The sequence below is a fragment of the Nesoenas mayeri genome (genome assembly GCF_963082525.1).
Source record: "Nesoenas mayeri genome assembly, chromosome: 24".
Classification (NCBI taxonomy): Eukaryota; Metazoa; Chordata; class Aves; order Columbiformes; family Columbidae; genus Nesoenas; species Nesoenas mayeri.
Genome location: NC_137546.1, coordinates 5,296,018 through 5,418,702, shown reverse-complemented (window position 1 = coordinate 5,418,702; position 122,685 = coordinate 5,296,018). Strand labels below are relative to the sequence as shown.

General features: G+C 47.4%; 1 protein-coding gene across 3 annotated transcripts; it reads left to right on the top strand.

Moving 5' to 3' along the window:
- Positions 1-26,294: 26,294 nt before the first annotated feature.
- PAX7 (paired box 7) lies at positions 26,295-122,060 on the top strand (the record flags this gene model as incomplete). 3 transcript variants are annotated; one of them, XM_080358715.1, is made up of 10 exons in its annotated part: positions 26,295-26,379; positions 28,238-28,473; positions 29,124-29,253; positions 30,235-30,363; positions 73,011-73,210; positions 86,523-86,688; positions 87,256-87,455; positions 111,293-111,358; positions 118,196-118,442; positions 121,945-122,060. In XM_080358715.1, the coding sequence occupies 10 exons, from the start codon at positions 26,295-26,297 to the stop codon at positions 122,058-122,060; spliced, it is 1,575 nt and encodes a 524-aa protein (XP_080214841.1). The 3 variants fall into 3 exon arrangements, with proteins under 3 accessions (XP_080214841.1, XP_080214843.1, XP_080214842.1); XM_080358717.1 differs by lacking the exon at positions 111,293-111,358; XM_080358716.1 differs by lacking the exon at positions 111,293-111,358 and having other exon boundaries at positions 30,229-30,363.
- Positions 122,061-122,685: the final 625 nt, after the last annotated feature.

Genomic DNA, 122,685 nt, shown 5'->3' with positions numbered 1-122,685 from the left:
GACGTGAGGTCGCTGCCCTTTTTGCTTAAATATGTCACTGCAGACTCACGACGCCAACCCTGGCGCTGACTGGATTAACTGACTGTGTAACTGCATCACCTGGGGATATAGTCCTTGTTTTTTTGTGGCTCAGCAGCATCAGAACGAAGCTACTGCAGGGGATGGAAAAATAGAGACTTGGCACTTTCGAGGTGTGCCCCTGCTCCAGAGAAAGCCCATCCAAATTCAGGCCACTGCATCCCAAAGGAAAACACCAGAAACAGCCACTGAGATGCAGGAGAGCAAAAGGTATGAGGCTTAGCATCTCAGGAGCCCCAAAAGATGGAGAATGTCCCATACATTAAATAGGAGCTGGAAACCTCATCTCGTCCTCCAGGGGCTCACGGGCTGCTCCCTAACCCCTTGCCTGCTGGGCTAGGGGAGGCTGCTAGACTTCCAAAAGCTGGGAATGCCAGGAATTGCCTGTGTTCCCCAGTGGAGTTAGCGCTGGGACCAAGATAAGTCAATTTTGGCCAAGGCAGAGCCCTGTCTGAACGCATTACGCGCTTCTACCCCTTAAACGGCAGCAAGACGCGCTCAGAGCCACCTCAGCACTCCAGTCACTTCTGCTTTACAGCCTTTTTTGTTTCCATTTTGCTTTCTCGGCACCAACCCTTCCGCTTTGTTTTCCCTTGCTCTGCTGTGAGGAAGGGGCAAAGCTGCCTCTTGGGGAATTGTCAGCAGAACCGAAACCCGAGGAGCGGAAGAAAAGCTGAGCTGGCTCCAGGTTCGCCTGGAAAGTTTTGCAGGGGAAGGAAGCAGCTCTGCATCCTCACTGCTTGGGAAAAAGGTCTGGGTGGATGCTCAGGAGTTTTTGGGGTACCTGGTCACTGCTACATCCCCGTCTCATCCATTGCTGGCTCCAAAGCAGCAGTTTGCAACAAGAGCCAGCCTTGGAGGGTCATTATCTTTCTTTGCAAACAAGCCACTGGAATCAGAAGGGAAAGGTGAATAGGCGAGATATTTCCAGGATGTAAGATAGAAATTCCCATCTCTACCCTAACAGGCAAACATGCATCCCATGGAGATCTACCAAGTGCTGAAAGAGCTTTGCAAGGGGAGCTGGACACGGGCAAAACCACCTCTGACACTTCATCCCACCACTAAGGCACCGTGCAATGGCCATGTCTCTATATGAAGGACCAAGTCTGGAGATATTTATTCATTTCCTATTCTGAGATGTAGCCTTCAGGGTTTCACTTGTTCAAAAAGAAGGAAAACTCCTTCTGTGCTGCTGCCAACCACCACACATGAGCCCAGCTCAAGGACGGATAACACAGCAGGATGACGCTTGCTCCAAACCAGCCCCAGGTTTTGTGCCTGAGCCCCATGAAAGGGACTCAGACTGAGCTCCTAAACATCAGCCCCTTGCACAAACACCCAGCAAGGGCGAGAGGAGCATGCAGAGCAGCAAATCCCAGGGGTGTTTTATCAGCAGAGGCTGCAAACACCTGATCTGCATCTTCCCGGGGGCATTGTCCGTTTGTTCGCACACACACACCCATCCCCATCATCTGCTGCAGCCTCCTGCTCTCGGTGCAGTTCACTGATTAATTACAAATTAGCAACTGGTTTGTGTCACTTCCCTGCCCTCGTCAGCCAGTGCCGGTGCGAAGGTCTGGCATGGTCCAAGCCATCTGTTCAGGCCCTAAACCCAGAATCACTGCATCCCATTTCTAAAAAGAAAGATTTTGTGCTTTTGTGCCTTTGTGCTCAACCTCTGCAGAAGGACAGACAGACTGCAGACAGATGGGAGACCTCTGTCTGTCTCTCCCAGCCCTCTCCTTCTCTGGCTCCTGGATGCTCTGATGTTGGAGATTTGCATCCTAAAGCCTTTCAAAACTTGCTAGAGCTTGGCAGGGGGAGCACGCATCCAGGGCAGGCAGCACTACAAGAAGATTCATCTAGGGCAGCTAATTCCCCAGTAATTAGTAATTAACAGTGCCAGTGTCACAGCCACAACCCTAGAAAGCAGTGACATTTTGAAACCTATACAATAAGCAGTATGGCAGTAATATCTGCCAGCAGCAGAGCATCCTTATCATCAACCTACCCCACACCACCTCTGCTATTAATTAACATCTTTGCCCATCATTGAATTATTTCATCACAGTGACAAAGAGATGCGGGATCTTCCCAGGGAAAGCTGATATTCCTTGTCTTAACGGTCCTAACAGGTACCAGTGTGGTCCCCAAGGCCACTGCCCCGTGTTTTGCACTGCTGAGGTTGGTACAAGCGATGCTCTGATGCTCCGTGGTCCTTCTCCTGGTCCCTCGCCCGGGCATCCCCTACCTGCTCCCCTCCCAATCCTTGGGCTGTGCTGACCCCTCCTGGGCTGCATCCTGCACAAGCACCATCTCTTGCTCCTTCCCACTCTTAGAAACCGGAGAACGAGTCCCAGCCCGTTCCCAAAACCACTTCCCTTTGCTGCAGAGAGCATCCCGGAGCTGCCTTCAGCCAAAGCACCCATGACACTCAGCCCTGGTGCTCCCAGCTTGCTGATGGCATCCCAGGGGTGGCTGGAGAGCCCTTTGCCCACCAAAAGACCACAAAGTGAGTGAGATCAAGATTTCCAGTTCCCCCTTCCCAAAGCAATAATAAAATGAATAGGAGAATAAGCATCCACTAATAACAGCCCGGGACCACATCCTGTAGAAGCCACCCACAGGTGCTGGGCAGTCTGGGATGAAGAGAACCTTTTTGGTTGGAAGAGACCCTTAAGGTCATCAAGTCCAAACAAAACCTAAGTCTAGCACTGAGCCATGTCCCTAAAAGCCTTCTATACATCTGTCCAGCCCTCCAGGGATGGTGACTCCAGCACTGCCCTGGGCAGCCTGTTCCAATGCCCCACAGCCCTTTGGGGAAGAAATTGTTCCCAAGATGCAACCTGAGCATCAATTCGGGAGGGACTGTGACCTCAACAGCATGAAGCAGACAACTTCAGCATCCTCGTAGCATCTAACAGGCACACACAGAGTTTCCACGCCCCCAGGCCCCCCACTGCTGACTCCCTCATCTCAGTCAGTGCCCCCGAGGGAGATAATGAACTCCCGAGAGTAGCGCTGAGAGAAGCAGAGACTCCAACGAGAGCTTTAACAGCGGCTGCCGAAGAAATCATTAAAAAGCAAGTACAGGACTTCAGAGCTCAGCTGCAGAAGAAGTCAAAATCCATACCTGCAGTCTTCCTGTGCTCGGCAGTGAGCTGCAGCTTGCAGAGGTAATTTAGCATCGGTTGGATGCCCAGCAGCTAAGCACCAGGGCGGAAAACCCCTGATGGATGAATGCCAGGTGAGCGCAGATCTCACACACATTGCACAGGGATTCCCAAAGCCCCAGGTCGCTCACCATGGGTACCACAACCCCCCTCTCAGCCCCAGAGCCCCCCAGATTGTTTTGCTTCCCTCCTCCCAACCCTGGTGAACTCCCACAAGTTCTGCAATGTCCTTGTTTCTTTCTCTTGCAGAAGACACAGGATTGCAAAGCAGTTCAGCAGCACCGATTTTGTCACCTCCATGCAGAGCAACTTGTTTCCTTCTCCACATGCCCCCAGTTCAAGTCCCAGCCCTCAGAGGTGACTCCCAGTTGCCATTTATTAACATTTGACCAAAGTCACTTTAAGCCAACACCTGTATCTCCATTGCTTGGAAATGCAGAAAAAGCCACAGACCAAAAGTCGGTGAAAAACATGTTTTAAGGGTTGTAAAAGGGAACGGCCACCTGTCTGCTTATGGTGCAATAAAGTATTGCAGTAGCAGGAATTTATGGCCAATAAAAAGCATGGAGGACTGATGGGAGATGTCTTCAGTAGTTTATAAATACATAAACATGTACCATCCCCTTCCACGCACCAGCACTTGCCCTCGGTGGAAAATAAATGCGCCTTGAAGAGGAGATGCCTCTAAATTCAATTGCTCCCACCGGTCCTGGGAAGGAAGAGCAAACTGAGCATCCCTGTGTGTCCCTGGGGACATAAAGGGATGCAGGAGAGGATCACAACTTAGGGTCTGCCCTCAGGACAGGCTGCTGAGTACCCCCTGCAAGGGATATTAAGAAAAATGAAGCCACCGAGGGAAGCAGATATGGTTCACTGTATGCTTGAGATCCTGCCCTCAGAGTAACAGAGGTCCTGGATTAAAAAAATAAAGGCCTGAGGTCAAGGTATCTTTATGAAGTCCTAGATAAAAAGAATACCAAGGTCAAGGTATCTTTTAACCAAACTTCAGGTACTTTTGTACCTCTCAGCCCTGGGTTGAAGCTTTTGGAGCCAGCAGACGAGGCTGGAAGACCTGGAATGATGTTGTTTTCCTCCTCTCAGGGGAATTAGACCTTATCAACAGGGTACAGAGCTGGAAAATCCAGCTCAGTCAGGAGGTTTCCTGCAGATGGTCAGGACCCTGGAGGTTTTTAAACTGAGATTGGCCATGGCACTTAGTGCCATGATCTAGTCAATGGGCTGGAGTTGGACCAAGGGTTGGACTGGATGATCTCTGAGGGCTTTTCCAACCCAGTCCATTCTGTGATGCTGTGACCCTAAAGCAGAGCTGGGTGTTTCTTTGACCTATATCTTGTCCCAGATGCTCCTAAAGCCATTATCAGGGCTTTATCAGATCCATTAGCAGTATGGTACCTGCGATTTAAATGGAGAATCTTCCCCAAAACAGAAAAAATAGGGAAAGGAAGAAAGAAGAAATAAACAGGCAGTACAAGAATAAGCACAAGAAGAGCTCCTGATGAGATTAAGATTTCTCCCTACCCAGGTAAATATTATTTGATTGAGCAGAGAAGTTAAAAAGCTGCTTTGCCCCAGCCCTCCCACACACACAGTACAGACCCTAAAATACAACAGCTCTAAGGTGAATGTTGCAGCAAAATGCTGGAGGGGAAGAGGCGTTCAAACAGCAAATGTGGCTCAGCATGCCCCAAAAATAAATTAAAAAGAAAATAAAATCAAAATCACCATCCTAAACATCCTCACAGTGCAGCCAAGTGCCAAATCCTGGCAGGGTGCTCTTGCCATCTAGTGGCTACTTGCTTGAGTGCAAACATATATACATATATACTTCACCCCCCCCGCCCCGTTTCCATCTTTAAGCAACACAAAAATATAGGACATCCAGCTATTTTTTTGCTCTTCCATCCATATTTTCTGCTATTTTATTTACATCTTGCATCCTTCAGAAATTTTCTTCTTTCACTCTCACTATAATCAATGTGTATTTCTGAGGTTTCTTACAGCCCCAGCAAAGGATTGTGTGTTTCTGCAGGAAAACACTTGAAGGTACAAAGGGACACCCTTGAGGCCCAGTCTGGGCAATAAAACTATAATGTCAAAAACATCTTTTAAGCCACACAGTAATTTTTGTCACTCACTGCAGCTCCCAAAGCCCTTGGTCACACCAAGACCCTTATTCCCTCTTCCACTCTATGTTGGAGAAGGACACTGATTTATTAATATTATTCAGCCCATATGCAAAGGAAAAGGCAGAGTACAGCTGTAATATATATATGTGTATGTGTGTGTGTGTGTGTGTGTATATATATATCTATAACATTAGGGGATTTTGGCCAATTTCTGATCTGACCCTTTGCTCTAGCAGGGTAAGGCTGATTTAGAGGACCATGAGAACCCATACATACTGTGTTATAGGATTTCATCCCTCCCAAGAGCCCCATTCAGCCCAGAAGTTGTCAGAAAGAGCACTTTGCAGCATCCTAATAACCCTTTTCACAGGCAATAGCTCACCGTCATGTCCCATCCCGTAGCTTGTATTGGAAATCACTATCTGACAAGGCTCAGTGCTTACTCAGTGGCATATTCTTCCTATCAACCCACTCAAAAACCCACATTTAGGAACGAGATAATACTTGCTGCTAAGTGAGCATGCAGAATACTCCTCCTCAGTGTGATGTATCTCACTGCTAATTTCTTGATGTATGTTCATTTTTAAGGAAGCAGAAAAAAGTTAACCCTTCATATCTTCCAAAGCTGTTGTATGGGGGGGTGGAAATAGGGTGCATTTTTGCTGCAGATGTTCTATGGAAGGAAGAGCACTAAAATAAATAGGAAAGATGGGAGTCTTAGAGAAAAAATGCAGGTTAGTGAATTGATGAGATGCAACCAGATAGACGAGAATATCAAAGGGCAACAGGAGAGGTGGTGTCACCTGGGGCAGTCTGGGGAGGAATAAAAATGAAAGTTACACAGTATTCTAGGGAAGGCAAGAGCAGGAATAATCCCTCCAGCCAGTCTTGTCTGGAGATTTCTAAAGGCCATCTCTCTCCACATGCTTTCTCTTTTTAATTGCCAGGGCTCAGAATTGGCCCAAATATCAAGTTATTGGGCATCTTGAAAGCAGTGGTCATGTTGGCTCTTCTTTCCTGGCTTGATGGGAACTTCCAGTGGAAATGAAGCCTTGAAAGAGCCCCCGGCCCAGCAGCAGGTCAGGGCAGGTACGTGACATTCTCTGACATTTCTCTGTGCTCATAGTCCCCAGTGCAGAGGAGATCACCAAGGAGAAGCAGAAAACTCTCCAAGGCAGCCAAGAGACCTCAAATGAGCCATGACAGACAAGATCAAGCCAAGGCCAGGTAGACCTGTTGACCCCAGCTAGGATGCACTGATAGAAAAAGCATCTTGATTTGCTCCAGGAGAGCAGGAGGAACAGTGACTGTAACCTAAAGAGGACCAGGAGAGAGAAGCCTGTAAGCCCCATTTACATTCCCTTTCTGTGTCTATGCAACATACTTGACTCCTAGTTTCAGAAGAAACCCCGGAGAAGGCAATAGCTCTTCTTGAAAGTGCAATAACGTGGTTTATTTAAATCAAGCCAAGTCAATGCTTTTGAAAGCAAAGAATTCATCAAATCACAGATGGCTTGGGTTGAAGGGCCCTTCCCAGCTCCCCCAGTGCCCCCTCTGCCATGACAGGGACATCTTCACCAGCTCAGGTTGCTCAGAGCCCCGTCCAGCCTGGCCTGGGATGTCTCCAGGGATGGTTCATCCACCACCTCTCTGGCCAACCTGGGCCAGGCTCTCAGCACCCTCAGGGCCAACAATTTCTTCCTCACGTCCAGCTGAATCTTCCTCCTTTAGTTTAAAACCATCACCCCTTGTCCTATCACAATAGGCCCTGCTAAAAAGTCTGTCCCCATGGGCCTGTGCCCCAAGTGACATGGTCTATGTCACCCCTCCACATCCCATCATGTGCATCCCTACACACGTCAGTCTAATAACCCACCTCAACATCCAAAGCCCCCTGTGTTTGTATTTTGTTTCTTTTTTTTCTACTACACTATTTTATCTAATTACCGGGCGTCTTTCTAGTTTCTCTTGCCCATTTAAGGCTTCCCTGCTGCTGACCCAGATTTATTTTAAGCCAGCCCAAAGGGTGCAGACAAGGGTTCCCTGTGACAAGGCAGCTTTGATGGTGTCCCTCACATCTTTCCATCACGTGTCAGCAGCATCCTCCATGACCAAGGCACTACAAGAACAAGTCTATCCAACACAGAGCCGGGGTCACATGCGTGGCTGCAGGGAGAGGAGATGAAGATCAAAGTCATTATAAATATCTTCAGTTTGCTAATTATTCCTTTTCCTTCCACTATGGACATGCAAGCTCCATTTAGTCGAGCCAGGCACCAGACCAGAGGCTACATGCAAGGAAAAACCTGGGTCAGGGCAACTTTTAATAGCTTTAACCTTTTCCTACAGAGCTATTTCTCCCGATCACATGGTGACTCCTCATGACATTAATGATCCATAACCTGTAAGCGGCATGAAGTTTTTGTCACCAGCTGGCCCATGCAAGTCTGTCCCATGGGACATGCAGCAATACAAGATTATTTTCTTCAGAATCTGACTGCTGAAACACACATAGCAACAAGCACTTATGCAAAGAACAAATCTCGTGGCATTAATAAGACTATGTGAATATAAATATCTACACCACAGGCTTTGAGTATTGGTCTTGTGTTTGTCCCCAGCTAGTGACAAAGCGCCCAAGCACAAATCACCGTTGTCACATTATTGCAGTGGGTTTTAGACATGTTTTCTACCCCAAACCTGCAAATACTTTGTTACACACACAAGCAGGGCTGCTTACTCAGAGCTAAGCACATGTTGTCTGTTACTGAATCATGGCTTGAAGAAATTGGAGTCGGACAATGACTCAAGTTATTCTCATTTGTGTATATGACTAACACAGATAAATCAGCTTATTTCCACAGCGCAACTGCAGAGCAGATATGAACACAGCTACTGCTCCTCCTCTTCGTGCTACTGGTGTTCATGGGCGCGAAATAAATTCACACACAATCCCAGAGGCCCTTGTTGACAGTTTTCAAGTGACATCGGCGCTTCGCTGTGATGGACTGCTCCATTTCAACATCCTTGTGCCTGCCAAGCATCCCTGGCCATGACTCGGAGCCCATCACAGTGACCTCCAAGACTGAAATCAAAACCATTTCATTGGGTAGGTGTTTATCTCACACCCTGAGCCTGGGAGCAAAGCCCAACCCCCCCTGGCTCCAAGCTCCTTTCAGGCAGTTCAGAGATCAGAAGGTCTCCTCCCAGCTCCTGTTCTCCAGCTGAACCCCCAGGTCCCTCAGCCGCTCCATCACACTTGTGCTCCAGCCCCTTCCCCAGTTTCACCACCCTTCTAATCACAACCAAAAACTCGAATCACAGCCCAGCACTCAGCGTTCATAAGCTGCTGTGGAGTCGCTCCAAACCTTCTGCAAACAGACAGCGTGACAGTGTCTATTCCTTATGTCTGCACCTTATTTTTCGCCCCCCTCCTTGCGTTTCCCAGCTCAATATCCATTCACACTGATCTCTACGTCTTGACACTAACATGACATAGCAGGTGAGACATTTGTCTTCCAAATTCGCCTGCTCCCCTGCCTCCCTCTTGACATAATCTTGGCATGGGAGACCTACCAAAAAAAAATTCTGTTGGAGAAACAAATGACTCTACCCAGGAACAGGAGCTATGAGGAGGAATGAAGGGCATTTCTCACAGCAGCTGACAAACCCCCCCAGCCCTTCTTTTCCAGGGCTGGAGGTGTTGCAGGTGCTAAGCAGAGGATTGAGTGGAGAAATGCGTGTGGTGAGCAGGGGCCGACGTGTTCGGTGGGATTTCACTTGTCATTACTCACTCCTGTCTCACAGCTACCGAGCAGGGCTGTCAGCTGGCTTTGCCCATCTCCCACGCCGTGATAAATGGGATGGGAGTGCTCTTACCAGCATTGCTATTTCATGCCCCTAACCAAATCCACATGAACCTCCCAGCGACACGTCCTCAGAGACCCCCGCGCTGCGCTTTGCTGCCTCCGTGCATTTCTGACAGCGAGAACTGGAGATGATGAACACAGCTCCCCATCCTGCACCCAGTGCCACTCTCTGCAAGTCCTTTTCCCTCCATCACCCCCCTGAGGATTTTTATTTTACCTATTTAGACCACCAGCACTTACATTGAATCATTTTGGTTGGAAAAGCCCCTCAAGATTGAGTCCAACCATAACCCAGCCCTGACACTGCCCCATGTCCCTGAGAACTTCATCTCCATGTGTTCAACCCTCCAGGGATGGTGACTCCACCACTACCCTGGGCCCAAAACTGAACACTTCCAAACATGCAACCCAGAGATTTTTTTCTCCATTTTAAGCCCTTGGATGCTGCTAACAGCAACAAACATGAATCAGTTGAGTGAAGAACGCCAACACTGACTCATATGATTGAAGTTCTGTGTGCGTCTCGTTGGCAGTAAACATCCCCGGGCTGGCTATAAATACACTTGCAGTTATTCAGAAGGACCACAAAGGACTTTGCCAGCTCCCCTGTGGGATCTGAGCTGCAGACGGGAACCCTCTGCCCCACAGCAGAAACACAACTGCCCCGGCAGCTCTGTGTTTCCCCTACTCCATCCTGCAGAGATGCTTCAAGGAGGATGCAACGAACAGCAGGAGCAACACAAGGAGGACCATTCCCGTCCCAGCAGATAAAGTCCTTGCAGATGTTTTTCCCTGACAGCACAGAAGCTCACAAAGCACCCACCCCACACAAAAGCCCAGCTCTGGAGGTGGCCAGCTTCCCACCGCCTGCTGGTGCTTTGATGCTGCTGAGCATCGCAGCAGATCCAAGCCCACGGGGACTTTGTGTGTTGCAGTGATTTGGGGCCACCTAGTACGAAGACACCAGACTCTCTGGGTTTCCTCCAAAGCCAGCAGCACCTTGATACGTGCTGTTTCATGGAGCTGCCCAAGGTGACAAGTCCTGCATCTCCAGCAACATCTATCCCAGAAGTCTCTCTCTGCAGTTGGTTGATGGTAAGTGGTGGAGGTAACGCACTTGTGAGACATCTCCTGGTCCACAGCAAAGAGAGCTCATCCCAAGACAGCTGGATCACTCCTAGGCACTCAGTCTTGGCTCAAAGCCCTCGCTCCTTGTCTTGCCTGGCAGAGGAGCTGCCCTTCCTCCATCCCTTTTACTTCAGATCCACCACCACCCATCCTCTCATATCTCCTCCCTCCCTTACTCCTTCCTTTACCTGTACATCCACACGGATGGTTTATGACAAGATTTGAAGGGCTTTTCCCACCTCAAGACCTTTTCAGTTTCTTCACTGCACACAGGGCCACCCATCTGAAAAAGCAACAGAAACACACTGAAGGACACACCTCCCAAATGCACGAGGTCAAACATCTCAAATGCACCAAAGTTGCTGAAATTCAGCCTTTTAGAAAGCAAAATGCACACAATTTCCTGCTCTAGAGCACTTGTGTTGGTTCACAAGTATGTCATAGGGACTCATGTTTTGGCTTGTGCTGAAAGGTCAAGTGGAAGTGAAGGGTTTAAAATCAATTATCATCTTGTGACCATCAATGCGCAGTGTTTGAAGCCAGTCTGGGGAAGGGCTGTAGGGTGAAACTTCAGCCTTTGCCACCTCTCTCCAGGACCTGAAAAGCCAAAAATCACAATTCAAATGCACAGCACCAACTCTGAAGCGAGTTTTCTAGCAATACCGGGTTGAAGAGATGCACATACAGACATCATCAGAAAGAGGGTTTTGCCCTTTGAAGTCAGTCTCATTTCATTACTATTTCTTACCTTTTTTTCCCCAAACTGCTCCCTTGAGCAGAGCACTCTCACACACCAGCCTTCAGAGAAGTGCCCAGATTACAGCTTTTAGCCCACAGTGCAAGTGGTAAATGGACATTTATTCCATTTCCATTCTTAACATTTACCCACCATGAGACACTTTCCACTCTGCCAATAACACTGGGAGCTTAGGCAAAAGATTTTACCCCTTTAATTCTTTTTCTTATACCTTAATACAAGAAATGGTCTGCCCAGCTGAGGTAGATTCCCCTTTTTCTATGTAGTATGAAATAATATACCTCTAAAATAACTGGAAAGCCTTAAGGGGCATTTCCTCTGCCTTTTCATGTCCCAAGACCTTCTGAAGTCAGGCGACAGTCCCCAGAATTTGCATGATGGAGATGCAGTAGGTATGACCTGCTGCCATAGCACCAGAATCTTGCAGAGACTTTAAAGCCATTTCCAAAGATTTCTTTCCCTTTCCTGAGAGTACTGAAAAAAATCACTATCAATAGCAGGAAAAAAAAAAAAATCTATATCTATATATATATCACCCCCTTTTCATTCTCCAAAATTAACACAAGCTCCTCTAAATGCTCATTGTACTGTTCCGATTTTTCACACACCCTGGAGTCTCACCACAACAAGGGGAGACACAGCAGCGGTTATGACCCAACTTTCTGGCTAATTAAGAAGCTCGTCAAAGAGCAGCTTCTCTTCCCCAGAGGAGCCCAGGGCAGAAAATAAGTGACTTCCCACAGCACGTGAGCCAAAATTGTGGTTTATCTGTGGATTTATTGCTCTCCCAGCTCCTGATTTACAAGCTAAGGCAGAGGGAGAGGCAACCACAACAACCACAGAGAGCCCCCCAAGGTGCTTTTGGGGGTGTCTGGAGAAGCATCAGGACCAGGGGAAGGTCCTGGCCCCGCCACCCCCTCTTCTGAACAACAGTGCTTAGTTTGTTGCATCAAACTGCAAGAAGCAGAAAAAGCACCAATATTTTCTTGTCAAATACAAGTCAAAATGTAACTTAGCAATACATAAGCATCCGCTTTAAAAGCAAAGCTAGGAGCCAACACATGCTGAATTAGCCCCCCAAAAAACACCATAGAAATGGACTCAAACCAAACCCCTACAATCCACAGGTAGTCAGCTTGAATTCCCTTTCCTCCAAAATTGCTTGGGGGAGTCAGCTGATCCTGCTGCCACCCCAAAGACCCTGTTAAATACATGGAAAAACCCCCAGACAAACCAGGAGGAGACAAACCAGAGATAGAAGGAAAAGCTCAGACAATTAAAAAACCCAGCACAGCCCAGAGCTCTATGGCCCAGGGATGGCCCATAGTTAAACCAGGTCCAGCCTGGAGCTACCCAGGAGGGCGAGGATGGCTGGGATGAAGGCAGGAAGGCTCAGGGATGGTCCATAATTGAGCCAGGTCCAGGCTGGAGCTGCCCAGGAGGATGAGGATGGCTGGGAGGAAGGCAGGAGGGGTGAGGAATGGCCCGTCATTGAGCCAGGTCCAGCTTGAAACTGTCCAGGAGGATGAGGATGACTGGGAAGAAGGCCCAGGGTTGACCCATCACTGAGCCAGGTCCAGGCTGAAGCTGCCAAGGAGGACGAGGATAACAGGGAAGAAGGCAGAAAGGCTCAAGGATGGTCCATAATTAAGCCACGTCCAGCCTGGAGCTGCCCAGGAGGATGGGGATGACTGGGATGAAGGCAGCAGGAACCATCTCTCCCCGAAACTTCTCGAAGGAGACCACAGGGTGGCAGCAGGGATCTGCTGATGGAGAGGTGGGCACCCAGGGACCGGCCCATAGACTCATTTTGGTTGGAAGAGACTCTTAAGGTCATCGAGTCCAATCATAACCTAAATTGAGAGCTAAAAATTAAAATGTTCACAACATAAGATTTGTGGAGTGAAAGAAAACGAAACAGTTCCAAGTGTCTGAAAACTAAACTCCTTTGACTTAGGCATTTTCCTATAGGACCAAAGCGGTATCATTATTAACATAAAATGGTTAAGTATCCATATGTGCTGTGTATCAAGCATTCCAGAAACTCAATTCAGAGAGAAACGTTTGATTAATTTACTCTGCTCCAGCCCACCCCCTCAAAAAATAAAGCAGAGGTGAGATACCAAGGAGCAGTTTGCTTTGAGGAGCAGGTATGGAAAACCTTGGGCAGAGCTGAGCAAAGGTTTTCTCTCCAAAAAAGAGAAGGTGAGTGTCCTTTTGCAGCTCTGATGGTACACAGGCTTTGGTGCTGTGCACAGCTGCAGGGTAGAAGGGACACTCTAGTGACATCCATGTGACAGCCCTTGGGGCTCCCAAACCCCCTCCTTGCTGCAGGTGGGCAACCAAGGCCAAAAGCACCATGGCCAGGAGGGCCACCAAGCCTCTTCTGCACCCCACATGGCCCTTTGGGGCTTTGTTTGCTGCTGAGCTCCTGATATACCCAGGTATTTCACCACGTGCAGCTGAAGATGTCCCTGTTCATGACAGGGGTTGGACTAGATGACCTTTGAAGGTCCCTTCCAACCCAAACTATTCTGTGATACTATCCCAGGCCTGAACAAAGGACACTTTTAGTGCTACAGAGGGACTCCGACTGGAGCCCCATCTTCACTACTCAATGACCAGTGGCAAGAACATAGCACCGTACAGTCATGCCAGGCTCTGCAAGGCCTGGCCTTGGGGGCAGGAGGCTCAAGGAGGCTCTGAAACCCTCCTCCATCCCTTGATGGAGAATGTTGTCCAAGGGCACAGCTCTCAGACCGCGTGTTGGTCGTACACGAGCTGCAGCTCCAGGGTTGCATCCCTCAGGTCCTGCATGAGCTGCAGCTCCAGGTATGTGCACCCCTCAAGTAGCAATACAGCATGTCACAAGGTTATCGTGCTGGAGATGTGTGCAGTTAGATTAAATAGGAAGCAGTATGGTTCAGTGATGCATCATGTCACATATGCATGTTATTTGTTTTCCATAACAGTTTTCATGAATGGTTGGACTTGATGATCTTAAAGGTCTTTTCCAACCAAAATGATTCCACAGTGAGGAGCTACAAACCTTTGAGAAGTTCAGTGGGTATACTCAGAGGCATCAGCAGTTGGGTTGGCACAGAGATGGATGGATCAACAAATTCCACCTCAGGCCCACATGGCTCATCTCACTCCCCTTCTTCTCCAGGATACTGGTGAGGCTGGGACCCCAGAACCCAGCAGCGGGAGGGGAGCTGCCAATCCTTCCCCTCCACACGCTTCCCAGCAGGACCACGCCGGTCCCGCCTGCCCGCACCAGCGAGCCTGCTGCTCGCCACAATGCCGGGTTTGTTGCACAACAGAGACCTTTAAACATCAAGGCAACATGACATTTTGGAAAGGAGAGATCTTAATAAGACATCTGAGCTTAATCATTCCACCCCTGTCAGAAACGCGCTGTGATTTATCACCCAGAGCAAGTGTGGGGACAACACGGTGCAACGCCATTGAAGTCAATAAAAACGGATGCCAGGCTCTATTTCCATTCCCATTCACCCGGCATCTCCTAGAGTTTTTATTAGCAATTTATTTCTATTCCGCTCACAATGCTTTGATTATAACAATGTCTTTTGGCTTCACTGAAGCTGGACAACTGCTGCTGTGGGGGAAAGGAGCACCACAGCAAATCCCATGCTGAAACCAGCTTTATCCAAAGAACTCTTCACAATTACAATACGCTAAATATATTTCCAATTTACAGGGAGCAACTGCCCCAATCTGCCTATATGGCTGTCTCCTCCCAGCAACACCCTTTTATTCACACCCCACAGCCACAGAACACTCAAATACCTCCTCAAAATTGTTTTAAGCACAGCTTAAATCCCCCTGAATTTCAGGGGAGACCCTGGAGACATCCACATTTGCTGACCAAGCCGGCATGGAGAAACCAGCACCCCTGGCAGAGGTCTCTAGTGCCCGTCCAAGGTCTCACCAAAGTCCAGGAGCCAGTTTTAGAAGGCTGAGCTTAAAGCTGTGCTATGGTTTCAGCTCTACCAGCTTCTGAGACGGATGCAGCAAGGTGCTGGGTGCTTTTTGCATTGACATGGTCCAGCAAGGGCAGCCCAAAGACACGTTCCAAAGCAGCCGGGGGTTGGGATAGAGTTTGCATCATATTGCCCTTCTCACCTCCAAGTTTCCAGGGCCTGATCAATCAGATCTACTGCACAAACCCTTTATGTCTTTGGGCAGAAAAAACTGGTCAACCTCAGGCTTTCAACTCCCTAGGAATAGAGCAAGACCGAGCACGAGCCTGATTTTAATTCCGTACGGATCCCAAACCCCCCTGCTCCTCTGAGAATTTCCACCCTTTAGAAGTTAATTCCCCAGCAACTTTATTTTAGAGCAATTTCCAGTTCCCATTACGCCCGCTGCGCTGGGCGATAAGTGTGTGGCTCGGCTCCTATCTAAGCCTCTCCAGCCTGGGAAGATAGCTCTACCTCTCCCCAGAAAAGCAGAGGTGATGTTAGGAAAGTGGGTTTATGGATTATGATAAGGGAACGGGTGGTTTTATATGCAGACTTGCTAACTTCCCTCTCTTTACCTGGCCTTGCGCAGGCTATTTTCCATGCTGCTCTATCTCCTATCAATAGGAAACAGTCAAGTGCAGCCAGCGCGTTAGAGCAAAAGACCCTTCTTTGACAGATACTGCATCATCCAAGGCTAATGGAACCATGGGCTTAAAAAATTATATAGGTAATGGCTTTAAAAAAATCCAAAAACCAAAAAAAATGCATTTTGAAGACAGAAATATTTTAGTTTTAAGGGATGAGGGGAAAAAAGGCGATTTTACTGTTCCAGGAGAAGAAATTCTTTTGGAAACTCATTCATTTGTTTTTCCTAATGCTGAGAAGTAACTTGCCAATGTTAAATATCTGCTTTTAGGGGAGGGCCCCCAACCCTGCTCTCCATTAACTGGGCATCCCTCCAGCCGGAGGAACTGCACTGGAGTCAATGGGTTACATGGAATTTTGGCCAGAATAATTCAGATTAAAATCTCCTCCCATGTTTGTGTTATGGGGACCAGATCCTGCACCACCACAGTCCAAGAAATCAGGTATTACCACGTCCTGTATGATTTCTCCCAGAGCAGGGATGGACATCTCCATGGTGCCAAAAAACAGGAGGTCACTCTGGAAAGATTTCAGTATACCAAAAGAAAAACAATTGAATTGCCTGCTGTCAACAGTTTGTCACTTATGTCAAATATTAAAGCAAAACAATTGATTATGGAGAGGAATTGAGGGGAACGAAGAAAACCTCTCCTCTCCTTTCTAATGAAAGTTCAGGAAATTAGAATTGACTCTTGGAAAAAACACCCTCCTGCCTTATTTACTGGGGTTTTCAGTGGATTTTTTCCCCCCAACTTTACAACATATTAGTGACCAGATTGTCTTTCATCTCAGGCCCCTGAGCTGGTCTCAACTAGAAGAAATTACGTTTAAGAGTCAGTGCCAAACTGAAGCGAACCCCCGCAACTGCACAGCAAGGGGCTCTTCTGAGCCAACACCGACCCTTTGCTTCCTTCATGTTAGATATAACATCATGTTCCTTCTGTTGCTATTTTCAAACACTTTTTCAGACTTAAAGCCAGTCTGCGAAGGATCTCATGGACTTTGTACACAGCCAACGTCTCAGCACCAGGCTCAACTAAGCCAAGAACATCTTCAACACACTGTGGTTGATTCAGGCTCAGCTACATGCAAGAAAACCACTTGTTTCTGTATATATAGACTGGATTAGGAGGATTTATCCTACAGATTTGTTCCTATGGACTTTACAACTACAACGCCAACCCCACCACCAACTCTCCAACTCCAAATCCAGGTGGTTGCACCAAGGATGGGGAAAACCCACCCAGGGAAAACTCCTCTTGACTTCTGTCCCCCAGAGTGCGGTTCAGATGCTGATCACCCAGGGTTCCTATTAGATTTCAGTGACAGCCCATTGCAATTTTAATATCTGTTTAATTATTCTCCTGCCAACCCAAGCAGCAGCGATTATTGCGTGAGATTAAGCGCTACGCGGCTGAGCCGCGTGCAAATTTCTTTCTGTGTTTCTGAAGATTTATCTCCTTCAGACAAAAAATTATGCATTTCTTAGACCGGGATTTCTTTTCCCCCCTTTAATGTTTTGTCTCACTGTGAATCAGTGCAATCACTATTATAGGACAAGGAAGGAAAAAGGCTCAAAAAATACATTTTAAGAAGAAAACAAAACACTGAGTCACACATTAGGAAAGCAAACAAGTTCATCGCAAATTTAGCAAGGGTTTACAATAGCACTCAGAGAAAGCATCTTATGGAAGTAGGATGCACTGCATGGGAAGAAAATAATCCCTCATCCCAAGGACTCCTGGGCAGAGATAGAGACAGAGGCGTAATTTTCAGGCTCCACGTGCACCATTAATGCAACCAAATGCAGCTCCAAAGCAGAGAGCACTGCTCTTCTCCATGCAATAACAGCATTGTATTAATTTAAACTGTTATGGAATCACACCCCAGCATTAAAGTTACATAAAACCAACCAAGAAAGGGGCTTTTTTTCCACTTAAAATACCTGGTCAAAAGTATCACCTACAAGAAATAGCTCAACATTGCTGAGAGATTTAAACCTGTATAAAGTAGCAGGGTGCAGGGAGATGCCTGGGCAGGGGGTGGGAGCCCTTAACTTAGTAGCTAATAAAACATTTTCCTCCCTATTGTAGCAGCCTCCTCCCACCTCCTGACCTTTTTCCTCTTGGAGTAATTAGAAGCTACCTGGTGGGAATGAAAGAGGGGAATTGGAGGGGTTGCTTGGTGGGATTTAACCTTTTCTTCCCCTGGGTTCGTTGTTTCTCTTCCTTAGCACTGGAAAAATCGCAAATCTAAACCAGCAAGAGTTTAAATTGAAACTGACTTCCATGAACAGATCCATAGCCAGATCATAGCACGGAAACTGCAGAATTACAACTCTTTGGAAGCTCAGGAGGGGACTTGAGGAAGATCCACAAACCATTAACATCCTATAGAGCTCACGCACAAGACAACAAGGAGATAACAAAACTATTACCCTTCTTTTACTCAAAGGTCCTGCTCATGTTCAACAAAGAAAGCTACAGCAAAAGTAAGAATCAAATCACTTATTTTAAGCACGAAGCCAAGTCCCTTAACCAGAAAGACTTCATGTTCACTTCTACAAGTTTGCAAACCCTTAGAAGTAAATCACATTTAGCAACAGCAGCTTGTTTCAGACTCACCCAGTGATTTTTAGCTGAATATTAACTTAGCTAAAGATTAACAATATATAAGAAATATCCCCGTGGAGCTCAGTCTCTTCTTGCATCTTTACCCATATTTCTGAGGCTCAGAACCACCCACCCAGCACAGGGTTCAAAACAAAAAGTCCCTTCTAGTCTGTCCAAAACCACCTGTAGAGACCAAACCCTACTTACTACTACTTTACTCACTGTATTTCTTCATCCAAGCTGCCCTCCCAGCACCAACCGACCGCTTCCCACCTCAGAAACCCCCGCAAGGGGAAAAACAGGAGTCAGGTCACCCACACAAAAATAAGAATAAGAAAAAGAAAATACATTTCTTTTACAAGAAACACTAAACTTTTTTTAAACTACTTTAATAGACTTGTAATACACGGTTTAACTTGAGCTCAGAGACCGAACACACTAATAATGAAACTACAGAATTATCAGCTTTTAAAATAAAAAGGCACTTACCCAACACTTACCTGATTGTAGAAACAAACCCATTAAAAAAAAATGAAGCTTTCCAAAACTTACACCCTCTAATCACTACTACTGCTTCACATTTATCTTCTCTAAGCTCTTCAGTAGCCTTAAAAATAGGCTTTAAAATAACATGAAGCACTTTTGAAGAGGCTTCTTCACCTACCTGTGCTCCTCATGAGCCCCAAAGCAACTGAGCCAAACCCTGAGCACTCCCCAGTCAATCAGCCCCACAAATGGAGCTCACACAGCCCAGGTGTGCTGGGCCCTCTCTATATCCCAGATTTCAGAGGGTTCCAATGCTATGAAAATCAACAATTCCCCAAATTCCTTTCTTTATGTTCAGGCAGCATCCTGGTTTCCAGCCCTTGGTATGTACTTTGCTTTATAGCATCAGCTATTTAAGAAAAATAACATTTTTGTGTTGTTTTGTTATGTATAATCCTGAGGTTTGTTGGTTATAGCTTATTCATGAAGGTATATTGTAGGATTTTTAATTCTTAATGCTGTAATTAAGTGCTGGAAGAGGCTTTCCAGCTCTATTATTTTCTCTTTGTTATTGCTGTAGCAATGCACTTATGCAATGTTGTCACCAATAACAAAGCAGCTCCACTTACATGATACAAGAGCTAAATGTCTGACCTTACCTGAAATGGGGAAAAAATGCAGGTTTTATACCGAGATGCCAAATGATTTTAAATGAGGAGGTTCTAAGTCTGAATTACGTTGGTTACAGCAGCAAGCATGATACAGCTATGTAATTTTTCTAGAAGGCTGATATGGTCTGTATGAGGTTTTATTATTATTAATGCTATCACTTGGCTTGTATTGATATGTTGGTTATCTAAGTTATTTTTGCTGGATTTCCATCCAGTGTGGTGTAAAGATGTGCTGGTTTCATGGTTCTTATGGCTGCAGTCGCTTCATTTTTAACCAGTGCCTCTGAGAGCAGGTTTGATGTTACTAAAATCTGTGTGTTCCTTCGGTTAAGTTTTTCCTTAAATCTATTTCCTTGCCTTTATCCTCCTCTTTATGGAAATCCTGGGGTTTGCTGTTGTCTGTTTTCCAGCTTAATAGGGACTGGGTCTTAATTATACCTCACCTGGTAAAACAGGTAACCTGTATCTACAGCTAGTATCAATAATTAATATGATTAATCTCAGGCTGAAGTAGCCCAGCTGTGAACTGTTGGAGGAGTTAAAAACAAGCCTTTTTTTGTCCATCTTTTTCTCCTTGCACTGAGAGTGGTGAATAGTTCTATGGCTTCAAATTTGAGCCTTTTCAGGACACAGGTGAGCTGAAAACTATATAAAGGAGAAGAGGAAGAAACCTCTGCAAATGCACTTTTTGATCTGCCTTAACAACTGCTATAGAGAATTAAATGGAATTCATTTCTGTGATGAAGGAATTAATGGCAATACGGAGAATCAGGCTCAGGTAGGAGACTTGAATCCAAAGAAGGGAATAAAGCCTTGAAATTCAAATGAAAAAAATTATTATATAAGCATAAAGGGAAGCTATTTTACACCTGTAAGACTAAATGTATAAATATGAAGCAACTGCTCCCTCTGGGAAGAGAGGATTGTGCTTTTAATTCACCCAGACAAATATGCAGCTTGGCTCCATCTGATTCCTTACGCTTCGGGAAAGACTAAACCGAGCCCTTTGTGGTTTTTGTCCTCTCCATGCTCACAACTTCTTCCAGGACTCTATTTCCTTTCTTGGGCTGGAGCTGCGGTAGATTCAGCTCCCAAAAAATTCCAACAGCTGGGGAAGCACCGTGAGTTGTCCCATCCAGGCAGCTGGGGGTATTTTCTTTACCCCTCGGTGTAAGGAAGGAGAAGTGATGTCTTTATGGGGGTGAGAAATGGCTCTGGCTCCGAGTGCCGGAGTGGGACTAATCTGGGAAGAGGTGAGTTATGAGGCAGATAATGAGGGATTTGGATGTATATCCAGTGTGGAGGCAGCTTTGAATTATTTGAGGGCAGGTGCTCTTGTGTTTCTTTGCAAATCCAGCTTTTGCGTGCCTGAAGCTGGGCATCTCGAAGAAAAACACCCTCAAATCACCATCCTCCTTGCTCCTAGTCTGTCCTCGCTCTTCTTAAAATGGTCCTGAGGTGCTCAGCATCCCTGTTTTCCCCCCAGGACCAACTGTCTCCCTTGCCACCTTCTCCAGCAGCCCGTTCCCTTGAAATATATCATTTGCTGAACCTCAGGAAAGTACTAATTAGGAAAATCCTTGATTTCTTGCACCCTTATTCTGCTCCAGCAGCATCTCTCAATGCGGTCGCTCTCCAGGTTCTGTTTCAGTGGGTTATTTCTCATGCATAACACTGAACAAATCAAACACACACAGTGTTCTCCCTACCTCAAAAAGCCACATGAAATGAGAAGCGAGGCCAGTAGTGGGAGTACAGGGATCCCGTTGTATGGGGGGAAAACCCAATTAGTCTGTGCACCCTGACAAAAGTAGAACTGAGCCTTTTAGCAAGGAGTAGTTAATCTTCTTTAGAAAAACTAAGCGGGGACTACCAGTGGAATAGAAGTTGGTGTGGTACTGTTGAATATCTCTAAAGCCACTTACAGGTTCAAAGGAGGAACAAGGCCATTGCCAGCCTTATTATTTTGATTTGTTTAATGAAAATACTTTGCTCATTCCATAGATGTTATGCTTTGATAAGGTAATTGTTCAAGGGCGCAGCTTACATCCTATTAATACTGCACTCTGGGCAAATTAAGCCTGACCCAGTGGAGAGGCAGATCCAAGGAGCCTGGTGGTGTTGTGACACTCTGGCTTTTGTTTGGCATCCTAATGGGGAACAGAGTTGGAGGAGTTTTGTTCTTGGGTTTGGGGCTTGCCTTCCCTGGGAAAATAAAAAATAATAATTAAAATATTAAAATAATAGTTAAAATATTCCCGTTACACGCACAAATTCACAGCGCGGCTCACCCGGCGCCTTGCGGAGCTGTGGGGTGTGCGGTGGTGGGGCAGGAGCACGCCGTGTTTAAAAAATACATAAATAAAGTGCAAACTTCTTCTTTAGAAATAGTCCTGGAAGTGGAAACTGGTTTGTTCCTGCTTTAGGGCTTCAAAAACCCCACGGTCTCATTGCATGGAACTTCTTGCTTTCTTCAGCAATAAATTTAAGAGCATCTCTGGCAAATAAGTGGAGCTTTGTTCCCCTTAGAAAGCGAGTAAGGAGGAGAATTGGGGACCAGCATGATGCTCTCCACGCAACCTAAGGGCCACGCTCTAGAGCTGGGGAACCAAGCAAAGAGCTTAAATTTCCCTTGTCTACCTGGTTTTGCTGCTTCTAGCCCACATGCAACCAACAGCAGATTTGAGCAGTAAATGCAGGTTATTCTTTTGCCTGGAGAAGCTGCCTTGCCCAAGGATCTCCCGCAGCTTGGGGACACTTGGGGTCGTCTGGGACAGGGGCAGGCACCAAATCTCTGCACTTCAATCTCATCCCCTTCCTTTGGCAGCTTCTGGGCTTTAATGCAAATAAGAAAAATGAATATTTTTGTATGTGACATGCAAGATAGGTGGACTTGGCTTTCCTGGAGCTGCTTTTCCACCTTTTTAACCAAGCAGCTCATTTTTTCCGGAGTCTGTTTGCTGCAAATATTTATCTCCTTCCTGGGTCTTCTGAAGGAAAAACACCCAAACACTCCAGGTTGAATCTGTTCCTCTTCCCCCCATGATCTTTTCAATGGTCATTTTAAAAAATGCGGAAGTCCTTTCGAAATATTTTTTAAATCCCCAGTTTTCAAGGTGGATTTATCGCCCTTTAAAGGGAGATTTATTGGATAATCGCTTAAAAAAATAATGCTTATTACTCCGGGATCTCAAATGGAAAACCTTCCCACATTAGTAATCTTCTTGTAATTGCAGAAGGTAGCAACTTTTCATTAAATAATTCATCCCCAGGCAGTTTGAGAGGGTTTTTTTGCATCTTACTGGGGGTGGGGGAACAACTCGTGATCAAATTCTTCAGGTTTTAGTTGACCAGATGAGACTCATCTGACTTGTTGTCTAAGAAGGTTTCTCATTTTAGGTTTGCATTGCTCTAGAGAAAAGAGAGAGAAAAATAGGACTTTCTTTTGAGAAGAATCATAATTAATAATAATTGGTGATTTGGGCTGCTCACCTCTGGTGCAGTGCTCATACTACAGTGATTTTTCTGGGCAGGTTTAGCTGACCTGTGTGCATCTTTTTCAAGTTGAAAATTGGATTTATGTCCCTTTTTTCCCCCCCAACATGATGGTATTAGCCCCCTCTAAGGAGATACCAACACCTCACACTTGAAAAACCTGCGAAGAATGCAGGAGATGATGCTGGGGGAGAGAGATGCTCCCCAAAAAATAATGATAATAATTTCTATAAAGCCAACCCTATTTCCTTCTGCTTATGAGTTGGCTTTCAGCGCTGATTTACAAGCCGTTTCTCCAAAGGGAATAGCGAATATACGGCATTTATCAACCAGAAACATACCTTAGGAAACCATGGAGATGCGCAGGGAAAGGGGGAAGCGAGGAGGAATTCTGCCCCTGCTCCTTTAAGCACTTACTTGCTCCTTTCCTGATTGATGCTTGTTTTAATCTATTGCTGGCTGCTCTCAGGAGAGAAAAGAAGGGGTCTCTCTTTTGTGAACGTGGCTAATGAAGCAATGCACTAGTCCAAAAAAAAAGGGGAAAATTAAAAACGTAATAATAACAATAAAAAGGGGTTCCCCGTTTCTCAGCTGGGTGCGCAGGTAACACCCCCCGGCCCGCGGATCTGCATGTGAAATCGCCATTTCACCCCTGCACACTCCTTAATTGTTAGAAAAATGATTTGTGAAATTGCTTTCCAGCAGGAGTGTGTGTCGTGTGTGTGTGTGTCCCCTCCCCAGGTTGCGACAGTCCCTTGTCACCCCCTTAGCCACCCCTGAAACAGAATAAGGGGCTGCTGCCACATGCCACCGCATCGCTTGAATACAAACAAATACCCCCAAAATTCACATAGCTACTCGCTTAGTGCTTGCCCGGAGCTGGCAGCGAGTGCTGGAGGAGAAAGTGAAGTTTGGGGTTTTTTGTTGTTATTTTCCCCACGAAAGTGTCAAATCTTACCCCAATTCGAAGCGGGGAGGGGGGGAGTGAAAGCAAATGCTGTGTTTGATGTGAGATATTTTTCTCCCGGCGAGGTAACCCTAGAGCGGCGGGGAAGGCAGGACTCGAGGCTCGGCTTCTTTAGTTTAATCTTCCCCTGGTGCTGGGAGAGCAGAAACATTTAATTTTCAACTTTATTCCCAGGCTCGTGTCCCACCCCCCCCCCACCACCCTTCCCCATCTAAGCAAATGAAAGGCAAATAATTGAATTACTGCCGCGCTGGAGGAATGCGGTGGAAAAGGGGCTGCGAGCTGGTCCCGCTCAGTTCCGCCCGTTATTTTTCTGCCTAAAACTTGGGGAATTGGCATTTTTGGGGCGGAAGGGAGGAGAGAGTCTTTATTTTCGTTTGCTGGACCCCCAAACTCGGGGCTGCGCCAGAATGAGGAGACTTTAGGAACAACTTGACACCTTGGAAAGAATTTCGATATTGCCTTTTTTTTTTTTCTTGTCCCATGGTTTTGGGGAGTTTGGGTGAATTTTAGGCGTGGAAACGTGGGAAAAACCAAGTGCACAGGGAGGTGGGTGCGGGTTTAGGCTGAGCTTTGTGGATGCGAGTTTAGGCTGAGCTTTGCGGCTGCGGAGGAAGAGGGTGAGGGATGAAGATGTGGCCGGACTGGGAGGGGTTCGGCCAGGGCTTTAATTTCAAAGGGAGAAGGGGAGGGGGGATTAGGGGTGATGCCCCCGGGGGTGGGGGACAAGGAGGAGATTTAGGGACCACATTTTGGGTGCAGACGGGTCAGAAGCGTCTCTGGCAGCTTTATTTCCCCTCCGCTCCTCCCCGGGATGCTTTTAAGGGAGGGGGAAGAGAAGTTTCCAGCGGTTTTGCACGGCAAAAGTCCTTTTACAGCTTCAAACAAAAGGGTTCGTGAGCCCTGGCGTCATGCCCCGCTGCGAGGAGGATTCCTGCCCCGCTCCTATTTTGAGGGGAAAACATTGACTATTTGTTCAGTCCGTCCCGGGTCAGCGAGCGAGCGAGAGAACGGAGGGGGAAGCACCGGAGTCACCCCCCACACACACCCCGCCCCCCCAAAAAAAGGTACCAGCTGGGCAGCTCGGAACCCGTCTGTTAATTAAAGATGTGCAGGGAGGTACCTGGGGTGATGCTGCGAGGGGGGCAGGATGAGCCCCCTCCCATCAAGGGAAGGGGGTGAAAATGGGTCCGGCCCCCTCCTGGGGTAGCGGGTGGGCAGCTGGGAGGGTTATTATATTTATTTTATTTATTTAAAAATTTATTTAATTTATATTTTAATCCATACTGCAGTCCCTAGGCCGAGATCAGCCCCCCTGGGCCGGCCTTACCTATCCGGGACTTCCACGGATGTTCCCAAATTTCTTACGCAAAATTAAAATTAAAAGAAACCACACAACACACCTTTCCTAAACTTTCTCCTCGCACCTTTCACCTCAATATATTTTCAAACCGGGAGAGGGGGACCCCAGCTTTCCATCACAAGGAAGCCAAGCCTAGTGATGAATAATAAGATCTTTAAAAAAAAAAAGGCGAGCCCATAGCTTTGGGGGAAGCTGCTGCCTCTTATTGGTCCCTCGGCCCCGCCGTGGTACCCCCTTCCCCGGCCGGGAATAAAAGAAAGGAGCTGGAGCCTATCACAGCTCGTTCGTCCTCCCCACGGCCCCAACTTCGGCGCTTTAACAACTTCCAAACCCTCCATCTGACCCCCCCCATCTGACATCCCCCCCACGCCTTCTCCTCCTCCCACCCCCCCCATCACCAGCATCCCTTCAGCGCCAGGCACTTAAAAAAAAAAAAAGGCAACAACAAAATAAGGGGGGAACTCGGCTCCCCCCCCCCCCCACAAGCCCCCCCCAGCACTAAGCCCAGCCCAGCACCGAGACAACTTTGGCTGCGGCTGCTTCCCCCGGCAGTCCGGGCTACATTCCTCCGGAGCGCCCGCTCAGGCCGGTTCTAACATAGCCCTAAAACTTTACCAGCGATTTCTGGTGGGTGATTCCCCCCCCTTTTTTTTTCCCCCTCCCCACCCTTCCTTATTATTCTATTTATTTTTATTTATTTTGAATTTTTTCCCCCTCGGAGCAAAGATTTCTCCCTTGTCTTTTTTGCAGCCGCGGGCTGGAAGAGAAGAAGCGCTTCGGCTCCGAGGAGTCCCCGCATCACCCCCCCAACCCCCCGGCCCGGTTCTCTCGGTTCTCCCGGGGCTAAGGGGGTGCCCCCCCCGGTTTGGACCGGACCCGCTCCGCCACCCCGAGCCCCCTTTTCTTTCCCGACCATGGCAGCTCTGCCCGGGACGGTGCCTCGGATGATGCGCCCGGCTCCGGGGCAAAACTACCCTCGCACAGGCTTCCCCTTGGAAGGTAGGTCTGGGAAAACACCTCTTTAAAGCGCTCTACCCGCTCGGAATAACCTGGGGGTTGCTGCTCCGGGTGGGGATACAGCTGAACTTTGCAGCCGGGGGGGGTTCCCGACCTGAGCATCCAACTTCTCGCCTCTATTTAACTCCCTTTCCCGATGTAGCTGCTCCGTCCCCGCGAAATTACCGGGCTTTGCTTTGATTTTTATTTTCCCTTCCTATTTCAAGTAGTTTCGCGCATCCTGGACATTTTTTAGGGTAGGTTCTCATGGTTTGGGTTTTGTTTTCTTCCTTTTTAATTTTTTTTAAACCCGCAAATATCTCCACGATTTGATCTCCCTGAATAGGTGGGGAAAAGCAACCAAATTAATTGTTTTCAACTTTTCCGGGGGAAATTAAGAACAAAACCTCTAAGCTGGGAGCATCCACTGGCAGCCGAGATGTCCTTGGCCGGGGCTGGTGAGGGGAAAGAGGGGGGTTGGGGACACTTTGTAGCTGTCACCTCGCTAAGTGTCATCCCCACCTCGCAGCGCATCAACTTTCCCCATCAGCTGCTTTTTTCTTTGTGTTACAGGATTATTATTTCTATGTAGGGGAAAAAAAAATGGGGAAAAAAAGGCAAAATCAGAGCGGGACCCCTCTCCTCGCATTTATTAAACAGGAAAATTTTATCCCGATCGTGATCAAGTGGCAAAACTCAAACCTGTGGAAAACCACGCAGGCTGCAAAACATACAAGCTGGGGGGATTTGTTGAAGTGCTTTTCTGTAGCAAATGAAGTAAAACAGACGGCAAGGGAAAGGATCAAAGGATTACAACAATATTTGCACAACATGACTGGGAATAATGAAAAGAGAGAGCGGCCGGCGGTTTTAGTACCTCTTGAATGTAAAATTGGCCACTCGAGTGTTATCTGTCGATAATGATATATCCAGGGAGTGCTGGCCAAGTGACTTGGAATTAGTGGTGCATGATTCTTGTTAAATCGCGAGGCAATTTCTGGAATCGACTTTTTCTTTGTATAAAGAGAAAAAACAAATCCCCCCCCTCGCTTTCCGTGTCCCTCGCCCCCTTTCTGCAAATTACCCAGCTGAGTTCTCCCCCGCGCTTTTTGCTCTTTTTTTTTGTTTTAATTTCCAGCCTGTGAAATCGTATTAATCTGCAAGATCGACATAGCGAGATATTAAACAAATTGGGGAGGGGGATTAAGGAGCCGCGGATGCTCTGCGCAAGGTGTCGGGAAGCGACGCGGCCGCGGGAGCTCCGCGCTTATTTCGCGTCTCCCCAAACCGCTTGACATAACCCAAAACCACAGAAAATAAGAAGGGGGGGAAAAAGTGCAAGGGAGGGGAAAAGAAACACAAAAAGAGGGGGGGTGTCGAGGATATTAAAGGGGTTATTTCCAAAAGTTTGTTTGAAAGCGGATAGCCCCATAATTTGAAGCAAGAAGTGGATCGCGATTTTTTTTGGGGGGAGAGAAAGGGAAGTTTGGGGGGATTTACTTACCGTACGGTTTTAAATCTTTCTCTGTAAAAACGTTGGCTGTGATTTAAAAAAGAAAAAGGTGTAAAATGCCAGAAATATATATACATAGACACAAACAGCTGCCACATCGGAGTGCGGGCGAGGGGTGTGCGGGTCACGGGCTATATTTTTCCCTCTATCGATGGGAAAAATCTTCCCTGTGATGCAGTGACAAATACGGAGGCCAGGGCTTGGGTGAGAGGCTTCTCCTTTCTTTTTAAAAACCCAAATACATGGCGAGAAGCTGAAGGTGTGGGGAGGGATGCTGTCCGTTTTTGGTGGGTTTTTAACTTTTTTCCCTTCTTTTGTTTGGCGCTTTTTCCCCCCCCTCCTCTCCAGTTTCCACCCCGTTGGGTCAGGGCAGGGTGAACCAGCTCGGTGGGGTTTTTATCAACGGCCGACCGCTGCCCAACCACATCCGTCATAAAATCGTGGAGATGGCTCATCACGGGATCCGGCCCTGCGTGATTTCCCGACAGTTGCGGGTCTCCCACGGTTGCGTCTCCAAAATCCTCTGCAGGTACCAAGAAACCGGCTCCATCCGTCCCGGAGCCATCGGAGGCAGCAAACCCAGGGTGAGTGCAATGCCGGGGACCAGCTAAACCGTCTTCTTTACGTTCAAACAATTCAGATTGTTATTTAGGGGGTGGAAGTTTTCTCAGGTGGACACGCAGGGAAAAGGGAGAGGAGGGGAAGGGGCTTTAATAAAGCTGCAGTTTGCCGGCTCGGGGGGTAGAAACGGGTGCCGAGTTGAAGGTTATGAATAAATTAAAGTTGTGGGGTGTTTTTTTCCCCGCACACACGGTGTGCAACAAGTGGTGCCGCGTTCAAGCATTTGCTTCGGCCCCAGTTTGTGGGGAGGAGGCGAACCACCGTGTTTTGGGGAATAATAAATGACTGGGTGTATATAAACCCCCCCCAAAAAAACCATCCCCTTCACCGCATCCCTGCTTGGGACTCAGGGTAAACACATCCTGGTTGATGGGCTTGGTCCCCAGAGATTCTGCTTTTAGGATAGCAAATATTTGGAAGAGAAGAGCCTTCCCCCAGCTTTTTTTTCCCTCCCTTTCCCCCTTCAAATCCCTATTCTTGACCCCCAAACTAGCAGCCAGGGCAAGGCGGGTTGAACCGAACAGCTTCTCTTTTCAATTAAAAGCGTTTTCTCTGTTCCCCTTCCCTCCCTCCACACACGCTGGCACACACCGGTGTCCCTTGATCACAAAAGCAGGTTGCGACTCCCGACGTGGAGAAGAAAATCGAGGAATACAAACGGGAAAACCCCGGGATGTTTAGCTGGGAGATCCGAGACCGGCTGCTGAAGGATGGACACTGCGACCGGAGCACCGTGCCCTCAGGTGAGGAGACAACTTGGCAAGAAGGACACCCCAATACCCCCAGAAAGATGGAGAAAAATAATTATCAGCACTAAAAATAGTTCCAGGGGCTATAAGCATCTTCTTGGCCTTTGCTTTGATAGGGGAGTGGGGGAAAAAAATCACTTCAAGTGAACCCACAGCCACAAATAAACACCAGGCGATGGGGCTTGTGCCCCGGCTGTGCTGTGGTCTGCTGGAAAAACAAACACAAACAAACCGATTTTCCTGATTTATTCCAACTGCTTTGAAAGCCGGGGAGCTCCTGGTGTGGAGGAAGACCCCAAATCCAGGATTAAAGGAGACCCTGGTTGTTCTAGTGGGATTTGCCTGTTCTGTGGGGGCTGCAGAGCAGTGTTTCCATCAGCCAGGGATCCCCATCACCTCTGGAAAGTGCCCCCATACCCCAGTACTGGGTCTGCAGGGATGTGTGAGCTCTTTAGGTCCTGGCTGAGAGTTCCTCTCTGTTTTGTGGGGCTGAGCCTTCTCTGCAGGACACATCCCCTAAAGCAGGACAGGGCCTAGGGCTGAATCCAGGCTGTGGGGTGCCATTTGGGGCTGGGGTGAAAGCTGGATACTGGGGGGCCTTTTGCTGTTACAAAGCAGTTGGTGACCCTGAGGGTGCACACCCCAGGGTGCTGCACCAGCGGTGTTGCTCTGTGGGGTGTCATACACAATCCGGTGCCACCCGTGTCTGGTGTCTCAGGGGGACAGTGATGAGCGCGTCCAACTTTGGGTGTCTGTCCCAGCAACTCAGTGTGATGGTGGGGATGAACCCAGGGGTGTTTTGGGGTACATAGAGGATCGGGCAGGGGTCTACCCCTGGGAAAAGGGGGTGTGGGTGCCCTTTGTGTGTGCGCAAGGCCTCCTGCCCAAGTTCTGCAGAAAACCTTGGGTTTTCTCGGCTTTACCTTCCCAGGCAGCTTATACTTGCCTTTTTGTCTTTGACTGTCTGAGGTTTAGTGAGTTCGATTAGCCGTGTGCTACGCATCAAATTCGGGAAGAAAGAAGAAGAGGAGGACTGCGACAAAAAGGAGGAAGATGGAGAGAAGAAGGCCAAGCACAGCATAGACGGCATCCTGGGCGACAAAGGTAAAGGTGACCGCGCGTGTCCCTGGGGCTGGGTTGGAGGGGACATTTGGGAGAGGGGGCACGTCCCTCCCTACCAAGAATAAGACAGAGGATGGCTCCAGAGCTTCGTGCGTTCGTCCTTTCCAAAAAATGATTGATGGTAGAGTCGTGGGTGTGATGCAGGGCCCCGCGAGGGGAAGGTGGTACCAGCCTCGGGCTGAGGATGCTTTCCCAGGAGGAAGAGTTGTTGGTGTTTTGCTCTGGATCAATTATTTATAAAAGGGGAAAAGGAGATGGCTGGGGGGGAGAAAGCATCTCTGATTCCTTAAATGAATTTGTTAAACAGATTTTTCTCCTGCTCTCTAAGTGGTCCCCTGAAACTCTGGCTGACAGTTGACCAATTTGGCCAATCAATATCAATTAGAGAAGCCGGGATCGGTGCTGCGCTGGGGCTGCCGCGGAGCCACCGGTGCCGGGGAAGCGCTGAGGGGATATGGGGGTCCCCAGATTGAAGGAAATGGGGAGCTGTACCCCCAAATAAAATCAGAAAAAATAAACGTCGGCGTTTCTGATGGAGGGCTGGAGGCCAGGCCGGTGGTGGGGGCAAGCAGGGGTCCCTGTTATCGTCTCCCGTGGTTGGTGCTTTCTTCTTTTGGGAGGCAAAAAGGAACTTCTTAAAGCTCCTGTGCTGTATATATGGGGTGGAGGATAAGGCACGGCTGGAGCGGTGCTTGTAATTTGGTTTTTTTTGGCAAGCTTGGGAGGGATGATGATTTCTCTTCACCCCCTAAAAGGGGGCAAGATATTGCATTTTTAGGGAGCATAATTGAGGTTTATCTATGAGGGTGTTTGCAAAGACACGGGGAAGTTTTAAGCCACGGGAGGGAGGAGATGCTGTGATGGTTTAGGCAGAAAATGATTTCCTTGTGTCGCCGAGCTCAGCGCCTTTGCGGGGGGGGGGGGACAGCAATTAAACAAATCTTGGGGATGTGCTTCAGGAAATCGAGGTTTGCTATTTTTTTTCTAAATTGATGTTAAAATGGCGATGGCCATTGGGGTTGGGTTGGTCGGAGTTTTTGGGAATTTGCGGTATGATCGGTGTCAGGCCCAGAGGGAGAGCGGCGAGAGGTATTTTATGTATGAGGAGGGAATCGTTTCCAAAGTTTCTCACTAGCTCCGAAGTTTTCCCCATTTTGGGACAATGCGAGTGAATGGGGAGATATTAAAGTGGAGGGAATTTGGGATAGGAAAAAAAAGCTTCTCCGTGTCACCATCAAACATTAGTGGGAGTTTTAAATGAAGGTGCACAAAAGGGGTTTCTTTAAGGATCCGATCTTTTCTCTTTATTTTCCCCCCAACCTTGAAGATGAACTTCACTTACAAAGACCTTCAAGTCTATTGAAGCTTTATAAGCAAAAGATTCCTGCCCACAAAAGCAAACAGGAGCTAAAAAAAAAAGAAGAAAGGGGGGGCAAAAAAGGGGGAAAAAACCTTAGGCTGCCTTAAAAATGGAGTAAAGGGATGGGGGAGGGAGGGCTTGTCTATTCTCATTCAAAATTCTGCAAGGAGGAAAAAAAGTTGGGACAAAGGGCCAAGGAAGGGAAGAAAGGGAGATAAATTATTCAAAACTCCCTGCTGTTAGATAGTTTTGTAATATTATAGGACCGTCTGTTGGAAAAAGGATGGCCGTTGGACGGTGCAAAATGTTGCTTGTGATTTGGAAACAGGCGATGCTCATTTGCAAATCGGGGCTATTGTGTGCGCGAAACCTCCTCCCCCCCTACATCACTTTGGGGTGTTTTTAATTTTATTGGGGAGCGGGGAGATTGGAGGAGTAAGATTTATTTTATTCGAGCCTCATCACTTTGAAAAAAAAATACATTAGAATTTTTAGACCGCTGATATTTTTTCTCTTGTCCGTGTTTTCTCCATCACCCCCCCCAAAAGCAAAATAAAGAGCGAAGGAGCTGGAGGCTTTTTATTCCTTAATAACATGCAGGAGTGCGTGTCAATAAGCAAAACAAAACACCCTCTTCTTCCTTCATGGGTAATATCGCGGACAAATCAACCACGAGCCCCCGTTTCTTTATGAAACCAGCCCGGTTTGAATCGAGGGCTAATTTGGGCAAATTCCTGATCGCGGAGCCCGCGGAGCGGCGCGTTACCCCGAGCGCTCCCTCTCCCATCCCCGGAGAGAAATCGCCATTTATCAGGAATTTAGATTTAGTTTGGGTTTGTCCTCCCCCGCAATCGCGCCCCGGCTCTGTAGATTTGTGGAGGAATCGCCCCAAAAAGGTTTTGATTTGGGGTTTTATTTGGAGGGGGGGAACATGAAGCGCAGAAGCGGCGATTTGGCAGCGTCGGAGCCGGCGCTGCCGCGACCACCGCAATTAAAAAAACTAAGAATAATTTTTTAAATCTTTAAAAGAATTACCACTGTCAATGTGTATTTTCACGTCTGGAAAAGTTTTAATGGCCCCAATTAAGGTAATTGATGATTCAACTTGTAAAGCACTCGGAGGTGGTGAGTGCGCGCTGTATATTTTTGCGTTGTTTTTTTAAATCAGAAATAACAATCTTTAAAGATTTCTCCCCCACACACCCCCTGCCAATTTTTCTGGAAGGTTTGCAATGAAATAAAACTACTACGGCCCTCCTGACACTTGTTCTCCAGCTCTGCTTTTACTGCATGGGTTTGAGTTTTGCTTTTATTTAAATAATGCGGGGGTTTTATTATTGCAGATGGGGGAAAAAAAAACAACTTTGTTTTGGCCTTTTTTTCCTCTTGACAAACGCCTTTGCTCCATTTGCGGGTTCTCCTTGCGGGGAGCCGGAGGAAGACAGCCCTAAATGCTCTCTCTTTTTAAGTGTTAAAGAAAGCTTCCACCCTGCGCCTGTTTCTTTCTATCGTCTGCTTGGCATTTAATAATGTTAAGACTTATTAGAGCTGGTAATGAAAACTGTGGCTGTTGAATAGGGAGCTGTGTTGGAGAAGGGTGTAATAGCTCCAAGGCATGCTAAGAAATGTATTTATCCCCAATCAGTACTCACTCTCTGAGTTCCCAGCACAAACGTTAAGTTGAAGGGTTTTAAGGCAGATTAAATTGAGCCTTTATTTCTTTGCACTTTCATCTTTAAACGGCTCACTCCAGCTAGCCCTGGGCATATATTCATGAGGCTTCACTTTTTTTTTTAATATTTTTTATTTTTTTTTATCCTTGTTAAGACCGAGTTATTATTATTTGGGGTTGTTGTTATTTATTATGACTGGTGGGGTTTATTAGGGAGGGTCACGGGTGGGTGATGCGCGGTTCTGCCGCACCTCTGAGGTGTTTGATGGGGATGGAGAAGGACAAGGAGGGGGGTGTCATTTGGGCAACCCCCCAAAATTTAAGGGGGTGCTGTGGAACCTCATCCTGGCGGGGTATTAATTGCAACCAGACGCGGGTGGAAGTGTTGGGGTTATGGGCGATGTGCCTGCCCTGGAGGAGAGGGGACAGTTCAGAGGCTCCGTGTCACCCCACGGTCACGGGTGGGAGCAGCCGGTCCTGTCCCCCCCTCACGTACCGTCCCAGGATGCAGGATCCCTGCAGAGGATGCTCCCATCGCCTCCCATCTGGGGTGAAAACACTGATTTTTAATTAACTTTCCCACCCCTTCTTTATTTCTCTGAACTCCCCTTTACCGCACGGAGTTTCTTCCACCGCTCGATTATTTTTTCCTTCGCGCCTCGTGGAAATATTGCGTGGGATGGGGAAACCCAAGTGGGAAAGGCGGGGATAACAGAAGGGGGTGTTTTTATCAGGGGTGGGAAATGCATACAGGTGTGAACAGTGTGTGCGAGGCGGGTATTTGGACACTCGGAGGTGATAACAGATTAATTTGTTAGAGGGCACTGCCGCTTGTGTCGGGTTTTTTGGGGAGGCTGGAGAGAGAAGAAAGGTGTTTGGACTGGGTGTAGAAGGTCTTGCCAAATTTAATTAGGGAGGGAAGGGATAGGGAAAAAGAGGGGGGACGCCCCCACAGCTGGAAAGGGGCTTTGTTTCCCAAGCTGGGGGGTGAAAAGAGGGGCTATGGAGTCAATTTATCAGCAAACAATCTGCATCGATTTAAAACCAACAAGCGCTTTCTCTGTAAATGTATGTTTAGAAGGGAGTTGGGGGGGGGGACAAGCCGGGGGGGGGGGGGGAAGAGACACTTCATCAAATCAAGGGATTACGAAAGGTTGGCAATCTAATCAAACAGAGACCAGGCGGGATTTGTGAGTGTTGCGAGTGGGATCAGCTCTAATAATGGGGGGCAGGAAAGAGATAGGGTAGTGTCAAGCAATTCATTGGCTTTAGGCTGAGTTATTCTGTGCATATTTCAGGGAGAAAGAGGAGGGAAAAAGGAGGAAAAAAAAAAGGGAGAGGGAGAAGGAAGGGGGGGCTGGATGTGAGCACACACGGAGCTTACATGTCACAAAAAAAGCTGAGACAAATGAGGTACAACAATAAACACAGATAACAATTACAAAGGCAAACAGTGGCTTTTGGGAACAAGTAGCTGCAGAACCTGGTCTACATAAACAAAGTAGGCAAATGTTTGCAAGATAAACTCCTTCCTAAATCAAGTGTGACGGGAAGGAGAGAAGAGAGGAGGAGAGATAAGGTTGGAAGGGGGAATAAACGAGTATAATCTAATACAAGACGTTTTAAAAAACAAACTTAAGACAAGGATGCGGGGAGAGAGGTTCAATTATACAGCAGGAAGTGAAATAATATAAGGGAGATGTTTGTGATCCAGGGTTTGTTTGTGGTTTTTCTTTTTCTACATCACCCCCCCTCCCCTCTCTCTCTCTTTCGGGCAGAAGAATACGTTCAATTATAGACCGGGGAAAATATAAGGCAAATATTGATATCAGGAGCACTGGCTGGCAGGTGGGGTGCCCGGGGTTCAGCTCAAAAAGGGAAAGGAAATCCATTGTAGACGTTATAATCTATAATTTGAAGGTGGATGGTAGATTACATGAGACTGAGGGGGGGGTTAGGAAGTAGATATTGAGCGATGGAGGGGAGATGGATGCTGATAGAGCAGAAGAGGAAGGAAACTGCGAGGTCTAGTTCTAATCCGAGGTTTCGCCCATAATTGGGGTAGGAGAGAGGAGGCAGAGATTGAATTAAGCGGCAGGAAGGCGGTGAAATGTGCGATCCAGGTGTGTGCAGGGGTTGTTCGGAAACAAACAGATCCCCCCCGCCAAAAAACACCCCTTTTAACCCTCAAATAATTCAAAGAAGTAGTTTAAGGCTGTGTCGGGGCTTATTCTCTTTTATAGAGGCATGTATATATGGATATTTCCAAATGAGAATTGTATATAAGAGAGGAGAGACGTGTCTGCAGTGTGGTTAAAGGAATTAGATATTTACCAGTTTGAAATAAGCCTGGTTATAAAAAAGGGGAGAGAGAGAGAGAGACACTGAAAAGATGAGACGGGAGAACACTTCAAACGAATTCATCATCTGGAGTGGTGAAGGGGAGATTTAGAGACAGTATTGGGAAGTTATTTAGATATTAATAACATATTTTCCTGAGGCGTCAGGAGTGCCTCCATACGCACTTTTTTCTCGCAGCTATTTGGCTGGGTGAAATATGGGAGACCCAAATGTTGGGAAGAGATAACACAATCAGCCTAGCCCTGGTCCTGTGACTGCATCATAGCATTAAACCCGGATTAACCTCCCCTTTCTCCCCCTCTCCCACTTTCCTCCCCCCCCCCCCTCACCAAAGCCCCCCCGAGAAGCTTTCCAAATTTTTCAGGGGAATTTACATGGCAGGATTTTAAAGCACATATAACACTAGCCTTAAAGCTGTAAGGTACTTACTCGAGCATTAGGGTAAGGCGGAGGGGGGAAGTATCTTTCTGAAAATTACGTTTGCTACAAAAGAAATAAGCAAATAAGGGACCCTCTTAAGACCTGAGCTTTGGAGATATTATATATTTATAGAGACTATTCTTAAAAAAAAAAAAAAAGCCCATTTCAATCAGCTGCCACATTACTGTTCTCTCTTCCACTGAGGTTTGCTGCTTTTTTTAATCTGAACTTCAGTCCGATTTGGGCTCTTTTTTAGGGGATAAGAAGATGTTGGAGGGGTCCCAAGTGGGAAAATAGCAGAGGGCTCTGAGCTGGGGAGGGGGAACCCCCATGTTTCCCGGCTGGGAGCTGCTCTTGCCCAACCCTGGAACAACCAGAGCCCCCGGAGGCTGGGTTTTTGGGAGGGATCCTAGTCCCCTCCTCTTCAATCAGCCCCCAAACAAGCAGAAATTAAGGATTTGGGAAGCGCAGGTGCAGCTCACTGGGGGAGGAGAGGTTAGGACGGGCATGCGGCTTTGCCGGCGTGCCTGGGGGTGGGAGGTTTAACATCACCCCCCAGTCTGTCGGTATCTCCCTCTCCCCAAAAACACTTGCTCATCCCGGCCCGGGGATGGTCCCCGCTCGCTCGGGCCCTCCCGTGCACTCGCACTTCGCAGGATGTCGCCACAAAAGAAATTAGATGTCAGCTAATGCCTGTTTATAAAGACATTTGTCATCCGGCATTGGGGAGAACTGGGGAAGAGATGAGGAGGTGCGGGGGAGGGAGAGAACCAGAATCGGAGCTTTTAGTATTATTATTATTATTATTTTTTGTAAAGGCAGAATATGAAGGTGGAAGTGATGATGATATTGGGGGGACACAGTCTGGCACTGACCCTCGCACTTGAGCGGACTTCAGGTCTGTCGGGTTGTGGCTCCTTGGAGGGGGTTTGCATCTCCTTGGAGGGGCTGGGGAGAGGCGGGGGGGAGAAAAATATAAAAAAGTAGGTGAGGAAAAGTAGAGGCAGCTTGAGGAAATTGAGAAGCTTATAGTCTTTGATCCTTGGATGCTTTTCCTTATCAGAAACATTTGTGGTGACACCGGTACAAAGGAAGTTCATCATATTACAGACTGCTCGGGCTGCTTGCAGGAATCACTGTCTATTAATTAGCAGGCGCTCTGTCTTGTGGGACATACGAGATCTGAGGCAACATATTACTTGCTTGGATGGCTCTGGGTCCTGTGATGAATTGTTGTAAAGGGCCGTTTGCTGTTTATAGGCTCTGCAGGGATAGCCAAGGCAGAGGGGAGGACCCTCGGCTCATTCATGAAATATATCTATATCTATCAATCTATAGCCGGAGATGAGGAGGGAGAGGAGAAGGGGTCGCTCATTCATGAAGTCTGGAGCGGGGGAGACATCTTGGCTCATCCATTTTGTGCGGAGCTCTGGGGCTCCTGGAGAGTTTTGGGGCTCAAGGGGAAGAAGACAAGGAAAAAAAAAGTGCTTGTTTATAATTGTTTTAAAATTGAAAAATAGTTTAAAAAGGGGAGCCAAGTGTCCTTGCAAAGAGGGCAAGGGAGATGAGGGGGCCGCGCTCGAAATGAAGGGTTTCCCTGCCCTCAACGGCATCCCACCCGGGGGATGCTCCGCTTGCGCCTCCACCTGCAAATGGGGCGGGGGGAAAGATTAAAAAGGTATTTTGGGGGGGGGGGGGGGGGGCAAAAAGCTGGAGTTCAAAGGAGGAGCTGCCTTTCGTGTAGCTGGTCGGATCCCTGCTGCCCTGCCCTGCCAGGGGTGGGCTGGGGGGGAGACGGGGAGGGATGTCCCGTGTCCCCACGGGATGTTTCGGGGGGGCTCGGAGGAAGCACAAACTATTTTTACACCCCTCCAAATTTCTGTCCCCTGCCCCCGGGCTCGCTCATTCTCTCTGCAAGGACGGGGGGGGGGACACCAAACCCCAGCGTTCTTGGTTTTCACTCTTATTGGTCTTTTTTTGTTGTTGTTGTTGCTAAAATTGGAAGGCAGCACTCTGGCTGACCCTGGGGAGCGGGGCTCCCCCCGGGCAGCTGCGGGGGGGGACACCCGGCAGCCTTGAGCCTTCAGTGCTGCCTTTGTCCGGAGACCCTAAAGACCGCGGATCAAAGTGACCTGGTGGCATCTTTAAAAGGACGGAGAGGGAAGGGAGCGGGGGAAGCCAGTTATGAAACTGCGGTCCCCAAACCCAGGGGAAGGAAGGGGAAAGGTCCGAGGGAAAACAAAAGTATAGATATATATATACATATATATATATTGAGGAAAATCTGCCCAAATCATTTGCATCCAAATCTGGAGTATAGGGGAAAGTCCGGAGCGAACGCAATTCTGTTTTGGTTATTTTTTCCCCCATTATGGGGACGAATTGATTTGCATTTTTATTGGGAATTAAAGGAGAGGGAAGAAAGTTCACTCGACGGGATCGCTCAATGAGAAGCTGCTTTTGAGCAACTTCCCTCCAAGCGGAGTTAAAAATACTCGGGTGATTTTCGCCTTGCTTAAAGTTACAAGAAGCGTCTTTAAATCGTCCGTGAAACTTCCCACTGTTAAATAACTTCGTAAAGATTATTATTATTTTTTTCCTTGTGAAAAATCAATCCAACCAGCGCATCATCTTGCGTCGTAATAAAGATCCGCTGGCTGCATTATTTTGCATTTTTAAATGTATAAACGTCTTCAAAAGGAGAGGTTGAAGGTACAAAAGGACACTTCGATGTCGAGGGATATTCAGGGGACAGTCATGTTTAAATTCGCTACAATTGTCTCTGGCACATTTGATTGCTCGGAAAAAGAAAGAAACACTGACATGAATAGGAATGGGGGCTGGGGGGGGACGGGATTAATAGCCCCCAACCTTTGTATGGTGTAAATTATCCAAGAGAGGGCAGATAGCTGGAGCTGCTGGTGATTTTAAAGGAATATATAGATATATGCACCCGCACGTATAGACGCGTGTATTTAGTAAAAAACCGGTGTTTTCCAGACGGATTCGTTATTTCTGCGCAGTAACGAAATTCTTTTTAAATTCTTTCCCCACTTCTCGAGAAGATGCCTGTTTGATGCTAAATGGCAGCAAATTGAGCTATTTGAAGCTGCTGCTTTTTTGTTGTTGTTGTTGCGAATGTGAATATTTGGTTTGTACCTTGTTGCTCTGCTTCTTTTTCCTGGAGTTTTCCCCTTAATCTCCTTCCAGCCACAAACCCTCCCTTGTGCGTTGGGCTGAATATGCTCGCAGCGGGTCAACTGCAATTTCCATTCCCGAAACTCCGGCAAAAGGAGGAGAAAAGTTTGGGGGGGGGTTAACAAATGTTGTTTTTTAAATAAACAAAATAACCCAGTTCTGGCCATCCCTTGCTCACTGGATGGGGGGTGTGTAAAGGGGGAGAGACGGTGCAGCCACAGATTAAGACACATCTTAAGGACGAGGGGATCCAAGAGGGTTAAATCAAAATGATGGTTGGGGGGAATATATATATATATAAAAATATATATATATGTCCAAATCTCCGTACTTCTTAAGGGAAAATGCTCAAAGGTTAATAGTGTGGAGATGGACAATCTCCCCCTTTTCTGCTTGGCAAGAGCGTCTCAGCAAATCACCGTCAAGGAGAAAAAACGAGTGGTGGTTGTGATCAGTTGCTAAAGAATAAAGTAACTTCAGAGCAGAGAGCTGGTTGGGTTTAGAGTTCAGTTGCAAAGAGTCAAGTGTCTCCCGTGGAGAAGAAAATATCCCAGTCACCCCCCCCCCCCGCGCAGCTCATCACGCAGGAGGGAAATCTAAATATTGGCATTATTTTTTCCCTGCGAGGCAGGAAAGGGCAAAAGCGGAGCCGAAACCCCCGCTCCTCTCCCGGCCGCTGTGACTTCGTGACTTTTCTCTCCGATTTTAAACTTTACCCAGGCTGAATTTGATCTTTTTAACTCTTTTGCCACCCCCTCCCCTCCTTTCTCCCCCTTCCTTTTCTGACGGTATTTTTTCTCACTCTGTTTTCTCCCCTTAACCTCCTTTTCTTTTTCTTTTTTTGTCCGCCTTTCATTTGAAGCGAGGCTTTACAGCTTGCTACACTTTCTAAGTGCATCAATAGCCACTTTAGAAATACAAACAACTTTTAAAGATAAAATAACCAAACCAGAATGGGACTTTCAATGGGGGAATAGTTGTTGTCCTTTACCATGGAGTGTGCAGCCGCCTCTGCCTAATCCAGCTTTCATTTTCACCGACAAATGCCAAGAATCTATATCTGTCTCCCAACCCCTCGGGAGCTTGATTACACGACAAAAGGCTGCCATTATCCGCAGGAGAAAACAGGGAGGGGACACGGGGGCTCGGGCCTCTGAGGATGAGGGCATCTCCAAACTATTGACTTAGTGGATGAAGTCAAGAGCAAACACGCTGAGATCTAAAAAGGGGGAAGGCGCTGGGGAGGGGGGGTGGGATGCTCAGGGAAGGAGAGGAGGAAAAGCACCAGCAGAAAGTCCTTGAAAGTAGCGCGGATTGGGAAGGAGAGAGTTTTTGGGGGAATGGATCCAACTGTGGAAAGGTTTTTCTCCCTCCCCAGCCAAGAGCAGGTTGATCGGGGAAAGCTCCCACTCGCTTGGTGTTTTTTTTCCTCCCCGTGTGTCTTCCCTCGCGGTGAGATTTAATTTTTGCAAAGCTCTTCTCCACCTTCCCCATGGGGAATTTGGGTCTTTCACCACGTTGATAGAGGGGAAAAAGGAGGAAAAACGCAAGTCATGCTTCGTGGTGACACGGCCGGGATGGTGTGGGATCCCCATCCCGCCGACCTGCGCATCCTCCCCGAGCTGGGCGCAGGAATCTCTCCCCAGGCTGGAGCTACTCCCAAAATAGGCTTCCTCCAAAGTTTTTGGGGCACAAGACCTGGGGACATTCCCTTCCTCCTTTTCTGCAGCACGGAAACGGGGCAAAAGCCCGATGGCTGGGCTCGGTTTTTCTCCCCAAAGTGGGAATAAAGTGGGTCAAGGTCTCGGCTGCGCGTTTGTCCGAGGAGCCGCGCTTGTTCCCCGCCGAAGGGCTGTGAATTAGGGGCTGCGAGTGATGGCGAATTGGAGGGGGGGGGGGAGAGGGTGGCAAACCTGCCTGCGAAGCCCCCGGGGGTCTGGCAGGGAGGAGAAGTCACCCCACGCCGCTGCTTTTCAGGTTTAACTGGCTGCGTTTTGCATGACTGCCTCATTAGCCACTGCTGAGCTGGGATTTGCGGTCCAGGCTCATCCCGGCCCGTCGTGGACAAAAGTTATTTCAGCCCTATCTGTAATTTATCTGGGTCACCTAGGGAGAAATCCGCCGGGTACGGAGAGTCCTAGAAGCGGTACCAAAGGAGTCCTACCGCCCTTAATTATTCTTTAATCAACCTAGCGCAGTGGTCCCTTTTAAAGAGCTGCTTTTGGTGCAAGAGCTGCGTTTAAGCATCTGGTTCCCGGCCGAGGCTGGGGAGCCAAAAACCTGCTCCAGCTTAAGGGATTTAAAGGTGTGGAGCGTGTGTTTCGGGCTGGGCCCGGCGAGCATCTCTTTTGCTGTAATCACAAAAGTATTAAACAAAGGAAGAGGGTGGCAGGGAGGTGGGAAGAACCTGGAGGATCCGATTTAAACTACAAAGGCACAAAAGAAGCCTAAATTCAGCTTTTAAGCGACATTTATTTTTGCGGAGAGCGGGCTGGCTATGCACGGCTGAGAGGCTGTTTGGGCTTTTCCTCTTTGCAATAAGTTTATTTTTTGTTATTTTTTTTCCGCCTACATGATATATATAGAAAAAGGCGGGGAACCTGCTGTTCGCAGCGGGATCCTGACCTAGGACCGGCATGGAGAGGTTTCCTCGCCGGAATTTCGCTTTGCTTTGGGGAAGCTTCGCGGCATTCCCCGGCTTTGCGGTCCTACGGACAGTTCAGTGTCTGGCAGGGAAAGAACAGCTGATGTGAGAGAGAATAAGGACGAGAAAAAAAAATCATCGTAATCTTGGGACGTATATAATCTACGTCTCCCTGAATCTCAAAAGGCAGCGGGCCCGTCTCTCTGATTTATTTTTACGCTAGCCTAGTTTGCATCCCAAAGAAGTAAACTGCTATTTTTAACCGCTGTTTTAAAGCTTAATTAAAAGCCCCTAAACTGATTGTTTTGAAAATTGATTTAGAGGAATTGCCCCAGGGCTGAGACGCTATCTAAGCCAAGTTGCAGTCCCAGAGCTCGCAGTGGTGTCGGAATCGTTAACCCCGCAGAGGCAGGAGTGGCCGGGGATGGATGACACATGGGCCAGCGGGGTCCCTACACCCTCTGGAAAGAAAGGTCCTTTGTTAGTCCCGGCTACTGGCTTGCTCGGGTGGATCTCCGCTGGTTTCCTGGAGTTACGAGGTTTAATTGAATTAAGGGAAGCTCTGAGATGCTTGTGATGGGAGAGCTCTTCTTTTCATCTGCACATCTTGGGGACCGGAGCCCCTCGTGGGGGGGTCTCCGTGGGATGGATGTAGGAGAGAAGGGCCGCTCCATCTCCAAATGTGGGGGGACAGGTTTTTTCGGTCCCAAACCTTTTTCTCTCCCCAGCCAACCTCCTTTTTTCCCAGCCATCTGCACCCGGCAGAGCCGCCCGAGATGCTGCTGTAATTACCGGCAATTGCTTCCCCGGGAGAAGGGGCTTTACCTGCTTAAATGAAAGTTGGTTTGAAGGCTTGGAGGGAGGGGGGAGGTTGGGAAGGGAAGTGGCATTTCAGCCCCGTAATTAGATGTAAACAAGAATAGAGACGGGGCTCCATGGTCAGACAACTTGATTGTTAAGGGATTAACACCTAAGTAAACCAATAAAGGCTTCGCGTTGCTGGTGAGAGGGCTGCGGGCCAGGCAGGGCTGTGTAAGACTATCAAGGCCCTAATGGACTCCCCCCGGCAGAGCCAGGGCAGAATATTAATAAACCCCCGAGAAAACGGAGGTTTAGTCCCGGCCTGGACACGTGTGGGGCCACCCCAGCAATTTTAGGAGTCTGGTTTTTGAAGGCTCTTAGCAAAGGTTGGAGTTGTTGGAGCTGTTTCTGCTGCCTGGGAAGCGAGGGGCGATTCCCTTCTCCCCTTCGGGATGCACCCAGCATCACCCGGCACCCATCGCCCTGTTTATTAGGGAAATAAAGGAATTAAAAGGGGATTTCCTCCCCAGCCGTATGGGGCAGGGCACTCCCGTGTATCACCACCTCCGCGCATGTAAGTAGGACGGTTTCTTTTGCACAAAGGAAACTGCAGGTTCCTTCAACCCTTTAGTTCCTCCATCTCTTCTTAATAATAGCTTAAAAAAACAACCCTTCAGAGCCAGCTTGAGCAAAACCCTCCTGGGCGTAGCTGTCCAGGTTTGCCTCCAACTGGGCTTTTGTGGTCGTTTCTTTTTCCTTCCAGCTCGCCCTCGGTTGGTATTTCCCCCCCTTCCTCTCCCGCTTTGGTCAGACTTTGAGTGGACGGAGGAGTTTAACCTTTGGGAAAGGAAAAAAAAATCAGATCTGGCCTTAAGTGATGTGGTGGTACCTGTAAGCCTGATTTCCATGGCAATTTGGGATTGAGAGGTACCTGAAAGGCTCAGAGTCAAACTGAGTTCAATAACTAGGGTCTGTTTTGTTTTCCTCCGTCTCCCCAGCTTCCAGTGGTCTCTTGACTCGGCTGGCAGGGCTAATATCGGAGCACTCTAGGGTGTGGGTATTTCTTCCTCCTGATTGCAAATAACCGAAAGATTAGCACCAGCAGCTGTTTGGAATTGGAACAATGGAGAGACCTAGGAAGTGGAGAAATTGAAAAAGGAGAACCCCCCCTCTCCTAATCACCCAGCTCAAAGTTCACCAAGTCAGACTGCATTGACTTAACGTGACCTCCACCTCGGCTTCACGGGGCTGTTTGCTTATATGAAGGTTGAGGGGGAGACAGAAAGAGGGAAGCGGGGGGAAGATACTGGGGCGTTTAATGAAATTTCCTATAGAAATAGGAGGTTATTGCGTGGCTGGAGGGTCCCCTTTGGCCGCCGGGTGCTTTCGGTCCTTGCCCTGTAGGTTTAGGGGGTTCCCTACCCATCCTGGGCGGGGGGTTAAACCTCCTCCATCCTCTCGCCCCCTCCCCCGGAGTGGGGCCTGATCCTTCACTCCGGGATTCGAGAACGGGCTTTTCCCTCCGGGCAGTGACACCCCCGGTTTGTGGGGGGTGTGCGGTGGGGTTGGGGTCCTTGCTGTGGGTCAGGGTGGGAGGGGTCCCTGCTATGGAGCAGGGGGATCATGTTCACACCCCAGCCCGGTCCTGCGCTGGCTGGTGAAGTGTGAGAGCGGCTGAGCTGTCAGGAGGGGTTTGAATGGGATCTCCTAATGGATTTGACTCGGAAATCTCGACTTGACCAGTTTTTTCCTCTTTAAAACAAACTCATTAAACTTGTCAACACTCATTAGGGCCTTAAAACGTTGAACTGGAGTCACTGGGGAGAGCGGTTGGTGGGGGGCTGCCTGGGGAAGGAGAGATGGGGAAGGGGGGCAGCCGAGCACCGGCTCCGTGCCGGGCTGCAGCCTCCATTTGCGGGGAGGGAGAAAACGGGCTGCCAGGAAAATAAACGTCTTAAAAGAGAAATCAAGGGAGGAGAGATGGAGCCGGCACAGGGAGGGGGCTGTGCCTTAGAAATAAGGGGATCTCCGCACCCCCCTTCGCCTCCGAGTACCGCCGGAGGGGCCGGGCTGGGCGAGTGACTCGGTTTGGGGACGTTCCGTGTGATTTGAGAGTGTGTGTGGGGAAATAAATCTGCTAGGCTGTGACTTCTGCAATTGCCGGGGGAAGGGGGAATGGGGGGGAACGGAGGGTGAAACGTTAGAGGCAGCTTTCAGCCCTAAATCCCCTGGAAATGAGCCTGGTCTCTGAAATTCCTTCCCAATCCCCCTACCCAAAATACTTTGAGAGCTGTAAAATTAGTCGGAGATCGTCTTAATTCTGTCGGCAGGACGAAAATTGCGTAGGGGGGTTGGGGGGCAATTAAATGTTGCACATTTCTCCGTCTTTTTTGAATAGAGGTTTTGTTTGGGGTTGATTCAGATTTTTTTTTTTTTTAAGGGTTTATTCTGATGCTTTTCAAGCCTCGGTTCTCCTTTAAGGAGGAAAAAACCCACCCCCACCCCTATTAAAAAAAAAGCAAAAAAACCTTCGAGACCTTCTGTTATTCCCCTCTCTGAGAATGAGAACATCAGCTATTCAAGCGTATTGATGAACTCCCCCAAAAAGTTTATTAAGAGAAGCGAAAACAAAAGGACTAAAGGCCGCAGGCAACTGGACAGACAGTTTATAAACTAAGGTCCCATTGTCCCCCTGAGGCAGATGCATGAATACCTCTGAATGGGTCCCTTTGGAGTGACAAGATCAAGCCAGACAACAGCATGTTAAAAGGAAGGAGCGCTGTTTCTCTTTCTCCAACCCAAAGATCTGCTCCCCCTACTCCTCCTGCATTAATGTACATCTGCAGGGGGAGGAATAAATAGCTCCTTAGGATCTGCGGCCTTCGGGGTTTTTTATTCTTCCACCCCCAGCACTGGCTCTTTGCACCATATGCTGCAGATCAACCCTCCTTTCTCCGCAGCCTCCAGCCTGGCAGTCGCCTAAAATGATCCCCAGCAATCGCAAACTTTCCTCCTTCTCTCTCTCTTTCCTCCCCACTCCTCCTCTTTCCTTCCCCTCTGCCGCTGTTAAAAATCGCGATTTATGGCCTGCTTGTCTAGGAGATCCCTCGTGGTCAATTAGGTTTGCACAGAGCAATTTAACTAATAGGCTTTGACGGATTTATTTTATTTTATTTTTTCTCTTTCACTGTGATATCGGCCTTGAGCTGCCAGGACATAGTGGTGGGGAGAAGCATCTCGAGCATCCCATGGAAAGGGGTAGGGGACAGCAAACCCAGCAATGGGTGCCCAGAGAAGTCTCAAATTGATACCCAAACCTGCTGCTCAAGGTCCCCTGGCTCCAGACTCCTGTTGTGGCTGCAGGAGATGGGGTCAAGCAGCATTTGGGTAAATTTGAGTAATACTGAGCAGCTTTTATTTCTCCCATAAAACTGTGATGATCTGTATGACCGCCCGGTTCCCCCGCTTTGCCTCTTTCAGACATTTTCCACCCTCGCTAAGGTTAATTCAGAAAAGTGATTAAAAGCCTTGGAAGGGGAGAGGGGGTATTAATGTGTGTTTGAAGTTGACGGCATTTTAGATTTATGATCTTGGAGTACTTTGTTGCCCGGACAGTGGAAAAAAATAGGGAAGGAGGGAGTTTCTCATCACTTTGTCCCTCAAAATAACTTCTAGAGGTGCAGACTGCATGAAATAGCCCAGACAAGGCTTAAATTCAAATGCAGAGATTTTCCAGCCTTGGTCCTCCCCCTCACACCCCAGCCCTGGGTGTTTGGGGGTCCCCTCCATCCCTGTTGTCACATCGAGGGGATCCCTCCGAGGTGGGAGCATCTCAACCCGGCTGCGAGGGCGCTTTTGGGGCTGAAAACTCGCGTGATGGGTCAGTCCAGCGGGTCTCTGGTGCTCACAGAGCCTGTTTGCACACTCCTTAACAAGAGACAGCTCTGAGCGCTGGGTTGGGAGGTCAAGCGATGATAATAATAATAAAATTACCCCCCTTTTCCCCAGCCTCACCTTCCCCTTTGCAGCGGAAGAGTTGCCATTTCATGGCTGGCTAAAGCCAAACTTCCCTCAAGGGGGTTATGCGACTTCTGACCCTCCTAACCTGTTCTTAGTGCTTTCCAAAGGAGACGCGCTCCTGGAGAGGTGACCCGAATGGAGAAAGAGCCACAAGGGCAAAACTAATATATTAAAAAAGAAAAAAATCCAAAACAGCAACAGGGAGGAGAAGAAACACTGAGAAAAAGTTAAAGAAAATAACAACCGAAGCAGAAGTGTTTCCAAATTAGGAAAATACTTGCTTAATTAGCTAGGGTAATAGTTTGTAGGGAACTGTGTGACCCTTCAAGCAAACGCATCCACGTTTGATTTTATTGATACGAGTAAATGGACCGACTGATGGGCCCAGTTGTTTGCTTGCAGGACCCTTTGCAGCCCTTCACGTGCAGGGATATTTTTATTCTTTCCCTTTGGGGTTTCCATGAGGTCCGTTTGCCTGAAAGCATCGCAAATGGGGCTGGGGAGAGGCAAAAAAGAAACAGATGAGGAGCTGATGTGATGAAAGACCAACAGATTTTGGGTCATTCCTGTTCCCATAGCAGCTCCCCGAGGCATTTCAAAAGCGAAAAAAAAAAAAAAGAAATGGGAAAACACAAACACATAATCAAACCAAGGAGCCAGTTAACCAGGCCAATACCCGCAATCCCAAAGTCCCATTTAGCTGCTCGCAGGATTATCACTTGTTGCCGATTCAAAACCAGCAGGTGTTGTCAGCTATTTATGATTGCTGTTATTTATACGGTGCCACTGGCGTGCCTGGCGCTCGGCAGCCACGTACGGACAAGAGCCAACCTCTCCCCTGAGAAGATACCAAACTAAATTAGACTTCACACAGTGGCAGACGGTAACACTCAGCAGACGGGGCTGAGGGGGAAAAAAGAGAGGTTCAAATGTACAAAAATCGTGCAATCTCCAGGCATTAAATCCCGGGCCCGTTAACTTGTTAGTTCTTGTTTGATAGGAAAAGAGAAATAAATAGATCTGTGTTTATGCGCAGGAAGGTAAGGACTGAGGTAGGGCATCGTGCCTTGCTTTGTGGATGGAACAGATCAATATTATTTGCTTTCTGGGCCGGGATTGAGATTTGCAGCCGTTGTGTGAGGCGGCGGATGGATGCGCGGCCAGAGCCAGCTTGCGGCGTGGAAAAGAGCCGGGGGATAAGTGAAGCGAAGCCGCTTGCCCAGGTTCACATGGAGTATCAGTGGCAAAGCCAAGACTGGAACCTCGTGTAAAAATCACTAAGCAGAGCCCCATGCGCAGCTTGCTTTTTCCTCAAAACCTGGTGGTTTTATGCAGGAAAATTCCCGTGGTATGTGCAGTTTTACCCAAAGATTGAATATGGACCTGGAGGTTTGGCTTTTAATTTTTTTCTTTAGAGGCAAATCAGCTCACGGAGCAAACAACTAGATGCTGTTTGGATATAAAACACATTTCCAGCTTAGGCCTGCAAAGGCTTACGTTTGTGGGTGACTTTATCCAAATGAGTCATCCCATCCCATGTCTGTGAGAGGATTCCCCATGTAAGCAAAATTGAGCAATACGACATTTCTAGGGATTGGGCCAGGCACCGGTAAGAAGCATTTCCCAGCCAAAGGATGCTGCATGGGGAGAAAAATCAGCTCTGCAAAACTTCAACAGCCTCCTCCTGTCTTTGGCTTGAAAGACAAGAGTCATGAACCGAGGAACTGGTCATGGCTTTGCTGGCCGTGGTGTAAAATGCAAAGTGACCCCCTGTAGTTGTTTGAAGAAGGCTGGACCTTGCTGTAAAGCTCCGTAAACTGGGCTCCCCCGCCAGCTCCTTCCCCCCATCCCCTCCTTCCCGGCATGTTTTAAATGATTTTTGGATTTTAAAGCAGGGCCTGGAGCTCATTCCTTCGTATTCATGGCATCAAACAAGAGGCTGCTGCCTCCAGCTGGGTTCCTTGAACTTAGAAGCAAAGTTCTACTCAATATTACCCTAATTAATTAACTAAAGAGACAATGGCTTTTCAGGTCTCACCTCTGTTTCCAGGGAGGGGGCCCTTTTGACAGAGCCCTACCATAAACTAATTCCGAGTTCCAGCAAGGAGTCATAGGGGGAAGAGTTAAGTGACACTATTTACTTGTTTACCAAGACAATTTATGTCATATTTGTTTTTCCCCACCTTCTGTCTGCAGCACTGAAAACTCTGTTAGGGGTGCAGGGGGAAGGAGGAGGAGGAGAGAGTATTATTTGCATTACCCACTGGAATCAAAGCATATTCCCCCATGAAAAATACAACTTCATAGCTTTTGGTATCTTCTTTTTAAAAAAATTCTAATTTACAAAAACTTTTTGAAGCTTTCCAGGTTCAATATAACAAATCTGAGCTTTGATGCTTTAAAAGTGCCATAAAGAGCTACAGGCAACATCACAGTTAACCAAAATATATATATTTCAAGGCTCCTGTGAGCACTTGTATCTCTTCAGAATGTTGTGGGTGGTGGTTTTCTTTTTCATTTGCAAGCAAGCACTGAATAGATGTTCGCTGGTTTATTCCACTCAGAAACAGGCATTTCGTATTTTGTAGCAGCACGAAAACCATTTTAAAAGCTCACAGCGAAATGTGACCAGCTGGAAAATCTATCTGGGAACACATATGTCATATACTCACCAGCGCATCGTTATTGGGTTTTGGGTCACCGTAGCCCAGAAGAAGGGCAATATGATCGGTATTTTTGTAGGTAAGGAAATTAAAGAACAGGCTAGATAGGTATGTCACTTCGTGTCCCATTGGGAGCTGAGAGTTAAAGAAGGAACCGAATTTGTGTCTCATGGAATTCCCCCCGTCCATCGCAGCGTCCTCCATCTTCACAAATCACCTCCATGCTCAGGCTCAACCCACTCACTGGGTCAAATTCTCAAATAACCTAAAATGGCTTCACTTCATGGAGTTTCTTAAATTGGATCGGCAATTGTAGATTTGAGGATGGGATTTCGGTATTTGGGGTCTGTGATCCACAAGCTCTGCATCTCCTATTTTTTAATTCATTTCTAGGTGTAGCATTTTGACTATTTGGCAAATGATTCTCCTCTCTGCTCCGTTGTGTTAGCAAGAGTTGTCCAGGCTGATTCATCGAAGAAATCTCATGAGGACCAATCTAGAAATATGTTCCTTACGTGCAAGGAAAACAGTATATTTCATAGGAGATTCTTCCTTTGGGTCAGAAAAGGGATCAGTTACTTTCCCCCCCATATCCATACGTTTTTGGTCTGGGTTTCATTGCTCAGAACATAGGTTGGTGCATGCGAAATACATTTGTGTGTGTGTTTCAGAGCTCTGGGGCATATGAGAATGTGATCATTCATAACCACTTCTCCCAGTTTAAGGCGTGCAGTTTTGGAGGCCTAGGTTTAGCCACTGAAAATTCAGTCCTTATTGTCTCTTGTCCCAAACCTGCAATTAGTTATGTCCATATTTAACTTTATACATGTGAGTAGCCTCATGGTATGTGAAACACAGATGCGGTTAAGAAGATACTTCCACTCCCACCTCCTATAAAAGTGAATAGCTGAAAAGGGATCATTAGCAATAAGCATTCCCCAGGGCACAGGATCTCCTTATATACTCATTAAAGCAGAGTAGCGCTCACAAACAAGGTTTAAGGGAGATATTCTGCCATAAACCAGTGCATTTGATGGACCTACTTCAGCATAATGGGGAAGCAAAATGACCAAGCTCTCTCATTCCTGCAATAATACCACATACCATTGTTGCTCTGGTTTAGTTAAACCTCTCCTGAAGCTGGAGGATGTCTAAGAAATATCCAAGTGCTGCAAGAGCTGTTGTTAATAATTCAGGAAGTGAATGTGAATCAACTCTGGACTAGCAATTCTTCACCACATCTAAGAAATAGCAAAGCTGTTGTACCTCTCAAGGCTCAAAGGAGATTGCTGTTAATTGGTCCCTTAACTACTTGGTAGACGTGAGGCTGTTGTAATTTTGGGTATTTAAGGGTCTGCCCTGTCGCAGTCAGGCTTCTTTTCTTGCTTCTTGTGTCCCACCCCAGTACTAGTTCCACATCAGTCAGGATCTTCAGGCAACCCTTGCTACAACTTGCACGGCCTTTGCAGTCACCAGCAATGTGCAAGGAGCACATCGATACTAATTGTGAAGCGGCATCGTTACCATTTCATGATCAAGGTCAAGTGTCATCGTGAGAAGTGCCGCACTTGTGATGACTAATGACAAACGGTGATATCAAGGGAAAACTCAGGCTCTCGGTGATTTGCACGGGGCTCGGCTGCCTTTGATTCCAACATTCCCTCCAGTAGCCCGTGTGTTCTTGCCACTCGAGCCTCTGATCTTTGCGGGGGGCTCGGTGGGTTGGGCAGGATCGTCTACTTGAAATGTGTTAGAACACATAGTGACATCGGTGGTGCTGGTGTCACTTTGTCCCTCCTCTCTCTGGGAACTATAAGCCACAATTAGAATTGTGTGACAGTTTTCATTTCCACACTTTCCAGTTGCAAAAAAGACAACAGAGCGAGTGACGGCAATTCTTTGCAAAACAGGGAGAAAATACCTCTGGGGCTGTTTGCCAAGTTGGTCTGGATCACTGTTCCCCCTGAAAATGCCGCGGCACTTGCCAGTGAAGCTGCAGTAAAAATTGGTGTATTCCTGCCCAATTTCTTTGGCACCTTTGATCTTGATTAGGGCTGAGCTGCTTCCCAAACCAGACAAATTACAGCTTATTCTCCCCACTACAGGGACTGAAAAATTAAAATTGCACAGCCATCTGGGTTTGGGACATGAGGAGGGTAGAAAGGATGTCCTGGTGAAGCCACCTGGGTCCCTTCACTCATCCAACCATGCATCTGATGTACCTTTCAGAGGGCAAGGGGACTGAAAATGCTTCAGAAATGGAAATGCTGTCCATTTGTTTATAATTTTATACCCCAACATGTAACCTGAACCTGATGGAGTCAGTAAAGAATTAAACCTCTGCATGTTTCCTACCTCAAAAATACTGGAGCGAATCCAGGGCTCTTGAAGGCAAATTATTCCAAAGAGCTGGAAGACAAAGAAAAAAAGAAGCCTGACTTTTTGTATTCTTTTACTTTTTTTTTTTTTGAAAGAGTGCCCTTGTTCTCCAACATCAATGGGCGACCGATGCATTTTCGGGAGCACGGCCAGCTAGCTGTGAAGCAAGCCCCGTGATTTACAAATAATTACATTTCTTCAGAGGAGTTTTGAGGACAGAAACTAATTCCAAGGGAATGAAATGTCTCAGTCTGAGCAGGGGTCTCAGCGAGGACTTTTCATTTTCCATTCTTTTTTCAGAGAGAAGAGTTTTCTGCTTATAAAATGTAAGTTAAGCATCTCGGGATGAGCTTACTTGTTGCAGCTATGCAGTTTGGGTTATTAAATAAGTTGTGAATGTATTTTGCCATTAGCACTTTTGCACAGTGAGGTGTTTCTGTTGTTTGTCTAGTTTAGTTTTGGTTTTAAATCTAGGGTATAAACAGTTTACATAGGGTAAAGCTGACCTAGCTGTAAATCTAGTATCTGGATTTCGCATGCCACAAATTGAAGGGGTCTGTGGAGACAGAGGTGTTGATTTGGCCGATTAAAGCAATTTAAAACCAGGGATCGTGTAGGACTGTGATGCTGCTCTGTCCATTTCTCCCAGCTCAATATTCTCTAGTGGTGAGCTGTTTATTTTGAGATGTTGCAAATGTGTAATTTCTCTCTCTTCTCCTGGAGTGCACTGGTTTAGACTGGGAAAAAAATACACCAACAAAATTGTGTGCTCAAATTATAAGATTTTAATGCAGACAACATGCTTTTGTGCAGGATTTGTACTCCCCTCGCTGCACTGGGCAGTGAGGGAGAGGACACGTGGGAACTTAATACATATATATTTATTTTGTAAAGTAACCAAACTACAGTCTGTGGGACTGCAAACCTATGGGATAGATAAGGAACTGTAAATTTAAGCTACCTCAAAGTGAGATTTTTCTACATATGGGCTATACGCGAGCAAAGCATATGTAGAATATAAATTATAATTGATAAATATAATACAAAAAGACAGACCTGGGAGTAGGGAATTAGCAGCTTGATTGCTCCTGCCCCCTGTTACGATGTTACATTGGGGCAAAGCCATTGGAAGAAAAGTGGTTGCCAGCTCAGGGCAAAGAGGTGGCTGTAGGGCAATGAAATTCCAAAATGTGGACCAGCAGAGGAAGGAAGGGACTGTCCCCTCCCTCTGTCCCAGTGCCAGAGGTTTCTCCGCACCTGCCCTACCCTATGGATGTAAAGGTAAAGCGGAGTGTGAGCCCTCTGCACTCCTTTTTGGGGGGTAGCCTTGCCTTTTCGCAGCGCCAGCCGTGACCCCCAAGTAACACGCTTTAAAAACAGCCTCTTGGAATGGTAAGAGTTTGTGGCTTTTTTTTTTCTTTTTTTTTTTTTTGGCTAACTTTATCAGTGCCCGAGCACGCCTTGAAGTGTCAGCTTGACATAATATGTAACAGTAATTAAGAAATAAGCCTCTTGCCCGGTTTCACAGCAATCATTTAGCTAAGTAACTACCATGGTCCAGTGCCTCAAAAATCACCATTAGCCCACGCCACTTATGGCCATAAAATTTCTTGTTTTCTGCTTTTCATCGGACTCACCCTGGAATCTTCGTTTTGCTTTATTTATACATTTGCACTCAAACAATGGCAATAAACCCATTCCCAGAGTGTTGCAAATCAGAAATTTGTCCACATTTTTTCCACCACCTTCCTGGGTGAAGCTGCTTTTTGCTTGGGAACGGCGGTGGCTGGAGGCAGCTGGGAGCAGGGGGGGCGACCAGGGTGTCGCTTGGAGATTGATCGGTTGCTGTTGGAAGTCGCTGGGATGGGGCAGAGAGGGGGAGCAGGAGGAATCTGGCATGAAAAGACAGTTTGTGGTGACAGGAGTTTCTTTTGAAAGACCTGATTGAATCAGACCTGAGGCGGGAAGAAACGGCTGTTGCCTTCATTGAGTTTTCGCTAACTTTTCCCCCCCTCCTACCATCGAGGTTTTCGGTTTGGGCTTTTTCGCTTTGTTCTTTTTTTTAATGTGTCCTATACTGTTTAAGCTGGAAGAAATAAGCACGAGGTCCTGCCCGCAGAGTGAAAGAAAACAAAAAAAAAAGATCAAGGACATCTCACTCAGTTCCTAGCAGCCCGTGAGACATATTTTTAACCATTCTAAACCAGTGGACCGCTCATTTCAGCAGAGCCTGCGACTTTTAAACCAACGCACTATTAGGCACTTAGCCTCCATAAATTATGCTTAAAGCTCTCTGCAGACCACTCGATGGACCAGATTGGGATGTTGTGACATGAACTGAGTTGTCTTATTTGGTACAATTTATGGATGAAGCTGCTTGCCTGGCCTTATTACCAGAATACCTGCAAACGGCTTTTCTCTGGGGACCGTGCTGTGATCCACGCTTGCAAACAGACGGCAAACAGCTTGTCTTTAATTAAATAAATGTCTGTGGTGCTCTGAACCCCATTTTCCCCAATATCAGGCTTGTCCCTTTGCCACTTCACCTCCTCCAGGCCTGGTTCAGGTTTTACTAGGCGGTCGACTTAGCAAGTAATGACTGCTCACTCAAGCAAGCGCCAGCTGGCATTATGGAGATTTACCCCCAGTGACATCTGAATTGAGCTTTGAGCAAATGCCCTCGTATTTGGTCCACTCAACTTCAGAGGGAGTTTTGTCTGAATCAAAAGAAATAGGGACAGGGGAAGGAAAAAAAAAAAAAAGAAAGATTTTAGGACTCAGCGGTTAGCGAAGTCGGACTGCCCGGATTTCCCTCTCTTGTGGCATTTGGACACTAGAAAAAGCACTGGGACTTAAACTGAACTATCAACTTTTGGAGGAAGAATTTTTACTGGCAAGAACAGCCTTGTGCTGCCTGACATGTGCAGGAGATGACCTACTAAGTCTATTTTTTATTGCCGTTGAGTTTCTTCCTGCCCAGCTTCTGGGTTATTCAAAGTTATTCTATTAAAATCCATCAAACATCTCTCTCTGTCCAGAGAGACACCAAAATCCTGCTCTTTCTGCACAAGGGCCTGTGCAAGCTACCACAATTATAACCGCCTGTCCTTGCTGCCTGCACCCCTCAGCCTCTCCATGTCCCAGATCTCAGAGATAAATCTTTTAGCCTGTGTATGGGGATATAGCGGAAGATTTGGTGAGGAGGTTAGTTAAATGTAAATACGCTCAAGTGACTTGCACCTGTCGGTAGAAAAAGCACATACATCACACTAATTGTTTTACTGACCTTGTGTGCTTGATGAGTAGAATCTCTGTGTTGGGTAACACAGGCCTGTAAGAAACTCTAGGCACCTTAGCACTATGTCTGAGATTCCTGCTTTGTTGTGAGAAAGAGCGGGAGGCTGTGCCAGCCTGAAGCCTTGAAATACAGGTGAGCTCAGCAGGCCTGGTGATCTTCCAGCAGGGCTGGACTGACCAGCGCCTGCGTCCCCACTTGTGTCACCTCCGCCTGGGGGCTCAGGTGTGGCCTCGGAGATCCCCCAGTAGAGAGGGAACTAAAATAAAACGTTCTCTTTGCAAGTGCATTCGTGGCCTCTGGCTCTTCTTGTGACGTGCCTGCGTATGTGTACAGTCCGCCATTTCTCCAGGTGAGGTACGCCAAGGGGTGTGCACGCACAGCTCCCCTCTGCTCCCTCACAGCAAATGGACGCCACAGGCGCTCCTCCCCTTTTTTGCCTTCAGGATGGAAGAGAGGCAAGGCCAGGCCCTGTCTTCTTTTGGGTAAGGGAAAATGGCCTTTTTTCTTCTGCCCCAGCCCGTTTCCAGGCCACCGTGAGCACTGAGTCCCTGCGGGATCAGCGATGGTTTCCCCACAGTAATGGCCGCCGGGCACATGAGCCACCTCCCGCTTCTGGAACCTTCCACCACAGCCGGGCGCCTGCCCAGCCCTGATTGGCTGAGCTACCCGCAGGGGGCGGGCCTGCGGGGCAGGGAGCCAATGGGAGCGCAGTTCCTCACCTGAGGTGAGCCGGGCGGCGCACAAAGGGCACTCGGGGCCAGGCGCTCGGTTTTGGCGCCTTCTCGGTCTGTCAGTCGGAGTGGCTGTGACACGGTCAGGCAGCCCCGATTTGGCAATTAATCAGGCAAGACAGCCCTAATGTGGACATTAAGCTGGGCAGGGCCACCCTGTTGTGGGCAGTTGCTCAGAGTGGCCGTGGCAACCGTGGGGACCCGAGGTCAGTGCTCTTCTTGCAGTCGGTGCTGAAAGTGCCATCTGCCCACAGGCAGCACTCCCTGAGACATCTGAGTTTGCTGGTGAGTTGGTTTAGCCCTTTCTGGGCTTTTCTTTGTGTGCTGCTGTGCTCAGGGGTCTGTACAGCCCTGGGCGCTACCACAGCCCAAACGTCTGTGCTTTGCAATAAAAGCAGAGCACAGTAAATATTGTGTTAGGTTCAGCCTTGGCTTTTCTCCCTAAAGCACATCACAGGGGCTGGGTTTGCTTTTTAATGCTCTCCAAGGGCATTCCTCACCGAGTGCTAATCGTAGAATCATTTCAATTAGAAGAGACTTTCAGGATCATAAAGTCCAACCATAACCTAACCTAACACTAAACCATGTCCCTTAGAACCTTGTCTAAATGCCTTTTAGACCCCTCCAGGGATGGTGACTCCACCACTTCCCTGGGCAGCCTATTCCAATGCCTGACAGCTGTTTACATGAATTTTTTTCATGTGCTCTTCTATGCTGCTGCTTTTATTCCCATTCCCACCATTGGTGGTGAAGCACAGGGCAGTTGCTACTGTGTTCTCCAGCACCAGCATTCAGGTACTGCCGTGCTCCTGCCTGCCCTTGCTGGCTCTTTTGTCCAGGGAAAACAACCACGGTGCAAGCTGGCTCCTGGTCTCACTCGAAAATTTGGCAGGTGTACAACAAACTTACACGATTCTTATTAGCAGCAGATCCGCAGAGGGGGAGGGGCTGGCAGAGACTATCCAACAAAAATAATAGAGGAAGACCAGCTGAGTTGTTGTTGGGTTTGTTTCAGAGGAAGCTGAAGGGATAGGAAAAAAAATCTCCGTGCTTTCTTAGCGAGTTACAGCGAGCTCTGTAACTTCATTATCTCTGACTTAGGGAGGGAGCAGTGATGAGCAGAAGGAGCCATAGGAGGCACTTTTTACCGAGTGAAGGGTCTGCCTGCAAACAAGTTTTCATCCAGATGGACATGTGGATCAATGTCACTGACTTGTAGTCACCCCTGCATACAATCCAGACCATTTATTTATTTTACGACAGCTCTGCTGGACTGTGGTGACAGATGATCTCATCCCCAAGGACTTCCAGACTTCTCTCTTTCTTTTTATTTTTCTCTTTTTTTTTTTTTCTCCTGTTTTATTTTGAGTTACTAGCATATTGATGAAAGTACACTTCTTGTCTTCGGTCATTCCTGCTTTTTTTCCGTCTAGTGACAATTTTTAGGTTAAGAAACAAACATACCTATCATTTGTCAACCCACTGGGCATGTATTCCCCTGTATCTCTCTGCCTGTGTTCGCTGCACACCTGATCAGTGGCATCTACCTTGGAGCAAGGCTTTCAAACTCCTAACTCCAGGATATTTATTAGGATAAATCCCACTTCTCTGTTATAAGACATCAGCACGTAGCCTGCTGACTCAACACTATAACAGGACACAATATACGTGCTGTAAATGCCTCTGTCAATGGCACTTAAAATTCACAAAGAACCTCGGAGGCACAATTTCATTCACATACCTGTTATTTGTATTTATGCCTTTTGTTACTTACCCCAGTACTGTTTCTGTTCTCCATGTCTGTCCAGTTCTGTAGGTATCGTGCACAGAATATGTAAGCATATAAATTGTAATGTTATTGGTATATAGTTTGTCAGCCTTTACTGTGCTTTTCACCATCTTTATTTAGATGTATACCTTTGCTAGTAAGTCAGATGTGTTGCTCTGTTTAAATTTACCTGGCCACTTGGACCCAGTAAGTATCACATGAAAGCATTTTTGTGTAATTCCCATCTCAAATTAACGCTTGTGGAACAGGGCTTAGGAAGTGCTAAGAGACTGGTGTTAAATCAGTGCTTTTTAAACACAAACTGTTAGAAAAATTAAGTGAATAACTCTGTGTAGTGAGCTGAGACCAGCAAGAGGACTCAGGACTTGTCTTGTGAATATAAAAGCTTTTCTAATAAAGAGTAGTTATTCATGACCTTATTTAGATAGCCTCAAACTCCTCTCAGGCTTTCAGTTGTCGTAGCAGAATGTTGCTGGCAAGTAATGAAACGTTTGTGGGTTTTGATTCCCTCTTCATTTATGTAAAAGTCTTCCAAATGTTGATTTCTCTGCGGTTCTTGGGGGACTTTTTCCAGCCTGCGTCTTCAGGCTCAAGTTGTCCTGGAACAGCTGAACTTCTGGGTACTTCCCCAGTTTGATCCCATGTATTGAATAACTATTTTTAATGAAAACACAAGTTTTTTGCACCATGAATTAATGGGCATTGGGAAGATTACCCTTCACTTAACAGAATTAACAGTGCAGGAGATATTTATGGAGTAGCCTGTTTCCATCAGGAAGTATCCAGCATTGGGAGCTGCCAGGGGCAGGATACTGGATTAAATTAACCGTTTATCTCTTTTTTTTATAAAAAGTTCTTTTTGAATGCGTCAGCAGAGGGTGACATTGTGCAGGTTTGGGAAATATCTCGAGTACCATCAACAAAAACTTGGAAGTCCTAGTGTTTAGAATGGGTTAAAATTTAAAGAAAGCCAGTTAGGTGTTGTAAAAATTGATAACAAATTGTAAGGAGTTATTTTAATGTAGCATTATTATGGACTAAGAAAATATTTGAAATCTAAATATCATTATTCCTGTGACTAAAAATTCTCATTTTTATAAATACTGCTACTTTTTTAATATAAAAATACGTGACTTTTAAGTTAGTATATGCTTTTGATGGGAACTCCAGTTCTTGGAAAAGAAACTCTTCTGTCCTCTGGGAATGAAATTGATCCGAGTGAAATTCTGCAAGGATATAAAATAAATATTATATTGTGCTTCTTGTAAAGAAAAATCTGTGCCATTCCCACAGGTTTTCTAAGGCTGGTTATGGACAGTTGTTAGGACCTTAACTAAAACTGAGTGTGAATGTTTTTGACCCAGCTGTTGAAATGTATATACGCTGGTTTTTGCTGGTATTTGCTTGTGGAGCAGGTACTACCATGTGCTTTCAGGGCTTTGTACAGCACCTACCACGACAAAGCTCCCGTGGAGTCAACGTGAGGCAAAATCCTTAATAATCTAAGCGAGGGGAAGATTGCTTGTAGGTACAAAGGGACTGCTCATCTCCGCTGCTTTGAGATGGGTCCCTCTATCTAATACTAAGTAGTTGTGGGGCGTGCACCGCACTTTAAAAGTTTGGGTTTTTCTTTTTCCCAGAAATATCAGCATCTCGCGCAGATCGCAGAGACACAGTGTGCAAAGCGCGCCTTCAAAAGACCCCGTCGTGGCCTGCACGACGAGGTTCAAGGCTTGCTGGAAGTTCTTGAGTTGTGTCTGTGCATGTCAGCTGTCCCCGAGCCCCATACCAATCGGGGGACAATACAGACAGATAAGATAATGGATGAGAAGGGAGTGGAAAATCTCTCCTGTATTCTGGTGGCATTTCTAATAGCGATAGCGCTGGCAGCATTGGACCGAAAAGCGTATCCATCACAAAGGGCTGGTAAGTCCTCTCCAGCTCCCACTGTGACGCTAAAGCCGGTTGCAAATATCCAGTGCTGGGGCCCCTCGCAGTGGGGAGTGGAACGGTGGCTACGTGACACGGGGCAGCCCTGCCATTCCCAGAATGGGGCTCGGCTCCCGCTGCTGCCAAGTGGAGCCCGAGGCTTGAATATCCCCGTGGGGTTTCTCCCCACAGCACACCCGGGGTTTAAATTAATATCCAGGGAGTAAGGTCCAGCTCTTTGGTTTGTTTTTTATTGAGGCTTCAAGTCTAGGTCTGCTGCTTAATCTTCAGACTCTCCTCCTGCATAGTTTATTTTGCATTGTGGACAAAGTTATTCCAATATTGTCTTGTCTTGCTCTTTAGAAAACATCCATTAAAACAAAAACCACTCTATTTTGCAAAGGATGCCTTCCATTTCAAACCTGTGCTGACCTGTTGGATTTGCTAGATGGTATCTGAATGCTCCGCTTGGTAGCAGGGTCTTCCTTGTTACTGCTGCTGACAGCTCGGGGCTGACCAGCAAACTCGTGTGACCCAAGAGCTTGTTCTCTCTGGGATTTTCGAAGCATGAAATGGGAATCTTTAGGCACGGAGGAAAGTGTTGAAGTAAGAAGGGCAGGCTAATCACTTACTTGAATAATGTGTTAGAGCTGCAGGTGATATTCAGCAGAATGATGTCTCACAAAAAGTTATGTTGTCACCTAACTGTGAACTTGGGACTTACAGAGGGGTTAAGCAGAGAAGTGCAAGGGATAAGATCAAATAATGAATTTTTTTTGGCATTAAAGTCTGAAAAGGATCAGCCAGGGACCCAGGAGTCAGGACATCCACATTTTATTTCCTGTATTGACTCAGACATGTAAAAATGAATTTCCACCATCTAGTTCCTTTGTCTTGTCCACGTTTGCATTGTTACAGTGCAAAACCCCTGCCTAACCTTAGTTACGGGCTATAGGAACTCCAGAAACACAAATACAGTTAATAGTGTTTCACACTCTGAAACACAGAGAATCTGGACAATTCAGACAACTGCATTTCTGAAGTGTTTCAAATTTCAGGGAGAGGTAATTTCTTAATTTAGCCAAGCGAACTTACTCTACCCCAAGAGGAAAATCTCCATGCTTGCACCCTGAATGTCCTCAGCGTGCAGAATGAAATTATTTACCAGCTGAAGAAGTATGAATATCAAAAGGTTCATTAAACATTCCAGCTAATTTTCTCTGGTCTGTAAAATTTGATTGGGAAGAAGGGGTGGATGAAAGGGGTTCGGCTTTTACATGGTCAGTGCTCAGTTTCAAAACTACATGGCGTGGAACTAACTTCCATGTTACCGAGCCCCTTGGAGGGCGAGTGATTCTCACGTGGGCTCATCAGTAGCTGGAAAAATATTTTCCCTGTGACACTTGTGCACTTGCTCTGTCTGTTCAAGCTGAGGGTGAGAATTTGCTTCTTGTAGCACTTGGGTTCTGACCTTTTTTTTTGAGTGAGAGTTGCTAGTACTGATTTTATTTGCTGGTTTTGTTAGCTACTAGTGTCAGTCCTATATATGATATATATAGATATATATATGTACTTTTTTTCACATGGTTGCCACCTTGCTGACCTGACTGCCAGAAATCAGCTCATGCCACAGAAGTCTGTGTGTGTCTGTGCAGGTCACAGAGAGCAATGCACAGAAATCGTCTCCCTTTGGCACAATAGTCGTCACAGGGAACCCAAAAGTTTGCTTTTTAGACACATCACATCTCTGAACAACAAACACAGTACCAACTCTGGGCTGTCTTGATTTTGATTTCTGTGACTGGCAAAGGGCACATGGTCAAAACTGAGCTAAACGAAGACCAGAGGCAAAGATTCCAGAGCTATTGGCCACATGTGGGAGGAGAATGAAAAAATCCAAGAGGTTTTTCGGTGTCTTCTCAAATTGCAGCTTCGTGTTGAAATGAAGCTACTTCTAATTAAAAAACAACTAATCAAATAATTTGAAAACAAGGCATTTCATTTCATGTCAGCTGAAATGTTTCTACTACCTTAGATGAAGATCTGTTGATTCTTTAGTTAAATGAACAAGCAGTCCCATCAAACAGAAGGTATTTCAGATTATCCTGAAACACTCTCACCTCTCTGCATTTGTGGGATTTGACTGTCAAACTGGAAAACTCAAGAACTGCACAGTTCTAAGCAAAATATATCTAGTCGCAGAAATACCTGTTTCCATCTGTGACTGAGAGGTTAAAACATTATTCTGCACGTATTCAGTCTCCTCAGCTGGCAGGAGCAGAGCTCCTTCTGCTTTAATGATGGTGGGAAATGGTTTTGACTTTGCTTCTTGCCTTGAATTCCTAAGCAAGAAGTAGTTGTGAGAGGTTTCAGCTTTTGCTGGGTGTTTCTTAGGGCACAGTTGCCTCCTAGGATCACAATCTAAGAGAGACAAATGGTTGCAAGCTCCTGAAAGACCCTTCGTTATATTTTAAAATACTTGAAGACTGAAGTTGTGTATCCTGAGAAATATATGGCAGATGAAACCTACACAAGATGATGCATGTATCTGCCTACCTCCTGAAAAAAACTGCTCTATAGGGCCAGAGACTTTGAAACTACTTCTGTCTTGGTTGTGGCCTCGTGTGACAGTTGTGTCCTGCCTTCGCTGGGCTAAAGGACACGCTCAGCGCAGCTCTGTGCTGATGATGGGTTTGGCCTCCCTCACCCCTTTAGAGGAACTGGCATCTGAGACCCCAAGTATTTAATTGGAGCAAAATATACTCTAACATTTACTGCAAAAATAAAACTTCAGAGCTGTGATCTGAGTGGAAATGGAGGCTGTGGACGTTATGCAGCCTTCAGAGAGCCTTGGTGTGGCTCTGAGTTTAACACAGTCCAGTTCTCGTGGAGCGAGCAGCCTCCTATTTCAGCTAGGTGTGTTCACTCTGGAACCTAGTGATGGAAAGTGTCTGCAGAGGAAAATGTTTTCTAACTGGTCTAACAGCCATGCAAAAGCACCAGTACTTCTATCGCTGTTCACCATTATAGAATAAGCAGCAGTGCGTGAAGAGGCAGTATGTTTGCTTACTTGTGCATATGCAAATGCCAAGCAGCAGGTAGGATGTAATATCGAGCAGGTGTGCGCAGGTTTTGCTTTGGCTGTTGTGTTCCTGTCTAGTTTGGTTCCTAAAGAGAATCCCTGTCCCAGGACCTGGAGTGGAAGCCATTGTACAAGCCTCTACGCTTCTTGTCCTCGCTGGTGGTCAAGAATAAAACTAAAAAAAGACACGGCACAGTGACTGAGACAGCAGGTAGCAGATCCGGAATGGTGTCTCTTGTTTTGGCTGCCTTGCCCCTAGCTTGTGCTAGCGCAGCCCCCTCGCTCGTCGACCTCGTCTTGCTCTGAGCCACCTCCTCCCCCCCTCTCCACCCCAAGCTTATTTCCCGGCCGCTGGAGATTTTAATATTCAGGCCGTACCTTCCACATGAGCTGTGCTGAAGAGTTGACGTGTCGGAGTTTATTGATATCACATCGGGCTGCGCAGGGCTGTCAGCTGCACATTCAGCCTTTAGCGACCCCCTAAGGTGCGGGCTCTGGCAGCTCTAAAGGAATCTGCACAAAAACGCCTTTTTGTTTTGTCCAAGGTGAGACAATGCGAACAGGGCCCTGCACCAGATGACAGGGCTGATAAAGGACCAAGCGGCGCAGGGATATCTTTCTTTCTTTTCACTCCTTCATTCAATCCTTCTTTCTGTCACTTGCATTCTCTCCTCCCGATACTTTTCTTTCTTCTCTTTCTTCTCCCGACTCGGCTAGCGGAGAGCAGCAGAGACAAGCAGAGGGGTTCAATTGCAGGCAAATGTCACAGTCCAGCTTCTCAACACATTTTCAGCGGCAGCCGGAGTTGCTGTTGGCCAACTTGATGAGGGACACGCTCTGCTTTGTGGGTCCTTTTCACCCAGAGCTCTTTTACAGTCACGTACTTTGGTGTTTTCTCCGTGGGCTGAAATTAATGTAAAGCTGTGTTTGTGTGTGTTGGGAGAAAAGTAGGGAGGGGAGGGGTGTAAATATGGAGAGAAAGACGGAGTTGGCAGAAGTGCAGTAGAGAGAGCAGAAAAGCAAGTGGAAGTAGCAGTGAAGCGGGAGAGGACGTGTGTATATAGACATGCATATGCATATATGTATATAGTGTGTATATATATAAATAAAAAACATAAGGACGCAGGAAAAGGAAGGAAGCAGAAGAGAGGAAAAAGAATCAGATGCTCTCCAAGGACAACTGCCTTAAGAACTTTTGCTGCATGCCCCTGTTTTCACAGACACGGTAGAGGACAAAGTAAAGGGAGCAAAGTGGCCGCTCGTGCCTCTTCTCGCACACCTCTTGGCTTCAGGCAGCCCGTCTGACATTCAGATAAATGAAGCAAGGCTTGCAAACAGCAGGAGGAATGTGTTTCTCATGTGTGGTTAAGTGGTCTCTGGTGCCTCATTCTCACGGGCTGGTTTTTCAGGATTGGGAAAGGTTTATGAGGTTAAATTTGTTGATCTTTCCTGAAAGAGTCTTATATTGAAAGGTCTTTAACTTGATGTATCCAGGCAGGGAGGCCCAGGGCTGGAACGGCAGAGGAACTACAGGACAAGATTAAGGGCCGTTGGCAGAGCTATATAGGGGTTTAGGATGAAAATAAAAGAGGGTGTTGCAAATTGGGATGGAGGAGCAACGGTGGAGCTGTGCAGGGACCCCAGGGTAAGAATAGCAAGGCAGCTATCAGCCAAGATTGAGATGTGCTGGCAGAGTGCGTGGGGCCCAGAACTGGAACAGAAGGGGTGGCAGAACTTCAAGTACACAAGCAGAGCCGTGCTGGGACAAAGCCAGGAGAAGCAGAGGTTGTCACAGCTGAGAAACTGGGAAACCTGGGTTTGCGTGCCTCTCTAGGATGCTAGACGTCGGAGATAGCGTGTCTGTGCATACGTGATGTGCTGATGAACATGTTACACCAAGTGGGTTCCAGCCCAGATCTGGAGAAAGGAAACTTTTGCTTAGGGATCAGCAGCACCCGAGACACAGCTACCATGCTTCTGCTCAGTCAGTTTTGAGACAATTACTACATTAAAAGTGCTGGAATAGATTGAGCGTGGGGGATTTGGTCTGGGATAGAAGCACACACATTTCTCAAGGTGAGAACGGACGTATAAGGGCAAAACTCTCCAGAAATGCCTGTCATCTGGCTGGGGTCAGTTCTGAGTCTTTCTCCTGTGGATCTGAGTGTTATTTTCACAAAGGTGTTTGAATAGTACAATGTCTTTTCTATTATGGTATGTGTACCTCCAGGCGCCCTCGGAGGGTGGTCGTGATGCATGTGGGGAGCAGTTAGATATTGTATTGTGCTCAGAATGAGGAGGCAAACTGGTGTAACGGGCTCCTGGAGGTTCACCCCCTTGCTCTGTTGGCTGTGATGTTATGTACGCTTGCTGGTGGGGGAACATGGGCACAGCTGGGGCACAAAGGTGGGATTGCAGCAAGCTTGGCATCATGGGGGTTTCCTTGCATGTCCTTGATTTCCAGCTTGAGGTTCAGCCTGGTGGAGGCAAGGCATGAATTTAGGGGGTGAGAGTCAGGGCCTCAAGCCGAGCACACAGGACAGAGGCTGCGCGCTGACTTGAGCTTGAAACACAGAGTCCCAGGCTAAAAATGGACATGTAATTATCTGCTTAAATCAGTCACCTACTGTTTTTTTAACCCCAGATACCATATATACACCCATCCTTGCCTGGATAAAGGGCCTGGCTTTGTACACTGCAGGCCAGGTAATCTGTCTTGGGTTTACCTGCTGCTTTAATTGGTAAATCAAGGCGGTTATCAAAGGATCAAATCTCCCATCCATAATTCTAGCAGGCTGCGAGCATCCTGGATACCTGTGCCGAATTCTCCTGCGCGGCTCAGACCCTCGAGTGGGACGTGTTTGTGCTGCTCTGTCAACTTCCCCATGTCCATAAGAAATTTATTTAAGGGAACTGGAGAAATGAAGCTGAAAAAGGAAGAAAGCAAAAAAGGGAAAACTCCAGAGAAAGTGAGCAGACCTTTTCTTCTCCTTGCCTCTTTATTCCCCCCGTATCCCAGCTGGTCTCCCTTTGCTTCCCAATTTTGGGAGCGCTATTGATGCCTCTCTAACGACATCGTTTCAATGCGAGTAAAGGAGCCAGCCAGCCCCTGCGGTCCCTCTCGTGCAGCCCTCCGCTGGATCCTGCGCCTGCCACAAGCACGCGGCTATGAATATTGAAGTGAAAAAGGGGCCTTTTATGGACTTCACAGATGTGCTGGGGAGTTGGGGCAGGCCTCATTACCTCGGGGTTCTTTAAAAGGCCAAACAAAAGCCAGAAGAAAGAGTGTTAGGGGTGGAGGGGGCAGGGAGGCGAGAACTAGAAAAAAGTTGAAAGAAAAGAAAAGACGACTGGAGTTGATGGATATTCCATCTGTTTATGTTCAGGCCAGTGCTGGGAATTAACAAAGGCTGTTGGAGACATAGGCTGTCTTTTGCCCTCCCTCCCTCCCCATCTTCCTCCAAATGTTCTGGATGATTTGGTTTTGTTCGCTCCTCGCAAGGAACAGAATATGTTGTGTTTTTTGTGACCATGTGTCTTTGCATGGGGGCACTGCAGCTGGTACCTCCACTGCCAGACCTGATTTGCGGCAGGATTTGCTGGGGCCCTCATGTCTCTTACAACTTTCACATGCAGAGTAGATGGAGCCTTCGGGGCCGGATCCCTCCACCGAGATAAACGAGTACAGCTTTTTGGCTTTTGCCAGAACTGCAAAGGAGTTTGCTTGGTCTATATGCATGGCATGGATTATGAAAGAGCATCTGGTTAGGGATGCAATTCCTTCTTTGTGGGCTTGGAAAAGCCTTCATCTAGTTTAGCTTCCAGCTTCAAGGCAAAGGTACGTTCCCAACCTGAATGAAGTTACCTGGAATGGCTGCAATTGATGGAGGAATGCGGAGAGCTGTTGGATAGGTCTTCACCCAGTGCAAGTCCTTGTATCGGCAAGAGGCTTTTGGTGGTGGATGACAGTTCCGAGGAAGAGAGTTTTGTGTAGCTTCTTCTTTCCAAAATCCTGTAGTGCTCCACTTGTAGTTGTGCCCATGAACCCAGCCAGCACTGAGCCAAGGAGGGGAAGGTACCTGTTCAAGGAGATGTAGGGTGAGGTACTCCTGTATAAGAGTTTTCTTAAAATCACAGAGCCAATCCATGAGTTAAAGGGCAAATTCTGGCAGAGCTGGGAGGAAAGTAAGTTTGGGGTGAGTGCTCAGGACAGCCAGAACCAGGGAAAACTTAAGACGTTGCACCACCTTTGAGTCTTCAAGCTCAGCATGTGAACGTGGGGCTCATCCGGGGTGAATCTTTGGGATTCAGATGTGGAGAAATTGTTGGATACCACGTTCCAAGCTGGGACAGGTTGTGTGGTTCTCACTGTGGTCATTCGGCTGACAGGCTGTGTCCTGTCACCCATGCGTGGGGATGTGCATATGCTTGGACACCTTTTGCACGTGCTCCCTTTTCATCCATGAAACCTCCAGTTTTCCCTTCTCCCTCCTTCCTCCAGCTTCTCCTTCCACATGTGATCTCTCTTATTCAGTAGAGATCTTGATGTGATGAGGGAATTATCCAGCTGTGAAATACTTTTATATTTGACCCCCCTGCACTTTTCCGTATTCCCTCCAGACAGACACACGCTGTCTCTCCCTCCCTGTTCAAGAGCATCAGCTCCACTGTGAGTATTATTTCCAAGTTGTAAAGCCCATAATGGACATTACCTCAGTCTGGTTTGGTTACAGCTGACCAGTTCAGTGCCTGAATTAGAAAAAAAGAATAGAAAAATACCCAAACCTTGATCTCCGAAGGCCCCCACGCTAATGCTTTGCTGAACACTGCAGTCCCCAGCTGAGCTGTAAATGACTTTTTCATTTTCCTAGGCCTGCTACCCAGTCTGTTTGGTATTCAAGGGCACCCCACCAACAGGCACTATCATTCTGCTTGGGCCGAATTACTTGATTAAAACGCATATCAACTATTATGTGATTCGTTTTCTGCTGCTGCTCCACACCACAGCCCTCTAAACTATGTTAAACTGTAATACAGCTGCGCACGCACGAGCAAATGCTGGAGAATGGGGAGTTTACAGGTTGGAAAAGGGAGGGAGGGGGGCACCCAAGCTTTATTGTATGTGCTGTCGATTATTGGTTTTTTATGTCTGGGAATGCGCTTGGACAGGGGAAGGGGGGCGAGAGATGAATTTGAAACACCCCTGTCCCCCTTTGCAGTCCCACCTGCTGCTGAATAGGTTTGGAGGTGAGCAGGGTTATTCTGTGCACACATGTGCACCTCTCGTTGTGAACTCAGGACTTCATCATTTTCTGAAAAGAGAGAGAAAAACGTGTTGTGTATTTTGCGTTGGAGAGAAAAATCAAAGCGATACAATTCTGTGCCTGCAATGCTGTTACTGCGTCGCCCTTCTCTCTGGCTTTTCATGGGCTTGTTTGCATTTTGATGGGTTTTGTTTGCTTTCTGCCAGAGGGGAAGGCAGATGCTAAGAAATCAGGGAGAGTTTCAGCTCTTGCTTCTGAAGCTGTTGACTGCAGGGTCCAGCGCAGGGGACATGCTCTGTGAATAAATGGCTACGTCTTGGTGATCCTTGTTCATCCCGCATCCTTTTGTGGGAGTAGAACGTGCGAGATGTGCAGTCTCACCCTTCCTGCTCTGCATATGTGCTGTAGCTGAGGTCCACAGCAAGAATCTCAGCTACAATATATCTTATTATTTCAGGCCTTCTTGACAATGTACCCACGATCAAGAGACATTTCATCTATGGGATGGGTACCTCCTCACTGTCCCATGGCAGTGGGGCTCTATTTATTAAGGCGATGTCAGGCGGCAAAAGCATCATGTGGCAGGTGAAACCTGCTCTTTTCAAGGTCATTGAGAGACTCTTTAATTGTCCTCCAGCATAAAATAACTTGAGTTATACAGGACTGGAAAAATATGTACACATTCATATAGGGGTAGCTGTTGGGGCCACCAAGCACAAGAGCTCTGGATGAAGAACGTTGTGAAAAGTGGGGAGACTTGGTATGGGGCTGTAACGTGGGGATGCTCAGATCTTACTGGCATCTTCAAAGTGAGATTTTTCTTATTTCTTTCATGCCATTAAACCCAAGTTCCCCTGTGGCTGCATTGACGTGCCAGCCAGTCACCCCCCGACCCAGTTTTGTGGAGCATTGCCGTTGCTCCAGCAGCATCTGGGTGAGTTTGCTAAGGCCAGTTGCAGCACAAAAGGTGCAGTTGTAGCGAAGCTCTTCACAAAACCATTCCCTTCCCCCTCTCCATCTCTGCCTTCCAACATATATTTAATTTTTAGGATGGTGCAGCTGGAAGCGGGATAGAAAGAGAGACGGGAAATGAGATGAGAAATACTGAAGGAGAGAACGTGCAGCTCCCCTTTACCCTCTCACAAAATCCGATCCCCACTTTAATGAATGCGTTTTCATGTCTGGTCTTGTCTGCCAATCCTTCCAGACGGCACCAAGGTGCTTCAAGACAAGGCAGCAGGTCCTTGTAGAGCATCAAGGGCTCAGTTGGAGCCTGGAGGGTCTTGTTGTGGCCGATTCCACCTAATCCTGTTGATTAATTTAACTCCAGGGCTAAGAGACGCATAGAAGCAGTGAATGGAGATGCAAAGGAGAAAGGTGGAGGGGGAGGAAAGGATATGGAGGAGTGTAGGGGAATAGGAAGAGGGAGGATGCATTCAGACCATAATTGGGGGGGGGGGGGGGGGGTGTGTTTCTTGTTCCTTTCCTCAAGGTCCAGTCCACTTCTGTTCCCTTAAACCCCTCTAGGGAGCTCTGCCCAGCTCTTGCTAATTGTACCCCAACCTGAATTGTCAGTGATACTCAGGAATATGAGTTTGTGGGCTAGAATGGGGCCCATGACAAGCCCAGGCTTATATTTGTCACCTTGCCTGTGCCATCCTGCGCACACACCTGTGCACATGCTCTGGCTGCACTTATTTCCGTGGGGAGAAACAACCGTTTTGGTTTGTTCAGTTTTTCCCCAGCTCATCCTCCCCGAGATGTGGGACTTGACATTGGTCCACGCAAACCTTCGAGTCCCTTCCTGCGGTCGTCTCTCCCCCCTTGCATGAGCCGCGTTGTATCTCTGCTCCAAGAAGTTGCTGGTACATTTGAATATCCCCCTCGAGCAGAGGGAAGCTCTTACGAATTTTTACACTGGCAAACTTGCTTTCATTCCCATAATGAAGCCTATGTCTCTTTATTTCTAATAGTATTGCAATGCAGAGAGATATGAGCAGTTTGGGTTTTTTGTTTCTGAGCTGTGGAGCAGTTATGCTAAATAATAAAGATGGAATCGCTCTTAAAATAAAAATAGCAGGGTCAGCGTGTGTGTGTCCTGTAATACGCACACTTTTCTCTCAGTTTTGCCCTCCCGTGAGATTTTTCCCTCCGTTCTCCTCTCCATTCTGTTCTTTTCTGTCAATCTTTAGCCGGTCTGATGTCCTAGGGGAGCTGCGTGCCGGACAGCTAGCTGTTTCCCATCCTTCATCACAACTAGTGATTGGTAAGCCACACAAGAAGCTGCTGCTACATATTTCTCCACCTTCATATTTACAGGGTGTTCGTTGCTGTCCGTGCTGAGTAAGTGTAAAATGCTACCAGCAAACGCTAACGATTATTTCTATGGCAATAACCCCGTTGTGCTGGAGGCTGCAAACTGGGATTGTCCCCCTGCTCATGCATTCATTTTTAACACAGGGTTGTGTGGTTAGAAATGTAGTGTTCCAAGTTTTGCGTGAATTCCTTGGACTTGCCTAGTGAGGGAGTCTCCTTGAGTTACTCTTGCAGCTTTGTGAAAGCTTCTCATGGCGCAGAAACTTTGCAGAGATTATGGTAGTGTTTGTTCCAGCAGGTTTCAGCTGTTAGGAGTGGAAAAGACCTGTTAGATCCTCGAGTTGCGTCTTAGGCAGGTAAGGGAGCCTGCCACTGATAATAGGGGATGCATTAGATAATAAGCTCATACCGCAGTCTGTCTCAGCTCAAAGACTTTCTATATTATTTAATGAATCTGTGCCTGACAGCAGCAGCTGCATCCTACTAAGACCAGCTGGTTCCAGACATGCCCTGGGATTTTTCTTGCTCTCTTGGTTTCATCTTTGTAGTCGGGTAGTTGGAGCCTCACACTTGGCACGAGGAGCTGTGGCTTCTTTTCCCAGCCTTGCTCCTGACTCACAGGGTGACCGTAGGTGGGTGACTCCGCCATCCCTGCCACGGTTGTAAAATGGAGATAATGCCAGTTGGGAGTTGTTTGGAGTCTCGCGGATATGAAGTGTTATGTCAGTTTATATTGCAAGGTTTGGCTCTGGACCTTTTTATCCCTGTAGCCAACGTGATGGGCAGCGCGGTCGCCAGCACTGCTGTGAGTAGGACAGATTCTTACTCATGACAATCAGTTGTCCTCTCCCAAAACTTTGTAGCCAAATCAGGGATTTGGAGCATAAAGCTCCAAATTAGGAGCATTAGGCTGTTGAAGACAGCATGGCTGGTTTTTCCCTTCCAGACTTCTGCAGAAAAAGAAAGAAAAGTGAGCAAAGCATGGGAGACGAAACGCGTTACGGATCCTTTTCTAAACATTTTTTCCTCACTTGGGGAGTTACTGAGTCCCAGGTTCGGTTAATACCATGTAAGCAGTTGGACCAAGTAAATGGATGAGCTGTAGGTACATGTTTCATTGTTGTAATCAAGTGACCAAGAGTTAGATCTTAAAGTCATGTTGGTGTTGCTGCCACCATAGTACTTGCCAAGTGTGCTGGAGCTTTGTTACGTGAGGTGTGAAACATGCCACAGATGACAATCCCTGTGCTAAAGAGCTCACAGGCTGAAAGTTGCTACTAAGCATTTATACTAACTATGCAGAAATGTGTATTTACTGTAAAGAAATATGCACAGCTGCGGAGTTAAATGACATTTAGCTTGGGGTGTTGTCCTTCCCTTTCCTCTCACAGTGGCCCTCTCGCATCCTGGACCCAAACACACCCCTGCCCTTGCTTTGTTCATGTTTCCAGAAAACATGCTAATTAATTAAACCAAAAATAGTGAGTTAAGTGAATAAGAAATCTACTGTATGCTATAGGTTTCCAGATGTGCTTTTGTGCAGCATGGTGCTCCAAGGTCCAGATGTGCTTCTACCTGCCCCAAATCATCTGGGACCCAGATGTGGAGGGCTGTTATTTTCAAGTACAGATGTTCCTTTTATACCATTTGAGACTCTAGACCTTCCCTGAAAATGGACGTAACCCAAAAGCTAGTTTGGTAACAGATTTCTATGTACAGTAAAACTGGCTTTAAAATGTAGGACAGATGCTGCTCCTCTGAAGTCAAAAGGTCAATTTCTCACTGACTTCAGTGAGAAATAAATGGTTCCTGATTTAAAAAGGTGAACATATGCAAAGACTCTAAGTATTGGTAAGCCAGGCCTAGAGAAGGGAAAACCTCTGAAGGTGATGCGTTTGCCCCCCAAACCAGCCATCCGCTCCTCTGTAGCAGAGTTTCTGTGACCCCAAGACATAAAAGCATTTTTGTTTTGCAGCGAGCTGAACGCAATGGCATTTTGTGGTCATCTCAGTATAAACAAGTGAACTCCGATGGGATATTTGCCCCGTACTCCTCAAACTGCTGCCGCGCTTGAACAGCTGTTGGGGAAATCACAGCTGCTGTTCTCAGCTCTGGAAAGAAAAAGGTGGATTTTTGGATGATGATAGTATGGAGCAAAAAGAGAGGACTGAAAAACACTATTAGGAACTTCAGGAAACTTTATGGTCAAGTTGAGCAAAACTGGGCTTATGTACTCCAAGCTCTACTTATTTGGGTTTGATAAGCGCCTCAGGTGTGGTGCAGGGAGAGGGGAAAGGCAGAGGTGCAAGGTGAGTGAAGGTGGAGGAAATAAGTGACCAAATTAGACATTGGTAAAGGAATTTTATGGCATCTTAATGCTGTGGGAATCTGGCCTTGTGTAAAACTCCTGCTGAAATTTGGGAATTTAGGAGAAGAGGAGCTGTATCCTATGGGAAACCCAACCTACAGGTGAAGTGGAGCTGGAAATGTTTTTCTTTGTTTCTCCCTAAGGTGGTTTAAGAACATTGAAATCTTAAACATTGATACTACACAAAACCGAAGAGGAAGTTAGGCTGCACAAGTCAAAGCACTATGTATTGATATTTTTATGCATGCATTTCAGCTTCTGCATTTTAGCTGTTCCCTCTCTGGCTTCTCACCACGCAAGCCTCACCTCCCCTTTGCTTCCCTTCCCACCCCAGGTAACAGGCTGGACGAAGGCTCCGACGTCGAATCTGAACCAGACCTGCCTTTGAAGCGCAAGCAACGCCGCAGTCGAACCACCTTCACCGCCGAGCAGCTGGAGGAGCTGGAGAAAGCCTTCGAGAGAACCCACTACCCAGACATCTACACACGAGAGGAGCTCGCTCAGCGAACCAAGCTCACGGAGGCCCGAGTTCAGGTAAGGACTAGACCTGGTGTGGGGCAGGTCAGCCCGGTGGCGCAGCTTCTTGGAGGTGGCAGTGCTGGGGATGAGGGTGTTGAAAAGCTGTAATGTGGATGCTTGTTGTCTTTGGGGCCACGTTCACAAGGCTCCGAGACTTCAGTTCTGCACGTTCCCACGGGTTTGCAGATGTGCCGTTTGGATTTGGCCCATCGCAGAGGTACCAGCTGGAGGGTTTCCATCCAGGTTGGGACCAGGAGCCAGACTTTGCCGAACTTGGCAAAGCATTTAGTGCTCTGTTTTCTGTTGGAGGAAATTCCTTCATTTGCCTGGGAGGAAGCGGTGTGTGTGTACATGTTTGTATTTGGTGTTTCAGGAGAAATCGCACCATTTACCAACCTTGCCCAGGGGAGCAGCTCATATTTTGCAAAGTTTGCAAGTTCTATATGTGAATTTTCATAAAACTTCTTCTCCCCTCGATCTCTAGAGAGCACAAAAAGGGCGGGGGGAGGGAAGAAGAGGGGAGGAGCAGGAAGGGAGGGTTCGGAGCCGGAGGACTCTGACATCTACACGATTAATAGCCCTTGTGGGAACTCCACACAGAGACCCTTATGTCTTCCAGATAAAGGCTGGGTCAGCAGTGTGTGCAAACATGCAGAGGGATAAGGAGTGTGAACAGATCGGGGGGTATAATAGAGTCCCCTGGGGAACGGGAAGGAAAGGGGGAGGGATTTGGGATTGTGCTGGGTTAAAGAAGTGAAATGGAGACCCCAGCAGTCCATCCTCCGTGTGACCAGCGCGATTGGGTTTCAGACTGAGCACAGAGTCCCTGCGAGCGGCTCTGAGAGTAGAGGGCAGGGGTACTCCAGGCTTGTGACAGGGGAAACAGTCAATTAACCAGCTCCTCTGAAACAAAACAGGGTTGTGGGGTTTTTTTGTTCTACAGTTCTCAGGATAATGAGCTTGATGTGCTTACTCAGGAGCCAAAAGTTTTTGCTGTTTTCCCCTGGCTGTCTGGGAATGAACGTTTCCCCCATACCTGGGACATTCACTAAATCATTAAGGACTTTTCCCATTAGACTTTTTTCCTAAAGAAGTACTAAGCCGGTTGCAGCACTGCAGCAGGTGCCTCCTCACCTCCCTCCAGCTTTCTCTTAAGAGGTGCTGGGTTTTCCCGAATCCATCACCCCTCAAGCTTTGGCTATGGAGACTGCAGAAAGGAAATCTAGCGAACTTTCAACTGATCCTAGTTTTGATTTAACCAAAAGACCGTGCCAGAGCGTTCAGCGGTCATAGTGTTAATTTGCTACCTGTGTAGGTTCACAGACAGATGGAGACTGGGAAAGCGGCTAATTTAGACGACTAAGTTACCAAGAGTTGCAAAGTGTAAATTCCCACATTTTTGGTTTGCATATTCTGTTTCTAATTGGTCTTGCTTGTTGTAGATGGGCATAAGATGTTAAGAAAGACATAAAAAGAAATGTTTCTGTGGCAAACAGATTAAAAAAAAGGAGTTTCAGGGGAGAACAGACTTTAGGTAATGCTTTTTTATGGTGTGAAAGCTGTGTTGTGTGAGCTGTGATACAGGCACGTTGGGGAGGAAGGGAAGAGCCCTGAAGCTCCAGGGAGTGCAGAAACCAGAGGCAGGTTCTCTCTTCTCCAAGGCGCTCTGACCTCACTGTGACAAGGCCGGGAGAAAGGAGGGAGGTGAAAACAGAAATGGAAAGCTAAATAAATAACTAAAGAGAACCTTTCCCTTGTCTCAAGCTGTGATCTCCCTACTTGCTCCCAGGCAGCTTGTGCCGAGGTTCCTGCCAGGGCTCTAGTAGCAGCTGTTCTCCGAGGCGCATTCCTGATGGCTTTCTCATTCCGACATCCTGGCAGAGTCAGCTTCTTCCCACCACTTTTAAGCCTGCCGCCCCTTGTACAATTTTCTGGATATCAGAGCAGATCTTTTCCTGGCTCTTGGGACCTACAAACATTAGTCAATCAAGTTGTTGTGGAAAAAAAAAAAAGCCACACACACATATCCACACACTGTACCCATCCAGCAGGGAACCTTCTACACCCTTATAGTCCTACTCCTGTCTCAGAGTTTTTAAGGCCAAGAGATGTGCTTTGGATTGAAGATGGCTGTAATGACAGCAGGGCCAGCTGAGATCAGGGTTTCTGAGTGTTACAGGCCATGCCAACATCTACTTGTCCCCAAAAGCTTATTGTGTTCACATGTAAAATGGGAGGTGGATGTATGAAAATTATGTTGCGGCCCATAGTCACAAAAGAGACTGGAGAGCAGCTCCTTAGTGTCTGGTCGTTGATTCAGCCATTGTCTGGATCTCGGTGCATCCATGGCTGGTCAATCCCTGGATCACACCCGAGTCTCTGAATCACAGCTCGGGTGTTGCTGTCAGGCTTATTTATTGTGTATACACAACATCCCATTTTGCTAATCCCTGTACAAGCACTGGACTTCTCCATCTCTTTGCTTCTTTCTCCTCCTCGCCTCCCTTTACCTTTGAACTTAGCCAAGTCTCGTTTGTTCTCTCTGCTACCTGAGCATTCACGTACCGCAGTCTCTCCAATGTGAAAAGCTGATAGCTCTGTTAAATTTTATTGGCAGGCCTCAGTCTGGCTGGTCACACAGCTGCCCGGCTAAGTGGAAGTTTGACACGTTGACAGCTAATAAAATTCACAAGCTGAACAACAAGGGGGAGGGGATGGTGGGGAGCAGCTCCAAGCTCCGGTTTCTCATCTGCTAGGAAGATCACAGGAGGGTGAGCAGGAGTTTTGCAAGGTCACTGCAGTGTCTGTGTGGTTGAGACGCAGGATTCCGGCCTTCCGACTTCCAACACATCCAAAGGTCCAAGCCATTCAAAGGTTAATCCCAAATTGAGCATAGCCAGGGAGAAAACTGCCATGGATTTCCGCAAGGATCAGGATTTCGGTGCCAATTCTACCCAGCGAGGCCACCGATGGAAATTCCCACTGACTTGTTTGTGTGCGAGACGATGTCTTGACTCATGTGCCCCCACTAATTGTCCAGGACTGAACAAATTCTTGCCCATCTGCGAGCTCCTATTTCCACCCTTCCAGAAAACAAGCTTTGGAAGGCCAAGTGTTCATGGATTTAAAAATTAAGTCTAACAGCTAAGTAATTCGCTTAGCTCATTTAATGGAAACTTTGATTTAGATCTTAAATGTATTTTAGGTTTTTACACCAGTTTTTGCAATTATCCAACTGATGATGTCAAAGTTTTTATATGGAAAAAAGAAGACAGATGGGATTCTGTGATAATTTTGAAACTAACTTTTCTCCCTGGCATTTCTAGAGAAGGGGCATTTTTCAGAGCAACCCTTTTCTCACGAACAGTTTAGCTTTGTCAGTACAGTGGTTTTGAATAGGAAAATAGTTTTGTCAGGAAATTCTTTTCCAGGTGTAGAAATGACTTGTCAAAGCAATGCTAACGTCAAAAGAGACACCAGATGCATCAGTCATGGGAGTTGAAACTAATCCTTCTCCTAGTTGATTCCATTTGTACATCTGTTTGCCCAAATATATTGCATTTTTAAGGCTATTTACCAACAAACCTGAATGCTTACTTCTGGTTTTTCACTTGAAAAATACCAACAGAAAGCAATCTAAGGTAAAACAAAGCAGTGCGTGTGCCCAAATTGCCCTCAGGTCAGCACCACAATCCCAAGTCGCTTAGAAATTTGAGCGCTGAGAATGTTCTTCATGAATAAACTTTGTGTAGGTTCCCATGTGAGCAGCTCATCTCCATTCATCCTGCTGCTGTAATGACTCAGATGTGTCAGGCTCCAAAGTATTCTCTCAAAAGGCTTTCCCAGAAATCTACCAATATTATTCCCAAAAAATAGATGGCAGCTTTTGCTTCTCGGCATCGCCTGCGGATGGTTCAGATGGTCATTCCACAGCCAGCTGGGTGCGAGCACGTGTGCCGCTAGCAAGGACGGTAATCTGAGTTCCTATGGTTTGGGCAGTGCGTGCTTTCTGGAAATAAATAAGAAGCGTAAAAGGGTGAGTGTGTTGTGATGCTGATGTCTGTTATTAATCCCCAGGAAATTCCATGCACTGAGAAACCGTTATTTCAATAACAAAATTAAACTAGACAGCAGGAGTCGCAACCCAGTGCTTTATTGATCATTTTTATGATGGATACTGTTGTGATTTCTGCCTGGGAGAAAATGGATGTTTCATTTAATAAAAAGGCTCAGAGCAATTCTGCCTCTGAAATCTCAGTGCATTTCTAGGCTACTCACATAATATGTATTTTATGACACAGTTTCAAACTGTAGTAAACAAACAGCCATAGTCTAGATCATGCTGCAGCAGCTCAGACCTGCCAAATGGAGCACCAGAAAAGAAATTCCATTCAATTTTGCTTGAAATATTTCACAAAGCAATTCTGTTCTCAGTGCGAAGAAGCTGAAAACCAGTATTTACCAGCAGTGCTCTGCAGTCCAATTTCTAGAAAAGACCTGAGTTTCTCAGAAACTTCTCAAACATTGCGGGTAGTGGGGACCCCAGTGCTCTGTCACCAGCTGTCACTGTTCCTGGAGATGGTGCTTTTTGAAGCTGAAGGTATTATAGGAAAGGTGGTAAGCAGGGCTCCCCCAGCTCCCAGCATTAACTTGAGACATGCAAAGCTGCTGGAGCCTAAAGCTGTTTGCCTGGTGTTTTGCTTCCCAGACTCTTTGAGATGTGTCCAAACTGGCTTTTCCGAGGCAATCCCCCCTCCCTTAAAGGTCAGCTGAGAATGTTTTCTTTCTTCCTGAGGCTCCGGCTAGTTAACATTTCTCGTGAAGAGGGCTGCGATGAGGTTATGACACAACAGCTGCCCTGTGTTTTTGGCAGCAGCCGGGGCTGCGCGAAGGAGCCGGCAGTTGGGGCTCTGCTTGGCAGCGGCTCCTTTGGCACGCTGGTGTTCCGTGGTGCGGGGCCAGCCGCGCTCTCGCACGCCGGGGCGGCCAGATCCACCATCCACAGCCAGAACAACCCCTGGCACCGTGAGAACCGCGGCCGTGCTGCCGCTGCGTGTGCCCGGGCACGTCCGGAGAGCAGTGGTGCCGAAACAGACATAAACTTAATAGTAGAGTCAATGATACCATTAAGCGGCATTCTTTATTTTATCAAGCGCTGAGGAACACTGGGGATCATCCTCCATCAGTGCTGCCGAGACTGGGTGCTCTTGCATTGCTTATATTCACATAATTATTACATATGCATTACAATTTTTGAAAATTTTGATGTACAGTACATGTATACTAAGAAATAATTGATGTTAGTTATAATTGTTTAGTTTCTTACTTATAATGCATCTATTAGTTAAATATAAACTAAGCACTCTGCTTCTAAACAATGTATTATTTAATCTTCTCTCTCCTCTTGTCGTGTAGAAGGATCTAAAACTTGAAAAATGTCCCCTCGTTTTGTGGTCAAGGTGGTCAGAAAACATTTATCATGTCCATTGGTTAACGATGGGTACGTCTTTCATAACTTAATCACGGTATACATGAATTTAGCAGCTTCTCTTCAATGCGATGCCAAGCGGCATCCAGAGGAGATGGTCAGGGTGAGGGTAGCGTGCTGTTCCAGCCGGCTTTAAAGGACTGATTTGGTTCTGCAAGGTAAAGCCAGGCTTAAATGCAGCTGAGGTGGGTCCAGATGCTTCCCCCTCATGTCTTGTGGAGATGTTGCTGCAGGATGTTGCTGGTGAGAGCGCGAGCTTGGCTGCACTCTCGTAACGTTAACTTTTTGGTTTAGTGAATCAATGCTTGACTTCTCATGGCATTGCTACTGTTCTTTCATATCTCTCCAGCCTGAGTTAGAAACAGAAATGCAATTGGATTCAAGAGGAGCCCATTGCATGCTTAGCCCAGCTAATAAGCTCCAACTAAGTCCTCAGTCCACCTACTAATCACATGAAAAATAAACTGAGTTATCAGGTATGCAAACTGCAGGGGCAAGTCTTTTTTCACCTGAGCTTTGGAAAAGCCAGAGATGATCTCTTAAAATTGCAAGCACATCCAATGGCTGTATCTAAGGGTTTGCTTGGAAAAGCATCAGCACTTTTAATAGTTGTAGTACAATTGCAGTAACCAGCCCCCTTGGAAATAGAAATGTGCCACTGGCAGAGGACGTGGTGCCAGCTCTGTAAGCCTGAGGACACCGTGCTGCAGAGTCAGTGCTATTTTGTTAAGTATATGATACTTTACTGACGATGGAAATGATAAGCCTGATCCTGTAGTCCTTCTGGTAAGGCATTGGTTGAAAACAACAGGAATGAGCATAAACGTCAGGATTTGCAGCGTAATTTGACAAAACCAGCTTGTTTTGTATGTGCAGGGCGGGACATCTGTATGAAACAAATGGAGCAATTTATGACAGCGCTCCTTTGAACTGGCTGGCTTCTGCAGATGGAATCCATTCTGTTCAGTAAATCAGGAGTTTTAGGTAAAATTTGTGTTGAGATGCAAAACCTGGAACTGACTTTTTCCTTGTCCTATTCTCCTTTTCTCGGTCTGCTTCGGACCGAGGACATCAGAACTGCCGGCCTCACGGGCACAAGCTGGAAAAGAGATCCCCTAAACAATGTGGTAATGATTTGATTTCCTTACAAAGGAGCGAGGACCCAGAGGCCAAAGCAATGACTGAGCTCGCGGTTCCCTGGCTGAAGCGGTTGTGTCTGACACCGCGCGCTCAGCTGCTCTAAATGGAACTCAGTGAAGTTGCACTGATTTATAGCAGCGGAGTGTCTGTCCCATTGTATTAAAAACAAATAGGGCCTCCCAGAGGTTTTATGAGAAGAACCTTTATCACAAAATTTCCACTCCGACGAGGGCGCGGACCAAAATATTTCTCATACACTTTGCTCGATGCTGAATCTCTGCTTCCAGCGGAGCCACCACCCAGTGAGCAAGTGTGGTGTTGCTTTGAGTCGCCAGCATGTGTGACTTGTCTGTTCTCAGTCTTTCTGTTTACTGGGACACCAATTAAATAGGTTCGGTTTGGTCAGCAATGCAAAATGTTTGTCATAATCAGGAGGAGGGTTTGTCAGGGTGTTTGAGTCTTTGAGTGCTTAAGCTATTTTTAAAAGCTCATTGCTTTTTATTTTGCAAAGAAAATCTTGCTAGTGGGAATCAACATGCTGCTGGTTTGCTGTTAAAGCCCAGCCTATCTTCACCCAAACAACAGCAGCAGGTGATCTACTCTCCCACATCTCATTCACCTCCATGATTTATGAACATCAAAGCCTGTTTCAAAGTGTTTAAATGCAACTCTAACACCGTTAAGACTTGGCTGTCTGAGAAGCAAGTGTTCAAGTGGAGAGAAAGCACTTCATAAAATCCACTGCCTTGCAACTGCTTTCTGACAGCAGTGAGCTCATCCCCAAGTCTCTCAGCTTCCGCGAGTCCCATTCATCCTCAGACACCGGATTTATAAAAAGATGAACAGATAAGTAACCCAGAGGTTTGATATTTTAGTTTAACAGAATTTCCTCTGGCAACTGAAATAGTCACTGAAAGGCACAGTTTGTAAAATGTAGAGCTGGAAAGCACCACATTTGCAAACGATCTTTCAGTATCCAATAGCTACTTCATTCAATGATAATTGTTTAAAAAATGTGTAAATATTATTAGTTTTTATGACAGTAAGTGGTAAAGCTGCATCACTGGGCGGGGTTGGATTTGGAGCTGTGGAACCACGAGTTTAAACCTGGGTTTAGGATGTCCTAGTGTGCAGGTGGACAGATTTATCCCATTTCTGCTGCCTCCTGCTTCCCTGTCTGAGTACGAACCCATTAGCAGTCATGAGATGTTCGTACTGTGATGATCATTTAAAGGTAGAGATGACCTTTTGATTGAGGAAGTGTTTGTGACATGATTGATTCAAAGATTACTTTACTCTTGCAATATTTTTTCTAATCAAATATTTCACAGATAACAATGTTTTTTTGTTTGGTGTTGCGTGGTTTATTTTTTGTTGTTTTTTAGGGATTTTTTAAGTGGTCTACAAAAAAATCCCCATACCACAAACTGTTTGAAATTCTTCAACAGATTGTTATAAATAGCTGGCACCTTCAGGAATGTGGATATGCTGGGAGAAGTATAGGCTAAATTCATTGGATAATCTCATTTGTGAAGAGTCATTTGTTCTGCTCCACTAACCTTGTTTAATATTTATCTTAACCATATCACCCACAAGTGACAGAGGCTCTGCGTTTTAGGCACTGAAGTGTCACTAGATCCAGCCATGTCCCTCCACGTGCCGCTAAAAATCTGCGTGCCTGAAATCTGTGCTTTTTATTTTGCGTAAAGAGTTCCCTTAATAGCCACAGTGATGCTTGTACGTCTCCGATGTCTGTTTTTAACCCTCAGAACCTGGCAGAGAGAGCTCGATCGTTCGCTAAACTGTTGTAGGGACTTACAGGATCCCAAGCCACTGTAACATCTCCATCTGGGAGGGCAGAAGGTGGTGTTTGGATGGAGCAATAACGGTTCCTTGTCTCTCATTGCTGCTGCTGCTAGAGTTCCCTTCTCAAAACCTTCTGCATCACTGCAGAGATCTACCCTGGTTTAAAGGAGAGCCTGGAGAGGACCTGATCTGGTAGAGTCGCCTTTATGTGACCTGGGGAGGGACCTCATCTGATCTCAGTGGAATTTTTCTGGTGTGCTTGGGCCATAAATGCCCATGTGATTCCATTCCACCTGGTTTCTGCAGCCTCTCAGGCCTGCGAAAGCAAACACATGCTGCATCTCTTCCGTTCTGCTTGAAAGCAAAAGCACCACTTGGCTTTTCCATCCCTGTTTCCATTTATGAGCTCTTTTATCCCATCTATCTTTCCCAACATCGAGTCCTGATTAGGCTGAGCAGGAACACACCAGGCTTTCTTTCCCACAGGAGGCTCTTTTTGACCTTCCTTTCCTCTCCTTGTCTGACAAATTGTGGGAGCTGACCCATATCTCGGCGGCTGCGGGGATAATTCAGTCCAGCCCCATCCTGGCAGGCAGCTGTCTCTGCCGGTGGAGAACAAGTGCGTGGGACATCTCGGGCCGGCCGTTGGCAGGGTTGGGTGCAGGCGTTGGGGTTAAATAAGAACCACTGCTAACCTTTGCCCCAAACCCAGCCCGAGCAGGAGGACGGGCTCTTCTGAACCCAGCTGGTTCTGCGAGGCAGGTGGTGATGAATTGGAGGGGTTTCTTCGTCTCCGATCCGTGGAGGGGACAGTGAAGGTAACGGATCGAGTGTTACTCTGCGGTGAACATCTCGCATTCAGCATCCCTCTAGCAGTATGTTCGCTTACAGAGCAAGGTGCACATGGCACAGTGAGGGGCTCTGCTCTTCCTCGGGCCCTGGGTATGACCAGAACATCAAGAATATCTTCTTTAAAATTATATTCCATGTGGGCATTCCTGTACCTATCTACTTCCCCTCAGCTAAGCTGTGCAGTTTCTATAACGCATCTCCTGTCTACATGATATATTCTTTGGAAGAAAATTCACAGGGACAAAAGCCCCAAATGTCTTCAGCATGTACGAATTTTAGTCTTCAGTGACCTATGTTATATACCCATATATACCCTTGGAAAGCAACACATTTACTCTGTGTAGAATCTCTTTGCTGTGCACAGACAAATCACAAAGTACTCGTCTTTTTCATAACAACCAGCTTTCTGACATGCTGTGTTTCCTGTCGGGTTCTTCGCACAGCCCTTTTCCCAAGCGCTCTCTTGGCTTTTCCCAGCAGAAAACCCCAGTTGTCCAGTCCAGCCTGTAGAGCAACGTCTCCACAGGCAGACCAGCAGCTTCAAAACTTCCTCCTCTTCCTCATCTTCTTCCCACCAGGCTGGTTTTAGCAGCCGTAGCCTTCACCCCGAGCTTAACATGGTGTAACAGGATCCTCTGGCAGGGGGAATCTTTAGTGGCTGATAAAACCTTAACTGTTGTGAAATGAAAGCAGGTTCCCTTTGAAGTGCGCCTCGCATTACAGTTAGATGCTCTAGCCTCTATATTTTAACTACCAATAAAATGATTTATAAGCATAAAGGCCTGAGCCACCTTTAAGGCGGGGGAAGGGAAAGAATTGCTAATGTCATTAGCTGGAATGTATCTTCTTTTTTTCTGTGGGTTATAAATAAGGGGCAGAATCAACCTGTTTGGGCCATGAAATGTCCCTTCCTCTGCACGGGAAGATAAATCCTATCAGTTTCTTTGTGGCAGCTTCCAGTGTATTTGTGGCTGGGTTCTCCAGCCAGGCTCCATTGGGAAGCACTCCATTTAAGCATGTAGTTGTGAATTTGATGCATGTATATTTACTATTCTTATCATTTATTGCTTGTTTTGCTGTGATGCTTCAGCCAGGACAGAGATCTCACTGCGCTGCGTATGGTGCTTACTGGCAGTTAAGGAGAGCTTCTGTTTCAAGTGGCTGATTATTGAAATAAACTAAAATACAAGAAAATGTGGGGTTTATCCTCAATTTAGAGGTGGCCATCTGATGTGTGGGTTGTATAAGGGCCAAAATTTGTTGAATGCGGTGATGTTCCCCCTGACTTCAAATCAGCAAAGCAATAGCTTTCCTCTAGTCACAGAAGGAGCCTGTAGCGTAATTAAGAACTGTATTTCTATCCTGATAGTCATGACAATTAGCTTTCCTGTCTTCCAGACCCCTGCACATTCTAGACCAAAGCAGGTAAGACACCCTGCGAATGGCCCCTGCACAGGCCTTTTTGGTCAACTCTACCTAGTTGTAAAAGGATTCAGAGCATCCTTTTATCTCCCTTAACAAATAAAGGAAGGGATGTTGTTGGACAAACATGTTCTATACTCGACCATCTCACTCCACGTGTTTCTTCGGAACTTCTAATCCCAAATGGATTTGCCAGCATCTGGCTCTTAGTTATAAAAAAGGAACTTTCCCACCCTTTGCAAGGTCGGCAAAGCGTCAGAAATCACTGGTGTGGCTTTTACATCCTGGGAGTTCAGTTTCTCTTTCCCTCTTGACTCCTGGATTCATAGCTGCTCAGTTATACCCTTCAGGTATAGGCATTTTATATGTTATTCCCTGCATTGAGATCTTAGTTTTTTGGAAGCTCTTCCAGCCTGGGACTCGGCCTTTTTCTCCGAAGAGCAAAGGTTTCTTTATCTCCTTATGTTCACCTCACAGAAATATTGAGACAGTTTTTATGTCCTTAACTATGAAAGTGGAAACAAATGTATTTAATTCTAAGTGACATGAGAGGAGCCAAGTTCTGTATCCCTAATGAGCATGAATTCCACATACATGTATGTGTGAGAAAAGGATGGGAACATCCTCTTTGCATGACCAGGGCAAACAAAAGGTTACTAATTTGTGTTGCTCGCTGCTCCTAGAAACTGTGCCACGAATTGGACTGTGTAAAAGCGTTGTAAAGTGTTACAGACCTTTAAGGTTCATTCATTTCTCTCTCCTTAACTCTGTCCTAGATTTTGCTAGAGACTTTTGGTGCCAAAAATGGACCCAGAGATTCTGACCTGCATGGCCTTTGTTGGGCAATGCAGATCGGATGTGAGCTGACCTATTTCTGTCACGCTTTTGGAAGATGCTGAGAGGTTATGCTGCTTCAGCCACTGGTGCAGTGCCGTAGGAACAGGTCTGTAAAAAGAGGTGCCTGGTGCCAAGGACCTGACATCAGCCCTGGATACATTTCAAGGGGTTTAATTTAGACCATCTCTTCCAAAGAAAACCAGGGTTTTTTTTGTTTTCACTCTACGTGAATGTAAATAACAGCAGGACTGCCCAGGACTAGGTCTTTCCTGACCATCACCAGCAGGTCACACGCAAATATCATTAGCAGGTTTGAATCTGTTTCCACAGCACACTGGATGAGTAACACAGAGAAAGAGCAAGAAAAGACTGTGACCCAGAGAACCTCACAGAAATTGGTGTGTGTTACTCAGTGTGTGCTTGTTTTTGCAGCAAGAACCGCTGTAGCGTGTGGACTGAGAGCCAGTGCTCAATTAAACAGCTCGCGGTGAAAACATGTTGCCTTGTCATGCTGGGTGACCCATAGGTGCCGATCAGACAAAGGCAAACCAGCAAGTGACCGTTCGCAGCGTGACTCGATCTGAAGGGCAGAGAAAAATACCCGCTTTGAGATTTGGATCGTGGCTGAAGTACCAGGTGCGGTCAGACTAAGGTTCTGCTGTATCTAGGGAAGAAATTTTAGTTTCAGTTCACAAGCTGTGGAGACGGTTTAGGCTGCAGTGCCTCAAACCCTTGTAACCTCAGCTTCTGATCTGACGTTGAGCAGCTTCGAAGCCTGATGGAAGATTTTTTTTCGCCCCAAATGCTTTACACTCTTGATTTTTGCTTCATTTTTTCTTGTTGCTGTGAAATTTAATCGTATTTTCTAGCCCTTTAGGCCTCACAAGAGTCCAGCAGCTGCATTCTCATCTGGCTTGAAAGCTTATCCGCATACTTCTGAACCCCAAACAGGGATCGGGCCTGAGAGCCTCTCTGATTAAATGAAGTAAACCAAGCCCAAGAGACAGCTTGAGAAGCCTTTTCCACTATGCAGAAAGGAGATTGCCCATGATAAAACACATCAGGGCAGACAAATGCATTTAGAAAAATTTCCCTTTGCATCTTACAGGTAAACTAGCACTGCAGGAAACATGAGCCCAGCTTTGCACGTGCATTAGTACTGGGTTTGTTTTAATGCACAGAGATTTAAATTGGCTGCAGTACAATTCTAGTGCACACTGCAGTGCCTCTTGCAAGGAGGGCATGTCTTAGCATACAGACAACAGTGATTTGCTGCAGTCCAGAGAAGCTGAGAAAACCCTGTATTCCCTCCGGTCTGGTTCTATCTATTTAGCTTGTCTAACATAGAAACCATGATGCTAATCTCTCTATTTATCCCTCCTAACAGTGCAGCCGTGTTGCTATTATGGTACTTAATCCTTCAGCATAATTCACATAGTTGTCAGATAACAAGGCAGAATGGCCAGGTGGTAGCAATGCATCTATTTGGAATGGACTCTCTTGGAATACACAAGTTAAATTATTCCTCTTCGTCTCGCCCTACTGCTGATACACCCTCCCATGTTCTTAATAGCATCTGTAACAATTTTAAATGAATATATCTCCACCCAAGAGCCAAGGCAGTACTAGTGTTGTCATTGGGAGAAGGGAAACTGAGGAATAGAGACAAATGCGAAGCAGCTTTTGGCCAGTGCTGTAGCTCAGGATGCGTTTCCAGCAGCAGTGCGGGTGAGGTGGGACAGCAGCTCTGAGTCACACATGGATTTTTCCTCTCCCCATCAGGTGTGGTTCAGCAACCGAAGGGCGAGGTGGCGCAAACAGGCGGGGGCCAACCAGCTTGCGGCTTTCAACCACCTGCTGCCGGGGGGCTTCCCGCCCACAGGGATGCCCACTCTGCCCCCGTACCAGCTGCCAGACTCCACCTACCCAACCACCACCATCTCCCAAGGTGAGTGCCTCTGCACCTGCACTGCTCCCCCTCTCCTGCCCTACGTCACCCCATCGGCCCTTCCCTTTCTGATTCGCGACATCCCACAAGGCTCTTGTAATACATAGGTGGTTTTCCTTTACTTGTGAAGACCGGGTTTTTCCTCAAGTCAATGGAAACTCCACAGTTTTCTCCTCTGTCTCATGGTCCTTTCATGACTATAGTTCTGCTCAGCTTTTAAATGATGAGCACATCGCTATAAAGTGAGTATCATATTAGGCGATCCCTCATTCTGGATAAAACTCCATACTGGGGTTCAGTAGGAGGAGTATTGCTAATCTTAGTAGCCCTTGGTCTTCACAAAGGAATTTATAGCTTCTGTCTGGGGAAAAATTAAGAGACAATTCAGATATTTCGTCCCAAGTTTGCATATTTTGTACTGTCACGTGATATGCTCATGTTCCCGTGGGGCACAGAGATAGTGGGACCCAGAAGCTGAGATTGGAATAGCCAAACCATCAATAAATGCTCTGCAGAGCCCCAGCTCTGACACCCGCCAACGTTCCCCCCTGGCCGTTCTCTCCGCAGACGGCGGAAGCACCGTGCACAGACCCCAGCCCCTGCCGCCATCCACCATGCACCAGGGAGGGCTCGCTGCCGCCGCCGCCGCCGACACCGGCTCTGCCTACGGGGCCCGGCACAGCTTCTCCAGCTACTCGGACAGCTTCATGAACGCCGCAGCTCCTGCCAACCACATGAATCCTGTTAGCAATGGCCTCTCTCCGCAGGTATGTGACCCACTTCCATTCTCTTTCTTTGCCTGACACTATTTGTTTGGTCCAGATTCTCCGAGAGCAGGGCAAACTTCAGGCTATCACAGTGTGTTATGGTTAACTCCCTTGAGTTATTGTTATTGTCACCAATTCCTGGAAGCAGCCTGGTTTAAGCAATTAGTTAATTTGTTTATTGGCAGTATGTCTGTCCTGAGCTCAGCATTGTGCTGCCGGAGCGTTTGTATCCTGTTAGTTCCCATATTCAGGTTAACCCACTCTAAGTGCAAACACCAGGACTGGAACATTGGTGTTCATCTTCTTAGCCCTCCAAAAAGAATTCCAGTGCAGATGTGGGCCTTTTGATTGTGCATTTTAGCCTAATGACAGCACACTTGATTTTTTAGTTACTTTTGCAGGCTTTCTTTAGAATAGTCCATGATTTGTGGGCGACTGGTCTAGAGATGAGCTGAAGCCAGCTTGCCCAAGTCCAGTTGGAACATGGAAAGCCCTGCGAGTGCCGTGGATCTGAGCTTCCTCAGGACACAGGGATGTAGATCTGGGATCTAGTTTTGAGAAAGTATCGTGTAAACAATTCCGCTAACGCTTTCCACGAGGTCAGAATGGGAGGTGTAGCTGAGCTTTAAAGGAGAAAAGGTACATTTCATCTCATTTAAGCTTCTCTTTGGTTTACTTGATGTGATCTGTTTTCCAAATGCACATTTGCTTTTAAATGGAACAAGGCACATATTGTACACTGCAAATTAACAGCAAGGACTTGTATCCATGTGGTGCCTGCCATCCCGGAGGAGTACCAAATATGTCTTACTTTTTCTCTCAGTCCCTTGTGAAATAGGGACACATACGAAGTGCACTACGGCAGTTGTTTCAGAGTGGCCAGTGTCACTATTTAAGACAGGAAGTAAAAAGAATTTGAAACTACAAGGATAAATTAGGTAGGCATCTGAAATGAAAAGGCTACAACTGTTTAGAGAGGAGTGCAATGAACGGAGACATCAGAGAGGCATATAGAATTTAAGGTCCAATAGCTTGTGATCTCTCGAGTGTGAAAACAAACATTGAGTGTCAGTGGAAAGAGGGAAATTTTGCAGCTTCTCTGAAATGGTATAAAAAGCCCACTTCTAGCTTGGAATGGTCATGAGATGGAAAATGTAAAAGTGTGACTGGTGTGAGGCTGAATATTGGCTCCAACAGTGTAACTTATGGGGGAAATAGGGCAACATCTTTCTGACAAGGGATCTCTAATAGCACTGGGCTTGGGAGATGAGGATACCGGGTGGAATTCAAAGGCAGACTGCAGGTTAGATGGTCCAGGGCACGTGATTAATTCTGATTATCACAAGTGCAATTTAGCACAGCAGAATAAGTTAAAGATGCAATCCACGTGATAAAGCTGCCAAATGTGTACAAGTCCATCATGCAATTTCCATTTCTGTAGCTTCATCGTTTACTTACTAGTCCCACTCACTGAATCAGAGGCTCATTGAAATGATCAGACCAATGCTTTTTCTGTGCTTATCCCTATCCCAAATTACCCTGCCCCCAGGCTTGGGCTGGGGGAAGATAGAGTCCTGAGCCAATAAGCCCTTTGTATGGCAAAGAGAGCATACATTATCTGGCAGTCCTGAAGAAAAGAGAGCTTTGCACCCCCAAGAAGGGGAGATTCCCATTTTTCTGATGCTTTTAATCATGTGAGGGCCAAGCTATCGGCATATAAATTCTTCTATTTCTTTTGTGCATAGAAAGGCTAACCCAGGTGATTTTATGACTGCTTTATATTTACTTATCTTGCTATATTCCTCTCCTGTTCCTAGTGGAAGGATGCAAGAAATAACTCCTACAAGTATGAATGGGACCTCATAGAAGTGTTCTTTACATAGCAGGGTGGGTAAATGTTTTGTGAGGTCTCAATATGGGATGCTCTATATAACCTATTTGCGCCTAATTCAGCTATTCCATGGCATTACAGGTAAAATTCATTGCACCTCAGCCCTCTTGTTCAGATATCTGCGGTATCTGGTTGCACTCTGCGGGGGTGAACACCAACTACAGCGAAGGAGAGAGTCCAGGAGATGGAAAAAAAAATACTGAGAACTGAAAATGATGGCAATTTATCTGAGCTGCAAACGGACAGTTCTCTGGTTTCATCCCTTAGCAGCAGCAGGAGGGAAACTTCTTTGCAGTTTAGACAAGGAGCTGGGGGCCAGCCTGGCTGAGAGCTCCAGCATTTGCTGCAGCTCAGCACCGCTATCCAGTTACCCCAGGATTGGGTGTCCCGGCCACAATCCACCAGACGGGCTCGGTGCTGGCAGCTGAAATTCTAGAGGAGAAGCATGGCATTTCCATTCTCACAACAGAGAAAAGGGGATTACGTTTGGCCTCCGCGGGCTCGGTCCCCACGCACACACGCACTTTAGTCCTCCCCCTCCTGACAGAAAGAGCAGACGCTGCTGAAGTTTTCCCCAACCTTCACGTGGGAAATGGCCACGTTTCCCTTGCGTGCCAGCCCGTGGCATGCAAAGTCTTGTGCCCATCCCTGAAACATTTCCCATATGTTTTCCTCGGTATAGAGGCCATTGGGTCTCTGTTCCAGACCTGAGACTGCTGAGGAGTGAGAGCTCAACTGGGAAATATTATCTTCAGCTGCTTCATCCCATTATAATGTTTTTTTGTGACACTTTATCCAAGAACACCAACTTGGTCATGTGAAGGATGGTTCTATGTAATTAAACCACTACGTAGTATGATCTCTCATGCCATACTCCCTCCTAGACCTTAGTGCCAGACCTCAGGGCAACTCGAGGGGTGATTTGTGATGGTTTTGTGCCTTTGTAGGAGAGAGACCTTGCTCTGAATGCCGCCTCTTGGAGAAAGAGGACTTCACAGGTTGCCCAGCTGCAGCCAGATGTGTCACCTCACATCTGGCAGGATGCGCCGGGTGGTGCAGCAGTCATGGGTGATCAGGAACATGCAGCAGCGAGGTCCCCGTTGCTCCCCGGAGGTCGCGTGGGTTGGCAGCAGCTGTCCCACATTCACCTGGGTGACTCAGTGGCCTCTGGGTTGGCATTGATTCCTGTGCCTAAACTTAGTGAAGAGACCGAGACCCGAAGCAAAGCATGAGTAAGCAGAGTTAGCAGTCATAAAGTATAATTTCTGACCCCGGAGCTTCTGTCTCATAATTTCTTCCAAGAGTGGGTTGTAAAGCAAGTGTACACATGGATGGGTGGGTTTTCATAAATGCATCTTAAATATTTCCAACTCATTTTCATCCCGCAGAGGAATCATCTCCCATTTAACTAGAACAAGGCTGAGCACCGAGACATCCTTCACCAGGTCCCTGCTTTACACTGCAGTGAGGACAGACTTTGCATTCACTTGTTTTCAAGTTCATCCCTGTGCTGGCTCAGTATTGCCCCTCACCATGGCTGTGATAAGGCTTATGACAGATAGCTCAGTATAATGGTAAACTCAGTATTAAGTCCATTTGTGTCCTGCTCAGCATCTGCCAGTCCTTTAAGAAAGGTGTCTGCTGCAGAGTGGGCTGGGGTGGGAGGAAATTAAGTGAATTAATTACAAGTCAACATAAAAAGTGAGGGCCGCATTTCACTGTGCCTCTGCCATTTGTGAAGACGGGAGATTCCCTGTGTGCTTTTCAAATGGTAAAAAGTAGGGTCATGTTGTATTCTGGGCTGCTTTCGTCTCTGGCACATCTCTTCTGCCTTTCAAAATGTCTTCATAGGTTTTTTTAGGAGGATTTTACCCACTGCTTTGCCTCCTAAAATTCTGCTGCCCTTTTAAATCCGGGCCTGTATCTTAAATGTGTCTGACTGTTCACTGTAGCATGTTGGAGTTATTCAAAAGCAAAAGATCATTAGTTTGTTGCAGATGGCCCCTGTCTAGCTGCAGAACATATTAGGGTATAGTTCAGAGTCAAGCACTTTCTATACTTTCACAACATGTTCTTTCTGAAACCTTTGAATCTTGTAACAAACCCACAGGCTCACCCAGAGATTAAGACAATTCCAGAAAGACGAAGAGCCAAGAGAAACTTGTTCACCATCTCATATTTATTGCTTTAATTTTCTCAGGGCTTTTGGTGGCTTTGTTTTTTTTGTTCCATGAGCAAATTCATTCCCAGTGTTACTGCAGTATCTGAAGGTTGGAGTCGGATTTTAAGATTTCTGGTTTGTCACTGTTTCTCGATAGTGTTCCTGGAGGGACTCTTGAGGCATAGGTCAGGCTTTAAACTCAAGGTCAGGCTCTAAACTCAAGGACCCTCTTAGTCCAGAGCACAGTTGTGTTTTTGCTGACGTTGTCCCAGGGCTCCAGTCTCTTCCTCCATCCCGGGTGGATCGGGGACTGTGTGAATCCTGGTGAGACCACACCTAGAATCTTTTGTCCAGTTGTGGCCCCTCAGTTCCAGCAGGACAGGGAACTGCTGGAGAGAGTCCAGCGCAGCCACCAAGATGCTGCAGGGAGTGGAGCATCTCCCGTGTGAGGAAAGGCTGAGGGAGCTGGGGCTCTGGAGCTGGACAAGAGGACACTGAGGGGTGACTCATTAATGTTTACGGATAGATAAAGGGTGAGTGTCAGGAGGATGGAGCCAGGCTCTTCTGGTGACAACCAGTGATAGGACAAGGGGTAATGGATGCAAATTGGAACACAGGAGGTTCCACTTAAGTATAAGAAGAAACTTGTTCCTGGTGAGGGTGTCAGAGCCTGGCCCAGGCTGCCCAGGGGGGTTGTGGAGTCTCCTTCTCTGCAGACATTCCAACCCGCCTGGACACCTTCCTGTGTAACCTCATCTGGGTGTTCCTGCTCCATGGGGGGATTGCACTGGATGAGCTTTCCAGAGCCCTTCAACCCCTGACACTCTTCTGTGATTCTGTAAATCCCCATCAGGAGCACACAGATCCCAGCAGAAGTGTGAGCAGAGCCGAATGCTTTTTTTGGGGGTGGAAAACCTGGCAACTGGGAAGGACGTGATGTTAACTGGGAGCAGGGAGCAGGCACGGCAGGGCTGGCTCCAGCGCTCTTCCCTCCGCTGACATGGATCCCTTCTGTCTGCTTCCTTTTCTCTTTTTTTTCCCTTTTTTTTTGTCGGAGACACTGTGCCTATAATAAGCATTCAAAATGAGTCTTGCTGGGCCAGGAGAAGGGGAGGGGAAGAAAGAGGGGGAGGAGAGGGTGAGATTTGGGGGGGGAGGGAGAAAGGGAGGAGGGGGTTTAAATAGCAAAGAATTAGAAAAAAAAAATCTGATGCAAATCACTAGTAGAGAGAAAATTATGTGCAATTACCCAAGCGATACTGGGCAGCCGTGCCCACCCCAACCAACAAGATCTCATTAACAAGCAGAAAATAAGATTGAAATGGTGTGTAAAAGAGCTGAAAAATGAATTTGAATGCTGCATTTGTCCACAATTACCCCCTCGTTCACACATATTTTATTGCAATTTTTTTATTATTCTTAATCTTTCCATCCCTCAAAGCAGATTGGGAACATCCTGGCATTACAGTTGCTGAGGGAGGAAGCATTAAGGATTCCCCGTTTCCCTGAAAGGAGACCCTTCTCTCGCTCGAATTTTAAAGGGTTGGTTTTGGACGGATAAGGATTCATTTCTCCGGCTTATCTTAGTGTAGGAACATGTTCTTCTCCTATTCTTTAACCTCAGACGCTCTTGGGTGCCACCTCACACGAGGGTTTTTCTTTAACCTTGCCTCCTGGCTTCCTCTTCCTCTCTTTCCCGCCTCTCCTTCCCCTTTCTCCCACCTTCCTTTTCCACTCCTGTTTTATTTCCGCGTGGTCTCTGCCCTGTTCCCCCGACGCCGCCTCCTCCGCGTTCCCCTTGCAGCACCATCTCTCCAGGACCGCGATTCCCCCAAACGAAGCATCTGCCCTTCACAAAGTCCTTGCTGTCCCAATTATCCCTCGCACCCCGTTTCTTTCTTGGTGAGTGCTCTTCAGCCTCCCCACGACCTTTGTTGCAGATTGCACATGGGATTTTTGGAGAAGGAGGTGAACACGTGCTAAAATCCCTGTCCTTTTTCAGTGGGAGTGTGGAAAGGAGACATGGGAGCTCCAGGTTTCTCTCTGGGAGAAACTAACTCTGCTGAGACTGCGTTGGTGTTTTCTCTCGCTCGGTGTCGAATGCAGCTCCATCTCTCTAAACTTTTAACCTACGTGTCCCAGGAAAGCTGGTAGTTTTTCCACTGAAGTTTCTTTTTTTTTAATTTATTTAACCAAACAAAGCCATCTGCTCTTGTCAATTAGACGCCTCTGCTCCCAGCAATGGGAAAACAGGAGAATGGAACATTTTTCTCGTGTGAAAATGGATACGTATTTATTTGCCTTATTCCTAATGACTGTTTCTGCGAGCGAAGGAGTAGGGTGGGAAGGGGGAAATTCATATCTGAGGGGCCAAAATGCTTTCTGTCAATCTGGAGGTTTCTTGGGTTTCCTTGATTCATTTGGATGTTCAGGTCCCATTGAGAACTGATTAGAAACAGGCAGCACCTTATTACCTTAATAACTCTGGGTGGCACTGATCATGTTTATTCCTGTGTGTTTTCCACTCCAGACATTGTTCTCTGTGGGTATTACTGTGATATTAAAATATTAGAAACACTGAAGGATTTCAGAGCAAACAGTCGTTTCCTGAGCCTTGAATTCAACAGGAGCTTTGTTGTTACCTTCGGTGGATCCAGGACCAGCCCCTGTGGCCCTGAACTCTTTGTCAACACAAGTATCAGAAGCAGACAAATTGGGGAATAAGGAGTAAATAGGAGAAGAAATACAGGGAAAACAACCTGAGGAGAATGACGAGACCAATGTCAGCAGGAGGAAATGCAGGGAGGTATGAAAGTGTCTGATAAGCCCCTAGAGCGGGGAGCACTTATTTAAGAAACACAGGGCTAAGACACTTAAATCTGTACCCAAAAATCTTTAAATATCCCTTCTCACCCAGACCCCACTACCCATTTATGGTGTGGTGGCAGCAAAGCTGATTCCGAGTGGGTGGAAGAGGCGATGCGGGGGCTGTAATTCCTGCTGAAACCCCTCTGGGTCCTGTCTCTTTTCCACACCGGGGAGGGTAAGAGGGGCTTGGCTGGGAGACACAGACTCGGAGAATTCAAATGTAGGATTTGCCCTGCTTTATGATTAATAAGGGAACTTGAGACAAGGCAGGCAGCGCAGATAGAGCAAAATGAGAGATTAGCAATTAATACAGCATCCAGCCTGGCGACGGGCATTTCGGAGCGACCTCTGGCACTCGGAGGCGAGCGCGGCTGGAAGAGCTGCAATAACCAAGGGACCAGGGAGCTGGTGCTGAGCTGCAAGAGGAACCAAGGGACCGCGGTGGGGAAAGCAGCCCTGGAATGAGGGACGCAAGGCAGAGGGGAAGCTTAAAAGAGAGGAATGCAGTAAAAGGAATAATCAGGATTCAGAGGCAGGGGCATGCGTGCGTGCTCTTGCACGCCTGCGTGCACAAGGGCATCGATGTCCTGCGTGCACATTCTGTGCGTACACGCCGCTGTGTGTGCTCGTGCGTCGTGTGTGCCTGTTAAAATCTAGCAACGGTGTAACAGCTGTGCTCCAGCTGTGCCCTGGCTGTGAAAAGCCATCTATGATAGGAAAAATCTACAGCAGTGTACTTTGCAGTGGATCAGGCGCTGACCTCAACCTGCCCCTCTCTTTTCTTTTTCCACAAAGAGGGGTTGTGGAAAGCGTAACGACACCAGTGGGCGTGCAGAAGGGCAGAGATGCACTGAGAGAGGAGGTGGGACGGTGTATTGCAGGTACGGGCAGCTCAGCGCTCTTCTTGTGAACGTCAACCCTGCCCCAGCTCAGGAAACGCTCCGCTGAAGACAGACGCAGGATTGTGTGTTGCTCACATGGTTCCATGTTAGGGTGATATGCCATGACCTCCAGCTTTCCCAGAGCTGATGGATGCATTTTGAAACAGGTTGTTACTCAGTACGGTTTATTTTCAGTTCGCTTCACCATCGACGTGTGCTAACGATGCAGGAAACCTGCGTTCGCTCCCGTCCCAAAGCCAGCCAGCTACTGGGATCGCTGATGGGTGGGTTGCAGCATCTTAGAGCAAAGGTTGCAAGCAGAACGTTGGAGGCTGAGAGGACAGGGAAGACTTTAGGGGTTGTGTCCATCTCTGGAGAATCCTGGAGGGCTGCTCAGAAGAGCTACAGGGCCCTGTGAAGCATCATGAGGGGTTTATGGGGGAGATGTACCCTGAAGGGATGCTGTGCTGGTCTTTTGTGTGAGATGAAGGGCATCTTGGTATTGTGGCAGCTCACAGTGCGTTTGTCTCGATGCACTGTGCGCGGAGGGAGGAGGAGCAGTAGACGGCTGTGCAATACGTGATTTAGCAGCTTGGGGTGACAGAGCTTCTGTGGTGTGCAGGGAGGTGCAAAGGAGAGGAGATACGGCTGTGTGTTGAACAGATAAATATCGGGGGGTGTGGGGTGCGTGCCGCGCGGGGGTTTGCACCTTGCACAGTGACGGACACGGGCAAAAATGGCTTGGGTGCAGCAGGGCCTCCCGCTGCAAGACGCTGCTGCTCGCCTCCATCAGACAGGCGTGCACGAGATCAATTTGCAGCGGGGACTGAAGATGAGAAATCCCGGCGGGGTCTGGGGTGCGTGAGCAGTAAATTGATCAAAGGTGCGGAGGGTCTTAGCTCGCCGCAGTAAGCTGGAGTCAGCCCTTAAGCCTCTATCCAGTTTGGAGATGAGGGGGATCTTATTTCAGGGAATAAGTACCTGAAAGGGAATCGTGAGTCACATCGGGGAAAGGGTGGGGAGCCGCTTGCCAAGCAGATATAGGAAAATCACAGCGACTGATCTGAGAGATGGAAGGGGCGATGCTGACACCCAGGGGGTTGTTTTGGGGTAGGAATTCACCCACAAGGCCAGTGCAGAGCTGATGGGGAACGGGGAAGAGAGGAAGCAAAAGCTGCTGTTGTCTGTCTCTCCCCTGCAAACGGAAGCGGCAGAGCGAGCTCCTCACAGCCTCCTCTCTCTGTGTCTCTCCCAGCTTTTCTTCTCCCTCTCCCTTCCCTTCTTCCTCCCTCTCCTCTCTCCTTCCATTTGATGTGGAGGAGAGCTGTCTGCCACTCGCGCGTCTCTACCGAGAAGGGATCAGAAGTTTCAGCGAGCGCTCGGCGCCTCTCCTTTGATCCATGTCCTGAGGCCTGCTTGACAGCGAAAAAAAGCATGGAGACAAAACGACTCAGTCAAAGTGATTCCTGACAACTGTCTCCATGAGATAAGGAAGCTCTCTGTGTCTTGTTTTTTTTTTTTTAATACCGCCTCTCCGTTTCCATAAGAAGTGGAGTCACTTTAAACCAGAAGAGCCAGCCAACAGCCAAGCTGCACAGAGAACAGCCGAGCAGAGAGCGCCTGGCTGAGCCTTATCATGTTTCCTGTCTCCTTTTCCATTCCTTTCCCCCTCTTTTTTTTTTCTTTTTTAATATATAAAAACCCCGTCTTTTTCCCATTTTTCTTTTCTACATGCTGTGTTATCCTGCTGCCTTACCCCAATGCCGCCTCTAATTATGCAGTTGCAGAGAAAGCCCAGCGCGTTTGCAGGTGGCCGGGACATTATTCAGCTCAATCCCAAGCACAGGGAGATGCCTGCCTTCCCCACGAGGGGCTGGGGGGCACAGAGAAAGCCCCGTACGTTATCTGACAATAACCAACCCTTTTAGGGATCAGCAGCAGGCCTCATTAATAGCAAGGCATTATGCACCGCTGGCCACTTAAGTGGTCCTTAGAGCTGTTCCCCTGCTGCTGAGCCCCAGATTTTATTATTATTGTTTTATTTTTCTTGCCTAGTTCATGTCACGCGGGGAGGCGTGTTCCCCTTCTCCCTTCTCGCCTCCGGGTTCCTTGCAGGAATGAGTTTGCGAGGGCTCAGCGACGCTAATCCTGACCAGAGGACGCAGGACTTGGCGTGTGTGGTGGCACATGGAGGAGCAGGATACACGCTGTGGAAGGTGCTTGCAAACGGGGTCCCTAAACACACAGGCTCCCTGTGGGACAAAGATGACACAAAAGAGACAGGGAGGTGGCTTCATAGATTCAGATGCTGAGGACAACCTGGCTCAGACGCATGAGACAGGAGCGTTTAATCCCAGTGAGGAGCTGGAGGAAAGCAGATGTGGCGTGGCTCACCATGCACTGCGCTTCCCCATCCTAAAGCTGGAAGGCACCTGGGGTCCACCAGAGGTGGCAAAGCCTGGCTTAGGAGTGGGTCTAGAGAGCAGTAGGTGTCTTAGTGATCCCTGGCAGGACAAGGGACCAGCCCAGTGCTCCGGCTGGCTCTGGTGATGGGGACAGGGATCAGAGTTCGTCCCTGCGATGCCGAGACTCTTTGCCAGGGAGTTTCTCTTCCCCTCCGCTCTCGCCGTAATTAGGCTATTGTTGTAGCGTCTGCTCCCAAGTCCAACTCCATTAGCATGCAGGATGAGGGGAGCGAGGGGGGACACATGGAGGGAGAGATTCCCTTCCCCCCAGAACTGCGCTGTGCTGCGCTGATAAACAGTAAATATCGGGGAACAGGATTTCCACATTATCTGAGTGCGGCAGAAAATCAAAATTTCAGTCTAAATCCAAGGAGACGAGGCTCATAAGCTCCTCCAGCTGATACAGACGCCGAGCGCAGCCGGCAAGGCTCAGGAGGCACAAAATAACATTCTTTTTCATTCAAAAAGAAAAAAAAAGGAAGAAAAGAAAAAAAGAATGAATGAGAGGAGAAAAACAAGCAATATTTGGGGGCTGACTGCAAGAAGGGGAGAAGAAGAGGTGATGCAAAGCAGAGCATTGTCTGATATTGCAGCCCTTTTTTTCTGATGAGGAAATAAATCCCCGGGTGTATTGGGGAGGGGGTTGGAAACTGCCCATCCAATGAACTTTCCGATCGGCGGCTCTGGCTCAGCAGAGTGTTGCTTGGGGATCGACCTGTAGGACACTAACAGCTGCCGGAGGATGATGGCAAACCTTTAATTAGCGATTAGAGTGCGCAGCTGAGCACAAATCCAGCCCCGAATTAGGAGCCACATGGGGTCTCCCCGACCCTAAAAGCCACCACCGGATTCAGCGGCTCTGTCGGGAGCGTTGGGTCCTCCAGCTCTAACGGAGCTCAGGGCCGGGCATGCTGCTAATTGCACCTCCGTGCCCTGCTCCAGCCTGGCAGACGGGGCAGCAGGGGCCCCGGCTGGGACCGGCTCCTGCCGCGGGACTTGTGTGCTGCAGTAGGAGATGCTGAGACTGCCTGGAAAACACTTCCCAATGGGGCCTGGGGCTCCCGAAAAATGAGCAGCGGTGGGGAGAGCAGGTCAGCCATGCAGGAGGGCTGCTCGCTGGTTTTGCAGTGAAAAAGGGATGCGGTTCTGTCTGCTTCTAAAGGGATTTGCTCCCTCGGAGTTTGTGGTGTGGGTTTCACGGTGCTTTCTGCTCTCCCAGGGGAGCAAGGTGATTTCAGCACTAGATAGGGCAGGTGTTCCCAGAGCGTTCAGTTTAGCTGCTTGCTGCGTCCCAGACAGTTTTGCATCCTTGCCTGTATCTGTGCTCTGTTTGGTGAGACTCCAGCAAAGCATTGCTTGCTTTAGAATCTGTAGCTCCAGGTTTTTAGCCCGAGGAAAAGCACATTTCTGTACAACACCAGAGGCTTGGAGCTCTCCCCGGAGCTTTTAGTCATTGCTGCTTGGAGCAATGGAGAAGAAAAAGCGGAGACCAGTTGCAGAAAATGTTTTCTTGGCTTCTGTAGCAGCCACTTGTGTCCTCCTGCTCTCATCACTAGACCACAAGCTCAGCATAACTCAGAAAGCAAATGAATTCTTCACTCTGAGCTTCTTCCTTAGCGCTCGGTCTCTGCCCAGCTCCTATGAACGTCTGTTCCCCATTTCTATGTCCATCTATAAGGTGGCATCTTTCCTGCAAAGAATTTTAAGGTCTGTGTTCCAGCTCCAGCTGGTTTCTAGTATAAACTCCGTCCATACTGTATAAATCCAGGGAACATCAGTGGAACGGAACTTCCAGTATTTAGATCTCTACCAGGCAAGACTTAAGGCTTTCAATAACTTCAGTGCTTGAGTAACTTCTGCCAAGGAAAAGAGGAGTTTTTATTTCAGACGAGGAGGAAGCAGGTGTAACAGATGCCTGTTGGAAACATCCGAGGCTTTAGGACTGGCACACTGACTTGCACTTGTTAAAGTATGGGAACTTGTAGGATGCTGGCATAGAATGTCCCAACCCCTTTGCATTGTTGGCTCAGATTTTGTTCTGTGCTGTTCTCTCTTTTCTTCAGTATTAAGGCAGGTGGAAAGAGGTTTTCCTCAAGTATTTGTCCTTTCCCCCCTCCTGGGTGTTTGCACAGACACCCCAGAAGTCTGAAAATCTGAAAGTCAGAGCTAGGGTCGCATCTTTCTGCTCACATCATCTGGGTCTGAGGTCAATGCTACCAGAGTGGCTGAGCCATTTTACATCAGCTACAATCTGTTCACGCATTTTAAAGACCAAGTGTCCCACATCTCTTTAAAAATTAAGATCTTAATCCCATACCTTAAGATTGGTGTTTCAAAATCCCTTGGCATGCACGCAGGGCTTGCTTCTTCTGTTTCACACAGTTAGCATTGCCTTAGGTTTCACTGTTTGAATGATCGTCAGCGCAGAGTTTTGGCCTCCATTAACTACAAGAAAGGCTGATTTAACACTCAAACGTGCCGGACTGCTAATCAGCACGCACTGATGTCACCCAACACAAACCCCATCCAGGGGATATATAGAGAGTCTTGGGGATATTTGTCTCTAACTCTCCAGTCTCTTTTACCTACAGGGCTGAGCCTCAGATGGCTCTTGCTCTTGGCCTGTTGTCCAACCCATTGTGTGCTCTGGTCTTTCCCATTGCTCCCACATCGTCACACCAGCTATCCAGCTACGTTCTCCCAGCCGTGCCAAAAGATTGCCAGTCCCCCCACCGGCCTCTTCCTCCTTCCCCCACTGCTCGTGACCCAGCTCCTGTGTCTCTCCTCGCCTGCTCCCCTTGCTTTATTTCACCCGGGGTCTCAAAGCCACGATCCCTGCAAGAGTGTTTCTCAAACCGCTCAAGAGCCGCAGGCTTGTCTGGAGGGCGAGAGGTCAAGCACTAGCAAGTGTTTCTGTTTAGTTCCAGATACCAGCCTGACAGGTGGGTGCCTCTTGATTAATTCCCAGCTCCCCTAAATGTTCCTGTCGTCATGTGCTGTGGTCCCATGCAAGCCCAGGCAAATTGGTGGTGGGGGGGAAGAGGAGAATGTTGGAATGCGTCAGGTTCTCTCCATTGAGGCTCTTGCGATGGGACCGTGGCCTGGGACAGTTGCAGATCTTCACCTCCAGCGCTTGTTGTGCTGACAGTACTTCCAAGTAATGATCCGTGCTTAGAAACTACACCTAGAAACCTTCAAAGACCCCAGTTCTCCCAGCTTGACTGCTGTGGTGCAGTTCTGAACTAGCTGTGTCTTCTTGCTAATCTACGGTGATGCAGATATCCAGCTGAGGTGCATACGGTCCAGGAAAACAAAGATTTGGGATCAAGGGAGCATCTTCATCACCTGAGCTGGCTGGAGCCTTGGGCGTGGGCTCTGAAGAGGCTGGTGCTCTGTGTGGGGCACGGTCTGGCAGCTGCCAAGTGCGTCAGTCAGCTCCTGTTGGTTCCTCACCGGTAACAGCTACGGTAGCGCAATTTTGGTAATCTTGAAGGCAGCAATAATCACGCTGTGCTGATTCTCCCTTTCAGACTGTCATCATTTAAAGGTGACAAAGAGAGAGTATCACTCACAGTCATTCCTCTTAACTGACATGCTTCCACGAGGGGCTCAGTCATCTTAGGTGCTCTAGATGATGAGTACAGAGAGCCAGGATCTTCAGAAAATGAGTCAGACCTCAGAAAAGCTGAATCACTCTTCGCTGATGCCACAGACTATGGAGGTATTTATTTTGTCTTATTGGAACAAGTCTTTTGCAAGAGTCCAAGTCCAAGGAGTTCTCTTCCCTCTTTCTCTGTCTCATTCCACCTTTCACATAACTGGGTTTATAACTGTCCACAGATGTCAGAATTCTCACCAGAACATCTCTGCAAACATCCCTGCTGGAGAGATTCCCAAGGTTTCCATAGCTGAGGGAATTCCAGGGAGTAGATAAATCCCATTTACCCAGTTAATGCTCTGCAAGGTCCTTCTGAAGGTTTGGGTTGGAGGGCTCGGGAGAGGGAAGGTGGTTTAAAGTTTGTGGCAGCAAAGGATTGGAAATAATGGGGTTTTGTGTCCCTTACTACTAACTTGGTTGCCCAACCCTGACAAGCTACTCACTCTTGTCTGCAGTGGTTTCCCCATCCGTGTAACAGGGAGAGTTAGTGTGAATCTGCCATACGGGAATGCGAAGGCTACAAACCACAATGAAGAGCAGGGAAGGACAAATCCAGCATCCTATAGGTGTTACACCCTCCTGAGCAGCAAACATCCAGCAGTGCTGAGGTCCTCGGGAAGAAACCAATGCCTGAGCGCTATTTTCTTTTTTTTTTAATTAAAAAAAACCACAACAACTTATTAAAATTTTGCCCGGCTGCATCTCTTGCTTATTCAAATAGTGCCAATTTCCGTGGCGCTCATATCAGCTCCCAGCATCTCCCAGCCTCGGTGCTTGGGTTAGATGGGAAGAGAGGAAGAAAAAACTGCAAGCAAAAGAAAAGCTGCTATCTGACAGAATCTCTCCTGGGGATCTCAGTTATTAAAAAAAAGCAAAAAAAAAGGACTCATTTTTCTCTTAGCTGGTGTTTGTTGAATGTACAGGAGCCATAGGCAAATTTTTGCTAATTTTGTGCATGCTTTTATCATACTGGTGATTCACTGGCAGCTTTATCCTCTGATAAGTGGATTAGTTGTTGAGCTAAACAAAAAGGTGTTTGACAACCAGGAAGCTCTAAAGAACATATTTGTTTTCCAAAGAATGGAGCTGTGTTTGTTGCTCGGTGCAGTGTGGGGTGTTGTTGTGAATCTCATTAGCCGAAAGGAAAGGCCTCAAAGCTTTTCTCCCTTACACAAGGCTGCGGTTCGGTAGGAACATCTCCCTCCTATCAGTGGCAGGTTATTTTTTTCATTTGCTTTACTCCAGTAGTTTGGCCCCCGAGTAATTGCTAATTAGGGAGTGGCTAATGAGCTGTCGGCATGAAAATACGGCATCTTTTGGCAGTGGGGCTGGGCACACGCCGGCTTCATTCGGGACTAAGCATCACAGGTCTGCTAGTTGGTTAGTAGAGCCCTATGGCTCACAATTAGACCTGGACTTTGTAGGGCTGGAGCTAAACTGAAGGCACAGAATGATCAGTTGGCCAAGTGGAAGCGAATAGGGCTAAAATAATGAGCTTAACTTTATCTAAGACTTCCATCATAATATCTGAGCATCTCATCATTCCGCGATGTGTTTCTCCTCACGGTACCGTGGGGAAGGTTGGTATCTTCAAGGCCAAGAATGGAGGCGCGGAGTTTTTATCCTGCTTAAATGCAAGGTAGGAACCTGAGGCTTTATCAAGACCCTTTGCTAGCTCAGAAGGTTTTTTTTGCAAAAGTGCTTGCATATTTTATAATTCTATATTTCCATGCAGTTGTAGCTTTATTTTCAGGCCTTTGGAGTCCTCCCTCCCCGCTCAGGTGCCCACGGCCCGTTGGCTTTAGTGCCTGGGAGACGCCTGGAATTCTATTCCCTGGAGCTGCCAAGAGTTTGGTGACAGTCACAGCTCTGCCCGGCCCGGCAGGTCCTGTCCAATAGCGACCATGAGCAGATTCCTCGTGAGGATCAAGAACAGGGCGCTCTCCTGACCTCTCACTATTTCCAGCTCAGGGGATTTCCTTAAAAAAAAAGGTAGTTTGCCTGGTAATCCTCAGTGAACCTTCCTTCCAGGTACTTATCCCGTCTCCTCTTCAGTCCACCTGGCTTCGCATCTTGTGGTGACGAGTCCCATGCGTTGATGCTCCACCAAGTGAAGCTTCTTTTGCTTTGAATTTCCCCCTTACTGCCTCCATTCCAGGGCTCGTTCTGGAAGTGACAGTGAATAGTCAATTAATATTCACCCTCTCCATGTCATTTGTGATTTCTTAAGCTGCCATCACAGCCTGGGGAACCAGGAAAGGTGCTGATTGATTCCACCCAGCGATGCTGATGGCTCAGTGGCTTTTTTCCCCCCATCCTTGCTTGGGCCGTGGCAGTTTTGCCGTGACGCCCTTGGAAGGAACGAGGCGGGTTTGCAGAGGTGCATTTTGTGCTTGGGCAAAGCTTGGAGACACCGGCTCAGGCTTATAAATCTCTGTGGATGCTTCTGATAGCAGTGGGAGACGCGTCTCCTGTGGAAACGAAGCATCTTTTTGCATCCTGCTGCCAAACTGTATGTTTTCTGGTGTCCTTTTGAAATACAGGCAACCTCGGTGATAAGAAGAACATAATCCCAGTGCTTGAAACAGATAGCTCCATCCCTCTTGACATCTTTAGGAGCCCACAGAGATGGAAGGATAGGCAGCCACGCCGTTCCCGTCCCCTCGGCGTTACTCATGCCATGGCCAGACGTGAAGCCAGTAAAGCTCGTTTTCCCCTGGCAAGGGGCTAAAAGCGACTGTACCTTTCCCCTGACAGCGAGAGCAGCCCCTGGCCGAGCGGGTGATATGAAGAGGGAGCGAACGCGGTGCCATGAGAAAGGGGGGAGGGCTGCGCACAGATTTTGCAGTCGCCAGCAATTGCTCTCTTAGCTCCGGCATAGATGAAACAGGGGGGAGGGAGGGAAGAAAAGGGGGAAAGCAGCAGTTGAAGAGCGAAAGGTCCCCAGCTGGCTGTTAGTGGCATCTGCACTCAGAGTACAGACTCCAGCTGAGAGCTATTTCACTATTTATTTACATGTAATTATTGCTATGAGGTGCAGATATTAACACTGTCAAGAGCAATTTGCCCTGACATTTTTCACTTGCTCTGTTCCCTGACGTTTTGGGTTTGGTGGGATTTTTTCTCCCCTCCCTCTCTCTCTCTTCATCTCGCTGCCGCAGTTTTGGCAGCGCGGAGCCCAGGCTTTTCCATCCAGCGCCCTTCGCAACTCATTAAACTTTGAAATTTAATTTTGCCCAGCGAAGAGCTGGGGCGCAGGGAGCGTCTCCCACCCCCCTCTCCCCACTCTGGCGCACCCGCCGCCCATCTACAGCAGTTCAAGCATTTCCACTCTAAACAAACCAAATTTACCGGTTGCCGCGTTTTCAATTGGAATGCAATCTCCAGCATTAACCTTTGCTTTCGACGCTGCATTTGAAACACACAGAAAGGTGCCCAACCGTTTATTAGGGAGAGAGTTGGAAAGTGCACGTAGAGAAAGCAAACGCAGAGCAAATGTTTTTTTGAACCGGTGCCCAGACCAGCATAGAAATCACAACCCGTTTCTAAAGGTGGGTTAGGACCAGTGACTGTTTCCTACTCCTTTAGTCCCCATTTTTTCACCCCCTTCACTCCGCTCCTGCCTCAACCATCTGATTTCAATAGCTGGTGACACTTTAAATTAAGACTTCTGCCCTATGCTCAAGCCCTGATTTAATGAGACAGTTGTTGTATGTCATCTAATAAGTACCAATTGTGCATTAGAACATATTTGCCAAGGAGGAGCGGTGACGTGACAGGCACAGCTCACCGCAGCTTGCTCTCTTTCGCAGCCAATATGGTGCTTGTAATCATTTAGCGTTTGTTTAATACCCACTAGAGCATCTTCCTCCCCATCAGAGCCCAGTGATCCACACTCATGTTTTATAAACCAGAAGGACAAAAAGATGTGTGGGATTAATAGTTTTACCTGCAGCACCTTGGGCCCTTTTTTTCCTTCTTAGAGTTGCAACTGAGTTGGCTTCTACTCTTTTGGCTTGGCAGGGGAATAGATTCAAAGAGACCAAACTTGCAACTGAGTATTTTATTTTCAATATCTTTTTGTTATGAATTTCAGTGTTTTACTGCATTTCAGTCTTTCCATCCAAAGTTTGTATTTGCCCTTGCATCCCTCACCCATTTCCTTTCCATTTTCATTGTTGCTATTTAAAAGGCTTTTTCATCTAAAAGAAAACATTGTTTTTTTCATTACATTTATATTTATTTGTACATCTGTCAACCCTTTGTAAGCCATTTGTAGAGGGACCTGTAGTATGTCACAAAAACTTAGTAGTATTTTCATTACTGCGTGTTTAAATGTGATCAGAGCCCAGCATGGAAACTCAACATTTTCTATTCTTAGCTCTTTCTCCTCATACCTCTCCATCCATCACCTTTTTTGTGTGTAGCAGTGAAAACAGAGCTGGTAGAACTCTTCCCACCTTTGGAAAACTTCTATCTTCCACAGAAAGGCTTGTATACATGCACTAAATATCATCGTATGGCACTAATGTTTTGAAGTTCCCCTCGTTTGTGTGCTGAGCTCATTACAAGGCTGGAATGAGGACACCAGCCTTGGCTTTGGGGGGTTCGCATTCCTTCTCCCCCATAAACGTCTGCGCCGGCTCAACTTGGAGCCTTTATTGGGCTCGTTTTTCCCCTTGTAAGGTGAGAGCGCTGGTGATAAAATACATTAAAGTAGGTTGCAGAAATCTTTGGAAAATAAGAAGAATGTTGCAGAAATAAGACACTTCTCTGCTTTTTACATAGGTGGGACTTTGGATAACACGTGCTCTGTGCTGCTGCTTTCTGGGGGTGTCTGAAGGGTCAGGATGCTCAGCTCCCTGATACAGAAAGCTCTGGATTGCTGGGTCTTTTTTGCATGGACAGGAGGTTTTTTCTCTCCACATAATGACCAGGGGAGAGTTAATCAGATGGGGACTTTATTATTGGTGACCCAAATGCACCCACAAAGCTCAGGCACCAGCTGGTACATACATTAACTCCAGTTTTGCTTAATCTCGTGGTTTTTAAGACAGTCTCACAGTGGGGAGGAGCCAGGACACACAGATTTTCTGAGCATCTCTTAGGTGTGAACAGTGTGAACCTTGGGCAAGGCTTAGGGCAAGTAAAACCCAGGTTTGGTTTGGGGCTTTGGTCTATGTGCTTTGCCTCGATTCTGCCCCTTCCCTGGGGTCCCCAACTTTGTGCCAAGGTCCTGATTCCTCTCTAAACTGGAGGGTGCAAACCAAATGGAGAAAACTCACACTCAGGGGTGCATGGGGTGCAGTGGGAGGATGGGAGAGAATCATTGACGTTGTCAACGCTGCCAGGACTTAACGTATTGTGAGATATGGCAGCTTGTTTGCACGGGTGTTAACCAGCCTCTCCTGTCCCCTTCTTGTCACTGCCCAGTCCCTGCCACTGCCAATCTGTGTCCTAATCTCCATCAATTAACAAGAAACACTTTCGCCCCCTCACTCTCCCCCCCGCGCCGATACAGGCACCCACCCCGAAGCCTCGGATAAAGAGGAAAGAGCCCCCCCAGCCTCGACCCTCTCCCCCTTTACTTTCCACTAACTCAGCGCAACCAATTAGGCATCTGACACCCGTACTGGCTGACAAATTGTTTCTGTCATCTGCTTTCTGTCTTTCATTAAACGAGAGGCGGAGGGGGGAACGGAGAAGGGGAGGGGGGGGCTGGGAGATGTGATCTCCCATGCTTAGCGAGGCCAGATACATTAATTACAAAACGGCCATTTGCAGCATGAAAATGCATTAATTAAATTTATGCAATCATTATCTTTAAATAGTCATATCTTTAAAATAATCAGCCCTTCCTGAGTCTTCCCTCTCCTCCGCTAAGTATCTCTAATCCCTTTTCCACCAGTTATCTCTGGATCAGCAGCGACTTGTACGCTTTGAAACTTCGACATGCAGGAGATGCCTTAGAAACTCTGCTTGAGTAACACAAGTGGGTGAGATCTTCACTGCTCCCCTTGGCCCCAGCAAGGAGGACAGGTGAAGCACAACCATACATAGCAAATCAGAGGATTTGCCAGTTTTTGGAGGCTTTTCATCAAGACATTTTCATAAAAGAGAGTTTGCTGCTCAGCTGGGAGTTGTGGGGTTAATACATAAAGTTCTTTGGTTGCGTTTGAGGGCAAGCTGTGTTGGTTTACATACCCACCTAGTAAATGTATTGCTGGTTTTGTTTGGGAGAGGTTTAATTTTAATGAGGTAACGATTCTATGATTCTATTCTATGACCCTTTGCTTTGGTGCAGATGTAGCTTTGCCAGCAAACAGTTACCTTTCATCAGGTTATCTTTTTATTTTCAGAAATCACTTAGTTCAAGGCAGTAAATGATGTTCGCGAGAAAGGCAAGCTTTTAAAAATAGGCATTTTGCTACTCTGATGCTTGAGATCACTTCTTAGTGGCTTCATAGTGTAATTCTAAACAATACTTTATTTTAGAGTACCATCAGATGTAGCCAAACCAAATTGTGGCAGACAGGTAAGAAGGAAGCGCAGTTAACGACGTGTTAGTCCAGGAGCTTCGACTTTTACACTTTGTTGTTCAAAGACTTCACCTGTTTGCGATGGCTACTCAAATAATCACTGCAAACTTCTCGAGGTTTGTGCTGCTCCTCAGCAGGTGCCAAAATACCCAGGGAGGAACTAATGTCATCCCCTGCATCTCTAACACCGCAGGACAACTCCAGTCCAAATAGCTTTTAAAGAGCTGGAGGACTCCAAGAGGGATACTTATCTAAACTCAAATCCTTTAGGGCTTTCTTATTGCTTCTGGTTAAAGATTTTTTTCTGTTCTTTGTGCGTCTGCATTGCTTTTAATAAATCCTAAATGTTTTTTTCCCTATAGTGCCTTGGTAAGCCAATGTCCAATTAGAGGGGAGCTCCCGCAGTGGCATTTGGACCCAAACCTCATGTTGTGTTCAGCTGGAGTTATAAATTTGGGATTAAAACCAGGTAGAATTTGAGGGAGGGATTTGATGGTGACCGAATTGTACCAGATCTTTCACATGTGAGGGGCAGAAATTCAGCAATGGAAGCAAACAGCAGCTTGCCCTGCACAGGAAAGTCCCCCCAACAGTCCAAGTGTCCCCAGCCTCCTCTTGAAGTGCTTTACAACACGATAAGCTGTTTGGATCCAGCACAGCATGAACGTAGTGTAAAGGTGATTACAAATAATGAACACAAAAGGCTCGTTCTTCCCTGGACTGTCTCTGAGAAGGGACATTTCTGGAGAGAAGGGAAAAGCCTTACTATGGAGCAAAATGGGGAAAGCGGTTGTTGAGCTAGAACATCCTAGCTGTAAGGGTAATCCTCTCTTAAAGCCAGTGTTTTCAGCAAGGATTCCCACCTTTCTCCTTCCTTCTCGTTCCTCCTTCTCCTTCCTTCTCCTTCCTTCTCCTTCCTTCTCCTTCCTTCTCCTTCCTTCTCCTTCCTTCTCCTTCCTTCTCCTTCCTTCTCCTTCATTGTCTCTCCCTCTCCTCTTCCCTGTCTTTGGAAGTACCCCAGTGCTCCCTAGCAGCAGGGAGAAGTGCGAGGGAAGAGCACGTGGCACTATCTAGGGCTGCAAAAGGTATTTCCTTGGATTTAGGAGCTGTGATTTTCCTACGGGCGAGGGGAAAAAGAGGTCCTGCCTTTAAAAATTCATCCCTGTGGTAGCCTCAGAAAATCCCAAACAATCTTGAGGCGCTTGCAGACAGGACCAGGGTCCGTTCATTCATTAGGTTGAGCTGAAAAGAGAAACCCTCACCTTAAAAAATGCACCAGGCTCCCCCTGCCCAGGAAATCAGGGGAACCGAGAGCGCAAATGAACAAGCAGCAGAGGAGCTGGCAATAGGAAACGCTTCTGATTTTCCCTTTCTTCCATTCTTTTGCCAGCTCGAGTTATTAAGTGTTGGGTGCGCGCCTGGCTAGCCCTGCACTTGCTGAACTTATCAGGGTTATTTCATCTCCCCATGACCTCTCCGTATTTACCATGGGAACCCTGGAGGCATTGGCTTTGCTTAACTGGTGTATCTTACACTGCAGTTAAGCTGGACCTTAACTGATTACAGCCCTCGATTGATCAGAGGGAGAGGGAGGGGAAGAGAAAGAGGAGTCCTAGAGCAGATACGGGTCTATCAGTGCACCGAGCAGCTTCGCCCGGGGCTGGGATATGGCACTCGGGGGATTCTTTGTAGTGCTGCTCTTTTCACATTTATAGAGGCTCCCCTCCACTCTCCAAAAAGGGAAAGACGGGGAGAGAAAAGCAGGCGGGGGTTGGGCCATGGAGTGGACTCAAAGGATCTCAGGAAATCTTGTTTCGAAGCAGTAAGTCAGCACCCGCACTCCATTAGCAGTGTCCGCGGGGGGTTCTGATAGTGAGCGAGCACACAGCAGCTTAGCCGAGAAATGGGAAGGAAAAAAAAGTAATAAAATGAAGGAGAGAAATGGAAAGGGAGGAGGGGACGAGGAGACCTGTCTGTGAATTTTGGGTTGTCTTTGTTAGGCGCTGCCCGCGTAGGGATGCTGAAGAAAGGAACCACAGGAGTTTAGCAAACGCTTTTAATTTGCTGGGACTTAGTTGTGCTGCATGATCTCCCCACCCTGCCATTATTCACATCAGGCGGATGCACAGCAGTAGATTTAGGGCTGATTTAGTAGGAAACCTTTGTTTGTTTATTTCTTGGTATTAGGAATCTTCTCCCAAGCCCTTTTTGTTCCTCACCTGCCATCAGCATGTCTGAGCTTACCCAAGAATGACGAGTAGGTGCAGAATAAAAACCACAAGTGATCTCCAGCCTATTTGCAAAGCCAGACCTAACCTGAGTGCTTCTGTCTGTTTGGAAATGTCGAGGAATTCCAGTTTGCCATGGTTGTGCCTTTCTGCTTTCTCCTCCCAGATGATTTTGTGAGTTCCAAAACGCCACAAGCAAGATTCATCTTCGTGCAATCAGTACCCTGCGTAAAGCTGCCCAGGGAGGCTCCATATCTCAACAAAGGGATTTTTCCCTGGAAACTTCCCTTTCCCATGTATTCACTTGGCCTTTACAGGGAAATGTGCTCACAGGGAAAACAGCCATCAGGGTAGAGTTTGCTTGCGGTGGCTTCTGTTAGTGCGGTTTAGTGCCTGGAAATACAGAATGCAGGGTGGCTCAGTTTGCCAACCAGCATGTTTGGGAAGCATTGGCCTTCTTTCAGTTATCCTGTGTAAAATGTCTTAGCAATTCCAATTTAATCAGGAAAAAAACTTCCCGCTGAGGTAACACAAGGTTGTGATGTTAATGGTTAGTGAAGCACAAAGTGCCCATTTTCAGAGGGGAGATACTGAGCAGCGCAGGAAAATCAGGCTCCTCTGACACTTTGAACATGGCCAGGCACTATTTAGCCTTTTGGCTCCAGTCTCTCCCATTTCTGGAAGGGGTGAGTCCGTATCTTTTGCTTTTGCTTGTTAGTGAAATTAGTGCCCGTAGAACCTCCCTGTATCTTAAACAGCCCCCGCTAGCACGGCATGTCTTTTTATTTCCTCTCTGATTATCCAGACTACTGAAAGCTTTGCCATCTCCTTTTGTCTAGGTGATAGTAGAGTTTGGTGCCCTAAAACCAGGGACAGTGACTTGTTTTTCAAGATGAAGACGTTTTTAATGTAATTCCCATTCACAGTGATGCCTCCCTGCACTCCCCCCCAAACTACGGGTGTAGAATCCTGCGGTGCTTCCCATTTCCTTACGGTATTTCCATTGCGAGAAGAGCCCGCTCCTCTTTCCCATACCATCAAGACTTAAGCAATTTCTCTTATCCTTACAGTTAAGACCTTCCCCTTCTTTTGTATAGCTTAGAAACTTTTCTTTAGACCTTCTCCATAATTTGTACATCTCTACAGAAGCAGGGTGCCCAAAACAAGATGCAGTGCTCCAGGTGGAACCTCACCATAGCCTTGAACAATCAGGTAATAACTTCCCATCGCCTTTTTTGTTTTGTTTCTCCTAATCCCCCCCTTGCGCAGCCTGCACCGGTCTGCTTTGCTGCAGCTCTCATCGCACCCCCAGCTCCATCCCACCCCCGGCATCTCCCCGAGCCCTCTCCATCATGAGTGTGTGGCAGTTTTTCCATCCGTCAAGTGAACAGGGTCATTTTAGGACACAAACCGTTCATCTCCATTTCACCCGCTGTGTCCTAGACTGCTCCCCTACGGTACTGAAACATCCTTCAGATGTTTTAAGTCACCGAAAGGCATTGATGATATTTCTGGGTTTATTGTTCGCTGCCAAACGCTACCACTGGTCAAGTACAGGCCCACAGTAACCGTTTTTGACCACTTTGAAGGGATCTGGTGACGTCTGTCCCATATGCTCCAGAAAGGATTCAGGCACGTCGTGTTCTGTTCCCGGCTCTGCTTCTGACACACTTTGCGTGGCCTCGGGAAGGGCATTTCCCCGGCCTCTGTGTGTTTCCTATGGAGTGGGGAAGGTTACAAAGATGAGACTTTACTGCTGCTGCCAGCCCGGATCCTTCTGTAGCAGGAAGAGTGGTTGTGTGAGGTTGTGTTAGCTCATAGTCACAACACTCTTTAGCACTCGTAACGTGTGGATGGATGGATTATAAATACCTGGTTAGACGAGGCAGTGGAGCATCAGGTTTCTAGAACTTAAACTTCTTAAAACCCACAACAAAATAGAGTTAAGTCACCTGCTCATTTACCCCAGTATTAATCAGGACTGTGCTTGAAGTCAGTAAAGTTATGATTAAGGCAGGCTAATGTGAAGTTTGCTCCAAAATTTACTTAGAAGCGACTGCAATTACCCCAATCAGATATTTTCTAGGTGCGAGAAGTGTGAAGCACTGTCTGGATCCTTGGCCTGATTGCAAAATCAAATGTAATGGGTGTACTTACTGGATTGGTATGGCAGATTGGGATACAACTCAGCTGGGTCTGGTGATTTGGAAAATATTCAAAATTAATTGCTTGGTTTTGTGAGTGCAGTGTTAGCGATTGCTACATAAGTCATTTTAGTCCTACCTAGGGGCATATTTGCATATATTTATCCTCCTTTCAAGTGAAGATCTTTGGAGAAACTGTATTTATCTCCTCACAACTCTTTCTTCGGCTTTCAGTAGTCCTACAGTCACCTCTTCATTTTGTTTCCATTTAATGTATGTATAGAATAATCGACTCTTCCTCTTCTCACCAAGTGAAAATGAATCCACAGAGATCAAAAAGCATTAAGATGAGGAAGGGTTGCCTTCCGCAAGAGAGGAGGAAAAGATTAGCCGAACAGGCTGCAAAATAAAGATGGAAAAGATTAAGCTGAGTCCCCACCAAGTAGCTGAGAACAGTCTTGGAGGCCAGAGCAGGAGCTGGATCAACCCACGTGGCAGAGAGACCAGCCCCTCACGGAGAACACGAGCGCATCGTTAGGCTGGGCCGTGTCGTTAGTAAACCCGTCAGGTCCTGCAGTTTTCCCAAGGAAGTGGTGTAAATGTTCACCCCACAGAACCTGAAACAAAGAGGGATTTCAGCCCACCATCACTCTCCTGCAACACAGAATTTCCAAGTGCATTTTCCTGATGTAGTATCAAATATTCCAACTGATCACATTTCCAGCCTTTCCCAAAAAGAGAGGATTTCTCCCCATTCCTAGGGAAGCCCCCAGTGCCAGGAGAGACCCTTCCGCTGGTTTTCCCTTTTCCACTTCTACCTGGTGTCCAGTTTGCATCCCTTTGGGACCACCCGACAGCTTCTCTGGAGTTAACACCCTTCAGCTAGTTGCAGATCATTACGTGTTCCCTTTATTGAGAACTTAGCCAGGCTCAGCACTTTCTAAACGCAGCATTTTTCGAAGGCAGCCTCTGATTTTGGACGCTTTGCGCTGTGTTAAATCAGGTGCCCAGAAATGGAGACACCACAGAATCCAGGGTCACTCTGAAAAACTCTGTCCACAGGCTCCTGCCTCCCCATCACTTTGTTGACTTGGGTTTGATCTCCATGTGGCTTCTTGGTGTCATCATAGAAACATTTTGGTTGGAAAAGCCCCTCAAGATCATGGAGTTCAACCGTTCCCCACCCAGTCTCCTGAGAACCTCATGTCCGTCTGTCCAGCCCTCCAGGGATGGTGACTCCAGCACTGCCCTGGGCAGCCTGTTCCAATGCCCCACAGCCCTTTGGGGAAGAAATTGTTCCCCAGCTCCAATTGAAACCTCGCCTGGTGCAACTCGAGGTGGTTTCCTTGTCTGCTCACGGAGCCGCGCAGCATCGCTGAATGTGGATATAAAGCCTGCTGTGTCCAGGGCCTGATATCTCCTCGGCTGGTTATCTTAGGAAGCCTAAAGCAAACTGATAACGCAGGGCAGGAGGTGTAGGGACTCAGAGGATGTATAGCCTGTCCTGGGCTGCCCTGATATTTGTCATATAGCTTTTGACAGCAGAGAGCAGCGAGGTGCAGCAGCCGGGTTCTGGGGCAAGGTTTTGTCGTGAAACTTGGCTGCTCCCCTCCCTGGTGCTCTCACCCCCTTCTCTATCGAAGCTGTATCTCTCTTATCACTTCTCTACCCACCCAACTGTGTCCCCCCTCCAGCCCCCCAACCTAAAATCCGAAGGCCTGATGGCACAGATTGAAGGCCCTAATTGCACTTCCCTTTCCAAAGCCGCCTTCGTTTATCATAAAGGGTGCACATTTCCCCTGCTACAGTTTCCACGGCCAGAGGCCCTGAGGGCCAGCTCAGAAATGGAGGGAATTAATTACATTTTTTTAACTCCCCTTCTTTTAAAGTATGGGAGAGAGTGATGAAACGTCCCGGGGGGGGACAGGGAACAGGGGGGAGCACAGAGATGAGGGTGAGGAGGGAGGCAGCAGCAGGAGGCAAGAGGAGGTGGCTCTTTCATCCAGGAGGATCTTTGTGCATTAACCTTGGTCTCCCCAACACATGGACACCCCTACCTCCTCTCCCCCACGCCAAATGACCTTTGGAAAGGGTGGAAACAAGATCGAAGACTCCTCACACCGTGGCTTTTATTGACTTAGCCCAAAGTGCGAGCCCACGCCACGCCTGTGACTGATTTGGGACAGCGAGCAAAGGGGAAGGAGATGGAGAAAGGCAGAGAGACAGCCGGTGAGAGGGAGGGGAAAGGGAAGGCTGTCAGTCACTGTGATGGACAGGGAGCAGATTTCCCTCCAGATAAAACCTTACAGATGTGAAGTGGGTATTGATTTTTAGTTAGTGATGATAATGCACCAAGAAGTAATAAATTATAAGAAAGCAAGGTCAAAAATAAAAGGTAAAAGGACTTTCCATTCTTGAGGAGGGGATTTCTCCAGCTGCCTCAGACTTTACGAAGTTCAAAAGTTGCCTGGAAAATGAGTTTATCCAGCTGAAACAAGAAGGCAGATAACGTGGGGCTGCCGAGGCTGGGGGGTTCGTGTAGGGTTATCTGTGCTGGGTGGCTGCATAGCAGAGAGGGAACAGAAACCTCCGGTTTGCCCTTGTTATTCCTGACACCTCCATGTGTCCTGGAGTGGGGAAGATGGGATGCTGTCCTCTGATAAACCTGTGCAAACAGAGTTTTGGGGCAGCCCAGCCCCAAATTGCTCTCAGTGTGCCTGGAAAGGCAGAGACTTCCCACAATCAGCGTTGCTGAAGAGGGAACAGAGACTTTTGGGGTTCAGCTGAGCCCCAAACCTCTCTCAGGGTTCATCTGGCAGCCACCCAGGAGCCTCCAGCATCTCCAGCCTCCATACGGTTCCGTATCCATTCACCCCCCTGGCATCGTCCTGATGAAATCCCGGTATCCTGATGCTTCGCTACGGATTTCCAGAGGGAAATTCAGCCCGTCTTTTTCAGAAAGGGGTCTTAGGATGGGATGAATTGTCCTTCAGAAGTGTCACTTTCTCTGTAGAGGGATTCTAGAGGATTAGCAGAGACTAGAAACTTAACTTTGCATGGCTAAGGTTAGTTGAGTCCTAGCTTAAGTGACTTGCACAAGCCCTTGTGAGTCAGTAGCAGAGCTGGGATTAGAAATCAGTCCTGATTCTGACTGATTAAAGCCAATTACTGTCTTTAGTGGGATTTGTGCAAGTGTCTTCTCCGGTCTCAGCTCCTCTGAATCTGAAGAGTGTGAATCTGGGTTTCATTTACCAACGTTGCTTTACATCCCCCTTTCTTTTTAAAAGGGCCTTAGCGGAAGTGTTAATATGACTTCTGCTTGCTTTAAGAGCCTTTTATTTTCTCTGAGTAATATAAAGCAGCTGACTCTTTTGGGGAGATGGCCAGGAGGGAGAGCACTAGGAAACCTTCTGCTCCATGAGTGGTTCCAGTTGCCCTTCGTTTTGTAGCTCCCAGTTTCTTTCCTGCACCTGCAGGCAGCACTACCAGACCCAGACAGCTCAGGAAGGGAGAGACCAAACGGTCCAGCTTTGTGCTGCCCGAACTGCTGTGGTTTTTGCGCCTGCAAGAAGGATGTTTATTGTTCTAACCATCCGATTCTGCTTGCAAATGAAATTCAATGACGTCTCATGGCTGCTGTATACACGAGTGTCCTGGAGATCCGCCAGGGCACGGAGGTGCAGGTTTTAACACCTACAGATAAAGTGATGTTGAAGCTGTGAGGTCTGAATGCGGCCGGCGGGATCGAGGGGCATAGGAGGAGAATTCGGAGCTGAGCCAGAGCAAAGTTCATGACCCGGCTTAGTGGAAGGTTACAAATAACTTTGCAGCTGGAAAACCAGGCTGCAGCTCTGTGATTTCCCCACTGCATAAGCCTTGAGGCAGAGAGGTTTACGTTACATCCACACAGAAAAGCATGACAACCCTATTCTCATATTAATCCACTCTGTCTTGCATATTTAAATGCAATTTCCTTTCTTCATCCTCCTGTCTTTCAGTCTTTGGGCTGTCAATGGGGCAGGGAGTTCCACGGGCACATTTTGCACAGCGTTACGGCGAAACAACTTCATCTAGGTACCTTGGGGCTTAATCGCTGTGGTTAAGCTGTGCCTGGAGGGTCTGGAGAGCTGAAGGTAGTTTAGGCTCTGTCTGGAGCACCGCCTGTCCTGCAGTGTAGAAACAGCTAAGCTGGGTTTAACTTTCGGGGGCTAGTAGTAAACTCCAAGCTCAGTGCAGTAGGAGGGGGTGACCAAACAGTGTCTGAGCTCTGTGCTGCCACCACTGTGCTGCTTGTCCGAAGCTGTTTTAGAGCTGGTTCCTGTGTCTCTGTACTTCACGGCAGACTAAGTGGTCAGGGTTAGATTGATTTTCCAGGCTTTTTAACTAACTCCCTCCCCAGAGCCTCCCCACAGGCGTCCAGCCACCCTTGCTCCCAAACTCCCCTCCCAGCCAAATCTCAGGGCGGCTGAATCGGGAGGTGGCATCGCATCAAGAGAAAAAGCATCTTTGCAGAGCTCCTGAGTCCTTCCGCGGGGAGGAGAAGCTTTAGAAAGCCAGAGCCTAGCTGGTCATTCAGCCTAAGCCCCCGTTCCAGCAGGAAGGTGAAGGAGGAGGGGACGGGGAAGGTGTCGGGGTGAGCGGGAAGGGGACACGCCGCTCTATACAACCCCCCTCGTGTCCTTCCAGAGAATGTATCCACCACACAATAGCTCACCAGGCCGCTGCTGGGGGATAAAGGGCTCATTTTACCACTTGCCAGGCTCCAAATATTTCCAATTTGCCACTTTAATTGATGTCAATAAGGTTATGCTAAATTCGGAGATTTTCAAGCCGCTCGGCATCTGAGCGCTGGCCTGGCCCCCCGAGGTGACTGCCCGTCCCCTCTCCCCCCGCTGTCCCAGCCTGCGGCACTGCCGACATCAACCGAGAGGCATCGCGAGTTCCCTTCCTTCCTTCCCTCGCCACGGCCCCGCTTCTGCAAACTCTTTACACTCTTCGCTTGGCAGCCCGGGGGTAATTTTGCTGATTGCAGAAGGCAATTGCATTAGAATGCTAGTTTTAGGTCCTTGTGTGAAGGCTTGGGGGCAGTGGTTTACCCCAAGCTCACCCGCAGGAACAAATCTGGCATTTTTGCTGCAAAAGAACTTAAAAAAAAAAAACAACAAACCCAAAACCCAACAAAGATCATAAGTTCATCTGTTTCAGGTCTCAAAGCAGGAAGATCACTTGTGTGCAAATTTAATTACATTTTTAAACCAAGCACTACACTGAAAGGAGCTGAACCAGAACCTATTATCCTTTAACATTTGAGGGTAAAGAGAACTTTGGCATTTCAGTCCCTAAAGTGGAATCTGTGTCAGAGGCAGAAGGGGTTTGTGTCTGCTTTCATTAGGGACCTTTGCAAGCCAAGCTCCACTCAGGCTTCCAAAGAAAGGGGCTGTATTCAGCATCCCTTGTGGAAGATACTGATTGTTGCTCCCTGTCTCGTGGGCAAGAGCAGCTCGTATAGGAAGGGAAGGGGTGCTGGTTCACGGCAGAGCACGTTGAGCAGGTTTCTCCCAGGTTTATTCCTCTCTCCAGCGTTCATTCGGAACAGCACAGTTGACGTTGTTGGCGGGTCAGCAAAGAAACACCAAAAATCGAGTGTGCTGTGAAGGAAACCCTCAATTATCCCTATTAAGGTCTTTCAAATAAAGCATTAGACACCGAGCAGCCCACTGTGGGGGTCTGTCTGTGATTATGTGGTGGAAGCAGGCCTTCATTCTCCAGCCTGTGTTGATATTGTATATTATACGTATAGATGAACGATACACGGAGCCTGTTTCTCCCTGGTATGCATGAAGACAGCTGCACATGTGCCCTTTCTCCTCCAGCCATTGACGTGTGGTCTCCTGTGTTTCTCCAGGTGATGAGCATCCTGAGCAACCCCAGCGGGGTTCCTCCTCAACCCCAGGCTGACTTCTCCATCTCTCCCCTTCACGGTGGTTTGGACACCACCAACTCCATCTCTGCCAGCTGCAGCCAGCGGAGCGACTCCATCAAATCCGTGGACAGCCTCCCGACTTCCCAGTCCTACTGTCCTCCCACCTACAGCACCACCAGTTACAGCGTGGACCCGGTGGCTGGCTACCAGTATGGACAGTACGGACAAAGTAAGTGCGCTGGTTGTATTCCCCTTGCGTACAAGAGAGGGAGGGGATGGGGAAGGTATGGATATTGGAAGGGATTCCTATGGAAGTTTGGCCATCTAGAGAGAAAAAGCAGATCTGCTCACCAGACGCAGATGGAGATTGCTCTGCACAGCCTCCCCAACACCATTGTAGTCTGATTCTGAAGTCTCAATTAAAACATTTTAGTTTACCTATACTTACATTTTTATATAGAAAAGGACAACTTCCAGACCTCTCTCCGTCCCCCTTTGCAATTCTCACTTCTCCAAGTGTCCTAGAGCTCATTCGTCCTGCTCGGCCAGAGGGAAGCTGGGATTTTAGTGCCATCCCTTAGTAATGCAGAACTATTATATATGTGTCATTTCTCCCCTCTGCCAGGTAAGGTCATATTGAGAGATTTTGCTACAAAATACATTAAACCAATGCCTGTCAACTGGGCCGTGGTTCTGTGAGGGCTGAAGCGAGGCTGGAATTATAATCCCGAACCCAAAGCTCAGACCTGAATGGTGGAAGGACCCTGGGAAGGTCTGTTTCTCCTCCCGAATGGGTCACAAAAACACCAGCGAGCTGGCAAAGGGCTCACCTGCCGGTGTTAAACTAATAATAAGTGTGGTGTTGTGAGAGAGTGATCCGTGGAGGGTTAAAGGTGCATCCTCTTCCTCCGGGAGCACTCCTGCTTGCCCACAGCTTGTCCTCAGTGACCTTTCCTTCCATTTGGCTGTGGCTTTTTATTCCCCTCTCCGTCACAGCCCTTTAATGTCTTTAACTTCTCCAGTTAAATGAGAACCGGCTGTGGCGGCAGACGGGATCAATAGCAGCTTCCCCCCACCCCTCCTTTTTTTGTTTTTCGGGAGTTTGATCTGTGACCCCTTGACCTTCCCCTCGCTTCTGGATGTGAGGCTGGACACACGTGCTATTGATAAAAATCTTAAACAAATTCCAATACCATGTATTTCCAATAAAGATTCCCTTGGGCAAGACGTTAGTCACACCCATGTGTGTAAAAAATAAAATCAGGCGGACGAGCTAAGTTTTCTGAGAGAGAGAGACCAGCAAAGGAGGAGGAAAGAGAAAGAAGGGTTTGTATTGGTTTGCTGCAGGAATTTTTACTTGGGCCTCTCCTTAAGCTGATGAAAACCCGCTCACACAGCCCTATTTATGATGCTTTATTTGCCCCAACTTCCCTGATGTCTGTCGCACGGTTCCCTGTTTTCTGCTGGACACCTATTTAATTTACAAGTCCAGTTTAGAGCCCGCTGGGCTCGGTTCGGAACAGGAGTGTTTTCCTGTTACTAGTCATGAGAGTCCCGATAATGAGTCCCATTTATAATAATGTCTGTGTGAGGAACCAGTTTTCATTGGTAATTAGTCCTGTTAGAGCAATCACTTACATGAAGTTGACCTTGGTAGAACAACATTTTTCCTTGTCTTTCTCAGTGCATTTTGTATTTAGCAGATACTTTATTTCCTCCTGCTTTTTAATTCTTCACTGTTTCTTTTTCAAATGCTGTTTCAATGCTGATCAGTGGGAGGTGACCTCCACAAGATCATTATTTAGTGATGTTCAGTTCAAATAATATTTTTCCTCTTTCTATGATGCGGCAAAAAAGTATCAAAACTCTTTCTAGTGAACACTGTGATATAATAAAAATGGGGGGTGTCTGTGGTGGGGGCAGGCTCTGTGTAACAGGGGATGTAACCAGGGCTTGTAGCTTTGATAGGCTTTGGAGAACCTCCCTCTGCCCACTTCTCTGTTTTAGAAACACAAACCCAGACATACTTTCTCTCTCACATAAGCAAATAAACACCCAGAGTACTTTGGGTATGTTTCTGGTTTTATTTTGACTTCCACTGTATTAAACCAACAAACCACTTCTTGGTCTCCAGGCATGGGATGCCCTGATGCCTTTGAACTCTTCCCGTTGGTACAAAAAGCAACATTGGGAGTTTAGTGTGTTTCTTTTAGAAGGAAGGAAGGGACTGCCATCACTTCTCCGTTTCGCTGGGTGCTGCCCAGGGCAGGATGACCAGTCACCCCCGTCCTTTCCCAAACACCCACCTGAATTCACACAGGTGACAACAGGAGCAGAGGCACAACCACACAGAGAGGAGGCAGTCCCCTCGTTACCTCTCAAAGACATTAAATAATGTGGTTCCATGAAATATCAGGGGACCGAGTTGCCAAAGCCTGGACAAGAACCGTAGCACGGGCTCTCACCCTGTATACACCCCATTGAAGCTAGAGGCACCACAACACAAGGTGACAGAGCCCAGCGCTTGAGTCGAGCTGCCGCAGGATTGTCCCCGAGTAGCGCCACACACGTGCCATGTCCTCTTGCCTAAAATTGGCTCCTTCCAGGCAGAAGCCCCGTTGCCCCGCAGACCTCGCTCCGGCCCCGCGGAGCTCACCCCGCGCTCATCCTGCTCCTTCCCAGCGCCTGTGCTGGCCCAGCCGGCGAGGAGCAGAGATGCCAGATTAATGTGGTCCTTGCGGTTCCCAAAGGCCGGAGCTGTGTTAATGATGCCGATGATGGAACGCAGAAGCGTGAAAGGAATTCTAATAGATATGACAAGTCTAATAAGAATTTGTGTCTGGAAGGGACCTCCTCTGGGGCAGACGTCTGACAAGACGTTGATGGCTGAAATTTGTTTACTCATTGGCACCGATTGGAGATCTCCTGCCAGCTCCTTATTAATCTAATTTGAGACATTAAAGCTAGTGAAAGGGAGAGACTTTGACTGAAGCTCAGCTAATGAGCAATGTCACCATCCTGCCCCGCTCCTCTTCCCCCTCAGACCGCGGGGCAGTCAGGCGAGCTGGGATACGGGTTCACGCATCGCTTCAGGAGTTGTGGCTGCGGTTCTCACCCAGATGGAGCTCGGTTTCCCCGAGGAAGGGCGGCTGCAGGCAGGCAGCAGAGCTCGCACACGTGAGTCAGCGTGCAGCGGATGAGTCAGATTTGAGCCCTGTCCAGACTGGGTGAGCGTCCGCTGAAATCTCTGGGATCGTTTCCACCAGCGTCACTGAGCGCAGGAGTTGACTTTGCCACCGTGAGATGACGATATGGGGAGGTGAGGCTGGAAGGCTTATCCTGCTGCCTTTCTGCTCAGGCTTCTCTTCAGGCAGCTCCCTCGGAAACACCGTTTTCCATGGCACAAGTAGGATTTTGGCTCTTTGCGGGAGGTTCACGCAGGGATTGGAGGGACTGCAGCAGCACAGGCAGCACGCCGCAGTTGTGTTCACGCAGCAGCAATGTTTTCACAGGTGTTTCTGGCAGGACCATCATCAGTTTGAACCCTTTGCTAGGAGCACAGCGGGGCTCTCGTGTCTGTGACAACCACCGCGATACTCTTTGTAAGAGTCAGTCCGTTGGGCCTGTTGGTTACACGCCCTGTGATGCTGAATGCCTCATTTCCACTGAATGCTAACCCTCATGTTGTGCTGTTTTCTCACCCTCCTGTTTCTTTTCCCCCTCCTCTTCAGCCGCTGTTGATTACTTGGCCAAGAACGTGAGTCTGTCTACACAGCGTAGGATGAAGCTGGGAGAACATTCAGCCGTTCTGGGCCTCCTACCAGTAGAGACAGGCCAAGCTTACTGAAGAGTCCGCCTGTGCCAACAACCCACTCCAGCAACTTGGTACCACTGGAGAAAACACCACCAGCCTTCCAGGAATCCACCTGCACCCGGACCCTACTCCTTCCCAGTTCCCTTCCACCTCGCACCAACTTGAAGGAGATGGGAAAGATGGGGAGGGCTCTCCAAGTGTCCAGCTGCTCCCAGAGCACTCATCTCAGAGGCAAGCTTGGCTTCTGGGACCTGACTTCTCCTCTGGCCAGAGACAATGGGTTGGGTACATTTATTAACCCCAAATTCATGCCCTCCCTCTAACCTACCTGGCCGTGGCATTTTGCCCACACTTAAGGACTTTCCATTGATCTAGGTAGTTGGCATAGTGAAAGCCAAATTGATCTTTTTTCCTCTGTAAAAAAAAACGTTTCATTTTGTTTCTTTTTCTTTCCATTGCTGTAAATTTGGTGAATGTTGTATAGGAAGGAATAACCAAGCTGATCATTAATGGTGATGTAATTCGGGACCACAGAAGACCTATGGACCAAATATAAGAACTTGTTTAAAAAAAATAACCACAAATACAAACAAAACCAGAAAAACATATGTTAAAGTGACAGCAAGTTTCCCCACCCCGCTCTCCCCTTCCGTTCTCA